The 142,360-nt window shown below is 52.2% G+C and overlaps 1 protein-coding gene across 2 annotated transcripts; it reads left to right on the forward strand.

Annotated features, from left to right (window-relative positions):
• Window positions 1-1,054: 1,054 nt before the first annotated feature.
• MYOM2 (myomesin 2) lies at window positions 1,055-74,854 on the forward strand. Of its 2 annotated transcripts, none has more exons than XM_015065685.3 (37): window positions 1,055-1,203; window positions 6,006-6,124; window positions 8,426-8,569; window positions 11,990-12,128; window positions 12,245-12,402; window positions 13,535-13,627; window positions 20,291-20,379; window positions 20,456-20,506; window positions 22,865-23,029; window positions 26,892-27,053; window positions 29,403-29,544; window positions 31,572-31,771; window positions 32,390-32,443; window positions 36,415-36,542; window positions 40,142-40,325; window positions 41,552-41,726; window positions 43,265-43,386; window positions 44,244-44,431; window positions 46,516-46,642; window positions 47,063-47,241; window positions 48,260-48,374; window positions 49,323-49,479; window positions 49,562-49,668; window positions 52,121-52,165; window positions 52,721-52,857; window positions 57,444-57,588; window positions 57,699-57,758; window positions 59,005-59,072; window positions 63,917-64,030; window positions 64,219-64,306; window positions 64,824-64,862; window positions 67,966-68,071; window positions 69,140-69,303; window positions 69,509-69,545; window positions 70,825-70,847; window positions 72,955-73,010; window positions 74,126-74,854. In XM_015065685.3, exons 1-37 carry the CDS (start codon window positions 1,081-1,083, stop codon window positions 74,438-74,440), a joined length of 4,518 nt encoding a protein of 1,505 aa, XP_014921171.3. In that variant the 5' UTR covers window positions 1,055-1,080; the 3' UTR covers window positions 74,441-74,854. The 2 variants fall into 2 exon arrangements, with proteins under 2 accessions (XP_014921171.3, XP_053072197.1); XM_053216222.1 differs by lacking the exon at window positions 1,055-1,203 and adding an exon at window positions 4,207-4,446.
• The last annotated feature ends 67,506 nt before the right edge of the window (window positions 74,855-142,360 follow it).

Here is a 142,360-nt window from a genome sequence, read left to right on the forward strand (position 1 = left end):
GCCACTGGAACACTAAGTGGGAATAAGGCCCCGAATAGAAGTGTGCAGCCCCTGACCAAGTACGTCAGGGACTCTCAGCTGAGATTTACACACTCATTGACCTGTGTTGCTGGTCCTTGGCTGTGTTCCTGATACACCAGCTGTGCGGACACAGAGGGTTTTTTTAGTGCCCAGGCCCTTCCCAGGATAGTATTTTCTCCAATATTTGTAAGAAACGTAAAGACAGCTTTCCGGGTGGGGAAAACAGAGAGGTAGACCAGCTGGCCGAAGGTCACACGGCCTCCGTGGTGAGCTGTGGTTTGACCGCAGTCCTCCGGATCCTGAGGTCGAGGGCCACGGCCACACGGCCCCTCCTCTTGGCGATTCGTGCCAGGTTACAGCCCGTGGCCGTGCCAGGCATGTGTTATTTATATTTGGACACATGCTGTGCGAAAAGACGGACACCCTGCAATTATCTAGTTGTTAGTCGCAGCGCACATCTGTGGTAATAACTATAAATAAGACGTAACTTGCCGACTGGGCTGGCTCCTCTTTTAGGAGGACAGTTCCTGCTAAATTAACCTCAGGATGAGACCAGAGAAAGCTCGAATTGTTTCTGGAATAAACACAAAACAAAACAAATCCACACACCCAAAAAGCCACAGAGGCTGCCTTCCTTTCCTCCAGGACCAGAAGCGCTCAGGTGCCCTGGGGACAAAAGGCAAATGCCTGCTGGCAGTCTGGCCGTCATCGGACTCCTCTGGAGGTGGCAGTCTCTGATCCAGGGAACCTGTGGTTCCACAGGATTGAAGAGAAGTCTGACAGTTTATGCATAAAAGTTAAAATGCGTCAGGAGAGCCAGCCACGTGGATTGCCGGCCCGTCCCTCTTTTCCTGGGGTTCTCCCTGAATTGTCACACCCATGCCCGGGGAGAGACAGGTGCGCTTTGCAGACAGGACAGGCACTGTGCACTTTGTGATTTTGATTTTTTTCCGACTCAAAGAATTTTCCCTTTTAGATCAGGCTGATGACTTATGGTGCAGGTATTAGTTCGGGGTGAGGCAGTCCCTGTGGCTATATATAGCGCCTCCCAGGCCATAAATGGGAGCGAGGGCTGAGCACTTGGAGGCAGAAGTAGCTGTGCCTTCCTCAGCCAGAGCCGCGTCGTGGGCGAGCCAGGCCGGCAGGGCATCTCTCCTCTGTGCCGTTTTCCTTTCTCTCTGGGTGAGTCCCCTTTTCTTCTTTCCTTCTCTAACCCGGGGCTTTGGAAGAAGGAATAACGACGCATGCCGAGCCGGTAGCAGTCAGGTGTCCGAGGTGGACCTATTCGGGGGAGGGTGCTCCGTTGGACAGACAAGACAGCCAACGACTCGGTCTGTGTCTGTCCTTCCCGGACTAGACTTTATGCTTCCAGTGCTTCCTGAGGTCACGGTCGCGAGTGTTATCGGGTGCAACCCGCTCAGGGCACCTGCCGGCTGACCCGAGCTCTGTGGCATTTCTCACTGGGGCCCGGAGCCCATGCCCTTTCTCCAGAGTCTGAGCCCTGAAGGAGTCTGTGGGGGCAGTGCAGATTGAAAAGGTGTGGAATAAAAGGTATTTTCTGGAGAGAAGGAGGAAGCAGGGACATTAGTGTGGCCTTGGACCCTGGTGTCTGGGGGAGGGGAAGAAGGCTCACTGCCAGCTCCCCACGCCGCCTTCTCCGTGCTCTGTGATGAGCGACAGTCCTGCAGAGTCTCTGGGCTCGGTGCCCTCGGCGGAGCCGGCGTGCTCCCTCCCGCCCTTGGAGGTGCGTCCACGAGGAAGGCGCTGGGGTGGGGGCCTGTGCACAGAAGGGTCACTTTCCCACCTCCTGGGTCTCAGCTCTCGCTTCCCGGACACAAGTGACACAGGCATCCAAGAGCGAGTGGAAGAAAGATAATCGAAGTTTTAAGTAAACCAGGTCTGGGTCACATTTGCAGCGAATTTACCGGAAACTAACGCTGAACGGGGGACCCTCACCCACACAAAACCCAGAGACTCTGTGCGTAAAAGTTCACGGCACTGGAATATTTCCGGAGCTGTTGGTTTGTTTCTAGTTCTCTGAACTTGTGAAGAAATGGCAACCGTCTCTCGTCCAGGAAGCTGCACACGATCTCGTTGCTTGATCGAATTTGATCCTGCTTCGGCGTCAGGACACAGGGACTCGGGGTCCTTGGAAGCTGGAGAGCCCTGTGGCCGCGAGGGCAGGCCTCTGCCGTTCAGGTCACGGTTCCGAAAGATGATTCGGAGGAATGCTGGAGAAATTCAGCCGCCAGACATTAGACGTCAAACCGTATTAGATTTGTCATCGAGGCTGATTTTAAGAGTGGTTCTGTGCTCAGTTGTTTTTTGGTGCCAAGTCGTTTGGAAAAAGCTTCAGGGAAAGTAGACCTCGGTGTGAATGAGGGTGGGTACAACGTGTCTCGGGCCTGAGGGTTGAGTTACCTGGGGGGCATCGGCCCACTGTGGGCGCCAACCAATCCTTTTCCTTCCTCTAGAAAAGCTTTCACTTGGTACGCTCATTGACTTGGACATTTTTAGCTGCACAGGCCACAGCTTCTTTTATTAAATGGAAATAAATGCATTGTGGTTGAAATGCGTCCACAAATTCAATTTCTTCTTGGTGGCAGGGAAGGCGGGTTCCAAATATCGTTGGCAGGAAGGGATTAGGTCTAAGCATGTCACAGACGCACGGTCTCCTGTACTTGAGGACAGGCTCGCATTTCACTTTGGTGTCCTAATTCCCAAACGTGTCAGAAGCGTTCCGTGAGTGGCGGGGATGGGTGTGGGCAGGTGGGCACAGAGTCACAAGTGCAAGGTGGGACGTCGGCTCTGTCTCCGACGAGCCAGTGACCCGGGCAGATGATTTTTACCATCTGAAACTCAGTTTCCTCGCAGGGAAGGCTGAGATCCACCCAGGACAGAATGAGATCATCCGTGGCAAGTTGTGGAATCGCTCTGTGATTTCAGATAAATGCCTTGCGACCCAAGGCTGCAGCTGCGAGCATGTGCTGAGCCTGCAGGGATCTCAGCATGCCCCGTCTGGGGCGGTCAGGGACAACGCGGAGGCACTGAGACGTGAGGTCCACTGGGCGGGGAAGAGGTCGAGTGGCCTGGACGTGGGCGTGGGCCGCGTGGTGGTCCTGCCGCTCGGTCTGGGTCACCCAGGGGATTGGGAAAAGCCAGCACAGGCAGGAGGAGCTGAGGTCGCTGGCACAAGGCTCAGATGTAAGACGTGACGTCATCCCTGGGGCAAGGGGGAGCCTCTAAGACGGCCCCGTCCTTGACATGCAGTGGTTCTGTGATTCAGGCGTGGCCGCCACGGGGCAGGGGCTCCACGTGTTTGTGGCATGAAAAGTGGGCAGAAGTGAGGATAATTGCATTTGCAGGGTCCTCGGAAGCCCCTGGTTTTGATGGCCATCTGCACAGTGTGTCGTGAAGTGAGCAGAGAGTAGATGTGGGATCAGTGCAGTGAAGTGCTCTCTTCCTGCCCTGCCCAAGGCCGTCTGGGGTCGGGAGAAACAGCGATAGCAGGTCTAGGAGTCGGAGCGAGGACCACCGGAGCTGTGTGTGCTCGATTCCGGCCCGACCTCGCTAATCAGTACAAAGTGTGTGCTCCTTGAACGGGGAGTGTTGAGGACTCCCAGACCCGCACAAGCACACGCCGAGTTAAGTCAGAACAGAAGCACGGGTCCCCTCGAGTGTGTATTACCCTCCTCTGGGTACCGGCTGCCACAGTTTAGACATGTCAAGATAGCGTATCACCTCTTATCGTCGGGGCCATTTCTGGGCTCTTCCCTTCACAGAGAAATGCAAACGTGTTTGAAGGTTGACTCAACAGCAACGTTAGCAAGTATTGAGATGGGACGTGACCACCTGGCATCACAGCACCTGCGGGCATCGTCCTGGATCGGTGCCGTAGAATTTTCCTCCGGCCCTGCAGGTGCGGTGGGAGAAGCCCGAGACAGGAAGCTGGTTCAGAGTGGTGCAGTGTGTCCCCCGACCCCGGTCTGACTTCGGTTCGTGAGCTTTCCGCAGCACACGAGGGACTCCGGACGCAATCAGTGGAGGCCACGCGGTTGTGGGCAGGAAGCTTCTCTTGAAGATTCACCTTGCTGAACTCGCCGGAGAACCCACGGGGATGCCATCGAGGACGTTTCAGATAGTCAAGTGACAGAATGCATGTTTTTCAGATACCTTTTCCTACCCACAGCGTCCGGCTGAAGAACAGTGACAGCACGTAGCGTGACGGGGACAGCTGACGATTTGGTTGTTGGAGACCGCGTGCCAAACGTTCCACAGAATCCGTTCAGAACCCCGGGGTTACAGCAGCGAGAGAGTCACCCGCGGCCACGTCCCTGGGTGGGGCTCAGGATTCAGACCTCGGTCTGCCCGATGTCAAACCTGCGGTCTTGGCCTCAGCGCTAGAATACCTGTGTCAGAGCTGAGGTGGGTGGAGAGGCGCCTTTTTCGCTGTGTTCCACTAGACGCCACGTTCTGTTGCGTATTTGTAATCAGATTTATGCTGTAAAACACATGCCCGGCCCTCAGTGGACCCGGGAGGTTGGTTGACTGGTTGGTCTTTAAGAGGAAACATTGGTATTCGTGTGGCAAAGGGTCAGAGGTCCAGAAATAGAAGTCTGAAGCCCTTTCTGCATGATTCCAGGGGAGGCATTGCTCCCCAGTACAGTGGGGGTGGAGATAATCCCTAAGGATCTTCCCGAGCCCTGCGATTCTGTGACTCTGGGAGATCACAGTCTACAGGGATCACCAGCAGAGCGCCTGGAGGGTTTTGTAACACCCGCGCCAAGGTCTGAACGGTGGCGGAGGCCAGGCCGTTTCACCTCAGAGCCGCACCTGCGTGTCGACCACTCCTGGTCTCCGTTCCCGTTGTCCCCCAGCACTGCCTTGCCTCTGCGTTTTCTTCTTCGAGTGGGGGGGATGAACTTACACACAAAGGACCAAAGTGGAGCTCGGATTGAGAATTCCTTCGCCCCTCGGTTTGGGGGGTTAGGGGTCACCGAGATGGAGGCATACTGCCTGTGTCACACTTCGGAGACGGCCAAATAGCCCAGTGAGAAGTGGCGCTTTGTTCATTGTGGGTGCAGGTGGCCCCGTGGCCAGGTGCCAGCACTGCTGCAAATTCCCAGACGCCGCACCGCAGGACGAATTCTCAGGGAGTTTGACCAAGATGTGTCGCGTGCCCGCGCCCCCCTGGCTTCCCTGCTGGGCTCAGCCCTGCTCCCACCCACCCCAGCCGTGGGCATCTACAAGTACCCTGCGGGATGTGATTTTAGAAGCGTGGATCTGGACAGCGTCCTGGAGACGAATTCCCTTTCCAGGTCACCGTATGTGGTTACAAGCTTTCCAGAGTGATTTCTTGTCCCGTCTCTTCAAGTATCCTGAGATCCTGTCTCCCCGCCTCCTACCTGCGCTCATGGGATGCCCTTCTCTCTGCCCCGTCTGCATCTGTCAGCCTATCCATCTGTCAAGGCTCTTCTCAAATGTCACCTACTTCAGGGGACCTCATTTGGCTGCCCTCTCTCCTGTTACGTGTGCCCTCTCCTAGCTTCCCAGGGCGTGTGTCCCTCTTTCCGCTCTTATCTTGTATTCTAAGTATTTGTTTATTTCTCTAATCTGTGTTTTACCTATTTTTATCCTTGTCACTCACACTGCCTTTCACGTTGCTTTGGATAAACAGGGTGTTGTGGAAACATCTGGTGAGCTCACAATGAAAAGAAACCTACAACCCAATCTTCTAATTTCCAAAGAACCAAACAGAAAATGATGTCGGACCCCAGGGAACTTGATAGGTGTCTGGTCTCCCAGCCCCAAATTTTTTTCACTTACATAACGTTTCTTCCATCCGTCCCTCCCCCGAAGGGGTTTGATGGACTGAAGTTGGTTTCCCCCCTTGGAACAACCCGACATGTTGGTGTAGACACCGCCCGGGCAGGACTGCACGGGGGATGGGGCTCAGCACCGTCCGCCTCCCTCCTTACTCGTAGGTACCCACCGAGATGTCACTCGCCGCAGTGCCCTTCTACCAGAAGCGACACAAACACTTTGACCAGTCGTACCGCAATGTTCAGACGAGGTACCTTCTGGATGAATATGCTGCCAAAAAGTAAGTTGAAATTCAGCGGTTAGACTGGGAGGGGTTGGGTCGTGGGGGTCTGGCGTCCGGTCCCCTGCAACCTGGACGGGAGCGTCGGGAGGGTCAGAGATGGCAGGCCGCCTGACGCCCGCGCCCAGCACCCCAGGGGAAAGCTAGTTCTCCCGGCTGCACCGGAAGCTCCAGGTTGCGCACCTGGGATCCTGGTAGACGCGGGCGGGTCCTGGCAGATCCTGGCAGATCCTGGTAGATGCTGGTAGATGCTGGTAGACTGGCTCTGAGCCCCTAGTGTAGATGATGAACACAGAGACTTTTTCGTAAGTGCTCCTTGACTTTGCTCTTCTCTACACATCTTCCAGAACTAGGATCCAGAAAGTCTAGGGCGCCTGGGTGGCTCAGTTGGCTGAGTGTCTGATTCTTTTTTTTTTTTTTTCAATGTTTATTTTTTTGAGAGAGAGAGAGAGAGAGAGAGAGACGAAGCGTGAGTGGGGAGGGGCAGAGAGAGGGAGACACAGAATCCGAAGCAGGCTCCAGGCTCGGAGCCGTCGGCACAGAGCCCGACGCGGGGCTGGAACCGGTGAACCGCGAGAGGCCGCTTAACCACTGAGCCACCACCCCAGGTGCCCCGAGTGACTCTTGATCTCGGCTCAGGTCATGATCTCACAGGCCGTGAGTTTGAGCCCCACGTCAGGCTCTGGGCTGACAGCGCGTATCCTGCTTGGGATTCTCTGTCTCCCTCTCTCTGCCCCTCCCCGGCTCCCTCTCTTGCTCTCAAATAAAACCAAACAACAAAACCAGTCAGCGCAAGGGCGGTGGGAAGGGCCACGGGAAGAGCGTCAGAGAGAGGAAAAGCTCATGGGGGCAGAGTGAAGATCACGTGGAGGCCGATACCCGTAATTTTGCCGCAATGATACGCATAGCAAAACCGTACACGTATCCGCTGCCTAGTAGGCTGGCGTCGAGCCGCAGATCCGGTGGTTTCCAAACCCGGCGTCCTCGGGGACCTGCAGCACGTGCCTGTGTGCCGAGTCCGGGATTGGCCTGGGCCGGTTAGACGGACGTGCCGAAGGATGGACAGACGCCGCGGGTGTGCCGGCCCGGCCCCGGGGGCTCGTGCGTGTCACCGACACCCTATATTTAGACGCGCCCGCGGCCCCGTGTCCTTTGCCATCCTTGCGACACACAGCCAAGCGTTCGCAGCGCTCCCGGCAGCCTCCAGGAGCCTCAGATCCCCGGAGATGTAGATAATCGTGGCGCTGGGCCAAGAGCGCCGTGGAAGGCGCTGGCTGGCACGGATGGAAAATGCAAGGGGGAGAGGCCGACTCTTGCGCGCACGCGCCCCTCCGGGCACAGGCACGTGCAGACGGGGGCGGAGTTCCGTGTGCGTGCACGCATGCGCACGTGTTAGCTGTGAGCGTGCACGCACCCGTTTGTGTGTCTGCGCGCGTGTGCGTGCTCCTTCACGCCGGTGTGCCGCCGCTAGAAAAGGTGGCGTGTCTGCGATGATAACTTTGTGTACTGTTTTTAATTTTAGTTTTTATTATTTTTCAGCATTGTTTAAACACTTTTCTAAAATGTTTATTTTTGAGAGAGAGACAGAGCACGAGTGGGGGGAGGAGCAGAGAGAGAGAGGGAGACGCAGAATCCGAAGCAGGTTCCAGGCTCCGAGCTGTCAGCACAGAGCCCGACAGGAAGCTCAAACCCACGAACCGTGAGATCGTGACCTGAGCCGAAGTCGGACACCGCACGGACTGAGCCACCCAGACGCCCCTACCATTGTTTTTAAACATTTACTTATTTTTGACAGAGGTGACAGAGAAAGAGAGAGAGAGCATGAGTGGGGGAGGAGCAGAGAGAAGGGAAGACAGAGGACCCAAAGCAGGCTCGGTGCTGACACACAGAGCCCCATGTGGGGCTTGATTTCAGGAACCGTGTGACATCGTGACCTGAGCCGAAGTCGGACGCTTAACCAACTGAGCCACCCAAGTACCCCTGCTTTTAGCATGAAAACATTTAAATTCAAGTTAGCTAACCTACAGCACAGTCCCGGCTTCCGGAGTAGAACCCAGTGCTCATCTCTTACGTATGACTCCCAGTGCCCGTCTGCCAGCCCTCTCCTTAGTGCCGGTCACCCGTCTGGCCCATCCCCCCCACCTCCCTCCGGCAGCCCTCAGTTGCTGTCTGTATTGCCGAGCCTCTTACGGTCTGCTCCCTCTCTGTTGTACCTCATTTTCCTTCGTGCGCCCTGCGTGCAATCTGTCACGTTTCCCCGTGTACTTCTCTGACGCCTCTGATTTCTCCGCGCTCACCCAGGCGTACCTCCACGCAGTCGTCCGCCCAGAGGAAGTCGTCTTCCCAGAGGGCTTCCGGCCAGATGGCGCTGGGGACAACGTGCAGTATCTGTGCGAAGAGGGTGAGCACCGAGCTGGAGGAGGAGGAGCAGGACAAGAAGAGAAGGTAACCCCCGCCTCCCCCAGACTGCCTGCAAAGGCCGCACAGGCCCGCGGAGTCACCGCGCCTCGGGAGGGAGGGCCTGAAGGCCAGAGGGGGGGATGGTGACTGGGCGGCAGCCAGACGCACACCCGAGAGAGCCTGGAAGGTCACACTTGCTTCTTTTTTATTCTTTTTTGTTTTTCATTTTTAAATGTTTATTTTTGGGGGGCAGGGAGGGGCAGAGAGAGAGAGGGAGACCCAGAATCCGAAGCAGGCTCCAGGCTCTTGAGCTGTCAGCACAGAGCCCGACGTGGGGCTCGAACCCACGAACTGTGAGACCATGAGCTGAGCTGAAGTCGGATGCTTAACCGACTGAGCCACCCAGGTGCCCCGGTGATGCTTGCTTCTAACAAAAGCATAAGCTCCCGCTGCCTGCTTATTCGTCAGTGACATCACCTCAGTGGACCCTAAGAGGATAACTGTCGCAGAAGGGAACGTCGCAGACGGGGCCGAGTGCCATGTGTGCGTTGCCGCTGGCATCCTGTGTCAGGTCCCGGTCGCCGTCCCACGTGGCACTCGCTAGCTTTCCACGCACAGTGGGATTCTCACATTAAAGCCCTAAGACCTGGCGGTTTGAAGGTCATGTGGAACCTCCACTGACAGCCTCCTGAGCTGCTCAAGCGGGGCAGTGAGGCCACCGACTCCAGGAAGGCGATCTTCCTGAGACACGCCAGCATTCCCAGGGGTGTCCATGGGGAAACCGTCGTGAGGGGCCCGTAGACGGCCGTGCCGTGCGTGTCAGGGGACTCAGCTCATGGGGAAAATGTCACGGGCGTGACATGGATTAATAGGGACGTCAGTCTTAAAATTATTTCCAGATCAGAGAGGCAGCTGGTGATCTTAGAAGAACCAAATAGTTGGGTGGGTCATGAGTGCTTTATTTCATTCCTGCTGCTTCCCCCCTCACCTCTCCCTCCTACTTCTAGAAAATTTTCTCGATACCTCTAACACATTGAAAACCTGAAAGAAGAATGAGATTTTGGTAAACAGGTTTCATTTTTGATGAATTTCACGATGGAAGGATCTGTGTAATAAAAATGTACAGCTGAAGAGATTAGCCCTCATTTTTAATCTTTGAATGATCTTTTAAATGCCTTATGGGAATTTTGACACATGAATTTCATTATAAAGTGAAGATTTCTTTTGTAAGAGAATCACTTCAAAATGTGTACGTTAGAGGAGTGCCTGGGGGGCTCCGTCGGTTAAGCGTCTGACTTTTGGTCTGATTCAGGTCATGATTTCACGGTTCTTGAGTTCAGGCCCCGCGTCGGGCTCTGTGCTGACAGCTCGGAGCCTGGAGCCTGCTTCAGATTCTGTGTCTCCTTCTCTCTCTGCCCCTCCCCCACTTGCTCTGTTTCTCTCTCAAAAATAAGCATTTAAAAAATTTAAAACGTGTACGTTATAAAACTCTGGATTTTCTGGTATTGGATTATTTAAAAAATGGTTCTACCCATCGTTAGGGTTCAAGTGCAGGGAGTGAGAGGACTAGAGCTTTATAAGTTTATGAGCCATTCCTTGTGTCCTTGAACATGCCACAAGAACTCTCCCCTCCTCAGTTTTTGAGGGAGTGAAATGGGGGGAAGGTCGACTTCTGTTGATCTGAGAGGTCAGGGATTCACGTGGCTTTGGCGATCGTGACTTTGGTGACCTTCTGGCTGTGGGAAATCTTTCTGGGATACACGAGGCTACTCGCCCGAAGTAGGAAGCTGACTCATGGCAGGTATGTGGGTTATAACCCGTGTCTCCCCAGCTCATTTTGTTCCTTACCTCCTACGGCAGAAACTAGTTTAACGCGTGGGACAGATTGATTGGCGCTCGAAAGATGAACCCGTGGGTGCGTCCGTTGGAATTACCACTCTATCTTCACGTAAAATAGGAACCCAAGCCTCGTAGAAGTAGCCCTTTCATGCCCCTGCTTCTGTGCTAGTAAAAGACGGGCCTCCGTGCATCACACAGGCTGTCTGTGGGCTTGCAGAAGAGGGCCAGAGGCCTGGACGCCTCATCACAGAGCCGCGGAGATGCTCCCTCAGTGGTTGGGGGGAGGGAGAGGGAGTAGGAGGGGGAAGAGGAGAGAGGGCGGGAGAGGGAGAGAGAAGAAAGAAGGGGAGGGAGGGAGGGAGGGAGAAGGACAGAAGAGAGAGAGAGAGGGGGAAGGGGCAGGAGAGGCGGGCCGGGAGCGGGCCGGGCCCTGTTGGTCCCACAAAGATGGCACCCGGGCCAGATCAGCCGCACCTCGTTCTCTGCTCCCACAGATGAAAGGAGCTTAATTGTTTGCATCCTCTCTATTTTCCTGGAACACAGGTTTGCTTCCTGTCTGTAGCTGTGGATTCAGGAGGCTTTAACCCAGTCCTAAACTCATTCAGAACAGCAGTCTCCCCAGGAGAACAGGCGGTTTTTATAGGATTCCGCGCAGGAGAAATCTCACGTCGTCTGTGTGGGCGCCTCGGCGTGGCGTGTCAGACCCCTAGGCCGCCAGATGCTGACTTTCTCCCTTTTTCAATGTTTATTTATTTTGAGAGAGAGACAGTGTGAGTGGGGGAGGGGGAGGGGGAGGGGAGAGAATCCCAAGCAGGCTCCACGCTGTCAGCACAGAGCCCGACATGGGGCTTGAACTCACAGACTGGGAGATCAGAACCTGAGCCGAGAAAGAGCCAGGTGCTTAACCAACTCAACCCCCAGGTGCCCCCTCCCTTTTTAAAAAATGTTTATTTATTATTTTTGAGAGAGCGAGAGAGAGAGAAGGAGAAAGAACACGAGCATGAGCGGGGGAGGGGCAGAGGTAGGGAGACACAGAATCCTTAGCAGGCTCCAGGCTCCGAGCTGTCACCACAGAGCCTGATGCAGGGCTCGAACTCGTGAACTGCGAGATCATGACCTGAGCCAAAGTCGAATGCTCAACCGACTGAGCCCCTGGGCACCCCAGTTATATTTCAATTTTAACTTTTTGTGTGTTTATAAAAAATAATGCATTTTTGTTTCAATCCCTGAATTTTCTTTTTTTTACATTTTTTTCGATTTTTTATTGATTTTTGCGAGACAGAGAGAGAGAGAGAGAGAGACACGGAACGTGAGCGGGGGAGGGGCAGAGAGAGAGGGAGACACAGAATCGGAAGCAGGCTCTAGGATCCGAGCCGTCAGCACAGAGCCCGACGCGGGGCTCGAACTCACGAACCGCGAGATCACGACCTGAGCCGAAGTCAGACGCTCAGCCGACTGAGCCCCCCAGGTGCCCCCCGCATGGTCTCATTCACGCCTCCTACACCTGCCCTCGTCACAGCTCTGTGTGGTGCAGGCTCACCAGCGCACAGAGGTCTCGAAGGAGATGAACACAGGCAGACGTGCCCTTTTCGGTGTGTCCTGAGAATAACGTCACCTCTCCCACAGGTACCAGTCTCTGGTGGCTTCGTATGGAGAAGCCAAGCGGCAGCGTTTCCTCCGGGAGCTGGCGGAGATGGAAGAGAACGTGCACCTGGCTCGCTCACAGGCGCAGCACCAGCTGGACAGATACGCCATTCAGCAGATGGTAGGGGGCCGCCTGCGTCTCCGGGAGAGGCGAGGGCCTCGTCCTGGGTGCTCCCGATGCGTTCGCGCGGCCTGTTGGCGGGGCAGGGGCGCTGACGCATCCTTGCCCCGGGACAGGTGGAGGACAAGCTCGCCGGGGAAAGGCACTCGTACGAGGAGCGGATGCGCAGGGCCCCCGAGATCCTGGTGCGCCTGCGATCCCACACCGTGTGGGAGAGGATGTCCGTGAAGCTGTGTTTCACCGTGCAAGGCTTTCCCACCCCCGTGGTGCAGTGGTGAGTGCCGTTCCCGGCCCGGGGAGGGCTGTCCTGTTCTCGCCCTCTCTTTTTAATGATGGTTTTTTAACGTTTGTTTATTTTTGAGAGAGAGAGAGAGGGAGAGAGAGAAACCTAGACATGGGGCTCAGTCAAACGAACGGTGACATCATGGCCTGAGCCGAAATCAAGAGTCAGACTCTTACCCGCCGGGCCGCCCCGGCGCCTGCACTTTCTTGCAGGGATCTGGAAACGGCTGCCTGAGCCGTGCGGTGGGAGATCCACGCGAAGGAAGCACGTGGCACACGGCCCGTCCCGCTGACCACCTTGTGCGAGACTCCGGGAAAGGCCTTTATAAAAACTCGCAGGGCGTCCGTTATAGATACCATGGCAACGTTTTTCATGTCGGTGCAACAGACTCAGCTGAGTTTTCAGAGGGTTTTTATTTCAGAGAGAGTTCCCCCGGGTGGCCTGTGTTTACACGAGTGGCTCTGCTTTTAACTTGGGAAGGCTTCCCGCTGGAGCTGGGCTGTGGTCGACCGGACCCCGGACCTTAGGAGCCAAGACAAGTCTCCAGGCCCCATATGTGCTTGTCTGTTTCCTCACTTGCTGGAAGTGATAACATTCCCGAAGTTTGTAGCTTGCTGCAAAAACTGTAAGCATTTTACTCACACCCTGGATTGGGGCGCTCAGCCCAGATCAGAAAAAAGGAGCCCATATGCCAGGGAGACGAGGTCCTGCTGTCCTGCATGGGGCAAGGAGGCCAGCTTCGTTGAGTCAGGGTCCAGTGTGGTTTGATCCTGTGGAACTCTCTGGAGAGGCTGGCCCGGAACCCAGCTAACGCTGGCAACATTTCGTTCTCATGGAAGGACTTTTCCTGGATTCCTGACGGAGTCCAAGGAGCCCTGCGGCCCTCGCTGTCATCGGTTGAGGATCGCCCAGACGGGCTGAATCCTGCACGAGCTGCTCTCCCCTAAACAGACAGGCAGACACGGGCCCTAGATCGCCCCCCCGGCCACTCCGCTGTGCCCACGGGCCCTGCGTGAAGCTCGCACAGGCGGGGAGTAGCGTCCCGAGGGGCCGTAAAGAAGGCTGGGACAAAATGCAAAGTCCACTCTGCCTTTGCACTAAAATCAGCGTTTCCCTCGTTTAGGTATAAAGACGGCAGTTTGATCTGCCAAGCAGGAGAGCCGGGGAAGTACAGAATCGAGAGCAAGTATGGCGTGCACACCCTGGAGATCAACAGGTAAGGTCTTGGTGGGCCTGGCCACGTGCCCTGGGACACCTGCCCCAAATAGTCAGTGCTGCTCATGCGGGAGAGAAACCGAATTTAAAACCAGGAGGTCGGGTTGCACCCCGTCCCTGTGTGTTCCACGTGCTCTCGGTGGTATTTCCAAGTTAATCTGTGGTAGAAGCTTCCCTTGTTATCCTCGGTGTCGGGCCACAGGGAGGCAAACCCAGTGGTTTTGTCCGGGCCCCTGCTCTGGGAACAGGGCAGGTGGTTTAAGGACAGATGGACACGCTCAGGTGTAAAGGTTATGGTGGGTGCAGAGGATTCCTCCACACCTGTCCGGCCGCGGGGCTGTGTCTCATACAGGTTTGAGGAGTAGTCCCTCAACCCAGGCTCCTCAAGGAAATACAACTTTTATATTTTTTTCTCAGAAATTGAAAAAAATGTAGGATACAGCTAAGTAAGAGAAAAAAATCGTATTTCCCACAGCTGGCATCAGTATTTTGCTGGATGGATAGCGTGTCATTTTCCTTACACAACACATACACAGGCATGCACACACACACTACATCCACGTTGACATACGTGATCTAAACAGGTGGTGAGTGTGTGCGTGTAGGACGTCATATCAAGTCCTTTCCAGGAAAAGATAAGCGATCCTAATATAAAGGCAAGAAATCAGTAAGACGTTAGAATATATAACTTTACTGGGTTCACTGTTACCACCCTGTGGAGCCACCATGTCATAATTAGGTTCAGTTTACTTAGAGGTAAAGGAATCCCCAGTAAAATAGCTCCAATGAAATAATTCCCAAGACGACTCGTGGAAGTCACGAGTCAGTACAACGTCACCTTTACCTGGCTTCCAGACGCACTTCTTCCGCCGAGGGGATTCTCTCCTGTTTTGTTGAAAAGCCTTTGTACCTGGGTTCCGTTAAAGAGAAGGTGATTCTGAGGGCGCTCCGTCTGGCGACCAGGGGGTGGGGCCCAGGCCCCTGCCCCAGAAGGGCAGTGGGGTGTGCTCCTCGGAGCGGGCGGGGGCGCGGAGGGACACCACCACGAGGAAGCGTCAGGGGGCGGGGGTCCTTCCAGACCCACCGGCAGGTTTCGTGCTGAAGGCCGGCCAGGCGATGGGACTCACCTGGGGGGCAGTGAGGAGCCCGGTCCGACACGGAGCTGGGGGCTCCCTGAGCTGACGTAGCGGGCTTCCCGAGCATGAGGACGAGGCCCAAGGTTGAGGTTCGGCGGAGGCTGACCCAGGTTGATCCGGGTGGGAGTCTTTGCCGGCTCCCCTCCACCCAGCGGGAAGTCGGTCTCGCCTCCTTTCTGCGCTTTCCTTCGTCGCCCTCGCTGTTTCATCCTCTGCCTCCTGCCCGTTTTCTCCCTCCCTGTTTCCCACTCTGACTTTGGGGAAGAGCCCAGGCGTGAGCCCCCCGGGCACTGGCCACCCAGCACTCAGGACCGCACCGCACGGGGCGCCGGCTGGCTGTCAGCCCCAAGCTGTGTGTCCCCCCCCCCCCACCCCCCGTCCTCACGCGAGGCCAACTTCCTCGTCAGTCACACGCACCCGGTATGTGCCTCTGGAGGCCCGGAAGGTTCCCCGTCACCAGAACTGTCACTGCACCTACAGATTACTTAGAACAGGTGTTAGAAGATTGTAATGAACATGGAAGCGTCTGACAAGTCATTACCCTGTTTTGCCAGGTAAATACGAGGCTCTTTCAGGAAGCTGGAGGTTCTGGCCTCATGGGCCTACTGGTGCTGTTTATTGACAACCTACTGTGTACCAGGCACTGGTCCAGATGCTTGGGGTACAGGACCAAAACTGAGGTCCTCATCTCAGGTCTTATGTGCTGGCATAAGGAGGTGAACCGTAAGCGTAATAAAATAGTGAATTATATAGTAAATCAGGAGGCTGTGGTACTGGGCGTGGGGAATGGGGGTCTCTTGGTGTGGGGGTGGGCTAGGTGGTGGGGTTAAGTGGGGTGGTCAGGCCAGCCCTCCCTGAGAAGACATCTTCTGAACAAGGCTTACAGGAGATGGTGAATGGGATAGATGGGGAGTTGGGCCACGAGGGTGCCAGCCCGAGGCGGCAGCTGCAGCAGAGGCTCCGAGAGGTTGTGTCCCAGCCCCCTCGGGCTGGTCTGGGCTGTGGCCGGCGAGGGACAGGAGGTCAGAGATAGAGCCGGGACCGTGAGGGCCACACGGACGCTGTGGGCCGTGGCAAGGACTTTGAGGGGGGCGGTGGAAGATCTGACCCGTGTCTTGAAAGGGTCTAAAGCCTGGCTCTGAACAGAAGGCAGGGCTGAGTGCTGGTGGCCATGCCGTGGCTGGCGAGAAGGGCGTGGGCTCTACACGGGTTCTGGAGAGAGAACGACAGGAAGTGTGACAGATCGGAGGCGGGGTGCTCGTGGAAAGGGGGGCCGCTGAGATGAGCAGGCAGAAGGGGGGCGAGTCTAGGTGCAAGCATGCACAGAGGGTCGGGGTCTCCTCGCCTGGGGCATTGGAATGCCCTGGCCCCTTGCTGCAATTTTCAGAGAATAGTTCTCTCTCCTTTGGTTTCCACGATTCATGAAACTTTAGTGGATGGAGAGCCACGCTCTGTAGAAGGAGAATGTCCACCCTCATTTGGGGCGTGCGTTTGTGCTCAGGGACATCTCTTCTCTGGCCTGGGGTGCGTTGTGGCCGGTGAGGGTTACGAGGGTCAGTCTGACGATCCAGCCAGCTCCCCTGCAGCCGCGTGGGAAGGACAGTTTTAAGAGGAAAAACCACTTTCCACTCTCAAGTATGAAACTTTTACATTTTTAAAAAATGCTTATTTATTTTTTGAAAGAGAGAGAGAGAGAGAGAGAGAGAGAGAGAAAGGGCAGAGAGAGGAGAGAATCCCAAGCAGGCTCCGTGCTGTCAGCACAGAACCCCACGCAGGGCTTGATCCCACGAACCGTGAGATCATGACCTGAGCCGAAATCAAGAGTTGGACGCTCCCCCGACTGAGCCGCCCAGAGGCCCCAAAACGTTTAAATTTATACAGGCTTTGGACCAAACAGACTGATGAATCCTCGAAGGGCCCCGGATGCCGTCATCCGCAGTTCGTGAACCCAGATAGGCCTGGGTCGGGACCCTCTGGGCAGAGGCAGTGTGAACCTTCTTCAGACACAGAATGGAGGTGGGGGGGGCCCCCGCAGCTGCCGCTGGGCTCAGCTGTTCATTCCAAAGTGCTGACCTGCCATCATTTGATCTGTGGCCGTTCCGAGTGGTGGGGAATGTGCTGGCCACGTCTGTTGGGAGGGCAGGGGCGGGAGGATGGGGGGTTGCGAGCTCTTCCTTCATGGCCGCAGGAGTGACGTTCACCTCCAGGAATACTCCTTGGCGGCCGTCTGAATTCTTAAAGTGCCGGAAGGGAAGCTTCTGACCCTTTGGTGCTGTTCAAATTCGACACTATTTTATACGCTCGTAAGATTTTTTCTGGGGACTCATCATGCGCGTCCTGTTTCTTCAGGGAATTTTAATGCTGCTCTCATAGTGTAATGAGAGCGTTTAGAGGGATCTGGCTCCCGTTTTCTTTGTTGCACCGCCCCCCCCCCCCCCCCCATGCCTGCTGAGCTCAGCACGGCTGACCTCCTCTTGCACTTTCTTTAGACTTCCATATGCAAACTCTGATTCGAGTTAAATGGTGAATCCCGCGTAAGGACATTGGGCCAGAGTAGCCAGGGCAGGCCACAGACCACTGAAACATTCGTCTGTCCTCTTTAAACTGGATACAATTTCATGAGTCCTTTAAGAGGCAGTTCAGATCAAGACTTTGAGACACAGAAGTGCCCCCGGGAAGTTTGTACAAACGGGGACCAAAGGAAACCCCCTCTGTCTGTTCCGGCAACCTGTCCCAACAGAAAATAAAACCGATTGCCTCTTAATCACTCGCTTGCAGTTTCTCACAGAGTGAAGGACAGGCCGGAAGCAGGCTCTGCCCCGGGGGGTGGGGGTGGCGGAGGATGGGGAGGGGATTGCCCAATGCCACCTCCCGGTGCGGCCTGGGGGAGGAGAGAGAGAACGCAGTCCTGCTGGCCCGTGGGAAGGTTGGACAGAATTTTGAGTTGGGTACAGTCTCCTCAAAATCTGCGTGCCCGGCCCGTCCACCCTCTGCTTCCACGCTGCCCCAGTGCCCCAGACACTGTCCTTCCCGCAGCCCGCACACAGCACCAGCACGGGGCAGCGTGTGTGAGCAGGACCCCCATACACCCTGGGACGCTTCCTTACGGCCTCTCGATGTCCCGGAGTTTTTTATGCAACATAAAACGTTTGCAAAGGGGAAACGCGAAAGCAACGAGATAAAAGTAAACGTAAGACCAAGTGTCGACTTATCCACAGCCAGCACCTGTGCGGGACGCCGTCCCCGGACGGTTGCAGTAAATCAGGGCGTCTGAATACTTGGGCGTATGGACTTCCTCGCACCCCGGACGAGCACCGTGGACCCTGTTCTGGATGAAGGCACACGAGCACGTACACAATCAGTCTGTGTGTCACTGAGGAAGGTTCCAGCTCCTAAGTACCGGCTTCCTCCTCTCCAGCCCCATCCCTACCGCTAAGTACTAAGTGATAATTGGTCCCTTGACATCCTGTCAGTGCTAATGTGTTAGGGAGCTCCCCTCCGTCTCTTATTCTCGGCTGAGACACGAGCTCAGAATCTTGTAGAAGTTGCTGCCTGACTGGGTCCTGCCCTGCAGGACTCACCCTGCTCCTTCCTTCCCTTCTCCGAGTTGTTTCCAGGGACTCTGTCACAAGGCGCATTCCCTTCCCCTGTCCCTTCTGGCTGTTCCACCCACAGAGAAACGAAAGAGCAATTAATTGCAGTTCTCAAAACGCTTAGAAGTCTGTTTTGCTTTGTTGGAACGTGAAGGCAGAGGAGAGAGCCCGAGTCATGGAGCGAGCAGGGAAGCATCTTCGAACTTGGGTCCGGGAGCTCTGCTAATATGTTTTAATGAATAACGTACTAGCGAGCGACGGTCCTACAAACTACAAATGTTTTCAAATACGTTGTTTTATTTGATTGTCAGAGTCACCTGAGTGAAGGGCAGATGCACGGTAGACGTACTTGAGAAGTTTAAGGCGGATGCTCTCTATCCGTTACAAAGTCAGCGGATGAACTCGTCAGGCAGGTGGAGCGAAGGCGAGGATCTGACGTGACCCGTCTGCCAGCTCGTAATATCCCAGCACCGCTTGCCGAGTGCCTGTGGGTGCTGCACTTTTTAAAGGATCTTTCTTTTTAAACTTTATTTATTTTGATAGAGAGAGGGAGCACGCATGTGCATGATGGAGTGGGGCGGGGGCAGAGAGAGGGAGAGAGAATCCCAAGCAGGCTCCACGCTGTCAGCACAGAGCCCGACTCGGGCTCGATCCCACGAGCTGTGAGATCGTGACCTGAGCTGAAGTCGGACACTTAACCATCTGAGCCACCCAGGCACTCCTGCTGTACTTTGAAAAACTGCTAAAATATACATTGAAGACAAAATGGGGAGATTTGGTTTGTAAACCACGGGGCACAGCCTGAGGACCACCGGTATGAAGTCCAGGAGGCCAAGGAGACAGGAAAGAGATTCACGATGCCCAGCTGGACAGCGCTAAGTGACCTCCCCATACGTGCTCCCTGAGTGCCCGTGTTCCTGGGGCAGCCGGTCTCCCCGCTCTGCACGTGGCGCAGGGTCGGGACACCCTGACCCAGTGGTTCTCACAGACCTCCGTGCTTCTCTCCGTGTGGCCTCGGCTGTGCCGTGCTGTTGCCGGTGGGGGTGCTGCTTGCAGGGGCAGGTGTGGGGCTGATCCCAGACGCAGGATACCCTCCTGTCTGCAGAATGCATTTATGAAAACGAAATGGCTTGGGGCGCCGGGGTGGCTCGGTTGGTTAAGCATCCCACTCTCAGTTTTGGCACGGGTCATGACCTTGTGGTTCGTGAGTTTGAGCCCCGTGTTGGGGCTCAATTTCCTGCCTATATCCGTGGTCTCTGTGACATTTTCTGTATTCTGCTGGGAAGCTTCAACTTTTTCCAGATCAGTTTTGGGGGGTGGGTGCGGAGGGGCTCCAGCCTGGAGAAGCTGGGGTCTGGTGGTTCCTGGGTCACGGTTCTTTCTGGAGGTGGGTGTCCATCATCCCTATGGCCCTGGGGGTGGCTGCCTGGGCTGGGTCCAGTTCGACACCTTCAAAACACCCCCGAGTGGGTGCTTCATATCTATTATTTTGGGGCTTGGGAAATACTCTCCCGTCCACATGGGAACCCCGGGTGTGGAGTGAGGTGGAGTTAATTTTCCCGGTGGTGGAGGTCGGGGGGGCCTTCCCATTGGCAAAATAAAGCCACGAATCCTATAGAGGAAGAAAAATTGAGCCAGAGGGGAACATAGACTTCCCCTTGAGAATGCAGTTGAGGAGATCGAGAAGCATCTGTACTACTGTTTTCCTCGAGGACAGGGAAGCCATAGTTTGGGATCAGACCTTGCCGTGTCTATAATTAACAGCTCGTTCCACAGACAGAGCTGGCATTGTTCTTAAACAAACCACTCACGAACAAAGGATCTGGGTCACACGCGTGGCTTTCGAGGAACCTTGCGCTCAGATTAGGGTCACCGGCCCCTGCAGAACAGTCCCACAGTACATTCAGGGCGTGACCTTGCTTTCTCTCCTCCAAGGGCGAACTTTGATGACACAGCAACATACTCCGCGGTGGCCACAAACGGGTACGGACAGGTGTCGACCAATGCTGCCGTGGTCGTGAGAAGTGAGTTGTCCTCCCGGGGTGCGGGCACGCCTTGGCGCCTCCCGTCCCCCGTGCCCTTCAGCGGCTTGTCTTGCAGGGTTCCACGGAGACGAGGAGCCGTTCCGTTCGGTGGGACTCCCTATCGGATGTAAGTCTGCTGTTTTCCTTTTTGTGCAGAAAAACGTGTGGCGACACAGCACAGAGTTAAAAAGTCGTTTTCTGAGGGTCGAATCGTTTCTTAAAGCCGTGTGTTTGCTGGCACTGCTAGTATGCTGACAGGCCGTCCCCACGTAACTCTGTGGCTAGGTGGAATTCTGAGACGCTGGTGAAACTGACAGACCTCACACCTTTGGATTGGGGACAACACGGAATCCAGATCTTTGACCTGAATGCGTGCTGTTGCCACAGGGCCCATTTATAGCAAACAGCCACCGTTGAGCAGGGTGACGGCGTGTGGCAGATGACGTTCAGAAGCTGGCTCAGGGCCCTGCCTTTAAATGGTGGACGCTCCCTTCCCGCTGTGTGTGATGCCCGTAGCCCCTGTGACTTCGGACCCGGCTCTTCGCTTATCTGTTGGGAAGGTTCTCCCTCTCTGCACTGTGGACACGTGTCTGATGCTGTCAGCTCCTCTGCGGGGCTTGGGGACTGGAGGCCACCAGCGGGCCCCCTGTTTCCAAGGCAACCGAGGTGGGCCCCTGATGAGGCAAGTCAAGTGTCTTCCTGAGTCCCAGGGCTGGTGTCGAGCCAGAAGGCCAGGAAGCTGGGGTGGCCCGAGTCGGGTGAGGGTGGAGAAGGGAGCCGTGTCCATAGCATCTCCAGGACCAGGACTTGGCAGGCTGACTCAGTGACTTACCATGGCTTTTTCACGGGATGGGAGTAAGGTTTGGGGTTGACCTGACCTTCCGAAAGAATAATCGTATGATTCCACGGCAGCTTTCGTTTTACCCTGATGGGAGGTGGAGATGTTACAGGTCAAGTGTCGGTGAAGACCTGACTTCAGGTCGGGGGCCCGAAGGGAAAGCCTTTCTGGCAGCCGCTGGACACTTGTGTGTGGTCGGCCCTCGGCCATTTCTGGGTCAGGTATTGGATTGGCTCGTGCCCTTCCCTCGGGGGTTGTCGAAGACCATTAGCAAGCGAGCAGGACAAGTTCAGAGCCGACAGGTGGAGAGGCAGGGAGGCCCGAGAACATGTGTGTTGGGGAGACGTCTGACGGTGTCCCCTGGGTTCCAGGGACCATGTGGAGCCTGCTGGGAGGATGGCCCTGAGGCACCAGTGGAGACGGAAGGGACCTTGGGGGCTGGTCCCTGGTCCCGTCCCCTGGGGTTCCTCTGTTGGTTAAAATCGTGTCTGCTTGAGTAAAACCTCTGCGGTATCTATAACATACTGATACGCACAGACCGTGACATAATAGACACTGTGCAGTCGGTCACCACCCGTGTTCAGCAGATGTGAATGTGTTGCCACTTTTTTCAGTTATTTTTAAACAATTGGAGTCCGATTGGCAGAACACAAAGCTAAGCATTTTCAAATGGACACTTCGGTGACCCTCGGGTGTTTTTAGGGAGCAAAACTATCAGGAGTTGAGGAATCTCCACAATCCTTCCCTCCTTCCCCTCACCCGTCTTCCTCCAAGAAGAAACCGTCACCTTGAAGCTCCCAGCTCCTTAAAAACATCTTCCCTGCAGGCATGTGTTTCTAAGTCACAGGTGGTTTTTATTTCGAAAATTTACTGTGCACTTTTTTTCTGAAACACTGCCCCCTCCACTAAACAGTGTATTTTTGAGATTCAGTCTCGGTGCCTCTGGATCTGGTTAATTCATTTTGTCTGCAGCGTAAATGGCATTCAGTTGATGAATGTGCCACAGTTCATTCTGACGACGAGAAAGCCCCCCATGTGGGGTCGATGCAGGATTCAAACCCTTTACTCTTACCTGTGGTCCAGTCTCCGGGTTGCCTCCTGTCCCGCCTGTTTCTGTCCCCTCTGTCACAGAGGGTCCGCTCCTCTCCAGGACGGGTCTTCTGGTTCTCTGGGAGTGGGTTAGTGAGCTCAGCTGCTAGGACACGGCCACACGCTGGGGGCCTCAACCTCCCGCGTCTGCTCACGGATCTCAGAAGTCAGAGATCACCGTGTCGGCCCAGCGGCTGTGGCCCCCTTCCAGCCGTGCGGACAGCGCCTTCTCACCGCGTCTGCACACGGAGGAGAGAGAGCCCGAGCGTCTGCCTGTCCTGATAAGGATGCTAGTCCCATCACGGAGCCCACCCTCATGGCCTGATCTAGAACTCCTCCCCTTCCCAAGACCCCACCTCCTCATACCTTCTCTCTGGGGCTTAGGGCTTTGACACGTGACTTTGGGGGACACCAGTCTATCCCATCACGCACCTCTCTCGAGGACGGGATGTGTGATGGTGGATTGGGGGACTTTCGCGGTCATGGCCTGCTGTGCACCTGCTGGGCTGGGAATGGCTGCGCCTGCCGCCGTAACGCTGTCCCGCTCTCTCTGCGCAGTGCCCCCTTCGTCCGTGATCCCGTACATGCACTTTGACGTCCAGTTTCTGGAGAAATTTGGAGTCACCTTCGGGAGGGAAGGCGAGACTGTCACTCTCAAGTGCACGCTGCTGGTGACGCCGGAGCTGAAGAGGGTGCAGCCGCGTGCCGAGTGGTACCGAGATGGTGAGTGTGATGTGGGGACAACCCCCCGACGGGGGACACCCCTGGGCGTTCGTGTCCCCGCCGTGGTCGCTGCAGACAGCACGGCAAGCAGGGAGACCGGGGAGAGCCGGGAGCCTGCCACGGACCCTGACCTTCACCCCGGCGTGTGAGAGGTTAACGGGGGTGCCCGAATTTAGAGGAGGCACAGGAGATCTTTATAGCTGCCTAAGAAGGGTCTTCCTGGGGTTAAGAAGAAGCGAGGTGTCTGTGTCTTTATGTTCCTCCTTGGCTAAAACAACCCCCGCCGTTTATTGTGTGTTGGACTGTGTGTTGAATGTGACACCCTTCTTCCACGCGGACCCGAGACGGGGATGGGATTGTGGCTCCCTGCGACAGGTGGGCGCTGCGACAAGGGGCTTCTTCAAGGTGCTTCCTGCGCAGCAGGACTGGGGCAGACGCCGCGCTCCTTCCCAGCGTGCACGGCTGTCCTGCGCGGTGCAGGGACGGTGCGAGAGGGTTTTCCTTCATCGTGTCTGCCCTGGGGCTCCTAACAGAAACCGGTTTTCTGTGCAGCCAGTGTGACTGGCCTGCTTATCTCTTCTTGGGCCCTAACACTGTGCAAAATATGACAAGGACGTAGGCCAGCCTGCCCACAAGGTATTTATAAACAGCTGCAGGAAAATAGAAATATAAAGCTGTGTCCTTTTAAAGTGTGAGAAATGTCCCAGAACGTGACGCTTCGCCAAATACACGGCAGGGACCACGTGTCCAGTCTGAGCGGAGCCGAGGGAGGGAGGGGGACACTCTTTGTGGTGACAGACGGGATTTAATTTACCCTCTGTAGCTCTAATTTAAGACAGGAGGTCTAACTTGAGTTCCAAGATTCTAATTTACTTCTTCTGTGGAGAATGACATCGGTTTGAGGAAAGTTTTCATTATGTCCCCGGAGGGTAGTGATGTCAGCTTTGGAGGGTTTCCTAGTGACGGGGAAGTGCCTGGCATCCGGGTGACGCGGCACTTTCCTGGCCTTGACCTGTGTGCAGAGAACTTGTGCTCGGAGCCAGTGCCTGGCCTGTCCCCATGGCGAGCTGGGGCCTTGTGGCATTAGGGGGCTTAGCTGTGCCAGACGCCCCGCGTGCACAGTCACGGTAAGATCTTCACGGGCTTTAGTACTCAAGAGGGAACCGGTAGAGACTTATCAGTGGCTTATTTGTAGACATTAAAATGCAAGGAGATTTTGGGTTTTTTTTTTACCCTTTAAAATTAATGAGCTGTGAGGCTCCAGGTGGCTGGTAAACCCCAAGGTGATGTCAGCCCGAGGAATGCTATCCTCCGTGAGGCACAGCAGGTGCACCGTGCAAACGGGACGTGTGGAATTGGGGACACAAGTTAAGATAGATTAGAACTCTAATCTAACAGGAGGAGGGAGAACCAAGTTTACTCCTATTAAAACCCGAGACCCACCCTTGGGTGTGATTTGCACTTGAGGCCGATTTGGCAAGTCCTGACATGCTTACGGAGCCCGTGGTGGGGTGGGCCTCTGGTCGGGGGACTGGCTCCTGGCTAGACATGCCACTCCAGCTGATGGGCCCTGGTCTTAAATACATGTGACTGCAAGCAAGTCACGTACGTACGTGCTGTGCATTCCCTATGGCGCGTGAGGGACTTTGTGGGGACAGACAGGTCCTCGGGAGCACGAGCCACGACAGCATCCTGCCGGGAATAGCCTGGTGTCTTAGTCCGTCCCGGCTGCGCTGACAGAAATACCACGGCCGGGCGGCTTACACAGTGGACGGACCTCCCACACTTCTGGAGGCTGGAGGTCCAAGACCCGGGCACCCGCAAGGCCCGCCCCCCCCCACTGGCTTGCGGACTGGGGAGCTTTCCCCCTCCACTCCAATGACTTGATCATCCTATGTCACTCACTCCTTTCTGGAGTGTTACATTTTAACGTTGTATTTTGTATTATATCACATTATATTTTTATATTTATATTTATATTGTACTTACTGTGTATCAGGTACTGTGCTAGTTCCTCTGGATAAGAGAGAAAAAGTGATAAAATATTTTAAACTTTCTATTTTTATGATACTTAAAATTTTTAAAAATATTTTTAATTTTTATTTGAGAAAGAGTGTGAAGGGGAGGGGGCAGAGAGTAGGGGAGAGAGAGAGAGAGAGAGAGAGAGAATCCCAGCAGGCTCCACGCTGTCGGGACAGAGTGCTGCTGAGTGGGGCTTCGCCTCTTGGGCTCCAGGAATGGGAAGTCCTACTGTGTGCAGCAGGGTACTTTATCGGGCAATGCACTCCTGAGCCTGCCAGTCAAGCCTGAGACAAGCCTGTTTTTAAAATGGAAAATACACAAGTAACTTTTTTCTGATACAAATGTCGTGTCTGTTTTTTGCAAAAAAAAACCCCTAAATTGTAATTTTTCTCACACTAAAATTACTCTTTTTTAGAAATTTTTTTCTTTTTAATGTTTATTTTTGAGAGAGGGAGAGAGAGAGAGCGCACAGAAGCAGGGGAGGGGCAGAGAGAGGGAGACACAGAATCGGAAGCAGGCTCCAGGCTCTGAGCTGTCAGCACAGAGCCCGACGCGGGGCTTGAACTCACGAACCATGAGGTCATGACCTGAGCCGAAGTCAGACGCCCAACCCACTGAGCCACCCGGGTGCCCCATCCCCAAAATTACTCTTACCACTTGGCTGTAGAATATATCTTGTACGTGTACATACGTGTTGAAACAGGGAAGATACATTCACTTACAACTCTCCTTTTCTTCATTTCACAAAAGGCCACACCGTGTCTCCGTGACAGTAGTTGTTTGACGTCATTGGCTCTGGGGTACCGTATCCCATTGTAGGATGGTCCGTATTTGTCCTCGGTCTCAGGGCTTGAGTTGGTCTTTATTTTTCCCATTAGGAACAATTCTGGTTTTTTTTTAGAGCTTACTTATTTATTTTTAGAGAGAGGGAGGGAGGGAGCAAGCAGGGGAGGGGCAGAGAGAGGAGAGAGAGACTCCCAAGCAGGCTCTGTGTTGCCAGCACAGAGCCCGATGTGGGGCTTGAACCCACAAACCATGAGATCGTGCCCTGAGCCAGTCAAGAGTCAGATGCTTAACTGACTGAGCCCGCCAGGTGCCCGGGGACAGTTCTTGAATGAAATTGTCACCCTCTGGGACACGTTCTTGGAACTTGTGCTTGTGCCCCAAATGGTGTGCCTGTCCTAAGACTCACCCCATGTGGCTGCTCTCCCCTGGGAGGCGGGTGGCGGGGTCTCTCTGCCCTTCCCAAGTGTGGATGTAGCCAAATTAGGAGGCGGACGAGGATCGCTCGTTCGGTGTTTCCTTGATTTCCAGAGTGGGTGTTCTTCGCCGCTTGTGGTTTCATCTGTTCTTTTTCCGCAGCCGCCTTTTTGATTTCACGGCCTCTGATGGATGGTTTGTCGGTGCTTGTACTTTCTTTGCTGAGGCGCATGGGCGGGGTCTTTCCCAGGCTAGCTTTCCACCCAGGAGAGTGTTACCTGCGAGGAAGCCGTGGCCGTGGCCGTGGTTAGACCACGTGGTTAGGTGCGGGTGGGGCGGGGCAGGCAGACAGCAGTCACACGGCCGGAAGCTCTGAGCCCAGGTCGACCCGCCGTCCCCGCGGAGACGCGCCAGGTGTCTGCGCACCCCGAGTGCGGGCCTCGGTCCTGTCCTGAGGATGCCCCCGTCCTCCCGACGGGCCGCCGTGTGTGCTCCTGGCGTGTCACACGCCCTCGGGTCGTTGTGAGGCTGAGGCTCCCTTCCTCTGTGTCCCGCCGCCCGGCCAGGACACGTTGTCCACTTTCATCGTCCGATCTCCTTGACGGTTTCTGAGGCGATCCCGTGTTGCACGCTCTTTCAGATGTGCTAGTGAAGGAGTCCAAGTGGACCAAGATGTTCTTCGGCGAAGGCCAGGCCTCCCTGTCGTTCAGCCACCTGAACAAGGACGACGAGGGTCTGTACACCTTGAGGATTGTGTCCAGAGGGGGCATCAGCGAGCACAGCGCCTTCCTGTTTGTCTGCGGTACGTGGAGCCTCCAGGGGCGAGGGGGGCACAGTCAGGGCGTGAGCGCGGGAGGCTGGGACCTCACAGGGGCTAGGCCGGAGCAGGTGCGTGTGTGGGGTCACTCACTCTGCTCCTTGGAGCCTCCTGACGTGACGCGAGCGTTCCCTGTCCTGCGTGTCAGCTCCTGTCCTGACAACGAGTCCCTGACTACACTTGGGAACAGATCAGAGTCTCCATTTTTGTCTCTCCGTTGATAAATTGATAGAATCTATGAGACGGCTTTCCAGCATGAACACGCCTGCGTTACTAATTCTCGAGAGCGTTGTAGAGCTGAGGGGGCCCCGGAGTAGGGGGCTCCAGGGGGGCGCCCCTCATTGCCTCTGGGCGCACTCACGAGGACAGGCCGGGAGGGGAGGGCTGCTGTTGTCCCCACTGCCTCCAGCGAGTGTGTGGGTAGGACGCCCGCGTGGCATTGGCACCTGCAAAGAGCTTGACATCCAGCAGTCTGTGCGCTGTCCCCTTTCTTCCTGACGTGGTCCCGCCGGGGGCTTCCTGACTCCCAGTTCATGGAATTGAGGACAAAGTCATGGCATACCAGCCACGGGGTCACACGTTCTGTACATGATCTATGAATCCCTATCACACGTGGGCACGGAGGTGTGTGTATGTGTATGTGCACGTTTATATGTGGACGTGTCATGTGCGTACACATCGTATATCTATCCTGTACAAAACGTACACATGGACACATGAAATGGATAAAATTATGTATATCATACGTATACAGTGTATGTATGTGGCTGTGTATGTGTGCACACAGGTGCGCATGTGCATGTCCACACACACACATCCACACGTATGTGTATATACCCTACAATTCTTAGGCCCATTTTGTAAGCAAGGGCTGTTACTCTCGGTTTCCCAAATGCAAATGTGGAGGCTCAGAGGCCTGGGGGACTTCTCCAGGCTGGAGGGGCAGGGGGTCAGGTGCCTGGACCCTCAGCTGGAGCCTTCCCTTGGACACTCAACAGCCCCCGGGCTTTTCTCTTCACCTGGCAGAGCCCTTTTCCCTGTATCTACTCCCAGACCCCTGTGGCCTCCAGCTTGGAGGCCCTCCTCCGCAGGGCCCAGCTGAGCCCCGCCGAAGATCCCAGAACACTTCCGCTCTAGTTGCCCGGTGCTGCTGTCCTGAGCCCCTCCGTTCGGACGGGCTGCCCAGCCTGACCTGCACTCGGTGTTCCGGGCACCTCTGTGCCTCCCGCCAGCTCTGGTTATATGTGCCTGGGATGGTCCCATCAGCATACTCTGTTTTCCACTGGAGCTGTCAGAACGCAAGAAAGGGCCGTGTCATCAGGGAGTATTATAAGTTAAAAAAAAAAGGAATAAATGTAAAACAAATACCCTCTCCCTCCCCACTCCCACAAGATGGCATGAACCTGCAGGGCCGGGGTTTTAGGCCCTTCTGTGAAGTTTTACCATTTTTATTAGGTTGGCATTAAAGTGTCCCTCCCGTTCTCCTGCACGCCTTCTGGCAAGATGTCTCGCCCCATAAAAATGCAATAAATACAGCATAGCTGAAATTGCCTTGCTTATTCAGCACCACCAGCAGAAGGAAAATAATGCACGTAGGGGGGAGTTTTACTGTTCTGATTACTTTCTGAGGATTTTGAATGGGAGAGAAAATATTTGGCTCAATGTCACGAAATGCTTAGCTTTTAATATGCCTCGAACAGGAGAGTGTGGCAGTCATGGTTACAGAATAAATATAGATTGTAGATAAGGAAATTCAATGTTTGGTGTATCCACTTTCTGAATAGCTCTGCTGGCCTAGTGCTCCTGTAATTAAAACCTGAAAATCAAACTTAATGTGCACCGTGGTCACGAGTGGCCCATGAAAGAGTGAGTGTCGTGTGGACCTAAACATTTGCTCACAGCTTGCAGAAAAAGAAAGGTTTAAATCCTCAATCTCCGAAGGATTTTGAAAGATAAAAGCGTCTAAGGTAATATTTCTCAGGTGTTAAAAAGGCCACACTATTATCATTTCATTGGTTAGTTTTTGACATGACCTTATGGGATAATCCACTATCAAGAGAAGGTGACCTTCCATTTTGGAATCAATTACAAAAAAATCATAGACTTGAGTATCTTATAGAGGGCAGAACATGTTGACTTTAAAACCTCCTAACTAGGCTTATATTTCTTGTCACCAATCCATCATAGTCAAAAAGAAGTCAGGTCATTTAGATGTGAGGACGAAGCAGGGGTCAGATCGAGTCGAGTAGATACAAGTCTGAGTTTGAAGGAACCATGAACAGGCTTGACAGTGTCCCAAGCCTCATGCCTCCCCTCCCCCGCCCCCCGGTGCAGACGCAGACCCACTGGTGACCGGGGCTCCTGGTGCGCCTATGGACTTGCAGTGCTATGACGCAAACCGCGATTATGTCATCGTGACTTGGAAGCCGCCCAACACGACCATGGAGAGCCCTGTCATTGGCTATTTCATTGATCGGTGAGTGCCCATTGTCTTCTTCCGGGGATGGGAACGTTCCTGAAATTATTGTTGGCATGGACGGTGTCTTTGGATATACTTCTAAACTCAAGTTCATGACAGCGTTCTTGATCAGGTACGTCACTGTATGGTTATTTAAGGCTCCTGACCGGATAGTTGGAAGATATCACCAAATGGCGGGGCGAGGGCGGGTAGACTCCTGCATGTGGTGCTTGGAGCTCTGCCTGCCTGTCCGACACCCAGTACCGAATGCCCTCCAGCTTCTCCCGGCATGCGGAACCCTGGTTGTGGGTTCTAGGGAGAACTTCAGTCCTGCGCCTCCTTCCGGAGCAGAAGACAGGCCGCGTGAAGCATAGCTGGGAAGAGCGCCCGCCCATTTGTACCCAAATTCCAGTCTTCCTCTCCATTAAATTAGGTTTTCTTCTTGTTTCCGAGTTAAAAAAAATATATATTGACATTTCAAGTACAGAAGATCGGACTTCACCTTTGAGTTAATAACTTAAATGTGGATCATCACAAAACGCATCAGAGTCTTAATTCTTTCATGTTCCTTTACTTGGTGTGGCGCTCAGGGCCTGGGAAGGAAACCAAGCAGAGTCGGTGAATTTGTTGCGCATGCAGTTTATGCCTCAATTACACACACCAATCACTGAGAAAAACTGTAGTCAAAGAAAATGAATTTGGAAGTAAGATAAAAGGTCTAAGCTATGGATCTATCAGAAGATGATGCATCTGGGGAGGGATTTAAGGTGCCGTATGTATAAAACACAGTAAAATAAGACGTTTGTTTCAGAAAAATCAAATTTTTTTTTTTTTTTGTCAGTACGTTTGTTAAGTTCCCTTTTCCACACCAACAAAGCTGCTTGTTTAGGTAAAATATTCACCATCGGGGTGATATTTGGAAGTGCTAAGGTCAGCTTTTGCAGAGGGCATCCGTCGGGGTTTACCTTGAATTAAAAAACAAAAAACTAAAACAAAGCTATTTTCTGTCTTCCTGTGACATTTGAGAATTTTTTCAGCCGTTTGGCGAAAACAATTTCATGGCCCTTCGCAGTTAATGACCTGCCCCCTCTCTTCTTCATTGACAAAGATAAACACAACAGGACTTCAGGTCGGGGGAGGCAGCTCTTACCCTACGCGCCCTCCCGTCCTGCAACAGCCAGGCGTTGATTTAAGCCAAGTTGTTCCCTGCCAGACGCTCAGCTATGACCGTGTCACGTTCTGCCTGTAACAGGTTAGCACGTGTGGGTCGCAGAACTTCCATTAAAAATTCCGAAGCGTTAGAAAGAGAGTTGATTCTTTAAAGCGAATATACAACCTGGCTCCGAATGGCTCCAAAAATGATTTCTCTGAACTTGCTGTGTTCTCCTGGGAATTTGACATGACGTTTTGGGGCTGAAATTTCTCAGCCTGTGAAAAATGGAGGCCGATCTCTTCTGCATTTCCAGGTGTCCAGTCAGCACTTAACTGTTTTCAAAAGACTTCCAAATTCCACACGAGACGTGCTCGAAAGACACGTATTTCTGACATCGGGAGAGACGAGCCATCGGGCTAGAGACCCTTCACTCCTGGGGCTCAGTAGGGTGGGAGGCATGTGGGGGACGGGCAGCGGGGCACTCCCCTGCACCCTGGCATTGGGCATGTTGGGGAGCTTAGGGCGCCCTGTGATTTCGCCACGTGTGTCGGAAAAAGGACTATCAAGGATACGCCTCGAGTGATCTTTGGAGGTCATTTTGCCTCAATGTCGTTGAAGGCAGGAATTGATTTTCAAGCTATAAGTCATCAAGCTTTTAAATATATAAATATATCTATTTCACATTTCCTAAGTAACTTTGTCTTTTATGGTTTATTTGTACTACTTTTGACATAAATCAGTACTTCACCAGCATCGGTTTCTACCAACGCAAGGTATTTTCCTGTTACAGTTGTCCTAGATACATCACATGTGTGTAGAATAGATGTATAGACCTGAGTGAATTTACTAGGCTGATGTATTTGTTATTCTCTACTCTTTTTGTAATTCACAGATGTGAAGTGGGGACAGACAATTGGGTTCAGTGCAATGACGCACCTGTGAAAATCTGCAAATACCCCGTGACAGGCCTTTTGGAAGGGAGGTCTTACATATTCCGCGTGAGGGCAGTCAACAGCGCGGGCATCAGCAGGCCTTCCAGAGTCTCCGAGGCCGTGGCTGCCCTTGACCCCGTAGACCTCAGGAGGTTACAAGGTAGGCCATGCAGACTTCAAGCTCCAGTCGTGTCTTGGAAACTTGGGACGTTGTCTTCTGTGCTCAGCTGTATGTGAGCCTTAACAACGTCTCCCGGGGCCGAGCGTGGGGCGGTGATATTTCGTGGTGCCCGTGTGTCCACCGGGGCCGCGTGTGCTTCACCACGAACGCACACTGCCGTCCTCATGCCCCTCCACTGGAATCCAGATCGCTGGGTTCAGAATTAGCCTTTTCTTAGTCCGTTGGTGATGCAATCTCAACACACGCTAAGACTCAGAAGGCTTTGAGATCAGGCCGCTCTGTTTACCAAGTTTAATTTCCCACGACCCAGATTCCCGAAAGGGATGGGACGGTGGGCCCCTCAGTCGTGGTTTTAAGTGAGCCCGTACGTGTTCCTTACCACCCCCCCCCCCCCCGGTCTTTCTGATCCGATACAAAGATCTGGGAAGCACTGACTCTTAAGCCTGTTTGGAATACCTACGCTGATTCCTGTAGAGTCGGGAGTATGCTGTAATCATAATGCGGAGGTGATTTGGATCGCACGCTCGGTTAGGGAAGCTGGGCTTTCTTCAGGAAACCATTGGATGCGAAATTGAGCACCAACCTCTCTCTCTGCAGCGGTCCATTTGGAGGGGGATAAAGAAGTCGTAATGTATCAGGACGACCTTGAGGGTAAGTGGCCTCTCACCGCTTTGGCTCAGCTGGGGATGCAGGGTGGCAGGTGGAGATGAGTGTGATCAGCTGGTCAGCACAGGCTTTACGTGTAAACGTAAAACCCGCGGGTCAGGCCTGCGTGCTTACGGCCCGTAGAAGTCAGGAAGCACAAGCAGGGCAGAGCGAGGAGAGGATTAGAATCCAGGGGTCCTCACGGGGCCTCATTGCTTCCGTGTAGGGTTCACTACGGCGTTCTCCTGGGGGCGTGCAGAGAAGATCAAACTGAGTCTGAGCCTTGATCACCGGCTGAGGCTGGGGCCCCTTCTCTCAGACTCCGTTAGTGGAGGACTATTTTAGTTTTTCCCTTTAAGCCAAGATTGTATTTCCAGCATTTTAACCGAAATGGAGTGAGTTCTCGCGGTCGGTATCCCTGGTCCGAAAGTTTGCATTTCTCTCATTTATACTGGATTTTATGAACACTTCTCCTAGATAGTTCTCTCAGAGACAGGGAGGAGGATGAATTTATTAAGGAGGGGAACCTGGCGTTATGAATCACAAAGCCAAAGATCTTACGTGGACTTACAAGGACAGTTCATAGAGAACAATGAAAAACTTAAAAACGAAGCAAGTTGAGTTTGGAGCCTCAGGACACGTACTTTGGAGCGAGCTCTCCTTTGAAATCGCTGTGGCCCAAGCGCTCTGTCCTCAGGGAGCCGCAGACTGAGGGCTCCTTTGTTGATTTCCATATTTGCCCCCAGATGGTCTCCAGGCTTGCAGTCTTCTGCACCTAAAATGGTTTTTCTCTAGTATCTCAACACCCAGCATCCAGAGGGACGCCCTTTAAGAGTCGTGGCTGAGCCCCACGGGAACATCTGAAGGCTCAGATGAGACCTCCACTTCCAGACATTCTTAGAGATGGGGGGAGATGCCCAGGAAAGCAGTGACAAAAGAAAAACAATTTAACTGTGGCTTCATAAATACCCAATGGAAACATCGCTCTTTGAACAAGTAAAATCTGGTCCTGTTAAGAGTGGAGGAGGGGTTCCTGCAGCACCCCAGCCTGGGTAACGTAGGCGCTTTTGACAGGAGCGAGGAAAAGGAAGTTCTTTTGTTCGCATCTGGTGGGTGATGAGGCCAGTGAGGAGAGAACCATCTGAGCCATCCTGAGTGGGTGTGTAGGAATTCACATAAAATTACCCCAAACGAGGAGGCGTTGGCTGCTCCCCACGCCTGTCAGTGGTGAAATTTGCATTACGTGAAGGTCACCGTGCAAAGCAATGGGAGTAGGAAATAATATAATAAACCTTCCCGTGGCAGGACCCGTGCCCGTCTGCAGAGAACATCTGCCTTTTTACACATAGATACGGACGTGTTGGGTGTAAACGGCCAGCTATTAAGTGCCAAAGAAATAACACAACGTAAGAGACTTCGTTTTCCGGCTGCTAAAATGGGAGTTACAGACACCATGCATCTTATTTCCAACTGGAGTGACGTCACAGACCCCACTTTTCATGCTTCTCATGCTTCCTTTCTTATAAGAAGGCAGGTGCCTTCATTTTGTGTGACGCGCCCTCGAACGTGGCTGTGTTATATCCACACTGTGGCCGGTGTTCCTGAGGCTCTGTTTGTGTCTGGCCACGCGGGCCAGGGGCTGAGACGCTCAGACGGGCCACGGTACTCCCAGAGTCCAGCCAGTGGGCGCCAGCTCTCCGGGGTGCGGCCGCACATTGTCCGAGGTCAGGGGCAGGCGGGTCAGCGAAGGCACCCCGGCACCTCCCTTGCAAACGTGTTAATTACGGTCAGTGCCCCTCTCTGAATGTCGCCCAGCTTTCCCAGCCTTTCCTGACTTGTTTGCTCGCAAGGTGCACAGTCTGTTCTGGGAAGGGCTGACAGGCCTCGCAGCCCGCCCAGGCAGATGGTTGCCTTCCGCTAACTGCACACCCGGCGTCCGGGGCGAAGGCACCGTGTGCTCTGAAGACGTGCGCGGTCTCTCGGGCTCTGTCATCCCGGGGATGAAGCTCGGGTTTCACTGACTTGGAGGGGACGTCTGGGCAGCCTGTGAGGGTTGCAGTCTCCCAGGGTGGAGAGAACCAAGTGCAGGATTTGCGATCGGGAGACCAGGGCCTGGGCCCCCCGTCCCACCGCCTTGAGCCGGGTCCTGGGAGAGTGTCCCAGCTTGCTCATCTACAGTCACGCGGGGGTGCCGTGGGCTCCAGAGATGCGCAGCCCTGGGCGCAGGGACACCCAGGGTAACCTGGTAACGTACTTGGAGTTTCCTGTCCTCTCTGTTTGCTTTCATTTGCTTCTCTCTGCGCCCTTCTCTCGGCTGTTGGGAGTGTGGGTAACAGAGGTGGGTTCTGCCCGTGGCCTCTCCTTGTCCCCCTCCCTGACCCCCCTCTGCTGTCCGTGGCTGACGCCATCAGCACATCCCCAAGGCTCCCGCCGCTGCGGGTCGGCCTGACGCCGAAAGGCTCTGGGACCCAAGCATCTCGCCCCCGCCAGGGGTCCCCTGCTGACACGAACGGGGACTCTTCCTTCTCCCCCAGCATCGGACGAGATGCTTCCTGCTCCATTTTCTCTGGGCCTGGCAGCTCTGTGCGGGGTCTGAGAACAGTGGCATGCTCAGACCTGAAAGCATGTGGACGGCAGCTCTGTGAGCGGGCACTCACACGTCCTTACTGCCTTCACCACCTGCCTTGCCGCCCTCTGTTCCCTGGGCTTGCCTCCCACGTCCTGCGGCACTTTGGACATAAAGCATAAACCAGGCTGCAGCCCTGGGGGCTCGGCACGCGTCACCCGAGGGCGAGGTTCCTGTATCTTCTCCCGTCAGGGCTGTGTCCGGATCTCTTCAGGAGGGGACGCAGCGTGTGGGTCCCATCAGGTGTCCGGAGGCCCCGCTCCACCGGCCTTACTGGGCACTTTCCTGGAGAGACTCCCTGAGTCCTTGTTTGAATCCAAGCCCCTTGCCAGGAAGCTCCTAGATCAGGCCACGACACCCTTCTGTGCCGAGTGGCCTGTAAAATGTGTAACAGGACTCCTGGGAAACCAGACCCAGTCTTGTTTGTCCCGTCTCCATGCAGTGGTTCAGTTCCTTGCCGGCTGCACAGTCCCCAGGGCGCAATGGGATATGGAGAAGGGCTCAGACGTGTCCTGGGGACGTTCAAACCGGTTTAATCATGTGCTAATCTAATCGGAAGCTCATAATATTTTGTATCACAGCTCCAGAGATTGTGGGTCTGGAAAACCTCCACATCTTATGAAAAGCTCTTTCCAGATATAACGCCCCCGACACCTTCACGTGTGTTAAAGCAAGGGGTGTGTCACAAGCCAGGCACAGCAGACCCCTCCGATCACAAATGTTCCAAACTAGTTATCTGCAAGAGGCTTATTGATATCACTCCAGGATTTTAAACCTGTGGGTATAGGTTCCAGTGCTTGTGAACGTGGCCCGGGCCCCCCTAGGGAGGGAAGAGCGACGGGCTATAGAAGGTCGGTGTACAGATCCAGGGTTGTGAGGGCGAGCAGTACGAGGAAAATAACCCAGAGGACCAGCAGAGCGAGGGTAATCCCCTTCCAGAAGGCTTCCGTATCGCGGAACACAGAGCGCGAGCACCTCCTCTGCATGGGTTCCCGGCACCTCTAAAGCTCCACTCTGGTTAAGCACTCTATTTCTTCCGGGTGGATCTTCCCGCCTCTCCTTCCAGCGGAACTCTGGAAGATTTTTGGATTAGATTCTTTTTTTTTTTTTAATGAGCTGGCTTATGTTAGAAACAAAACTAATTAGGTGATCTTAAGCAGTGCATTAGACTTGGCTGGGAAAAATAGTTTGCTTACCGTCCCCAAATAGACGCGAAGCAGAGGACGTCACTGATAGGGCAGATCTTTGGTGCCTGGGAATGTACCCCGGGGACCGCGCTCCCACGATGGGCTTCGGCGAACGGGGGGACATGGGGCACACCCAGCACTAACTGAGTTCATCACTCCCACAGGCGACGTGCAGATCCCAGGGCCGCCCACCAACGTGCACGCCTCAGAGATCAGCAGGACGTATGTGGTCCTCAGCTGGGACCCGCCTACTCCCCGCGGCAAGGAGCCGCTGATGTATTTCATCGAGAAGGTACCGTGTGTTGTAAACCCTCACATTGTGCTGTTCAATGGGTTGCGCTCTGAGGGCGCCAGGGCGCCGGCTGTGCTGTGAGTATGTGGCCAGCCCGGCCGTGCAAGTGGGAATCAGGGGACTGCATCCTGGGTCTGGGTTTGCTGCCTTCCTGTGAGTGAGCGGCCCCACCCCCACGAAGGCACCGAAACGGGGGATCTGTATGTTTTCTTCCTGCCGAGGCAGTCTAGCTCCCACGTCTCACTCGAGAACGGGTTCTCGAGTGAGACGTGGGCAGGAGGGTCGTTTGCTGCTGCTCTGCATTTGTTCAGAGGTCGCGTGGCCACTTGGTGGCGGTCTTGTACAGGGATTCACACTGCAGCTGGCCGGGAGAGCCGGTTCTTGGCTGGAGGGCTCTAGGTCTGGACGCAGAGAGAAGTAGCTGTGTATTGCAGCCCTGCACACGCACGCACACACTCATAAATGCACACACATATGCACATGCACACACCCATACACACTCACGCACATAGCACACATGTGCGCACACACTCATACAAACACGCACACACGTGAGCACACACTCATACACGTATGCACACACTCATAAATGTGCACACACATGCACACACGCATACACCCATACGCATATGCACACACACTCCTACATGTGCACAAGCACACATGCACACATTTGCACACACACGAACACACATACATGCATACACACGCATACACGTACACACTCATACATGTGCACAAGTACACATAGGCACACACATGCACTCAGACACACATGCGCACACACTCATACACGCACACACATGGGCACATGCACACAGTCATACACGCACACACATATGCATACACATGCACACACTCATACAAACACGCACACACTCATAAATGTGGACACACATGCATACACCCATATGCATAGGCACACGCGCACACACTCATACATGTGCACAAGCACACACACATTTGCACACACACGCACACACATGCACACACACGTACACACTCATACATGTACACAAGCACACATAGGCACACACATGCACACACTCAGGCACACATGCGCACACACGGGCACATGCGCACACTCATACACGCACACACACGTGCACACATGCATACACATGCACACACAGTCACACACATGCACACATGCATGCACTTGCACACATGCACACACAGTCGCACACACATGTACACACGTCTAACCAACAACTCCCAAACCGCGACATCCTTACCGCATGCTATGATGCGCTCCAACTTTGGTCTGTCCCGTAGCACTGGACACAGCTTTTGACCCCTTCACGGGCTCAGTGACCTGCTAGTGGGCTGTGGGCCATATTGAGAAAAATCGCTGTGGTCCAGATCCCGTGGCTGGTTTTGTGACCCTCCACTTACGCCACAGTGTGGTGTGGAGCGTGCCGTTTATGGCACACACACGGGACAGAGCAAGTAACAGGTGCGTGCGGCACAGGAACGGCGCGTGGTACAACTAGAGGAAGCAGACACGGGAAAGAAGTGAGCGCTATTTCAGCCTCCAGGGCGTGGACGGACCCCGTGGCCCTCACCGCTGGTCTGCGGGGCTGCCTTACTTGGCGGCTGACCCTGCAGTGCTGCAGGGGGAAGTGTTCAGGGCCCGGTGGCGTGCGCCGGGGGCCCGGGGAGCAGCGTGAGGCCCCCCGGGAGGGGCCGGAGCTGGGCCACACTGAGTGTGGGCTCCTGGCGGGCGGTCCACCCCCAGCCCGTCTGAGGTGGTCTTGTGGTGACTTCATTCCTGTCAAGGCCCGGAAGGAAGCGCAGGAATACGGATTCCTCTTTCCCACTTTATGCTGACACCAAGAGTGGGGGGCGGCAGCCCGGCACCCAGACGGACGCCGAGCGGGTGGCCTGCCGCATCACCCGGAGCGGAGTTTCAGCGCGATTGCGCCTCTGCTGGGTAGCTCCTGGACGGCTCCCGGGCCGTTCCCGCCGTGTTGACGCCCGTGGTTCCCAGCCCATTCCCTCCGTGTTGACGCCCGTGGTTCAGCGGCTAGTGGCCGCTTCAGTGGCTAGTCTGCCTGAGGTGAAGCTGGCGGTGCCCCGAGTGCTCTTGTGCTCCAGACGCATGCCCTGGGGGCCCTGCTCCGGGCACGGGGACCTACACATGTCCTTCCAGCCTCCACTGAAGGGTGAGCAGCTCCTGACTTAGCTCTGGCTCCCGAGCCTTTCTTGGGCTTCTAGAAGCTTGGCAGTAAGCCCCTTGTATTTCCTCCCTCCTCCCTGTCGTCATTCCTCCAACGCGAGGCTCCTCCTCTCTGCTCGGCCCCAGCTGAGTGTCAGACGGGGGCGCGTGGGGGACTCCGACTCCGGGTGCCTGCACCAGCCCCTAGACGGTGACTTCGCTCCTGCTGAAATGAGAGACAGCTTTCAATGTGACTCTGATTTCTAGAAGCCCGGGGTCATTTGAAACGCTTTCACTGTTCTTGGGAGCCTTTCCAAGGGTCACCGTGCACGTGCTTTTGCTGCCTCAGGATCCCTTCAGGAAGGGGGATCTTTCTCTATAGGAAACAATTAAGTGAAACTTGTAACTGAAGTTTACAAAAATAATTATCAGTGATGAGAAAATGAAATGATAAAAACGAAACCTGCAGTATGGGAAGTTTGGGAAATACAGAGACATTATATAGAATAAAATGAAAATCACTGATAACTCCATCATTTGAAATAGTCATTATGCTTTAAAAATTATTTATTTTTGAGAAAAAGAGAGAGAGAGAGAGAGAGAGAGAGGGAGGGAGAGAGAGGGAAAGGGAGGGAGAGAAGGAGGGAGAGAGTGAGTGGGGGAGGGCAGAGAGGGCGACACAGAATCTGATGCAGGCTCCAGGCCCTGAGCCGTCAGCACAGAGCCTGATGCAGGGCTCGAACTCATAGACCACGAGATCATGACCTGAGCCGAAGTTGGACACTTAATTGATAGAGCCCCCGGGCACCCCTGAAATAGTCATGATGAACGTGTGATACATATATTAAGAGTCTTTTTCTCTATAGTCTTTTGTATACTTTATATGTCATCAGTACAGTTGGCATCCTGTGTTACATTTAGCAAAACAGTCGCTCTCCTCCGATTGAGGATTTTTATAAAGTAGCCTAAGTGACTACGTTCTCCAATGTACGGATGTATCATAGCGCGTCTTATGTTGCTGCTGGTTAGGTAGATTGCTGTTACTACGATAATAGTCGCAAAATACTGTACATTTTAAATTGAAATGTGACCAGTTGAGTTACGATAGAATTTTATGAATATCTTAAATTATCTTTAATTCTTTACAGTTCATTCCACTTTACTAAAACTACAACCTATGTGTTAATTCCTTGAAGTTTATTTGCTTTCATGTAAAACTTTTTACTGCTGAGCATTTCCAACTTGGGGTAATTTCTTATCTACTTTTCCTGGTTGAGTTCCCTTTTCGCGTGATTCAGGAAAGGTTTACTGATGGCCCAGGATGTGCTCTACCCCCGGACGTCCCTAGAGATTAGTTTGGCTAGCTAAAGCAGAATGGTTCCGTCAGCACGTGTTTGGGCAGTTCTTGGCTTCCTTTGGCGAATCCCATGTCTCTTCACAGTCGGTGGTCGGGAGCGGGAGCTGGCAGCGGGTCAACGCCCAGACGGCCGTGCGGTCCCCTCGCTACGCCGTCTTTGACCTTGCTGAAGGGAAGCCATACGTGTTCCGGGTTTTGTCAGCCAACAAACATGGCCTGAGCGAACCATCGGAGATCACCGCCCCCATTCAGGCCCAGGATATGATTGGTGAGTACGGTCATGTCCGTGAGCGACCACAGCTGGGGACAGGCCCTGAGTCACTGACATCAGAGGCCATTATGTTGTGTTGAAAAAGACAATTCATGTTGTACGGGAGTTAAAATTCAAGCTGTCTTAAAATTTCATTTTACAGGAGACAGAGATCTCTTTGCCCTGTGTTGGTTGGTACTCAACATTTCTCCAAAGTTCTGTCTTATTTTAAGTTTACTTATTCATTTTGAGAGACTGAAAGAGAGCTTGTGAGCAGGGGAGGGGCAGAGAGAAAGGGAAAGAGAGAATCCCAAGCAGGCTCTGTGCTGTCAGCGCAGAGCCCGATTTGGGGCTCGAACTCCTAAACTATGAGATCATGACCTGAGCCAAAGTCAAGAGTCAGATGCTTAACCGACTGAGCTGCCCAGGTGCCCCTCCGTCTTATTTTCATGGAACTAATAAATGGGTTAGAAATATTTTTAGGCATTGGCCACCTTTTTAAAAACCCTGAACACACCAGAACTCCTTGCCCGTATGGCTTCAAGTTCCCTCTTGGAAGATGTCAAGTAGGAGTTACAGAAATTCTGAATTGCACCGGTGAGAAAAATCTATGGTCAAGTCACAATTAGATTTGGAATCCCATCAAGTTTCTGATCAATCTGATAGAAGTGTGTCTTGTTTTCTTAAAATCAGTCATTTCACCCTCCAGAAATTGTCAACTACCCTGTTAGCCAAAGTGTGTGTGTCATCAGAATATGCTTTTTATTTATTTTTTATTTATTTAAGTTTTATTTATTGAGAGAGAGAGAGAGAGAGAATGAGAACCAGCAGGGAGGGGCAGAGAGGGAGACAGAGAATCCCAAGCAGGCTCAGCACTGTCAGCACAGAGCCTGATGTGGGGCTCAATCTCATGAACCATGAGATCATGACCTGAGCTGAAACCAAGAGTTGGACACTCAACCGGTTAAGCCCCCCAGGCGCCCCCAAACGTGATTTTCAACTTTTCTGGTGGGGGTATGGGAGATTTGGTGGTTGTAATTCCTTTGTGAGTCGGGTAGGACTTGGGAGGACAGAGGAATGTCCGGCACCTTCTGGCTCCCTGGGTGGCATCCTGCCCCCCACTTCCCTCCGTGTGCAGATTTCAGGTCGTCCTTCCCTGTGGACACAAGGGCTCAAGGGTCTGTGGTACAGCTTCCAAAACTCTGATACCGTGTCCCATCTGTCACCGTGTCTCCCCTGCACAGCCGTGCCTTCTGCCCCTGGCCGGGTGCTGGCGTCGCGGAACACGAAGACGTCAGTGGTCGTTCGGTGGGACAGACCCAAGCAGGAAGACGATCTCCTCGGCTACTACGTGGACTGCTCCGTGGCGGGGTCCAACGTCTGGGAGCCGTGCAATCACAAGCCCATTGGCTACAACAGGTGTGGCCCTGCGGGGGCCCCAGAACTGTCGTGTGAGGGGACAGAGTAGGAGATGCAAAACCAGACAGGAGCCGCTCAGGCTCAGAGCGGTCCACGCCGTGGCGCCCACGCGCATGAGCCTCTACACAAAGGTCTGTTTCTTATGCCCACGTAAGGGGCACAGGACTCCAGAGCTGACAGGCTGCTCGGGTCCCCAGGCTCGTGCCTGAAACGATTAGTGTGTTCATGACAGAGGAGGCTCCAGAACCTTGACTCTCCCGACACGGGAGCAGTTAAGGCTACCCTTCCAGCGGGAAAGTTACAGTCGCAACCGCGACCTGAGAGGCGTTTTATTTTTCCGTGTTGATTTTTCGAACTTTTAAAATTGCTTTGTTCGCGTAAGTGAGAGCCTGCACTCTACCACCGATTGAGACAAAGTTGGGGGACGTCCCATCTCTGGTGCAGGGGACCTGGGCCCCTCCTGCCGTGGGAGGGAGCGTCTTCACTCCGGCATCGACGCACTCCCCTTTCCTGCCAAGGGTGCAGAATGTCAGACCCTGTTAGGCCCTCTCCAGGATGTGCTTCTCCAGAAAACAGAGGCAGCTGTCCGGCTCTGCACCATGGACGGGCGGTCAGTGATGGCTCAGCCGTCTTTCCCGTTTCAGTCTTCTTAAGAAAGTAATAGATTGGAAAAGGCCATGGCTGCGAAAGAAGAGATGTGACTGAGAGCATTGGTTAGATGTTATTTAGAGTTCACGGGCGGCAAATGCAGAAAGAGATCTCAGAACAAAGAAGTGAAAATAGCATTCTCAGGCCGGAGTTTTGTAGAAGGTCACAGCACGTTCACAGGCCCGGTGAGGCAAGCGGTGACCGCTTACGCGGACCGGCAGAGCGCCGGCCTGTGCGGGGCAACCCAGATCCTCCTGTGCCGTTTCCCGGGTGACACTTGCCAGGGGTGCTGGAGGAGGGGGCCGATGTCCCGTTTCACAGATGGGCTAGCAGCCTCACCAAGGGGGAGGCACGTGACTAGGGGCCCAAATCTGTTGAGTGTGGAGGCCAGTGTTCGAGCCTCGTCTGACTAGGATCCCTTCCGTGTCCGGAACGCTTCTGCTTCTAAGCCTTCCACACGTGGGTTCTTTTAGATGGGGACTTGAATGCTGTTTCGTGATAGGCGTGTGATTCAGACAGAACCTGGTAACTGGGGAAGCAAAGGGGAGGGGGGGGCGCAGAGCACATGGGCGACACGGAGGAAGAGGGGCGCTTAGGATCTGAGGGGCTTGCTTTCCGTGCCCCCAGACCTGTGCCCCTCCAGCTCCTGGCGTAGTGAGGCGTCACGCCGCCTTCCTTCCTGACCCCGCGTGCTGGTTTGCATCAGAAAGCTAAAACGGCCAGCGCGAACCCATGTATACCGTGTGCACACAACTTGACTCAGAGTAACGTTCCTTCTCGTCCCCCGTGGAAAAAACGTTGGCGTGTCCCCCACGATTTGTACTTGTGCTGCGGGAGAGAGAAAAATGGTTCAGCCACGTAGTCGTGCCCCTGACTGGTGTCTCCCTCAGGTTCGTGGTGCACGGCCTGACCACCGGTGAGCAGTACGTGTTCCGGGTGAAGGCGGTGAATGCCGTCGGCACAAGTGAAAACTCTCAGGAGTCGGACGTCATCAAGGTCCAGGCCGCTCTCAGTGAGTAACCCGCGGGCTTACTTACGATTTCTGACGATACGCAGTGTTACGGAATTTCTGAGGAATGTCGGGTCCGATAACACTTAGGTGGGAAATAGAGAAAAAAAAAAAAAAAGAAAAGAAAAAAATCAGTTACTCTTTTGTTTTAAGGCCATTATTCTAATCTGTCAGTTTTTCCCGGGAAGGACTTCCAAACGTTACCATTTTCTTCTTCAAGTCCTTTCTACTAAACGAAAAGCAATCGTCTACATTTTTATTCTGTGATGAGAACGGATCTTTCCCGGGTCACCTGTGTCTCAGGTGACAGAGGACGGCTGGGCGTAGGTCACCCAGAGTTGGGGGTGGGGGAGCAGAGACGTGTCCCTCCTCAACCCGGTAGGAAAAGATGGTCCATTTCCAAATGGGTTCAGAAGGAAAATACAAATTCGTGCTCACTTGAGTGATTCTGGCGTCTGTGACATTCATCATCTCTGGTCACGGGGGCACAGGTGTCATTCATGGATGTGATGAGACGGCTCCTCGGGGCTTTCCCCAGAGGAGGGGGAGGAATCTCATATTTCAGCCGTCCGGGCCAGATTTCAATAATTTATCACCCTTGTATTATTGAAATATTGGAAGATGTCTGTGTGCCTGTGTTATTTATTGGGGGATGTGTTTAGAAATAGCAATAAATACATAACGACGGACGCATCCTCTCTTCAAAGAAAGAGATGAAAACACACAATGATGGGTCGAGTCTGGGTGCCACCCCCCCAGCTGCTGCCTGCCCCCCCTTACCCCAGTGCAGGAGCCGCCCCGCGGGGCAGGGGGTGCCCAGGCCGACTCTGGGGTAATCCTCCCGCCCTGTGTCCCTGCAGCTGTCCCCTCGCATCCGTACGGGGTCACGCTTCTGAACTGCGACGGCCACTCCATGACGCTGGGCTGGAAGGTGCCCAGGTTCAGCGGCGGGGCCCCCATCCTGGGTTACTACATAGACAAGCGCGAGGCTCAGCATAAGAACTGGCATGAGGTCAACTCTTCGCCTGTGAAGGAGAGGATCCTGACGGTTGGTTCTTCCGGGTTCACGGGTCTCCGCTCTGCTTTCGCATCCCGGGCAGAGTCCTTCCTTCAGCGACTCAGACACTAGATCACGTGACACAGAAGCAAAAGCGGGTTAAGAAAAATTCTCGGTCTCCTGAGATCCTGTATCTCTACAACTGGGCCTTAGGAAGCATTTTGTCCTGTGAAGCAGGAGCAGGTGGAGAGGCAAGGGGGCGGGCGGGGGAGGGGGGGTTAAGGTCACCACCACGGCCGGCTCCAGGCCCCGAGCTTGTCGCAGCGAGCTGCCGTGGGGATGTGAGGTTTGCGCCCAGCAGGTGTCAGTCAGGGAGTCCCCCTGCCCCCCTGGCTTCTTTGTCGCGGTTTTCCTGAGCAAGGCTGCATGCCCGCCCCCGAGTGAGTCACTTGTCCAAACGCGTGTTCTGTCCGAGCGGAGAGAGTGGGAAGGACGTGGGTTTGGAGGAAGGAAGATCCGGGACCGAATCCAGACACAAACCCTCAGTAGCCCATGGGCTTTCTCTTCTGCCCTCTGACATTCCCACTCCTCGTTCTCACAGTGTAGGTCACAGGCTTGTGTGTGTGAACGTGTGTGCACGCGTGTGTATATGAGTGTGTGTGCACAGTGCAAACACACGTGAGCATGCACACGTGTGCCTGTGTGTGCACGTGAGCATATGAATGTGTACGTGTATTTGTGAATGGGTATGAGTACACGTGTGTGCATATGTGTTCACGTGTGTATGAGAAAAGCATTTACTTAAAAAAATTTTTTTTAATGTTTATTTACCTTTGAGAGAGAGAGAGAGAATAATGAGCAGAGAGAGAGAATCCGAAGCAGGCTCCAGGCTCCAAGCTGTCAGCACAGAGCCCGACATGGGGGTCGAACCCATAAACAGTGAGATCATGACCTGAGCCAAAGTTGGACACTTAACTAGCTGAGCCACACAGGCGCCCCCTTTTTTTTTCTTTCTTTAAAATTTTTTTTAAGAGGAAAGCATTTACTTAAAAAAAATTTTTTAATGTTTATTTACCTTTGAGAGAGGGAGACAATAATGAGCGGGGGGGGGGGGGGGTGGGCAGAGAGGGAGACACAGAATCCGAAGCAGGCTCCAAGCTGTCAGCACAGAGCCTGATGCGGGGCTCAAACTCACAGATCGTGAGATCATGACCTGAGCCGAAGTTGGATGCTTAACCAACTGAGCCACCCAGGTGCCCCCCTTTTTTTTTGTTTTAAAATTTTTTTAAGAGGAAAGCATTTACTTAAAAAAATTTTTTTTAATGTTTATTTACCTTTGAGAGAGAGAGAGAGACATAATGAGCAGGCGGGTGGGGGCAGAGAGAGACAGAGACCCAGAATCTGAAGCAGGCTCCAGGCTCTGAGCTGTCAGCCCAGAGCTGGACGCAGGGCGTGAACCCATGAACCGTGAGATGATGACCTGAGCCGAAGTCGGACGCTTCACCAACTGAGCCACCCAGGCACCCGAGGCCGTTGAACTTTAAACGCACTTGCTTTGCAGGTCATCTGTTTTTAGAGACAGTATTGTCTGGAAACTGCCAGGCAGCGCTAAGGGTCCTGGTCAAGGCCTTCCCCTCACGTTTGGGTACAGACCCTCGTGTGGCTGAGGTCCCGACCGAAGGGCCTCCAGGTGGTGTGCTGGGGACGGTGACGGGTTGCCCGGTGTCACAGAGTGAGGCCCTGGCCTGGCAGGGAGGCCTCAGGTCCCCAGCCCGTGGCGGCCAATGTGCCGGCGTTCACAGAAGGGACGGGGGCTTGAGGGCAGGCCCCTCTGCTCTGCTGTTCACTTGCCTCTGTGCCTTCGTGTCTCCAAGCCCCCGGAGCCCTATCTGCCGGTGGTGGGGGGGGGGGTCATCACGCCGCCCCTGTAGGCGAGGTTATGCAAGGAAGGAACAGGGCAAAGCAGGTGAGGTCCCCTGGAGCGGCCACATGCGGCAGGGGCATCCGCAGCCCTCCCTGACCTCACTGCACAGTTTACCGACGTGGCCCCTCCCTCGGGGTTCATTCGTGAGTCAGTCATGAACGGACTGCAACGCAACGCTTATTTCATGCGTTAACTTGAATAATCCGCGTAGGTGGATGGCTTGACAGAAGGCTCACTCTATGAGTTCAAAATCGCGGCCGTCAACCTGGCGGGGATCGGGCAGTCGTCGGACCCCAGCGAGCGCTTCAAGTGTGAGGCGTGGACCATGCCTGAGCCTGGTAGGAGTCCCCTCTGGGGCCCCGAGTGCCCTGCGCACGCGTGGGGCTGGCCAGAGGGCGGGCGCTGCGGCGGACAGGTTTCCTGCGTGGGCGTGGGTAACACGCGTGCCCCACCTGGGTGCACCTGCTTTGTCTCTGAGACAGGCTGCTGGTCCTGAGCAGCGATGTGGGCTCACGAGCCATCGCGAGGGTGGCCGCAGTGCCCCCCATGCCCCATGCGCGGCTGTGGGGCCGGCCGGACGCCCCCCACTCCCCCCTCCACACTCCTCCCGGACGTTCTCGGACAAACGCCGATAGAGACATTCAGTAGGCAGATTAGCGACGTCCGTGGTGTGAAAAAGTAGTGTTTCCCCGGGGCGGCGGGTGTGCTGTGCGGCCGGCGTGTGCGTGCATGGGCACGGGGTATGTTCCACTTTGCAGGTCCTGCCTATGATCTGACGTTCTGTGAGGTCAGGGACACGTCGCTGGTCATGCTCTGGAAGGCGCCCATGTACACGGGCAACAGCCCCATTTCTGGGTATTTTGTGGACTATAAGGAGGAGGATTCTGGAGAATGGAGCACCGTGAACGAGGCAGCAACCGCCAACCGTTACTTAAAGGTGACCGTGTTCCTCCGCTCGCTCGCTGCCTCGCGGGGAGGGTGACTTTGGTCCCGCTGCGGACGGGCTCTGGGCCACCAGGCGGCTGCCCGCATAGCTCGGTGCCACCGTGCACGGTCTCCACTACTGGTTTTTTTGCGCTCCAGGCCTTGGAGTTCGTCCGAATAATTCAGGATCGCTCACAGATGTCTGCCCGAGAAGCACACGCACAGCTTTAGTACATTTCACAAGCTTGCACTGTTCTTGCTCCACATGTTTCTATTTTTAGCACCTACGGTTTGCCCATCACTGGGGGCAGTTGTGACCCTGGTCTTTGGAGCAGGAGGCCACCTGGCTGGTTTGTTCCCTAGCTGCCCTCACCGAGGGGTTTTCGTCGCTTGACTGGGGTCTCCGTGGCATGGCACGTACACGCCTGTACGTAAAGACCACACCTGAGTTGTGTCCCCGGCTGCACCTTCAGACACGTAAATCGGCATCAGCCTCTGGGAAGCAAGCCGACAGCGTAAAACAAGATCGGGTTCTTCTGAATGAACCGATCAGCTTCTAAGGATCTAGCAAAACAAATGACTTAGGTATACTTTACTTACCAGTGCGGGTTGCGGTACACATTACCTCCGTATGTGCGAGAGGAAAATGATTTAATCTTCATGCCTCCAAATGATGGGATATCTTGCGCAGTTAGCACTCACCGTGAAAATAATATTTCATCCTGTAGAATCGTGTTAAGTATGAACCTCAGGTTGCAAACTGGAGGTGTGATTTTAATTCTGCTTTGAAACATGCAGAGAAAAAAGAAACAACGTAGCAACATTGAAGAGTGAGTGTTTGCTCTTGCAAAGTAAGGCTGGGAGTGATCGTCAGCCTGTCCCACCTCTGGCCTTCCTTGTTCCTTGCGTGCAGCCGTTCTAGCTGGAAAATGAATTGCTTTTTTAAAAAGCAGGTTCACGGTAAAATGTGAAAAGTATAAAGTCTGTGTCATTTGTCGACTGACATGGGGTATTTTCTCTGTCTTCCCAAGGTCTGTAACCTGCACCAGGGTAAGACCTATGTCTTCAGGGTCCGGGCCGTGAACGCCAGTGGGGTGGGAAGGCCGTCGGACACGTCTGAGCCGGTGCTGGTGGAGGCCAGACCAGGTGAGACTGGAGCGCGTAGCGACGCGAGGCGGTGGCCCGGCTGCGGGAGGAGGGGCGCGCGCTCTGTGTCCGCGTGAGCGCGGCGACGGCTGGGTCCCGTCGCGATGCTGGAGCAGCGGAGTGGCAGACGGGAGCGCGTGTGTCCAGCCAGCCCCATGCCCTGGCAGACCCTTGGGTCAGGGTGGGGTGCCCCAGGCCACGTGGCAGAGTCAGTGGCAGCTTTACGTGGAGGACGACCGCAACCGGCGGGGATGACAGTGGTCTTTGTTTCACTGCTGCCTCTGGACCAGGAGCTCATGAAGCCGTTGGTACTGCTCGCGGTTCCAAGTAGCCAAAGGCCCGTGGAGGTGACCTCTGAGGACGAGGTCGGCGCACAGGGCACGTGGGGAAGGAGTGTGCTCGAGCCGCAGACAGGGGGGTCGGTGGTTCCCCTCCCTGGGGCTGGCTTCATTTCCTTCTGCCACCCGGCGTTCCGTGCCTCTCTGTCTTCTCGGAAACCGGTGATCGATTCGTACCTGCCCAGGCTGACGTGACCCTGGTTCCCGAGGGGCCGACTCGGACTGGCCTGCGATGGGCCGGGTGTCCACCTGCTCCCAGAGTAGGCAGAAGTACCCCCTCCCCACTGCCCCTCAGGGAAGGAGAGCAGAGAGGGGGGCCCGCGTGTGCCCACAGCTGCCCGGGCCCCTAGCAGGGGTGAGGGGCCAGATCTCAGAGAGAGGAAGGGTCTTCCTGGCCGACACACTCTCCACGGCGGGCCTGGACACAGAGAGGGAGATGGACGGAACGCCCAGCGTGCTCTGCCCTCTGCTCCCGCCGTGGTTTGCCCTCTGACGGGTCCGACTCAGCATCCTCGGTGACCGTGGAGAGCAACCTGATGAGTCGGGGTAAAAGGAGCCACCCCTCCAAAAAAAGAATCCTAAGGCGTCTAGTTGTGTCCTCGCCCTTCAGGCACGAAGGAGATCAGTGCGGGTGTGGACGAGGAAGGAAACATCTACCTGAGCTTTGACTGCCAAGAAATGACAGACGCCTCCCAGTTCACTTGGTGCAAAGCCTACGAGGAGGTCGGAGACGACGGGAAGTTTAGGATCGAGACGGTGGGCGACCAGTAAGTCCGCTTTGGAGCTGGCCGCTGGGACTCCGCGGGACTGTCACAAACGGTAACGTTTCCTATGCTTCTTCCCTTTCAGCTCGAAGCTGTACTTCAAAAAGCCGGATAAAGAGGATTTAGGAACGTACTCCGTGTCCGTAAGCGACACCGACGGAGTGTCCTCCAGTTTTGTGTTGGATGAAGAAGGTAAGGTCCACGTGACGTGGGCTCGCCTGGCTCGGTGTGTGACGCTTGAAAAGATTGACGGCAACACAGGAAGGACTCACTTAGGGAAAGGGCGTGTGCCGGGGGGAGGCTGGGGTGCGGGACATTTACAGAAGCAAACCTACCGTGGGACTGAGGAGACTCTGGAGCTTGTAGTCCATCCGCCACGTAAATCACTGGCCCAGGACCTGCTGCCTTTACAGCTTCCCCTTGTGCCTTTTCTTCTCAGGTTTATTTATTTATTTCGAGAGAGAGACAGAGGGAGTGAGCAGGGGAGGGGCAGAGAGAGGGAGAGAGAGAAACCCAAGCAGGCTCCGCGCTGTCAGCACAGAGCCCGATGCGGGGCTCGGACCCACCAACTGAGATCACGACCTGAGCCAAGACCAAGAGTCAGATGCTCAGCCACCTGAGCCCTCCAGGCGGCCCCCGCTCCCCCCTTGTGCTTTTAACGTTGGGTTTTGCTACATTTCGGAGGCTTGCAAGCAGGGAGGGGCATATTAGCAGGTAAGCCCGTGAGATTGATGCAGGGGACACGTACGGAAGACGCCCCCTTCCCTCCCAACATTGAATAATCAGGACGATAAAAGAAAACATGCATTTTCTGCGTGTGAAATAGGGTCTAGCCAGCAGAGTCAACCTCTCGCGCTCTCCTAGGAGTAGGAGACCGAAGGAGGAAATGAGCAAAGTCTGTTCGGGCCACGGGGCTCGGGGGAGGTGGTCTCAGGTGGGCTCACATACCCGACTCCACTAGGCAAACGAGGGAGCCTCGGGAGGCGGATTCTTGTGCTGCCTGGGCTTCGGTCTGTTTGTGTCCAGCCCTTGTCTGCCATACGTGCAGGTCAAGGTTAGCCTTACCGGGATGTGGGGTGAACCGTGCAGTTCCAGACAGGTTTCTTCAGGTCCTTGAGGCTTCTGAGTCCCTCCGAGCCCTCTATTAAAATGCCTCTCGTGCCTGATGAGCAGACCGTGCGGCCACCCGTGGCGTGGTGGCTGGAGGCAGTGTGGTCCCGAGGCAAGCTGACCTAGAGTGGCCGTCCGGTGTGGGTAGGCGGGAGCGGCCTGGGCCCCCGCCGGGAGGCGCCCCCTGCCCCTGACGTCAGGCCCCTGCGTGTCCAGTGCAGGTGCTGGGAAGCCTGGTGAAGCAAATGCAGATTTCACCAGACTGAGCAGGACTCCAGCGGGGGGCTCTGCACAGAGTCTGCGTGTGGGGTCCTCGCTCAGTGTGCCCGTGCCCAGAGATAGGGGCACATCCACAGTCTGCTCCAGTGCCTTTTAGGCTGCCTTTTCTGACCCAACTCCGTGGTCCTCAAACCATTCAGGCTCCAAACACCCCTAGGTAACCCTGAAGAGTGGTCTGTACCCCCTCGGCACCATCGCTAAGCTTCTAGATGGCGTCTTTACTTTTATTTTATTTTTTAAATTTTTTTAACGTTTTATTTATTTTTGAGACAGGGAGAGACAGAGCATGAACAGGGGAGGGTCAGAGAGAGGGAGACACAGAATCTGAAACAGGCTCCAGGCTCTGAGCGGTCAGCACAGAGCCTGACGCGGGGCTCGAACTCACAGACCGCGAGATCATGACCCGAGCCGAAGTCGGCCGCTTAACCCACTGAGCCACCCAGGCGCCCCTCCTTTTAAATAGTTGCAAACGATGCGCATTTACAGCGTGTTCTGTAACGTATGTGGACTTTGGACGTCTGTCTTGTGGATGAAGCTGCAGGTTTTGCCCATTTGATTTACGGGGATTCCTACCCTTAGACCTCATCGGGAAGCCAGGCCAGCCGTCCAGTCAGGAGCAGTCCGACTTCATTGTTGAGTTCAAATCAGCGTGTTCACACATGCTTTCGTGACCACGGCTGCCTTTCTCAATTCTCATTGAGGAGGAAGGAGAGAAGGAAAGAAGGAAGCAGGGAAGAAATGGCTGAGAACCTTCAGGGTTTCTTAGCTTGTCCTTGAGACTCAGGAGTGATGCGTTTTTGTTTTTGTTAACTTGCGGCAATAATACATCACAGTGAAATCGTGGGGGGGCGAAGCATTTGGAAGAAGGCCATCTCGCAGGGGGAAGAAAATCACAGACCACCCACCCGTCCCCAGCCTGCCGGATCCATATTAGGATCCTGTGGAATTAGAGGGTCTGGAAACGGATCTCTGTAAACCTCCCCTCTGCAAGCCGCCCCCACCCCAAACCCGCTGTCCCCAAGGCTCCGCCCTCACACACCCCACTGCCCGTCGGGACCGGGTTATTAAATGGTGAGGATCTCAGCCGAAGAGAGCGTTCAAAGGTGGCTTAACTCCGACTCGTGCTTTCACTTCCGGTTCGCATTTCTTACACCACCCCAGATTAAATCTCGGTGATGTCCCATCTCCGCTCGATTGTTTGTAAACTTCTGAATGTACAGGGCAAAACCGACGTGAGTATTTTTCTTAATTTTAGAGCTTGAACGTCTGATGGCCCTGAGCAACGAAATCAAAAATCCCAGTAAGTGAGCCCGGGACCCTGCAGGCTGACGCAACCGGGGGAGAGGGGGGTGTTTGTTGCCGCACGGAGCTCACGGAGGAGCTCTTTGGGGCAGAGCGCCTTCATTTCACACTCCCAGCTTACAGGCGTGTCCCCTGCACATTTAAAACAAAAACGAATTGGTACTGTAACTCGTAGAAATTTTTATTGCATAGAGAGTGGTTAGAATTTGGGGCTTAGCATAGCTGTTCCTAATCCAAGTGAGTCAGTCAGATGGCACCTTGGGTGATTGAGTTACACTGAATACACAGATCGATACATTCGCAGCCGTCGGATCAGCCAGGAGAGCGAGGCTGTGCCGACGGGCACACAAAGCTCGCACGGCACGCCTTTAACTACAGCAGGCTAACGAGGGGTTTGTTTTTATTTTGGGTTTTCATAATCCAATTCAGTACTCCTGGGCTTCACGTTCGCAAAAAATTTAATAACTGGGATTGATATTTTCCACCAATATGTAGCAATTTTTCTCATAAGGATTCATGCCTTATTGACTTCTGATTTCTTTTCTTCCTGTAGCAATTCCTTTGAAATCAGAATTAGCTTATGAGATTTTTGATAAGGGCCAGGTTCGCTTCTGGCTCCAGGCTGAGCACTTATCACCAGATGCCAGCTACCGATTTATTATTAACGACAGAGAAGTCTCCGACAGCGAGGTGAGTTCATGTGTGAGTGATCTGGGGCTTTGAAGAGGGCCAGGTTTTACTTCAGTAGGTCATTTCCTTGAAGTCAGTGTTCTGTGTTTGAGCGGTAGAATTTGGGGTGTGGCAGGTTGGTGAGATGCCTGTGTGATGGCTGATTCTTGGGATGTTCAGAGATTGGCCTGGGCCAGAGAAGAGATCGGAAGCCCTCTGAATCCCAGCCTGCCAGCATTAAAAATAATGACACTATGTTTTAGAGACGTTGAGCCGGTTTGTTTTTTTTTTTAATTTGTGGATGTTTTTTTATTTTTGAGAGAGAACGAGACAGAGTGTGAGCGGGGGAGGGGCAGAGAGAGGGAGACACACAACCCGAAGCAGGCTCCAGGCTCCGAGCTCTCAGCACAGAGCCGGACACGGGGCTTGAACCCACGAACTGCAAGATCATGACCTGAGCCGAGGTTGGACACTTGACCGACTGAGCCACCCAGGCACCCTCCCCCCCCCGGAGACGTTGAGCCTGGTTTTATCAAAAGGTCCAGGTGACACGAGGGACGTGGGAATATCCCTGACGGATAGGTGTATTTATTCTCGATCATGGTTTTGAAGGCATGCATTTTGCAACATGGCCGCTGGGGGCCCCCCTCCCACGGAGAACTTCCCATATCAGGCACCTCCTGGTAAATCTGTTTCTACACCTTCCCTGAACTTTTAGGCTGCTCTCTGTTATGGCAGATCTGGGCAAAGACCAGCAGAATCGCCAACAATGTGTAGCGTGCTGGGATTCAAACGCTTTTACCGTTGTTCTGCTTTTCATTGTGTGCAACGAATCCTACAGTTACTCTAAATATTCCTTTTCTGGCTGTGGAACCTTGATTGTGTTTCGACGTATTTCTTCTTGTCTAGTAACTATAGTTCACCTGGAGATCCAGCTAAAGGAAAACCTTGCTCGATGGGCCCTTTCGTTACTGTTGCACGGAAAGCTAGGGGACTGTACTTCCTCTGCTCTTCCCCTGGATGCTCAGTGTGAAGTGTCCTTGGTCCGTGTACCATCCTCCTAACCCCTGAACGCCTCACCCCTGTGTGTGCTGCACACACGTTCACGGGGCGGTTGAAATGTGGGAATCGCTGTAGCCACGCAGGTGCCTTTCACCGGGCCCCTCACCCCTAGTGCGGGCATTGTGTCCGGTGGGCGTTTGGTAAAGCTTATCTGGCAGCGTGAGCGGCTATCGGGCAGAAATCCTGAATGGACAAGGAGCGTGTGATTTTTCTTCACCTTGAAAAACAGTGACGTACGTTAGACTCGTAGACGTGGGAGGATCGGCTGACAGATAGCAGTATTTTCTTCCTGGTTGCAAACAAGCCAGAAACGTGACTCTTGTCCCTGGGAGAGTACGGCATGATGAAGGAATTGGAGGCATTTTCTTCGAGCAGAGATCGTGCCAGGAGATGAAAAGGAAGTTAGTGTAATTGCACTTTATTTGAAGAACATCTTTTGATTAACGTTTCCTACCTGCTGCATAGACCTTGCTTTAAAAACTGATGTCTTTGCCGCGTGGCTAATCTTTTGGAGTAGGGCTGAGCTGTTTCACTGGCTTAATTAGCAATCCACAGGTGACTTTCCCATGTGAAGATTGATGTTATTTTGCGTAAGTCACATAAAAGCCTGTATTTATGGCGCCCGGAAAATCGTTGAACTTCATCTGGCTGCATAATAGCGAGAAGCCTAAGGAATTCCTAAAACCTGCCCAGATACCACAGTGCGGAAGCCGAGAAAACAGAAACGGCTGTTGTGTTGTTAAGAGTCTGGGGGGTGAGAGTGCCGTGTTTGTGCTTCTCAGACTTGACGAGGAGGCTCCTGGAGTCCCCTTACTTACAGGTGTCTGAGTGTGCCCTTACTTACAGGCCTTCCCCTCCTCCTGCCCCCCGCACCCCCCCACCCCCACCAGGAGTGACTCCACCTTCTGTGATCAGTACCGCTTCTTACCCTGGCCTCTCTCTCCCAGAAAGCGATCTGAAGCCAGCCTTTCTTGCTCATTTCTGTCTCTCCGTCACGTTCCACAGACCAGCGTCCCATCTGGACACGGCGTAAATGACCTCAAACAAGCACATATCGTGTGCCGTACGTCCGTGAAATCGCACTGCAATTTCTAACTATGAAGGTGTTTTTTTAATGTTGACTGGAAGTCAGGGCTGGGGAGTAGGTTTGATTCACTTAAAACTCACAAGGTGTATTTGATGAGCCAGGACCTGAAGCCTCATCGTTAACCACTGAGAATGTGGTAGTCGTCTTTGTCTCCCGCGGGGTATGTTTTGTGAATCGTTTTTGATGGTCCCCCGGAGCCAGCCCAGCAGTAGGGACAGAGAAGTGAGGTGAGCCTGCCCTCCTGGAGGGTCCCCTGGAGCTGGAGGACCGGGTCCCTCAGGGGAGGACGCAGGGACTGAGAACAGAGGAGCAGGGCCATCTGAGCTCAGGGGCAGCGGAGACGGGAGAGGCCCAAGCCGTTAGGAAGGCTTGGGGAACGGGGGTGCCCGGGGTGAGTCTGGGGGAGGTGGGCGGGGGACAGGCCAGCCTGGTGCTGCCTGTGCTGAGCGCTGGCGGTGTGACAGCTAGATGCCAGGAGCCGGAGGGGAGCGGGCCAAGACGGGGGCCTTGGCCTTCCTGCGGGAGAGTTTAGACGGTGCCCGATGCTCCTGGAGATGCGCTCACCGGTAAACCGGGCAAAGTTGCTGTTTTGCCAATAGCTGTGTTCTGAAGTCTCTTGGGACACAGCCATTTGGAATGCTGAGGCGTCAGTGTGGTCTCAGAGAGAGGAGAGCACCGTGGAAATTACACGCGGTGTTTGTCAGAAAGCGAGTCCTGTTTCTCTGGCTCCGTTCACAGATATTTTAAATAATGTTTATTTATTTTGAGATGAGAGAGAGCAAGCGGGGGAGGAGCAGAGAGAGCGGGAGAGGGAGAGAGAGTGAGGGGCAGAGAGAGCGGGAGAGAGAATTCCAAGTGGGCCCTGAGCTGTCAGCACAGGGCCCGATGTGGGGCTCGAGCTCACGAACTGAGAGATCATGACCTGAGCTGAAATCTAGAGTCTGATGCTCAACCGACTGACCGCCCCCCCTCCCGCTCACCAGGCTCCCCTGCTCACAGGTTTTCTGTTAAGTTACCTGCAGACAGAAATTCTAAACTCTTAGAAAGGGGCATGTCAGGGAGCACACTTTCTAGGGGGCCAATGGGGTTTCCTTAGCCTGCTGACCGTGGGTCACGGGTGTTTGTTCTGTTCTCCTGGCTCGTGGGCCTCCCCCTCTCAGGAGCGAGGTCGTCATTCAGGTTGGAGAGTCACTGCCACAGTCCCAGTGGGGCTCAGCCTAATGGGAGGACGAGAGCCGGCAGGGGCCGTCCTGTAGGTCACCCTGGGCACACAGAGGTCGAGGCCCTGCCGTGAGCAGCATCTCTAGGGAGGAGCCCCAGTGCCTTGGTGCCGTCCTTTCCCTGCTGATTCTCTGCATCGGAGACGACTCATTCTTTGGATGTGGTCCCCGCACCTCCGTGGCCCTGCTTAGTTTCAGATTCCGTGGTGTCTGAGGTGGGGATAAGATGGAGTCCGTTAGCCACCACAAAACGTCAGCGTGTGTCAGCTCGTCATGAAAGATGAGAGCAGCGTGAAAGGAAGCCGGGCTTCGGGTGGGCTGGGCAGCACGGGGTCATGTCCCCGGTCGGACGCGTCGGTGGGAACTACGCTGTGGTCAGGGACCGCAGCCAGCTCAGCGCCGTAGACGGCAAAATGAGCCGATCGGCACAGGCTGACTTTCTCGTCGAGCATCCCCTACACGCTCGTTTGGGCGCTCACGTGCCAGGTGGAAAGGGTGAGGACAGTCCTCGCTCTTGAGGATTTACCGTCCAGCCGGACGGGCGGACGGCGAGAGGACATCTGGACCGGGGCAAGGTATGGCCCTGTAGGGCAGGCGGGCACTGCGGGGATCTCACGGGAAGGCACCCCGCCGATCCCCAGGGCTGTTCAGGCAAGTGCTCCCCACCCCAGTCTGCGTGGCATGGGGCCGGCGGTCAGCTGGGAGCATTCAGAGGCCGTGTCGGGTCGTGGCCTCAGGACGGACTCGGGCGCAAGGTGCCAGAACTGCCAAGGCACGCACGGTTCCTCCTCGCTCCTCCAGAAAACCTCTGCCCGCCTGACACGCAGCTCCTGTGGCCCTGGTCACACGGCGGCCTCGGAGGCGCAGGCCACGCGGTGCGTTGCTGCCGGCTCCCCGTGGTTTCATGGTCAGCGTGGGGCACGCTGACATGCACACCATTTCGTCCCTCCTGCGTGTCTGATTTTCTCGCGCTAGGCGCCTGTTCTTGGGAGTGAGCCTTCCTGGCGTCGTCGGCTCCCACGCAGAACGCGGGCTTGGTCACCAAGGGGATGTTCGTGTCCCTTGGTGGATGTGCCGTTCTCCAGGAGGTTTAGTGGATAAAATTTCATTCTGTGTTTCTGTGTACGTCCCAGTCCCCGAAGTTGCAGTAGTGACATTATGCCACTACCTAACGTCAGGGGTCAGACCGGAAGACGGAATTTCACTGTAGACCTCTCTACTTCCCCCATTGCTTCCAGAAACACAGAATTAAATGCGACAAAGCAACGGGCATTATCGAGATGGTCATGGACCGATTTACTATCGAGAACGAAGGCACCTACACTGTGCAGATTCATGACGGAAAAGCCAAAAGTCAGTCTTCTCTGGTTCTCATCGGAGATGGTATGCAACACTATTTTTGTATGCCTGTAAAAGAAAATTCAAAGAAAATTGTGTTGACCCCACAGAAGCAAACATCTTTCATTTCTTTCCCCCTTAAATACCGAATTTAGCATTCAAGGCTATTCTGGATGAGGCTGAATTTCAAAGAAAGGAGTTCCTCAGGAAGCAAGGTATGTACTTAACCCGCCCCCAGCACGATCCCCCAGCAGACTCAGTGTTTGCTTTTTTAAAAAATTTTTAATGTTTATTTATTTTTGAGAGAGAGAGAGAGCACGCAGGAGAGGGGCAGAGAGAGGGAGACACAGAATCCAAAGTAGGCTCCAGGCTCCCAGCCGTCAGGACAGAGCCTGATGCAGGGGTTGAAGTCACGAACTGCGAGATCATGACCCGGGCTGAGGTCAGACGCTTAACCAACTGAGCCACCCAGGAGCCCCCAGACTCAGTGTTTATTTGAATGCTTGTTTAAGGCCAATTCTGCTCAATGCCCAATGACTAAATGCTATTTTAAATGACCGCGATGTTAGATGGTTTTTATCTGCAGAAATTTGGGCATTTTTCTGTTTTTTGCACTTTACATGGATTTCATCTGTATTCTTTTCTTGCTTCTACCTTTGAAAGTCCCGGAATCCACTATGTAGTGTTCATACTTCTGTCACTGCGAATCAGGGACATGATCAGGGTAACCAGAGGTACCCGGGCTCTGTGGCCAACCTGCAGACCAGCTAGTCTCTCCTGAGCCCGCTGGTCTCCTTACAGTCCCACTCGCCCCCCCCCCCCCCCCCCGCACATTTTCCACCCCTCTGTGGTCTGGCCATCCCACAGCGACATAGTCTCCCACGGTCCCCCATTCAGTCTGGGGCACCGTGCAAAGTGCGAGCTGGATCTCCAGGCCACTCCCGTATGCTAGAGCTGGTGTTTTGGAGGCCATGACCTTGCGCTTCTGGGGACCAGGGCTGGTCAGAACTCAGTACTTACCACATGAGTGATTCGGGGGGTGGTGATGAGGAAAGGGTACATCCATCAGAAATGTCATCTCAGTTTCAAACAGAAAAGCTATGTTCTTCTGCTCAAAATGCATCACAAGTATAGATACACACACATATATATGTATATGTGTGCCTGTGCGTGATATATATGTGTGTGGGTGTGATATATATATGTATGTGTATATATGCATGTGTGTGGGTGTGATATATATGTGTGTGTGGGTGTATATATGTGTGTGTGGTATATATGTGTGTGTATATGCGTGTGTGTGGGTGTGATATATATGTATGTATATGTATGTGTGTAATATATGTGTGTGTGTGTGTGTATATATATATGCATTGCGTGGGTGTGATATATATGTGTGTGTGTGTGTGTGTGTGTGTGTGTATTTTTCCCCCTTTTAAAACTTTTCTATTTTCCCCCCAGGCCCTCATTTTGCTGAATATTTGCACTGGGATGTTACAGACGAGTGCGAGGTTCGACTTGTTTGTAAGGTGAGGACTGAGCTCCAACAAGAGAGTGGTAAGGTGTCGTCCGTGGGCTGGCGAGAGCCCTTTCGGGGAAGCGTGTGCCGTCCATCCCAGGACGCAAAGAAACACTGCACGTGGGCGTGCCGAGCGACTTTGCGTCTTGTGGACGTTGTGGTCTTACACTTCCGTGCCCGTCTCTGCTCTTTATGAGGGGACTATGGTGTGGTGGCGTGCCAGGGAAGTCAAGTGGGCCGTTTAGAAGATTTAAGATCTTGGTGAGTGAACTCAGGGACAGTGTGCCACGATGACATTCATCCGGTGATTCCCGTGCCGCTCACGTGGTTTCTTTAAGAAATAAAAGGTATGTTTTGGGAATAAGATGCTCCTTAATGCTTTTCTTTAACAATTGAATAGTAAAGTAAGCCTTAGTTACTACTGACTATACAGATCTCTGTTTGGGGGACCAGACTTTAAGGAGCATCTCCTGCAAGACTGGCACTATCATAGGTGCTGGGGAAGATCGATAATGCAGGGTTTTGTTCCTCAAGCTACTCACAGACAAGCAGATGAAAGAGAAGGTAAACAGAGAATTTCAACAGAGTGAGGGTTTTTGGGGTGGACACTGGAGGAAGACCAGGAATGGTCCAGGGGCAGTCAGGTTGGAGAGACTTGTCCAGGGAGGCCCAGGGCATGGACAAAGCAACGGAGCTCGGAAACTGCCAACTTGTGGATATTCGGAGGCTCGGCGTCGTGGCAGATGGTAAGGCAGGTCCTCAAAAATTAAATGTAGAATTATCTGAGGATCCGGCAGAGAAAGGAATTGAAACCGGGAACTCAGATAGGTATCTGTGCGTCCGTGTGGACCGCAGCATTTTTCCTAACAGCCGAAGGAGGCAGCCAAGTGTCCGTGGGCAGATGAATGGGTTAATGCAGCGTGTGTATCCTTAATGTGGAATGTTATTCATCCTTTGGAAGGAAGGGCAGCCTGCCACTTGTGACAACATGGATGGACCTTGAGGGCATTGTGCCAAGCGAAGTAAGTCGCACAGAGAAGGAAAACACCGTACGATCGCACGTATATGTGGAATCTAAAAGAACTGAGCTTACAGAAGCAGAGCGCAAGGGTGGTTGCCAGGGGCTGGGGGTTACGGAACTGGGGAGAAGTTGGTCAAAGAGCACAAACTTCCAGTGGTAAGATGAGTAGTTCTAGGGCTGGTAAATGGACAGCATGGTGACTGTAGTTGGTAATACCATATAACACCCTTAAAACTGCTGAGGGCAGCTCTTCGAGTTCTCAACCATAAATATACAAAAAAAAAAAGGTGATTATGTAAGGGGATGGATGTGTTAATTAATCTTAAGGTGGTGACCATCTCGTGGAAGTTGAATATATCGTATCATCACGTCGTATCCCTTAAACTTAAATAACGATATTGCCAACTGTATCTCAGTGAAGTCGGGAACAAAGAGTTATGGGGTGAAAGCAAAGGAAAGTAGCATAAAGGATGGAGCGGCATCCGCCTGAGGAGGTGAGAACGGGCGACGGTCAGGACCACGGCGTGAGGGGCCGGTCTGAGGAGGAGAGAATGGGCGCTGTGTGCTGGTGATTCAGTCGTCAGCCGCTTGTGCCCCTGGCCTGATGGGTTGATGGAGAAGGAGCAGGTGGGCCATGCGGGTGTGCATCCGTGCAGGGAGCTGGCATTTGGGGGGGGGGACAGGAGGAGACGGGTGATAGTGGGGTTGCCGGGGTGGCGGGGCAGGGGCACCAGGATGCCGGCTTCTCCACGTTGCTGTTGTCAGATGAGGGGCCGGGGTAAAGGGGAGGCCCGTGCTCAGGTGCAGAAACGTGCAGGGCGCTGACATGTGGCAGGGACACAGGGCCCCGGGACAGGGGGCGTGAGGTAAGGACGGTCTGCAGGAGGCAGCCGCGTGAGGGCCGTGGGCGCCCTCGGTGCATTCCCGGTGGGCCGTGAGACCCCATGCTTACCCCGACCTTTCCTGTTCGTCCCCACTCATTGTTGGTGTTGGCGACTAATTCAAAACTAGAGGCCCTGTTCCTGGCCTTTGTGTGTGTGTAATAACTGAGGCTAAAGTTTTGATATTTGACACACTCGAGGTTGTTACAGAGCCATTTCAGAAAAATTCCTGGATGTCTTTCTTCTCATAGTGAGTTTCTTACCCCGGTATGTTTATAAGGAAGACGCAGAGACAAACTCAATAAAAACATTTTTTTTTTAATGTGTATTTATTTTTGAGAGAGAGGGAGAACGTGAGTGGGTGAGGGGCAGAGAGAGAGAGAGAGAGAGGGAATCTCAAGCAGGCTCCGTGCTGTCCGCACGGAGCCCGATTAGGGACATGAACTCATAAACCGCGAGATCATGACCTGAGCCAAAGTGGGATGCTGAACGGACTGAGCCGCCCGGCGCCCCCACCTCATTCTTAAAGTACAAGAAGCTGACGGGCACCGAAGTTACAAGTGTCTGGTCAGCAAGTGGGAACAGTAGGTATTTACAGGGAAACTCCACAAGGTCCCCGAGGACGGGCCGTTTACTTCGGAAACAGGATCAGAAGAACAACAGTGTTTTCCGATGATTGTCAAATGCAAAGAAGGTGTGTGTCTTCAAAGTTTTCGACCCCAGCAACTGCCCAGGTCTGTTCTTCAGACAGTCAGCAGCTCTCGTTGGCCAGCCGGGGCAGAGGGGCTGGTGGTGGTTGGGTCATTGTCTTTTCCTGATTGTGGGCATTCAGTAGGCGCCTCCATGGGCGAAATGGGAATTCTCCTGCGTGTACATCTGCTGTCATCCCAGTGGTATGTGCCTTCACATATAATCCGTGAGGACGATTCACATTCCCTGATCAAAGCGATTTATAAGTGTTTAAACACAGCTATTGGAGAAACTGAATACATATTAACTGGGATTTGAGTATTTTGCAGTTTAACGCACTTAATTTGTGTACTTGTGTCCCCATCTCCTGTGATTCTGTCACCTGTTTTACGTAGTTTTTCCCTTAATGATACTTGGGCAGATTTTTAAAATTTACTTAAGAAACAATGGAGACATTGAGACACATGGAGATAATTTATGCAAGGGTACATAATTCATATAACTTTACAGAAAACCGTCTTTAATTTATTTATGTATATATTTTTTAAAGTTTATTTATTTTGAGAGAGAGAGAGGTAGCAGAGGAGGGGCAGAGAGAGAGGGAGAGAGACAGAATCCCAAGCAGGCTCCATGCTGTCAGCACAGAGGCAGATCTGGGGCTTGATCTCATGAACCATGAGACCATGACCTGAGCTGACATCCAGAGTTGGACGCTTAACCGATCCAACCACCCAGGTGCCCCAGAAAAAAACGTCTTTTAAAAGAAAAGTTTATAGTAAAAGCAACTTGAGTCTGAAACCGAAGAAAATCTTCTAGAAAGTTCTTGTGCAGCAGACGTGGGGACTCAGGGCGCTCCCTCTTGGAGAGTGAGTCAGGCGTGTATCACGTGGATGTCTTGGGGGTCTTGCTACTGTCTTTTCGAGGTATTGATGTACATTTCAGGGGCCCGTATTTTAGGAGCAGTAGGGAGAAATCGTAGAGAGTACAGAGGAAAGACCAGAGTCCTCCAGGGGCAGAAGAACGTCCCAGCTCTTGGACCGGGAAGCCAGTTGAGGGTGTCTGTTGTAGAGAACAGAGGCGGGAGGCCCTTGGAAAGGGTTTATTTAGCGCTCAAGGACAACGCAGCCGGGAAAACCAGAGTCAGGGAAAGCAGTACTGACTTGAGGTGAAGGATGTGAGGGGGAGGGTTGACACTGAAAATGGATACCGAGGTTTGGTTAGGGACGGGAGGTCGTCTGCCGGAATTGTTTGGATGCAGTCTGTCCTGCCATTTATTGTCAACTCTTGCTTCCGGCTAGAGAACCAAGCTCCTGTCCCACAGTCTGGTGGGAACAGTCCGTCCACCCGCTCAGCAGACATTCGTGGGCGTGCCGCCGTGGCCTGGGGTGCAAGTGTGAGTAGCACACTCAGAGTCCCTGCTGTCCGGGGATGGCGCTCTGACGCTGTCACCAGCGACACCAGCTCAGGGCCCACGCGGAAGCTCTGGGCCGTGCTACCGCGCAATCGGATCGAGTCTCACTGTCTGGATACTTGTCATTTGTTTGTTTGACACTGGCCTCACTGTGGCTGAGCCCGTATGGGATGTAAATGCATCTAGTAAATGAAACGGATATAAGTCCCGCCCGTGCATTCTGGTGTGGCCGGTACATTCCGTTCATAGGAACCAGGCTTCTTTCTCACCCGTATGATGTACGTGTCAGTGTCACAGCATGTGGATCGACATGTGTACTCCCCCTTGGAATTCTGCAAAGCTTAGTTTCAAATTCAAGCTCACGTCAGAGGTTGACTTGTGAGGAATTTTAGTAGAAGGGGAGTTCCCATTCCCAGTGGGCTTATCTTGTGTTATGGTTGCATTCACTCCATACGGACACATCTGAAATGTCCTACTGCCGAAAAGCAGCCAGTGAATGGTCTTATAGACGTCTAAGAGTATTTCATATTATCTGCAAATTTAAAATACACTGCTTACGACTTGTTTTTATTACTGGCATTTCACATAAACCAAAAGCGCCTCACATCATTTAATTCCGCGGACTAGGACAATTTGTCCTTCTGTGTGCAACTGTGAGGGCTTAATTATTTCAGAAGCTGGAATTTAGAAGTCTGTTGGCCATTATTAGGACGGACAGCTTTTCCATAAGCCTCTATTTGAGGCTATAATAAACATTGATGGTATTTTTTTTTTTTAAGTCTGTGATTTAAAATCCAGAGACTTTTTCCTGGAGCGATTTACATACTAACCGTAAGATTTCTGCCTCGTAGGTTGCAAACACTAAGAAAGACACAGTTTTCAAATGGCTGAAGGATGACGTTCTGTATGAAACGGAGACGTTGCCTGACCTGGAGAAGGGAGTTTGTCAGCTCCTCATACCGAAGGTACGCCGTGTTGTGTGAAACGGTGGAGGGCCAAACAAAAGCTCGTCTTTCTAATGACTTGCAAATCCTGCGCCATCTCCCAGTTTGTGGCCTGAATTCCCAGGGTTGGCTAAAAACCGTATTAGCACTTCTTACATTTTCCATCTTGGCATTGATTTTACACGCACGTGGGGTATGTTTTCTTGCAGCTGTCAAAGAAGGACCTCGGCGAATACAAGGCAACGTTGAAAGACGACAGAGGTCAAGATGTGTCTGTCCTGGAGATCGCTGGCAAAGGTAAAACAAAATCCTCTTTGCTCCCCGCAACGAGAGATCCGTTTTGCCAGCGGGATGCCACGTGCTATGAGGGCACGTCCGTCCGTGTCCTTATGGCGGTAACGCAGCAGGAGAAAGATTTGTGTTTTATTTCCATTCTAACCTGCTTCAGTGTTCTAGAAGAATGTGTGATGTTACTTCGCTTTCATTAGAAACGCCATTTGAGCGTGTCATCGTAAGCCAGGTTTTATCCCATTACTAATGCAGTTAAAATGATTGAAACAGCGAGGAAGTTAAATTCAATTAAAGGTATAGTTGGGTTTACGTGGCGTAAGGTTTTCTTGTTCCTTGTTTAAAAAGCGAACAGGTTAGAGGGATTTATGACACACGTGAACCTTTAATGGATAAATGTCACCGTTGTAATGTTTCATTTTTCAAATGAACATGACGATTTCCTGTATCCATTTAATTAAACATGAAAATGCTGCGTCCTGATAAAAGCGTACGTCGTAACGGCACCTCTCCTTCTTCCTTTCAGTGTACGAGGATATGGTTTTGGCAATGAGCAGAGTCTGCGGTAAGTAAATGCCCACTAACTTGCGAGTTATTTTGGGTGCGGACATCTCGTTCGCGGAGACGGGCACTTAGCACCGCAAGGGCAAGGCTGAGGCACCTGCGCGTGGATGCCGGGCGGCCCGGGGGCCGGACAGAGCCGTCCGCCGACCGCTCCCGAGGCTTTCTGAAGGGGTCTCCAGCACTGTATTTAGGATCTATGTCGTATTTTAAAAAACCCAGTTGGGACTTCCTGATTAGCCACGTCTTCCGATTTGCCGCCGCTTTGTTTGGATGATTGCCGTGCACGTAATTGCCGTCAGCGTCTTTATTACCCATGTGGAGCAGCAATCGTAGATTTTAAGCCTCTGGCTTTGCGTCGTACGTATTAGGCCATTCTGTAGCTTTGCAAATAAATTCTTTCTCTCCACGTCCCCTTCCACGGAAACGGACAATGAAGGGATCGGTTAGTAACTCAGTAACCTTAGCTGGCATTCGTGTAGTTTTATGCTCAGGGTTACACCACTTATCGCTGTGGGCTTTCTAGAAGTCCCCTAAGTTCTGTCTTCGGAGCAAGCGGCCAGGCCCGCAGCAGGAACCCGGCTCAACTGTGGGTGTTTGCTGGCTCGAGCCGCGGCTCTCCCGCCAAGTAGCGCACGTCCAATTCCAAACCCAAGTGCCTTCTCGCCAGGCTTTCTGACCTTCTCCTCAAAAGCTTCTTGTGGTTTTGTGGTTTTCGTTGTTTCCTCAGAACAGCTCTGTGGGCTAGATTTCACTTCTTTCTACTTTTGGTCAAGGAAACGTGACCACGTTTTAAGTGAGTTTTAGCCTCGATGGTCATTAAGGGACCAAACACGCCTTCGTGGCGGTGGAGCCCCTGGGGAAGGCGGATGGAGCTGTCAGGAAGGTGGGTGCGCTCCCGCGCCCCTGGGAACTACCTTGTGTTACGTTGTCATGTCACATGCGCCGTGGAGGCAGCTGAGCGCCGTCCTTGAAGACGTGAGCGGGCGTGTGCGGGGGCCAGAGTAGTGAGAGAACAGACGCGGGGCTTCCAGGGGCACACACGCGAAGACCGTGTTCTCCCGAGAGGCCAGGCCCGCGTGTGCGGAAGCCCCTGAGGGAAAGGGGCAGGAGCCGCTGCCGTCTGCTGAAAGACACGTGTGTGCTGGGAGCTCACCGCTTTCCCCGCAGCCCCCGCGCCCCGTGCCACGGTCCAGGACCCCCAGGGCCCCGCCTGCTGCCCCGGGCCGTCCTCTCCGCGGGCCCCTCGCAGGCCGCAGGGACACTTCTGGCGACCTCGAGGTGTCCCAGCCTTGCGTTAGTCCCGGAGCGACGTCTGTGGACTCCCATGCCACCTGCCGTTCGTCACAGACCACCATCCCTTGTGCCGTGGGTCCCCTCGGCTTTCAGAAAATGGGGCCTTTGTTCTTGGACCTGTCGGTGGGGCCGTCTCCATCCTGCATCCTCGGGGACACAGCACACTCGCCTCCCTCAGTTTCTCCTGGGAGCATCGGCAGTGCCCACAAACAGGCTCACACACACACACACACACACACACGCATTCACAGATACACACACAGAGACACACAAGCACAAACACACACACACACAGACTCACACACACACAGACACACACACTCACGCACACAGACACATACAGACTCACATACAAGCACAGACTCACGTAGACTCGCACACTCACACACACAGACTCACGTAGACACACAGAATCACACAGACTCACACATACACATACACAGACTGACACACACACACTAACATATACATACAGACTCACAATCACATACTTACACACAGACTCACACAGACACGCACACAGAATCACACACACATACAGACACACCCAGCCTCACACACACACACACACACACACAGACTCACACCTCAGATGCCCCCTTGCGAGCGAGCCCCTGCCCCTCCTCTGCTCTCAGCCCTCCCTCCCTCCCCCTACGTCTGTCTTCCTGCCCAGCTTCTCCCTGCACCCCCACAGCCCACACCCCTCGGCCCTTCCAGGAGAATGTCCACCTGGTTTGGAGCCGAAGGCTGTCACACCTGAAGCCCCAGAGCTACTGCGCGTCCGGCACCTCAGGCTGCAGGTGCGGTGACGCCTGCAGGTACGATGACCGCGTGGAGTGCTGTGACTTTAGGATGAACAGAAGTCTCCAGGTCGCTTACCACAGTTAGGAGATGGTGCGTTCGGAAGGTCCTTCTCCATCATATCGTTTCCTTTTATTTTGCCGGGCACGGACACGGCATCTTCTGGGTGATGGAATACCCCGGGCCCACGCCGGTTCTCTGAAGTTACGCATCTAGTAACGATCTCCGCTTCCGGGTCAGCCTTGACCGTAACTTCCCGAGTCCTGACCCCTCGCCCCCTCCAGACCCTGTGCCCTGTCGCGCGAGGCCGCGTTCCTGCTCCAGACACACGAAGTCTGTTCTCACGTCGTGGGTTTTCCTCTGTTGCCTCTCCTGCCTTCTCCCTTTCATCCCGTCTTTACTCAGCTTGAAGGCCGAACTGCAGTTTTAGGACTCCCTGACCCCTCCCTGACCCCTCCCTGACCCGTCCCTGACCTGTCCCTGACCTGTCCCTGACCTGTCCTCAACCCCTCCCTGACCCCTCCCTGACCCCTCCCTGACCCCTCCCTGACCCGTCCCTGACCTGTCCCTGACCTGTCCCTGACCTGTCCTCAACCCCTCCCTGACCCCTCCCTGACCCCTCCCTGACCCGTCCCTGACCTGTCCTCAACCCCTCCCTGACCCCTCCCTGACCCCTCCCTGACCCCTCCCTGACCCGTCCCTGACCCGTCCCTGACCTGTCCCTGACCTGTCCTCAACCCCTCCCTGACCCCTCCCTGACCCCTCCCTGACCCATCCCTAACCCGTCCTCGACCCCTCCTTGACCCCTCCCTGCATCATTTCTGCTGACTCACCATCCCCCCCGATACTTCAGTTCCGGATCAATTCACGCAGAACGAACGGTGTTCGGCGCCGTTTGCGAGAATTTTCCTCCTCTTCTTAAGCTGAGCTGCCAAGGGGCAGTAGCGCCTTGCGTTCCGAAGGCGCACACGCTGCCCTTCTTAGATCCGCATGTCTTCTGTTTCCTGCAGGCGCGTCTGCTTCTCCGCTCAAGGTGCTCTGCACCCCAGAAGGCATCAGGCTTCAGTGTTTCATGAAATATTTTACCGAAGAGATGAAAGCGAACTGGTATCACAAGTAAGTACAAGTGTGATTCCCTGTGGCCTTGGCCCGGGACAGCAGGCGGGCCTCACGGAAGGGGAAGACAGAAATGCCTGAAGGTGCCGGAGACAAATGTCTTCACCTTCTGCGTTTTGCCAAACGTGGCTCTGTTGCCGACGCACATTTCATCTGCAATCCAGCAGACCGCCGACGGGAAAATAATATGTGGAGACCACATTCTCAGTTTCCAGTCTGTCAGCTCCTCACTAGCTTGATTGCGAAGAAAAGGACCAACTGGGGAACCTGGGGGGCTCAGTCGGTTGAGTGTCCAGTTGTCGGTCTCAGGGTGTGATCTCACAATTTGTGAGTTCGAGCCCCTCGTCGGGCTCTGTGCTGACAGTGCGGTCTCTCTCCCTCTCGCTGCCCCTCCCCTGCTCGCTTTCTCTCTCTTTCTCAAAATAAATAAATAAACATTAAAAAAAAAAAAAAAGAAGAGAAGCACCAAAGAAGCCCAAAGGTAAAACGTGGAAGAAGATGAAGGCTGTGAGACCAGCAGGTTTTGTGTTTCACATTTGCTGCTCCTGCCTCTCTAGGTGGGTGGTGTCCCCTCCCAAAGCAGCCAGGACTTTGTGATAGTCATGGCACAGGCGGGCTCCTGCGGTCTGGCTCTTTCCAACCCACACCCCAGGGGTGTCTCTGAAACAGTTGTCAGAGAAGTGGTTTCTGAGCACAGAGGACGGAGGTCAGCATTCGCCTGCAAAGGAGGGGGCGTCAGCCGCGGCAGGTGGAACAGAACGGGCTGTCTCTGCTCTGACCTGAAGGCGTAGGCAACATTTTTAGCCCATATTTTCTTTTTTCTGTTTTTTAAACGTTTGGACATTTATTCATTTTGTGAGAGAGAGAGAGAGAGAACACCAGCAGGGGAAGAAGAGCAGAGAGAGAGGGAGACACAGAATCCGAAGCAGCTCCAGGCTCTGAGCTGTCAGCACAGAGCCCGACGCGGGGCTCGAACCCACGAACCTCGAGATCATGACCTGAACTGAGGTTGGACGTTCAGCTGACTGAGCCCCCCAGCCAGGCGCCCCCTTTGATTTCTTTTTAAAGAGATGCCAAGATCGCGTCTAGTGAGCACATGAGGGTTGGAGGCACCGAGGATATGGCCTGGCTGCAGATCTGTGAGCCCACGGAGAAAGATAAAGGAAAGTACACTTTTGAGATTTACGACGGCAAAGATAACCATCATCGCTCCCTCGACCTGTCCGGCCAGGGTAAGATCACATTCCTTAGCACCCCCTAACTTCGGATTCGGCGATCCACAGAGAATGCTGAGAGAGGAAGCACTCGGGTTCATGATTTTCATTCGGAGAAGATTCTCTCCGAATGATCAGTTTAGTCTTTGGCTCTTTGTCGGTTTTCATTAAGCCAATACATTGGCAACGAAACCATTAAAATGTTTGAAATGTTTCCTTCCAGCATTCGATGAGGCCTTTGCAGAATTCCAGCAGCTCAAGTAAGATTTGTGTGTGTGCGTGGCGGTCTGTCTGTCCCTGGGGCCACCCACCTCGTGGGCGTGTGGGTGACCGCTGGGCGCCCTGTCCAGAGAACTGACCTAAAAGTGGCGGTTGAAGCGTTCAGTGTTGGGGGGGGGGCAGGTATGCCCCTAAGCCGTGCGTGTGTTTATAAAGTAACATTCTAGAGTCCCCATAACCCTGGGTTGCTTCAGTGATTATAATGATGGATTTCTCCAATAGCGACAATTATGGTAATGTGGCGCAGAGCAATTTTTTAATGTTAGGTATTTAGGTTCTTTTTAAAGACCTTGTTTTTCTAGAGCCATTTAATCACAGCACCATGGGGAAGAAGGTGCAGAGTTTTCCCGGGTCCCCGAAACCCAGCCCCCCCCATCAGCATCCCCTCTGGGTGCTGCATCCGTTGCCGTCGGTGAGGCCGCACGGACACATCATCCCCACGCAGAGTCCGCCGTGCACATCACGGTTCCCTCTAAGTGGCTGTGGGTCTGGAGAAATGTATGGTGGCACCTGCCCACGACTAGAGTATCGTACAGAGAATTCTCAATGCCTCCCACATCCTCTGTGTCCCTCGTTGTGGACCCCTGGTCACTGTCCCCTGTCTCCACGGTTTTGCTGTCTCCGCAAGGTCACGGGGCTGAATCATGGATGTGTGGGCTTTTCAGGCCGGCTTCTTTCACTTAGTGAATCTGCACTCAGGGCTGCTCTGTGTCTTCTCATGGCTCGAAGCCTCCTTTATGTTTAGCGCTGGATAATATCACCTTGTTCGGAGCAACTTTTTAAAGAATCACTTGAGATGTTAAGTGTGTCTCTGAATTTGGGAGTACCCAGAGCGGACAGCGGTCACCGGCCATGCTAGGCTAGTCAGGAAACGTTGGCTGAACGAATGAACAGACGGCTGAGATAAGTCCGAAACCAGGGTTTTCAAAGATATCTAAAACTCTCCAGTGCCATCTGGTGAATTTGGTGAAGAAAGAAATCTCTCCAGCCTACGAGCCTGAATGCCGACCTTTCCCATGGGTTTCACCTGCTGAGAGACAGGGAATCCCGCCGGGCCCCCCCAAGGGGGGGGAGAGGGCAGGAGAAATGCACACAGTTTACGGTTCCTTGGCCCCTGTGCCCTGCTGTCCTTCCAAGGGGAGAACACACTGCTGTTCCTCTCGCCCCCTGCCCGGCGAAGCCCTGAGATGCGTGGTGCTTGTCGTGCAGAGCCTTTTCTCATGACTGACTTCCTGTTCTCTCCGCCCCTTTAATTCCTAGGGCAGCCGCTTTTGCAGAGAAGAGTGAGTATATGTTATGTGGCATCGAGCACCCTTTATTATCCGGGGAGGGCCAGCGGGTCCCACGGTAGAGTTTTAATGCCATGTATTCACTGATAGACAGCAGACCTGCTCCGTGGGCGGGGAACCTTCCAGAACTCCTGGCACCTGCCCTCCTGATCCTGGCACTCCCTGGGCCCCCGCCCAGCCCACCTCCCCTTGTCAGCTCCTTGTCATTTGTGTGGCCTCCGCCTCCCTTCCGCCCTCCACCTGCCTGCCCCCTGGTCTTCTACGACATGTCAGGCAGGTGCAGCCACAGGTGGAGGAGGCAGAGGGGAGGCTCAGGGGGTCAGAGTCCATCACACTCGCAGGTGCTAGAGACGCAGGCACCTGGGGAGGCACCGGGTCAGGCGTGGAGGAGGCGGGAGTGAAGAGAGCGCTGAGGCCGTGACCTGTGTTCGGGTTTCCGTGGGACACGCAGGCAGGGCAGGGGAACAACTTAGGACTGACTAGTTTGAACGGTTTTGTGGGTTTTGGTCAGTAGGGGAGGCCCCTAGTTGCCTGGCACCAGGCCCTGGGATGATCAGGGCAGAGGAATAGGGCTTCTGGATGCAGGGGCAGGTGGAGGAGGTGGGGTGAAGGGGTGTCACCTCCTGTGGGCAGGGGTGAAGGGGTGTCACCTTGCCTCCGGGGTTCAGGGGTGGGTGGAGGACCCAGGGTGGAGGGGGGTCGCCTCCCAGGGGGCAGGGGTGGGTGGGGGATGCAGGGTGGAGGGGGGTCACCTCCCAGTGCAGGGGGAGGTGGGGGAGGTGGGGTGGAGGGATGTCGCCTCCTGGGGGGCAGGGGTGGGTGGAGGACCCAGGGTGGAGGGGGGTCGCTTCCTGGGGGGCAGGGGTGGGTGTGGGACACAGGGTGGAGGGGGGTCACAACCCAGTGCAGGGGTGGGTGGGGGATGCAGGGTGGAGGAGGGTCGTCACCTGGTGCAGGGGTGGGTGGGGGATGCAGGGTGGAGAGGGGTCGCCTCCTGGTGCAGGGGTGGGTGGGGGAGGTGGGGTGGAGGGGGGTTGCCTCCTGGTGCAGGGGTGGGTGGGGGATGCAATATAGAGGGCGTTTGCCTCCAGGTGCAGGGCTGGGTGGGGGAGGTGGGGTGGAGGGGGGTCAGCTCCTGGGAGCAGGGGTGGGTGGGGGACACAGGGTGGGGGGGATCACATCCCGGTGCAGGGGTGGGTGGGGGGGCACGTCCTGGGGGCAGGGGTGGGTGGGGGAGGTGGGGTGGAGGGATGTCGCCTTCCGGGGGCAAGGGTGGGGTCACCTCCAGGGTGCAGGGGTGGGTATGGGACGCAGGGTGGAGGGGGGTCACAACCCGGTGCAGGGGTGGGTGGGGGACGCAGGGTGGAGGAGGGTCACCTCCTGGTGCAGGGGTGGGTGGGGGATGCAGAGTGGAGAGGGGTCGCCTCCTGGTGCAGGGGTGGGTGGGGGAGGTGGGGTGGAGGGGGGTCAGCTCCTGGGAGCAGGGGTGGGTGGGGGACACAGGGTGGGGGGGGGTCACATCGCAGTGCAGGGGTGAGTCGGGGGGCACACAGGGTGGAGGTGGGTCATGTCCCAGGGGCAGGGGTGGGTGGGGGAGGTGGGGTGGAGGGATGTCGCCTTCCGGGGGCAGGGGTGGGGTCACCTCCAGGGTGCAGGGGTGGGTACAGGTGGGCTGGCTCCAGATGGGCTGGTGGCCTGTCCCAGGCTGGGACCTTTGTCGTCTCTGAGAACTGGCTGCCGGGGGAGGCGCTGTCTCCCAGGCAGGAAGGTTTCTAGGATGTCAAGCGTCGTAACCCAGAAAACAGTGGAAACATGACACAGTGGACAGTCCACTGCCCTGGGAGAGTCCTGCTGTCTAGACGCAGGGGACCCCTCTGCCTTCCAGGGACCACGTGTCTGGTTCCCTGTGTGGCCCTCGGGGAACTCTTCATCTTCAGTTCCGTCCCTCACGGGACCAGCGGGTCCGCCCGTCCGTCGTCCCCCTGCTAGTGGTGGGGGCCCCTCCCGTGTCGTGTTGTATCCACTGCTGCGCGGCACGGGGCCTGCTCCTAGAAACGTCCCCGGGGACGGTTTACTCAACCCAGTGGCCTTCATGTTGCAGATCGTGGCAAGGTGATCGGTGGCTTACCTGACGTGGTGACCATAATGGAGGGCAAGGTAAGAAGGACAGTGGGACTCATGCGGCCCAGTGTAGGGGGAGCCCGGGGACGGGGTTGCTGCCCAGAGCCCGGACCACGGGGAGCTCCCCACCCACCCCGATGGCGGTCTCAGGCTGCCCCTGGTCACCCTCACGTTCTCAGGGGACGGCAGAGTTTAATATTCCGAAACCACAGGCCCACAGGGACACGGAGCCCGACGCAGGTGTCACACAGCCGGTGTGTGGCAGGTGTGGCTCCCGGCCCTGGGCCTCTGCGGGGTCCTGGTCCTTCCAGGTGGTAACTGCCCACCGAGAAGGTGGGACACACCCACACCCTCCGCCACCCTTGGCCCGGCAGGAAGGTAAAAAAGCACTCCGGTTTTCGAGGTCCTTCTGGAATTTATAACGGAAACCACTTTCTGGAGTTTGTGTTTGTTGCCTGTCAGTGGAGTTGCCGATATCTGATTGGAACCTCTCTCTGTCTGCAGCCGTCCTAAGTCAGTGTCGAGGGGACAGAGACACGAGAGAATTTTATTAGGCCCAAACACTAAAATTTATAGGCCTTTTCTTGAGCAGCTAAAGAAATTCTAGCGAGTTCCTGAGACGGAGGAACCGTGGGCCTCACAACGAGGCTGTGCTGGTGCTGTTAGCTGCTCATGGGCTGAGCACACGTTGTCAGTGCATTTGCTGCGGCTGATTACTGGTTAGAAGACACCTTCTCTGGATTTGCCAGAGGAAATCCAGAGAAGATGTTGGTAAAATGGATCCATTGGTTGGAATAGAAAGGAAATTTAGAAACAGGCTAAATATGTCTACTGTAAAATGTAGTTTCATTACCTCTAAATGCATGAATCTTGTCAGGCCGTGGATTAAAACTGAGAATAAAGAGGGAAAACTATCACTGATTTTTCTCATGAGCTGCCTCACGGAACGGTGAACTCACTCGCGTGTGCTGTGTTCAGATCCCGCGTGTCTAGCGTGGTGCTTACACATAGAAAGAGCGTGTTGGCCAAATGAACGTGGGGGATAGGTAAACGCTTCAGTGAGTGTCACAGGGAGCCGGGCCCCTTTGGAAGGCTGGCATGACTTCTCTGTCTCTAACCCTCCCTTCTCCGCCCACGCCTCCCTCCCGAAGACCTTGAACCTGACCTGCACCGTGTTTGGAAACCCTGACCCTGAAGTGGTGTGGTTCAAGAACGACAAGGACATCGAGCTCAGCGAGCACTTCTCGGTCAAGGTGGAGCAGGCCAAGTACGTGAGCATGACCATCAAGGGCGTGACCTCCGAGGATTCGGGCAAGTACAGCATCAACGTGAAGAACAAGTACGGAGGTGAGAAGATCGACGTCACCGTCAGCGTGTACAAGTACGGGGAGAAGATCCCCGACGTGGCACCACCCCAGGAGGCGAAGCCGAAGCTCATCCCGGCGTCTGCCTCCATGACGGAATAGGGGGGTGGCCGCCGGAGGGGGGCAGGCCGCTGAGTGCTGCGCACCCGTTCCAGTGAGTGACCACAGCCCTGGGGGATGCCACGTGTGCCGATAGGCCGTCACGCGTTATGCTTTTAATTCTGGCATTTGATTCTTGGCATTTTATGTTCACCTAAGGGGAAAAGCTAAGGTTTTGCACTAGGCTGACAGAGCTAGGTCTGCGGGTTCCCGCAGAGGGCGGGTTGCAAGGTGGCCGCTCTGGTTTCCATCGATGCTGGCACGGGGTGCAAAGCCCCAGGCCTCCTGGTGGTTGTAGTCTGTGGTGTAGACAAGATCCAGCCGCTCGGAAATCCTGGTTGTAGAGCCTTAAATGCACGTGTTACCGGGTACACTCTGGTTTTTGTTGCCGTAAACGAATAAAACTTTAAAAGACAACTCGTGGTTCTCCTGTATGAAGCCGTACCTGACTCCACCTGCTCCCTTTTTGGGCCTAAGTACGTGTGGTGGCGTGGCCAGGAGCACGAACGCGTGGGCCTGTGATCCGGAGAGCCGGGGCGGCGGGAAGAGCCCAGCCATGCTGGGCCCCCTCCAGGGGTGGTGGCCAGGAGGGCGTCCTAAGAAGGGGCACTTCGTCTACAGGCACTGTTACGTGGTTATCACCGCGTGGGCCTGAACACCTCTGTAGAGGGCCACAAAATGTGCAGGTGGCTGTGTTCCTTTTCAGCGTGCTGATTAATCAGGGGCTTCCCAAGAAAGGAGGCAGCGGTTAGAAAGGAGCGGAGCAGTGGCCTGGGGAACACCAGAAATTTGGCCGACCGTCCGTCTCTCGGTGAAGTTAAAATGCGCGGATGGACCCAGCCTTCCTTTGAACTTTTTCTTCCTTCTTTTGGGAAGAGGCTGAAATCCCTTGGGCGCAGAAATCCTACCTCCATATTTTAGTTTTGTAGTAGACACATGACGTTTATCAGAAAAAGCTTTGGTGGTTCAGATTATTTTCTCTGTCTGTCGTTAAGGCCAATCCAGACTCCATGAGATTGTGTTATATTTTCCCAAGGTCATAAAAGAAACTCTGCCATTTAAATACGTCTCTGGTATCGCCAGGTGGTTGAGGGGGTTTATAGCAGGTAGAGTGAGTACCCTCCAGAATTTCCACAAGTATTTTTCCCTTCTGTGTCGGGCGGGTGAACTCCAGCTGCCTCTATTAGTACAGTAGTGTGGAGCGTATTTCCCAGACATCTTGGCAAGGGTGGGCACAGACAGACTTTCCTGTTATTTGGCCTTTATTGGGTTAAGCGGAACTGGCTTATTTTCTAGTTTCAATAGTCATTTTTGTTTAGCAGTCGTAGTTCGTGGGAAAGAATGAAACGCTTGTGAATTTCTTAAAGCCCTGTCACTTCTTTTGGTGGACTTTATATTTTTAGAGCAGTTTTAGGTTCACAGCAAACTTGAGACAAAGGTGCAGAGATTTCCTGGGTACCCCTGCCCCCCACCCCCCCCCCCCGGCACGCACAACCTCCCCTTCCACCAGCACCCCCACCAGACGGTGCGTTTGTTAGAACTGATGATGTCGTCATCGCCCAGAGTCCACAGTCTACATCAGGGTCCCTCTTGGTGTCGTACATTCTGAGGGTCTGGACAAATGTATAATGACATGTGTCCGTCATTATAGTGTAACGGCGTAGTCTCACTGCCCCAAACCTCTCTGTGCTCTACCTGTTCGTCCTCCCTCCTCCCACAACCCCTGGCAGCCACCGACCTCTTCGCTGTCTCCAGTTTGGCTTATGATATTTTACGTTTTTTAAGTTTTTTAAATGTTCATTTATTTTTGAGATAGAGACAGAGCATGAGTGGTGGAGGGGCAGAGAGAGGGAGACACTCCGAAGCCGGCTCCAGGCTCCTAGCGGTCGGCACAGAGCCCGACACGGGGCTCGAACCCATGAACCGTGAGATCATGACCTGAGCTGAAATCGGACGCTCAGGTGGCTGAGCCCCCCAGGCGCCCCCTGGCTTACACTATCTTAAACACGAGCTTGTTCTGTTTGAACAACCTGAGGCTCACACAATCGTTGCGAAGACAGTGCAGGGTTCCCCGCCCCACACGTGGCTTCCACCGTACCTTTGCGGGAGCTCAGGAGCCCGACCTTGGTAGGCTGGCTGTCCGCTGCAGCCAACTTCTGGATCCCCTCGCTGGTCGCACCCGCGCCCTCTCCAGACGCCACTGGCACCCGGCTGCCACTTCTCCCCGGTCTGGTCCCCGACACTTCGTCTCCCCTTGTTTCTCCAGAGCGCGATGGTTTTGAGGATGCCGTCTGGTTTGGGTCTGTCTGACGGCCCCTCCTGATGGGCCCGGGGTGGGGGGTGGGGGCTTTGGGAAGACCTGGCGGGCGGCCCGCACCCACACATCAGGGTGGCGCTAACCTTCCTCACGTGACGAGGGGTGTCGGTGGTTTCTCCCCGCAGCGTGACCGACTCCCCCTCTCCTGGTCTGTTCCTGCATCCGAGTGCCGAGGGCCCTTCCGCCCTCAAGGGAGGGGTCTGCAGGCTGGGAGCCCTCCTCTTGGAGGGAGAGGGTCTGCATACGGTATTTGGGGTTCTTCTGTAAGAAACACGAGTCTCTTCTCTGCCTTTTCTTTCTTTCTTCAGCCACTCATGTATACTGGCATGGAGTCAAGGGACTTCCTTCCTACTCTGGGTTCGATCCATTATGAAGCGACTGCTCTCCTTGCCCAGACTGTTCCACTTTGGCCCCCATGGGCTCCTTAGGCTTGGCCCCCAGGTCCTTTGCCATTTGCTGTTTTGAGCCCCTCCTGACCTGGCTCTCGCGGACACCGCGGGCTCACCTTGCATCTACCCTGGCCCAGCCCTAGACTCGGCCGTTTCTCCAGGGACACCTGGTTCCTCGTCCTGGACCGTGGGACCAGAATCCAAGGACTGGGGCTGGGGTCATCTCGTATTTTTTATCACACATCCCACCTGCTGTATCTCTGCAGCACAGTATAGGTGATCCCAATACGATTACCAGTTACTCCCTGGGAGACAGAAGGGATTAAGTACCTGGGGAAGGTATCGGTGTCATCCATTAACTGTCTAGAAATGATTGGGCTCTGCCTCCAAAGAGCGGTTGTCTGCCTTTAGTTCCTTTCTGGAATCCACACCGCTCTTGTCGAGACTGCGCTGGGCTAGGATCAGGGGACGGGGGTGAGGAACGCTCACGGCTCGGTTAGGGGACGCCATCGGGCCCTGGGAGCCCTACTTGCTCCCTTGAATCGCATGCTCCCGTGACAGCCGTGAGAAGCACAAGGCTGCCCGGCTGAGGCGCTGATTCGCTGAGCCAAAATAGCACTGTTTTCAGAACCACATGAGAGCACACGGCACACGTCACACACATCATTGGTCTCTCTCCCTTAACACTGTGTCTATGTCTCCTTCGAATGAAGACGAAGGTATCCTCTTATGTTACTACCGTACAGTTATCAAGTAGAAGGAATTTACCTTTGATACAGAACTGTAATGCAAAATCCACATTCTGACCTGGCCAGTTATCCCAGTCATAAGCTCTAGAGGTTCCCTTGAATCCAGAACCCAGGTTAGGATCCTGTAATGCATTTACTGGCCACGTCTCTTGACTTTTCTCAAACCTGGGACAGCTCCCCACCCTTCCTTTTCTTTATGTTGTTAGTTTTGAAGGACACAGGCCAGTTATTTTATAGAGTATTTCTTTTTTTTTTTTTTTAACTGTTTTTAACATTTATTTATTTTTGTGAGACAGAGACAGAGCATGAGTGGAGAAGGGGCAGACAGAGAGGGAGACACAGAATCCGAAGCAGGCTCCAGGCTCTGAGCTGTCAGCACAGAGCCCGACATGGGGCTCGAACCCATGAACTGTGAGATCATGACCTGAGCTGAAGTCGGAAGCTTAACCGACTGAGCCACCCAGGCGCCCCTGTAGAGTCTTTCTTAATTGGGGTTTGCTGATGTTTACTGATGATTAAATTCAAGCTATGCATCCCTGGTTGCATTACTATTTGCATTAGTTAAGGTTCTCCAGGGACACAAAACCATTAGGAGATAGATGACAGCCGATAGATAGATTATAGGTAGACAATGGATAGATAGATAGATATGGAGATAGATGGATGATAGATAGACGATAGGTGGATAGATGATATATATATAGATATGGAGATATATAGATAGATGATAGACATATAGATAGGTAGATAGATGATGGATAGATAGATGATAGCCCATAGACGGATCAGGATGAGCAGATCTGTTACAGGAAGGGCTCACGGGGTCACAGACGCCGGGAAATCCCACCGACCGCGTCTGCAGGTGGAGGCCCAGAAGACGGGGGTGGCCGTCAGCCCGAGTCCGAAAGCCCGAGAGGCGGGAGTCCTGGTGTCCGAGGACAGAGGAAGTCTGTCTCAGCTCAAGCAGGGTGAGTCCACCTTCCCGCTCACTTTTGCTCCACTCGGGCCCCAGCGGATTGGATGATGGGGTTTTCCACTCGGTCCCCCGAATCACATGCTCCTCTGTCCTCACGGGTGCCGGCCTCCTGCAGGCCCATCTGGCTGACACATACGTTGACGGTCACGCGGCTGTGGTGGCCCCCACGGTGGCCCGTGCAGAGGCGCGTGGAGTGTCTGCCCGTCACAGCAGTGTGTTTCTGTCCCGGGATCAGAGGCTGCAGGGACCTCACAGTGGCCGCGTGTCCCTGCGGCTCACAAGCCGTCTGCGGGGACACGTGGAGACCAGGTGAATGCTCCCCGGGGGTTGGTAGCCATGGACTTTCCCGTGGCTCCAAGAGTGCCTGTGCCATTTCGTGGTCCTTGCTCCGCTCGTCGTCACACACTTCGGCCTTGTCTGTCACTGCTGCACGGGACTCCTGGGCCCCGTGCCATTCTGTATTCAGTATGTCCGTGTTTACTGTGGTGCCCGATGGCACCGTTCACTCGTCTGTGCGCCGCTCAGTCCTCCTTCCCGTGTCTGCACCTCTGAGCTGTCCGCACACGCCCTTCCACCGCCCTCTGCCAGCATCCCTGGCTGCACTTCCGGCTGGGAATTGGGAGCTCCCCTGATAACGCCCATGTTGGGGGTCACGCTTCCTTTTCACGGCTTGCTGCCCTGGGAAGGACCCGTGACCCGCACACGACCTCCCCTGTTCCCACCTGTGGCTGTCGGCTGATGACCGCACCCGGGCCTAGGACAATAAGGTGTGCGGGGTCCACGCGTCCTGCACTGCGTCCCCGCTCAGTGGCCGGGCAGCTTTTTCATTACGGGCTGGTCGTTGGACTCTTTAAGCCTTGTTTCCTTTAATCTATGAAAATAGAAGAAACGATGCCTTTTATGAGGGGTGTGGTCTGTATTCCAATAGCTCAGTTACAGAAAGAGTAAATTTAGGATTTGCATGATCACAAAATGTGGTGATTTGGGGTAGAAGTGGGGCTTTTAAATAAACCAGCTGTCTGTTAAAAATGTGCATCGGTTCTGCCATTTCTAGGTTCACCTCTTGAGAATAGTTAGATACAAGTTAACATAAGTCAGCCCCAGAAGTCGGCTTCCCCTGAGACGCGGCTGCCCCGAGCGGGAAGCAGGGTGGGTGTGTGGGGCTGTGAATAGCTGAAAAGTGAGCCCTCGTTTACCAACATTGTGCTCACCAAACCGATGACGTCCCAGGTCATCAGCTCCAAAACTGAATCAAGGCTAATTAGGGGACAGCCGACCGCAACACTTGCAGCTTTCCACGTCCCTACTAGCCGCTTGTCACTGGAATCTGTTAATGCTCGTGGGCATATCTCCAAAGAAAACGCAATTACTGTCTCCGGACACACCTGCCCCCCGACGGTCATTGCCATGTTACTCACAATCCCCAAGACGTGGAAACAACGTAAGTGTCCATGGATGGATGAACCGATAAAGATGTGTGCGTGCGCGCGCGCACACACACACGCATGCGTGCACAGACACAGAGACACCCACGTGTGCGCACACAGGCACGCATGCACGTGTGCACACAGACACACATGCACGCGTGCACACACAGACACACAGACGCACACATACAGACATGCACGCACACATGCACACACAGATGCACACATGCACACACGCATGTGCACACACACAGGCACACACACGCACGTGCACGTGCACACACACATAGAGTGGAATATCAGCCACAAAAAGGAAGGGAATCCTGCCATTGTAGACAACAGCGATGGACCTTGAGGACATTATCCTAAAGGAGGTAAGTCAGAGGAAGAGAAACACCGTATGGTTTCATTTATATGCAGAATCTAATAAGGGAGACCCCGCAGAAGCAGGGGGTAGAATGCTCATTACCAGGGGCGGGCGAGGGAAATAGGAGGTGTTGGCCAAAGGAAGCAAACTTCCAGCTCTAAGATGAGTGGGCTCTGGGGGTCCCGTGCACAGCAGGGTGACTATGGCCAACAATACAGTATTATATATGGGAAACCTGCTAAGAGAGCTGACCCGGAAAGCTCTCAACACAAAATGAAATCGTAATTATGTGATGGCGACGCCATGGTTGTAATCCCTTTGCAGTATATTAAATCAGCACCTTGTAGGCCTTGCCAGATGTCCTGCCTTAGTTATATCTTCTAGAGCTGGGGGAATGTATGCGCTACCCCGGTCAACTCATGGGAGAAACAGAAGGATTTTGCATCTTCTGAAAATTAAATTTTAAGATTGCTCATGTCCTGTTTTTAAAGAAATAATTCATTTCTTACTTTCCTCCTCTCTGCTCTCAGGCCTGGCCAGAATGAAAGGGTATGAGTTAGAACGTGAGCTGGAGACTCCTTTCTGGGATCGCTGTTTTTCGTGTGTTTGTTTCGTTTTGTTTTATGCATCGGAAGGGCATGTTGGCAAAAGTAAAACTTCCTGTGGATGGAGACCCGGGAACAGGAAAGAACCACTTTGTCTGCAGAATTTAGTGCAGTTCACCTACGTCACATGAGCCCTGATCCCCGAGATGCACGGCAGAGAAGCAAAGGGGACCGCAGGCCCTTTGCACGAACCAGCTGCTCCCTAAGGGTTCCCCACTAGCTTCTTTAGTCAAGAGACATTACAGGGAATCCCATCTCTTACAGCACCTCAGAGCGGCTCACTGTTTTTGGAGAAGGAGACGCGTTCTGGGGATTTACTCCGATGGCCAAGACGGAGACAGGTACCATTGCTAGCGCTCGGATTTCATTTGCGCACCTCATTCAGTGAGCAACAAATGTGTTCCTTTCAGCAAAACACGTACTTTCCCCCCATGAAACGTTTTAACCGGGGAGCTCAGTGGGAATCCACATGTGAACGTTAATGACTTGGAAAATTAAAAACCATAAATAGATTTAGAAATTAAATTTCATAGAAAGTACGTGCACGGCATTAAACAGATGCGCATTCGTGGCAAAAGGTACTCAGAGTGTTTCATTACTGGGTGGGTACTTGCTATAAAGGTTTTGTTTTGTTTTGTTTTAAGGACTCAAATTATTTATTAACTAAACAAAGGTAGGTTTGTGCGAATGTCGATGGGGGAAAGTCTATCACCCGGGTGCTTCACAGAAAGCTTTTCTTCCATTCTGGGGTTCTGGGTTGGAGGGATTTCTACTAAGAGGGTTTCCAAAGACGGCCAGGGGTGCGTGTGCGGGGCGCCTGTGACCGGTCAGACCAACACGACTCTCCCGCCTTGTTCCCAACGGAATGGCATTAACTCACTTTTCAGTTCAAGAGGTGAGGGAGGCGGGCCCCAAGGGAATGTTGGGCAGTGTCCCACGAGGAAGATTCCACATCCCAGCCACTTTCTGGTTTTTTTTGTTTTTGTTTTTGTTTTTTTTTACTGTTTTAATTTATTTTTGAGAGACAGAGAGAGACAGAGTATGGGCGGGGGAGGAGTAGAGAGGGAGGGAGACACAGAATCTGAAGCAGGCTCCAGGCTCTGAGCTGTCAGCACAGAGCCCGACGCGGGGCTTGAACTCACAAACCGCGAGATCATGACCTGAGCCGAAGTCGGACGCTCAACTGACTGAGACACCCAGGCACCTCAGCCACTTTCTGTTCTTACACTTGGACGAAGTCTGTCTGCAGTGCTCAGCTGATGTCCCGCCAGCCCCAAACATTTTCTGAGCTGTCTGGAAGTTTCTAGGCCCTGATGAAGACAGCCTCCACATGAGCTTGAGGAAACTCTGTAGCCTGGAGTCTTCCTGTGTCTATGCCTCCGACCTCCCTTTGACGTGTACGTAAATCTCCCAGCCCCTTGCCAGTCTCATAACCTGGACTGTCCCGCTCAGGGATCTGGGAGCCATCCCTCGGACTTACAACCATCACGACAGATAGGGCCCCATGTCCTGTCACTGGGAGGGCCAGAGAGCCACTGCCGTGGGCACCAGGTGGCCAACACAGCCCCGTCTCAGCCACCAGCCTGCCTGGACGTCCCCCATGGCATGCCCAGGCCAGATCATTCTTTAAGAAATAAGGAGCCTTCTTTTCCTCTCTACTTCCCCCACACTCTGTGGTACATCTGGTCCCTGTTTAGTGTCCCAGCCGGTCTGCACCAAGGCTGCCGAGGGCCCAGACTCCTGAGCTGTGAGATTCAAACGCCAGCCCTGCATTGACGCCCTGGGAGCCGGGGACAATCCTTGTCTCTCGGTGCCTCATTCTTCAGCTGTCAGGCGGGGGTGGTAGTTCCAGCCCAGGGCTCCATCGGAACACTCGTGAGCACAGATCAAGTGCCTAGTATACAGCAAGTGCTACATAAATGCATGCTAGCTAATACCCATCACTACTAGCATTAATGTCTAATATTTAGGTATTTCACCTAGATTATTTTTGTCTTGATTTTTTCCTCTTTTTTCCCCATCCACACTTTGATGATGCCTTTTCTCAATCATCCTTTCTGTGATTTCATTGAACATTTTAGGCCATTCCGTACCGTTTTCCTTCACGGGAGTTTTCATCTGGGGTCAGGCCTCTCCTCCCACCCGTCACGGACCACTTGTCTGTAGAGCTACTGAGGGATGCTTTTTTCTTGTCTTTACGTTTACTCTGTAAACATTCCCTTAAAAAAATAACGCTCTTGGAAAGATGGGATTGTTCCGCATTTCCATCCAAATTATGGCTTTGTTGCTCTAGCAGCAGAAAATGGAATCTTCGGTAGGTCGGCGGCCATTCCTGGAATAGCGAGACTGGTCAGTCACATGTCTCCATCGCCTGTGCTCAAACGGCAGCACAGACAGCACGTGTGACTCCAGCGTAAAGCAGGGTCCCCTCCCCGGTCTTAGTGCTTAGTGCTCACAAACCCACAGGGCGCGATTCAACTGCGAATCCCCAGCCTGGCGGGCGGGGACCTCTTCCATGGTGTCTACTGCCCTCGCCAGAACTGCGGTGGCCGCCGTGGCCTCCCAGTGGCAGGTGGTCGGGTGGTGGCCCAGCTCAGTGCTTTCTGAGCCCGCGGGGCTGGGAAGATGGCTCTCGTGTGGTGCTCCTGCGGAAGCACCTGTCTCCCCCAATCTTCCTGCGCACCTGCTTGTCAGAAAAGGAACTCTGTTAAAGCCTTGCCAAGGCCAGCTTCTCGGCGGCTTTGAGGTGTTACCTCGAGGGATGCTGGAGGTTCACGGGCGAGCTCCCTGCTTTCTGTTTCCCCGGTACAACCTGCCCCAGACCGGGGTTCAGCCCCGCCCCGGCCAGGCTGGCCCTCAGCTGAGTGTCACCTGTCCGTTCCCACTGGGAGGGAACAGACTAGGGTTCAGCCCCCCCCCCCCCCCAGCCAGGATGGCCCTCAGCTGAGCCATCGGTTCCCCCTGGGAGAGAAGTTACATAATGACAGCACCCCTGGAGGCCTCCGTTCCCAGCCTCACGAAAGGGTGTTAGGACCCAAGTAAATAACGTGAAGAATGGTTTTCGGGCCCCGCAAAGCCTCTAGATGGCGCTCCGAGAACAGATCCCGGACTGCCTGCCTGCGCAGCCGACCCGGATACATCTTCCTGATGCAAACACAATCACTTAGTGATGGAAGATGATTAAAGGCACCGTGACAAGGACAGGTCCGGCAAAGTACTGTTTCCAGGAAATAGCAGGCCATTCTGAAGGCAATAATATAGCCTCTTAATCTTCACATGATACACATTAGAAGGAATAAAACACACCTTGTGAGATATTACAAGGCTCTTATGACATCAGCAAAGTCATCAAAATATGTGATGTATCTATACATTAAGTTTGGGGCATGAATTTTAAATATTCCATGTTTCAAGGAGTCATGTCAAATGCAGCCGGTTCACTCATTTTTCAAAGCAGTGAATTATACGGCATTGACGTTTTTCACGGGAAGCATCTGATATTACAAAAGTTCAGTCGGGGACGGAGGAGGTGAGGCGGAGGGGTTTCTGGATCGTCCCGGAGCTGCGCTCCCCCTGCGTCCTTGTGTGTCCTTGAGTGTTTTCTCCGTGGTTGTTCTGGTTCCTGATTTTCAGAGGCGTCTTCCTTATGGATATTTGGCAGAAGCAGCTTTGGGGAGGCATCGGGGAGTCCTATCACCCCGTCTTTTACAGTGAACAAACATGGTTAACTGTGTGTCTTTACTGTTTCTTGGTTTTAATTGCCCCTTTGAGATTTAGTTAAGTAATGGAAAGAAAGATTAACTTGTAATGGTCTCATTTTTCACTGGCTTCAAAATGGATGGGGTCCATTTAAACATCATTTTACCTGGAGAAGAACCACAATGATACTTCTTATGCGGGGAGGGAATACCGAAGGGACACGTTAAAGGATCACATTACAAATTCCAGTGGAGACCAGCGATTTCCCCCCCCCCCCCCCCCCCCATCCAGCCTTATGACATCGACAGGCCCGTCCCATTTGCCCTTCGGCCCCCTCCTGATATATCACGTCTGCTCTCTGGGCCTGGTCTCACTCATCGTTGGGTTAAGTGATCTGCTCTTACCTCACTGGAGATGTGAGTCCGCTTCTCTGGGAGCACACGGATTTCTTTCACTTGTTTCACTGCATCCCCAGCACAAACAGATGAACACAGACTACAGCGGGGAGAACACGGTATTGGCTCCGAGAGGCTGTCTGCACCGCTTTGCGCCTGTCTGGTCTTTCCGCGCCTCGGTTTCCTCGAGGGGGGAGCGGGGTCAGCAGGTCTCACGCCGAGCCCCATTCAGGAGCCACAGGGCCCAGCACACCTGTACCCCCCACCGGGCACGCTCCGCAGTGTCCTGCACGTGGGACTTTCGTTTCCAACACCTTCTTGGGATCGTTCGTTCTGTCGGGTCAGCTGGCCAGAGGTTTCCTAAAGCCCCGTCAGAGCTCTCGCGTTGGGACATCAGCAGGTCCATCTCTCGTGTCGATGGGGAGTCTGCTCACGACCTCGGCTACCCAGCCTCCGTGCCACGGGCCCGGGGTGCCGAGGCCTCCGACCTCCGGGCCTGGCCTGGTGGAGACTGTGCGCGGCCTTTGCCCCCGCAGAGCTGGTCTCCTGGTCGGGGATGCCACGCGGGCCACCGTCGGTTCTGGCAGCAGGTTGGGATGGCAGCCACCCCGTTCGTCCTTCCGGCTTTCTTCCCATATCCTAACGGAACTATTCAGAACGCGTGAAGGGCCTGAAGAGCCAGGTCACCACACGGTAACAGACAGCGGGCCTCCCAGCCCCACCAGGAGGGACTCTAAGAAACAGGCCAGATTTGAGGGCCATTCCAGGACTCACCCTGGACAGGCTGCAGTGTGCCCCCCAAGGTCCGCAGAGGGCGCTTCGTAGGCACCTGCTGATTGAGGACCGGCTTGTCAGGAGGGTGGGGACAGCACCCGGGACAGACAGAGGACCGTCTTCCGAGGATTCCCGCGTAGACAGCTCAAAGCGCTGGAGAAGCACAGTGACCTTAGGCCCAGGGCTTCCGGCGGGAAAGGCTGCGTGTCCCGCCCTGCAAACCCGGAATCCAGCAGTGGGCGGGGCCGTCCCCACAAGTGGGCGGGGCCTGCTCCAGCAGTGGGCGGGGCCATGGTGCCCGGGGAGCAGGTGGTCAGGGCTTGGGCAGGAGGGTGGGTGCGGGGGTGGGGGGAAGGGGTCGGGGAAGGGGGGCCAAGGGAGGGGGGCGGGGATCTCCTCCAGTGGGCGGGCACAGCCTCCTCACCTTCAAGGCCCTCCTCAAGTCTGCCTTCGACTGGCATAGAGTGATTTTGGTTTTTGTTTGTTGTGTTTACTTCATTTTATTTTCTTTCCAGTGTAGTTAACACACAGTGTAATATTAGTTCCAGGTGTGCAATACAGTGACCCTGCACGTCCACCCCACACCCGGTGCCCTCACCACAAGTGTGTTCTTGTTCCCATCATGTGTGTCCCCCTCCCCCCGCCCCCTCCCCTCTGGTGACCACCGGTGTGTTCTCCGGAGTTAAGAGTCTGTTTCCTGGCTTCTCTCTTTTTCCTTTGCTTGTTTGGTTCCTTAAATTCCGCATAGGAGTGAAATCATATGGTATTTGCCTTTCCCTGACTTATTTCACTTAACATTATACTCTCTAGCTCCATCCATGTTGCTGCAAATGGCAAGATTTCATTTTTTTTAAGCTTATTTATTTATTTTGAGAGAGAGAGAGAGAGTGTGTGTGTGCAAGGGGGGGGGGGGAGGAGCAGAAAGAGAGGGAGAGAGACAGAATCCCAGGCAGGCTTCACTCTGTCAGTGCAGAGCCTGATGTGGGGCTCGACCCCATGAACTGTGGGATCATGACCTGGGTGGAAACCAAGAGTCGGATGGTTAACCGACTGAACCACCCAGGCGCCCCAAGATTTCATTTTTTATGGCTGAGTAATTCGCCCCCAAAATACAAAAACACTAATTCAAAGAAATACATGCACACCTATGTTTATAGCAGCATTATTTACAATAACCAAATTACAGCAACAGCCCAAGTGTTTTATGGAAACCACCCTCGACAGATGAGCGGATGAAGAGGATATGGTGTATATTATATGCACGATAGAGTATTCTTCAGCTATAAAAAGAATGATTTTGATTTTTGCCCAATGGAAGAAAACTCACAGACCTGTATTTCCATGCTCCCCTACTAAAGATTAAGAGAAGAAGAAAAAGCAAGTGCTTGTATTTATCATCGAGGCTACCTGGGTAATAGGATGCTTTTAAAATATTTTCCACCCCTACACCATTGCTACTTGCCTTATGGTCTTTTGAAAAATTATGTCCTGGCTCTAGGCAAATAGTCATTAAACCACTCAGTCATTCATACGTTCATCCCATCACTTCTTCAACAAGCACCTGAGACCACAAAGAATTATTTCGTTCTTCTATCATTGAGCACAATTCAGCTCAGATCATAGCTGTTCACTAGACATTTGCAAACAACGATAAAAGGGGGGTAAACATTGCATTTTTGCAGCAAAAATTCACTTCATCGACGGATCCACAAAGCTGGGAAAAATCTTAGTTTTTTGGATCCCTCTAGCAAAATAACCTAGTTTGGTTAATAAGCTAGTTTTTATTTGGAATTATCTCTGAGCAGAAGATTTACGAAGCAAAATAATAAATGTGAACAAGATCGTGGGAGAAATATTTGCACTCACTCCGATTCCCAGTAAATTGAAAGCCCACTTCAGAAGCACAGGAACAGTTAACACAGGAAGCCCTAACCATCCATACGCTGTAGCCCCCCAAGGGCAGAACCCGTGTTATTTGCTGTTACCTCCAGCCCTGAGAATCATGCCTGGCACAAGGCAGGTGCTCCATGGATATTCTGCAGAGTATAAATATGATGCGGCAAACTACAGAGGGTCTATGCTAGGTCCTTCCTTGTCATTCCACTTTGTGTTACCAGAGATAGTCGAGGAAACATCTCGTTAACCATGTTTATAATTCAGCCCTCGTATACGTGGAAGGAAACCTAGGTGTGTATTGGAATTTATCGAACAAGTCGAGCTGTGTCCGTGTCTGCACAACCAGATCAAGAGTCATCATGCTCTTCGTAAACGTTAAGGGATAATCACGGTTATTTCTGGATGGGTTCCTCTCTTCTCTTTGTTTTTCTTCCCTCCCTCCCTCCATTTCCCCTTGCTCCTTCTTTCCTTTCGTGTTTACACTGCACGGTTCTATTTTAGTTTTATGGTTTTATAAGTAAAAATTTAAAACACCCACAAGACTTCAGAAAATTGTGTCTCAGGCGCACGCATGCACACACATACCATTGGGTGTTGGATGTGAAGTTTGCTGCCCAGCCCTCTCCCCTCTCCTGCTCCAGAGTTAACCACGTCTTGATGTCACTGTGAATTCTCTTGCCTGTTCTTATTCTTTGTCTATAGCTCTTCATTTTCCTGGCGAGGGATAACCAGGGTGTTCATAATCTTTGATATTGTGAACCGCGTTCAACGAGTGTCTTTAGTAATGTAACTGTGTACGTTTATGGGTTTTCTAAAGTAGGTGCGTGGAAGTGGAATGGGTGTGTCATAGGATTTATGCACTATCTACTTCCTTAGCCGTCGTCAGGCTGCTCCCCGAAATGGTGATTGAGCTGTTGCTGTGATCAGGGACGTATGGCACTCGTGCTGCTCCGTACTCTTGTACACATTGGCTATGACACGATGCAACGTGGCTGATGGCTCTGAAAGCATGTGTTACAACTGCCACTCTCTGTGTGCTACTGGTCTGTAGATGTGCTCTGATCTTCTTTCTTTCTTTCTTTCTAACATTTTTTAATGTTTTTATTTATTTTCGAGACAGAGAGAGACAGAGCATGAGCAGGGGAAGGGCAGAGAGAGGGGGAGACACAGAATCCGAAGCGGGCTCCAGGCTCCGAGCCATCAGCACAGAGCCCGATGCAGGGCTCGAACTCACAGAGTGTGAGATTGTGACCTGAGCTGAAGTCGGATGCTTAACCGACTGAACCACCCAGGTGCCCCATGTTCTGATTTTCTATGTTGAAAACTGTAATGCCTACAGATTCCAATAATTTCCTTTCTCACCTTATGATTCTCACAAATTTCATTTTTCTTGATGCATTGGCCGGTTACACCCTCCCGTCGGGGGCAAAGGGGAGAAGGGGTAATAGCAGGCTGGCGCGCTCCACGTCCCTGATGTGGGGCCACGGAATGCCATCATGGTGAGTTTTCCGTAGATCCTGCTCATCAGGCCAACAATGTTCCTTTTCACTCTTAGTTGCTACAAACGGTGTCCCTTTTAAGGTCCCAAGCAATTGTTGAGTTTTGTCAGTATTGTATCTATACCTGCTACAATACTTACATTCTCATTTCCTCTTTTGTTTCTATTTTTTTTTAATTTTAAATGTCTCTTTGTTTTTGAGAGACAGTCAGGTCCCCCATCATCAGCATCCTCACCCCAGATGGAGTGTCTGTCACCATCAATGAACCCACATGGACACGTCGTCATCGCCCAGAGTCCACAGTTCATATTAGGGTCACTCTTGGTGTTGTTCATTCTATGGGTGTGAACAAACGTATAGTGACACGTGCACCATTATAGCATCGTGCAGAATACTTTCACTGCCCCCCAAGTCCTCTGTGCTCCACCTGTTCATCCTGCCCTCGGCATCCTCCGCACCTGGAAGCCGCTGACCTTGTCACAGTTTTCACTTCTCCAGAATGTCATACCCGTCGGCAGCATACGGTAGGTAGCCCTTGCATGCCGGCTGCTTTCACGAAGTAATATGCACGTACAACTCCTCCATGCTTTATCGTGGCTTGATGGCTCACTTCTTTCTAGCACCAAAGAATATTCCATGTCTGGATGGACCACAGTTCATTCATCATCACCTACTGAAGGGCGTCCAAGGTTTGGCCGTTATGGTAAAGCTGCTGTATGCATCCCTGTGCAGGTTGTGTGTGCGAGCACGTTTTCAGCTCCGTTGGGTGAATACCAAGAGTGTGGTTCCTGGGTTGTAGGTGAGAGTATGTTCAGTTTTGCAGGAAACCACCAAGCCATCTTCCAAAGTGGCCACACCATGCTGTGTCCCCATCAACACCGAGCGGGAGCCCCCGTTTCCCCACGTCCTTGCCGGTGCTTGGTGTTGCCAGTGTTTTGGCTTTGGAGCCATTCTCGTGGGTGTGTAGTGCCAACCTACAGCTTTTGATCCTGTCTGTTTTGAGCCCTAAGGTCCCGTGTCATCAACGCATCTTCCCTGCCTTCCCTGGCTCACCACTCCTGCCACCAGGGACTGCACAGTCCTTTGAACTAAAAAAAAAAATAGTAAAAGCATTTCTAGGTGTCTGTAGAAGGAATTTTTCTGTAATATCCTCGTCCACCATGTTTCTCAAATGGGGGACCTCAGGAGTGTTTATATAAAAAGGATATGTAAAGTTGTGGTTTCAATGAAACAGCGAGCTTAGAGGTTGGGCAGTGGACATTGTCACTCTCACACACAGATTCCCTAATCGGGGCACGTAGTGTTTGTGGAAGTCCAATGAGTGGTAGGTTGTTTTCTAGGCTATAACGTGACTTCTAGTAGCCACGTGTGCTATGAGTTTTCTTTCAGGCCCAGACGTGTCTAAGACACAACTTGAGAAAGTGGTGGTTTTTGTATAAACTCCTCAGACTTCGTGCTTTGTAACTAAACGATTTTACTTGTGGGTCCATTTCCTTCTTACTAGTTGACTCTTGTGTTGGTGAACACCATCCTCGAAAGGGATTTCTCGTTCTGGAAGCTCTGGCATATTCTGGAATGGGCAGAGGGAGACACTAGGAACAGCCTGACTCTCTCATTATATATCATCTGTATTCTCCTTTCAAGTCTTTTTGCCACAGGTCTCTTTCAGGCCCTGAAGACCTCTTCCTGACTCCCTGGCTGGCCTCCTCCCTGGACATGTCGTCACTTGCTTTCCTCCCAGCTGGCCGCCACGTGCTGCCCCGTCGCCCTTCCCCGAGTGAGGCAGTGATAAAGAGAATCCCTTGTTCAAAACCCTTGGCAGGACTCCCTTTTGCCTGCAGGTTTAAATTTCACTTTCTCAAGCCTGGCTTCCATTGTTTCCTTCTGCGCGCACGTGGTCCCCAGCAGCCTGGCTTCGCTGCCAGGGTTGCCCTCGCGGCTTCTCTACCCCATGCTCTGTTCTGGCAAAGACAGTTTTATCTTTGTCTGGTCTCCCCCCGCCGCCCTTTCTCTTCTGGAACTTCCTCGAGCTGTCTTGTCCCCTGAAATGTTCCTCTTCTCTCTTTCTACCCTCTTCTGTTTATGAAGGACCCAGCGCACGCCATGCCTTGTCCATGGAGCCATTTTTGACTCTTGCGGAAGTCGAAACAACTTTGTATTACCCCTTCTTCCTGGAACCGGATTTGCTCCTATTTTTATGACATTTACTTAATCTGAGGGCATCATGCTGATCCCATACTTTATTTCCCACTCTTCATTCCTCAGAGGAAGTATATATTCTTATCCGTCTTGACACTGACTGAGTCCCCTTTCCTGTACATGTTTGTCATCCCACATTCTTATTTCAGTTCAAGAGAGGTGCCTGGGAGGGCGCTGGAGCCTCCTTGGTTGTCTCAGTTCGGCAGGACAGAAGGCACCAAGGAAGCATGTCAGACCTACAGAGAGTTCTCCCCTAGACCCCTCCTTAGGCTCCCTTATATCATTGCTTTGGCTGAACCATATTTCCTTGCGATGGCATCTGCCTACTGTTGCTGGATTTCTTTCCTGAGAAGATCCCCATCAAGAGGACCACCGAACAGTGCTTTAAAAATCCTAGAATTCAGATCCGTTTCTCTCTGCGCCCCCGCCCCAGGCCACTGACACCCCAGATCACAGCAGCAACCTTCCCCTCCTCCGCCTGGTGATGGGGCGGACACTGTTCCTTCCAGACACATGCTTATTCCGGGTTGGGATCTATTGTCCTGCGGTGTCATTGTCCTTCCCTCTACATAACGTGAACCGTGCTTTTTTTCCCCTGAGAACATACTTCTTTTCTATTTCTATATTCAAGTCAACCAGCAGCTTTTTTACAATGGCGTAGCCTCAATTCAATCTAGTCAAGGAAATGAGATTTCCCCTCAAATCGCATCAAGTGTTCCGTCGAGGCCTGCCAATATGGTAACACAGAAATTGGTTTCTTTATAAATAAACAGCCATTTAAACCTTAAGAACTACTCACCAGATACATAAATAAATGAACAAGAAAAAGAAAAAATAAGCAAAGAACATGGTGACTACGTAGGGATATGGGTGTGCTAATCAGCTTGGTGTGTTGATTATTCCATAATGTACGCCTACATCTCAACATCGACTTGTACACCTTTGATATTTATGATTTGTATCAATTATACCTGGGAGAAGAAGAAGAATTAATAACTAGGACCTCAGCATCAACATCTCCACCCAATTCTAAGGAAGCACACATGGTCTATTTTTGGTTTTGTTTTTTTGTTTTTTAATTAAAAAAAATTTTTAATGTTTATTTATTTCCGAGACAGAGAGAGACAGAGCACGAGTTGGGGAGGGGCAGAGAGAGATGGAGACACAGAATCCGAAGCAGGCTCCAGGCTCAGAGCTGTCAGCATAGAGCCCGACACGGGGCTCGAACTCATGGACTCCGAGATCGAGACCTGAGCCGAAGTCGGACGCTCAACCGACTGAGCCCTCCAGGTGCCCCACACAAATGTCTTTAAGACAGAGACACTGGTGCTACCTTTTCTCCCGGTAGCATTTATTTTCCTTCTGTCTTATTTAGCTCAATTTCATGGGTAATGTTTTACATATTATTTTTTGTCATAATGATCTAATGGGAACCCCTGAGAATGAATATTTTACGTTAGATTCCATCATATTTTAGCTTTTGGGTGCGAAATGAAAACTGATTGATCAATAGTACCTCAGGTAAACTGAGTCGGCTGGTGCAAAGCTCCCGTGAGATCAGTGAGATCACGTGCAAACACGGCAGACAGAAGATGTCACGCCTTCAATTTTCTTGTACTACTAAGTTGCGGGCATAGTGTTTGGTGTAACCAATAGACGCTGCACCTTCCTGTGTCCCAGTGATGTTGCCCAGCGTTGGAAGATGGCGTGTGTGAGCCGCATCGTTGGTCCGCGGGCGAGCTGGAGGGCTTGGTCCTGGGGGCGTGGTAATTAATTTTTCTGTTCCCTGAATTCATTGTTGCAGCATCTCTGCTGCTCAATCAACATGTCATTTGCCCTCAATTCAGACTCAAATATTCCCACAAGGCGTTTTTAATTCGTGAGTTCATTGTTTACTGCGGAGGCTCAGAAGACCGGTCCTCTTTGATATTCAGCTATTCGATTTTTCCTCGAAGACGTCCACTGGACGTATTCCACACTGGAACGCGGTGTCCCCAGTAAGTTGGTCGGCCAGCGCTCCCCCCGTCAGACGCTGGGGAGGGCGGACAGCTGCCAGGGGTCCATCAGCCTGGTTCTCCACTGAGCTCAACTCAGCTCGTGTTGACTGGCAGCGAGCGTTCTCTCTTACCTTGACAAAGACCATGACTTGTGTGCCCGACACAGTAAGTGAATCCCGGGGCCTACGAGAAGACGGTAGATCTGCACGAACGAGTGCAGATACCGGGGATCAGAGATGGAGCCTTGGCCCAGACACTGCTTCTCAGCCAGATGAGGGTCAGTTATACCCCCTTGGCTTCCTCCCCCGAGGCGCTGACATGAGGTGCTCAGAGAGGACTCTTACCAGCACAGCCTTTCAACCCCCCACATTCGCTGTCCCCCTTTCACGCTCCTGGGACGTCAAATGGGAAAAATATTCACCGAGAGCTTCGTCAGTGGTGCGGTATTACTTACCCGTCAACGGTGACAACTTAATTTCCTGTTCCGTGACACCACTACCTGATTTCGCCGAGTGGGTGAGATTCGATCTCACAGACACTTGCAGGCTGAGGATGATGGATAGATTAAAACAAAGGTTCCATCAGCTGAGTCCCTAGGCTCATTGAGAAACTGTGAGGTCGTGTTGTACCTGGGCCCCTGGGAACGTGTCTTCAACCCGGGAAGATGCTGGGCAGCATTTCTGGGTGTTCCCAGGGGGTTCTGAAGCCACCTTGTCAGGGTCCACGACCGTCACGAAGCCATCCACCTCCGCCCGGCCCAGGGCAAGCTCTGTCTTCACTGACCCTCATCTAATGTGTGCACCTGCCGTATAAAATCGGTGTCTGTCGTGTACCTGAAAACATCACTATTCATACGAGACCATCTGGGAATAGAAATGTCTTCAAATTTCTGTTCCTGGTTTTCAGGGGCTTGCAGAATCTTCCCTTCGGGTTACTTCACACCCCACCTGGTGGAGCACCTTGGCATTGTGTGTTTAATTAAAACACCGGGAGCCACCATTAGGAGCAATTAACCTCATCAGTCAACGATTGGTACCTGATAATGATCTCTCTCCTGTGCATAATATTCTAAGAAGCTGATTTACCCTATGTTTTAACTTCAAGCCTGTTGCGACCCAGTTAGCCAAGGCCGATTTGGTCAAGCAGGTCCAAAGAGAAGAAAGATAAATTCTCGAGCCCTCCGACAGGAGCTGAGGGCAGACACCAGGACATTCACCACGCACGGCCGTAAGCAGAGGAGGGTCTAGTCTGTTACGCCCACCAGGACGGCAGCTTCGAGGTCTCGTGGGTGCTGCTCCAGGGCTGGTCGCCCCCAAGGCGTGGGGACAGCACCGGTTCTGGTACCAGTGCACGTGCTGCCCTCCACGAGCCCTCCCACAGTCCAGGGAAAGGTGGCCTCCTGAGCCCACGGGATCACTCCCCCATGGCGCACTGAAGGGACCAGGGGCCCCTAGAGCTGGGCTTCCAAATTCCTCTCCCGCTGCCATTTCTGGGGGTGCAGGGAGGGAGGGCCACGGAAGGCCACACAGCCGCTTGCAATTCCTGGGCCGCGGGGGCCAGAGCTCAACACCCTCGGTACCTTCCCAGCCTGGCAGCCGGCCTCCCCCACTGCCTCCTGGCTGTCACATATTCAGGACAAAGCAGCCTCGCTGTCGAGCAGGGGAGGCAGGCCAGTGAATGGGAGGCAGGAGGTCCGGAGGTCCAGAATCAGTGCCCCGAGAGCACAGACGAGGAGGCCGTGACCTGCAGGACAGCCGTCAGGGCCGCCTGACAAGGCACTGACCCTGGACATGGTCCGTCAGCCGTCGGGGAGGGTATGGAATACAGGAGTGGCAGAAAGGACAGGTGGAAGAGGAAATCTGGGCAGAAGCTGAATATTGAGAAAATGCTCTTTTTTATTTACTTTTTTGTGATCAAGTTATTTAAGGTCATTTTGAAGCTCACAAACTTTTAGAGAAGTGGAATTTATATCATTTTCTGACCCTCACAGCTTCCACATAGAATACAAAATATCAGGTCGACAGGTAAAGGACGTGATCTCAGGAAAAAGAAAACCGGAAACAGAAAAGCGTCCAAAACATTTCGTCCACAATGAAAAGTACATTGTAAAGTGATTGAACCAAGTACGACATAGCTCTCCACGTAATAGCATAAGCAAGAGAGAATTGGTAGGTTTTACGTCATCTGTATCCCAAATATCAGGAAGTGCTCTTAAAGTTATAAAAGGGGGAAAGTTGCCATGTTCTAGAAGTTTGTCATTTTCGAGGCATAACGAAGACGAGAACTCGGTTTATTTATTGTTGAAGCTGGCACCACACTTTGTTCAGCAAATATGCCAATACCCTTTGGAAGGTCTCAGTGACCACATAATTCTCCTGGCCTTTTCCCAAACCAGAGGGCAAATAGTTCCCTTACAGTCTGATGGTCACGGGCGTCTCTCTTGTCTCATTTTTGGTGGGGTGATAGGAAAATGGCTATACAGGGACTCGTAAACAGGTGCCTGACCTCCACTGTTCTACTTGGTGTGCGAGATGTATCTGTGTACAGTTAGAATGGATTGTTGCTGGAACCTTCTAGAACGTGGTCTGTCTTCACATCTTGTTGGCTGGCGGAGAGAAAGTAATCCGAGTTTATGGACCCTGCCTCCCATCTGCTGTCTTCTGTGTCAAGATCCAAATGTCGAGAGCACAAAATAGTCAACCGTTGCTGTCTCCATCACAATGTGTGCTGATAATAAAAGTGGTCTAAGCCGCAACCAATCACGTTCTCATCAAGGTGCTCAGGTCTTGAAGTAAACCATCTCTGTTCTCTCTGGTTTCCTCTCCCCATTTGTGAAATCAAGACGGTGACTCTTTCCATGGTTCTCACGCACTTAGACGGTAACTTGACCCAGTTAACAGAGCAGAGGTGTGGTCAGCGTGGTCTGGAAACCAATGGCTATTTGCCCCTGTCCCCTATTCCCATGGACCTCACCAACTCTGTCAACTTCAGACTTACCACTTTTTTTTACTTCTTTTCACGGAGCTCTATTTTACCTGTTTCTGAGAAACTGAGAGTCACTGTCAACTGACGTCTTCTTGATTCAGTTTTCCATAGGTGGAAGTGTATGCGCCAGGAGCAGACATCGATCCTTCTTTAAAGGAATATGACTTCTGTCTCTTGGGCAGCGGGAGCCATTTTGAGAGACGGCGCCTGCTGCCCGGTGTTGTCACTGCACATCTGAGGACACGCAGGTGGTAGACCTTTATTTTTAGAGCAGCAACCGGCCTGGGTTGAAGGCTAATGAAGAGACGCTGTAGATCAGACACTTTGTGCCAAGGTTCTGCCAGTGGGGAAGGAGCGTGGGGCGTGGTTGGCGCATCCAGAAGGAGCTTATGCAACGCGGCACCAGTGACCCAGCGCACGCCAGGTGTCCGGCCAGATCCGACGGACAGAATGCGGCTGTCAGCGTTCTTTCCTAATGAAATTTATATCTGCATGCCTTATGTAACTCAATATTCTATAAATACCCCTAAGTCCAGGGGTAATTTGTAAGAGCCAAAGTTACCTAATCCCCCAGTGTGTTAGGACTCTGCATTAGGCCTCAGAACTTTCGGATAATCAGCTTTTAAGACGCAAATGCCCATTTCTCTTATGTTACTCTGTGCAATCCAGTATAATTCCTGTTCCTGAAATAAAGTGGCATTTTGACAGATTGTATAACTGCTGTAAAAATAATTTCTTTGCAATAGTGTTTGATATCAAATTTTATGTATGAAGCTTATGTCAAAGTACGTGAAAGTAATTAGGAGAAAATACAGACATGAGACATGTGTTGGCACCATTTTTAGATGGTATGTTTTGTTTGTTTATATGCTTATTTGTTCTGGTTATTCATTCTCTGGATCACATTTTTCCTATAGATACCCCTATTTTTCATCATGTAAAAATAAAGTACCCACCAAATATATAAATATATCTATTCCTAAATTACTAATGTATTGTACTTAAAAAATCTCATGGACTCTACTTAATTTATCATAAATCACGTATAATAAGCAAACAAAAAAATCAAATCATTTAACAAAATTATTAATGATTATGCAATTACTATTCTGCAGGAAACTACAAATCTCTAAATTTTTCTGCGGGGAGTGGGTTAAAAACCATTGTAGTTCTCTTTCTGCTCTGCCTCGAGTCTTAGTTAATCCATTTTTGTTTCTATCTTCCAAATACAAAGTGAGTCTATAATCAAGATACCTTTTGAGGCATGTTACAACAGATCAGAAATTAGGTTATCAACAAGTACTGGTGAGCATGTTGGTAAAAGGGGATCCTTTTGCACTGTTGGTGTGAATGCACATTGGTGATGCCTTCATGGCGTTTCAGGTGTAAAACTTAGGGACGTATTGCATATCAACCCTATATTTATATTTATTTATATTTCTAGTACTTCATTTGTGTAGTATTTATGTTTACAAACTATATATGTTGCTATTACTTTGCATAAACAGATGTTTATTTTTGAGAGACAGAGAGAGTAGAGGAGGGGCAGAGAGAGTGGGGAACAGAGAGAGAGAGAGAGAGAGAGAGAGAGAATCCCAAGCAGACCCCAGTGCCATCAGTGAGGAGCCTGATGTGGAACTTGAACCCATGAACCATGAGATCCTGACCTGAGCCGAAATCAAGAGTTGGACACTTAACCAACTGAGACTCCCAGTTGCCCCACCTTGCGTTTTTTAAGTGTTGAAAATATGTGCTCATTGCAAAAAATCAAATACTAGAAAGTGGGAAAAAAACACACCCCTGCTCACTTCTATTCCAGTTGCCTTTCTTGTGCTCTTCCTCCACCCTCCACCCAGGTCATTGGTGTTAAGAGTTTGATTTATATTCTCCTATGTGGAAGATTAATACTATCTTAAATTATCCTCTCTATCTAATCCTCCATCCATCCTTCCATCCATCCATCTCTCCATCCATCCATTCATCCATCCATCCTTCCATCCATCCATCCATCTTTCCATCCATCTATCATCCATCCATCCATCCATCCATCTTTCCATCCATCTATCATCCATCCATCCATCCATCCATCTTTCCATCCATCCATCCATCCATCCTTTCATCCATCCATCCATCCATCCATCTTTCCATCCATCTATCATCCATCCATCCATCCATCTTTCCATCCATCCATCCATCCATCCATCCATCCATCTTTCCATCCATCCATCCATCCATCCATCCATCCATCCTTCCTTCTATCCATCCATCCTTCCATCCATCCATCTATCCAGTCTGTGCATCTGTCGTTCCTTCTGTCTATCCATCTGCCATGCCTCTAATCTATCATCTATCTATCTATCTATCTATTATCCATCCATCCATCCATCCATCCTTCTGTCTGCCTGTCCATCCATCCATCTAATCTGTCATCTACCAAACAACTGGCCAACCAATCTATCTTGTCCCTCGTTTCAAAACTGTTTCAAGGTAGTTTACAAGAACTTGTAGAGCACAATGGCATGAAGTAAAGGGAAGTTGGGTCAAAGAGAAAATAAAGAGGGGATATTACGATTTTGAAAACTAGCACACAGACGTGAACGTCATGGTGTGAACTTGTGCAGGGGTGAAATGTGGAAATGAGTTTCTCTCTGAGCTCAGGAGAACCCAGAGACAACAAGGGAATTGGAACAAGTCCTAAGAAAATACTGAGGGGATTCTGAGGACGCTGAGTTTTGGGATGTATTGTGAAAGGTAACAAAGGGAGAGTGGCTTTGGTCTCAGCCAATCTGGTGTGTGTTCAATTAAATGAAACCACTGGACAGTGATTCCCTTGGACCGCAGTCTAAGTGCCCCCAAACCTACATGGAACGAGTCCTCAACTACAGAAACATGAAACTGGAAGTGAAGGCGCGATTTCTTTCCGTTCACTTGATGTGCTGTCGGCACCTGCTGGTCTCTTATCTCTTTATGAATCTGTGTCCAATTCCTCCTGGTCCTTGGATGCCATCTTTTCAGGCAGTTCCAGGGAGCCTGACCCCCAGTCTGAGTAAGTTGTGCACAGCGGCGCTCAGGACTTCTGTGCGACTACGTCCATTATGGAGCGACTGGATGGGCAAGTCCCAGAGCAGTACCAGAAAGCCTCAGCCCACTGCAGCGCCATTCCTGATGTTCCCAAAGCACTGAGTGCAAAGGCCTTCCTCTCCAAGATGTGAGAGGTGAAGTATTAAGAGAAAAAAAAAAAAAAAAAGGAAAAGCACAAAGCTCTCAAAGTGAGCAGCTCAGCAAAACCTACGCATGGCGCAGGCGTTCTGAGCCTGTTATACTTTGTCTGACTTTAAGAATAATTTGAGGCCTTTGAATAAGCATTTTTCCGGAGAAGAGAACACGTGCATCTGTTGTATAAATGGCTGCTTCCCTACCTGGCTTACAGCCAGGTGCTTGTTTGAACTCTGCACATGTATTATCTGGGTGTGGGTCCCGGCCCTGAGCTGTCCCACGTCCCTTCAAGGAAGCCCTCTGGCTTCAACACTGGGTGGCAGAGCCCCGGGATCCCTTCAGCCCACAGTCTCGCTTCTGCACGTGGTGGGGTTTTGGACGCAGACCCAGTTCTGGGCCACCATGCAGGCGGGAGGAGACGCCTGCTCCCTCACTGCCAGCTGCAAAGACCCTTTCCCAGGATCCTGTGGTTGCAGCGCTAAGGGTGGCCCCCTCCGTTGCGCACTCAGATACCTCCCCAGCCAGCTGGACTGGGGCTGAAGGCCCACCCATAACCACTGCTGTCCCCCTCCCTTCCCTCGGCCCGCAGGCGTGCTCTCCAAACACAGAGGGTCTGGTCACGTGGCTTTCTTTCTCTGGTCCATTAGCTAGTTTGACCAGCCTGTAAGTGGGGGTCACTGTCGGCCGACTCAGAGGTGGTTACCCCTCAGAGAGACTCGAGGGAGGTCCAGAACACCTGCCACTCTTCTTTTAGGGAGGATGGGGACGGGAGACACCATGGTGGCCATGCCATCTATCTTGCTAGCAACCAGTGGGTCTCTGAGAGCTGTGATGCCCTTGGATCCAGACAGGAGCTACCCGGGCCTCTGCCCTGACCCTCTCAGGCCGCGCCCTGACCCTCTCAGGCCGCACCCTGACCACAGGGCCTAAGGGACATGCCCACCATGGCCCTCAGGTTTCCTGATGATTGATCTTTGTTGTAGAGATTCTTGGGATTCTTCCCCAGGTCCTTGACTGAAGGCATGCCTCTTCATCAGCGTGAACCCAAAAGGTACCCGTGTAAGGGATGAGCAGGTGCATGGAACTCGGGTGAGCAGGGTTGGGTCTCCACATGGGTGCGTGATGCCACTTGCAGTGTAGGAGGACCCCGGGGGTGGGCAGGCCAGCATGTTAGGCGAGGTCAGACCCCGTCTCCCCGCACCCCACCCTCACATTTGAGGCAGAGCTCTTGAGAAAATGGATTGTTCTCAGGAAGAACCAGACCTCCCTGGATATTGATATTAATGGAAGTATATTTGCAAAGGGTGGGGTTCCGAAAATACTCAACTTCACTGCTACTTAGCTTGATTTTAACTTTAAAACACTTAGCGATAGATACACCAATGTCCGTATCTTCTCTTGCTCTGACTTTGCAAGTTTTATGAGAGGACACACGGCAACACGCAAAACATCTATTTCCTGAAACAGATCTGTGGTGTGGTCTGAGCTCTCGCCAGGCACGAAGGAATTCGTGGCCTCCCAGCTTTGGGCCAAGTGAGAAGAGCTAGGATTTAGTGTTCACCCGCCTGTTACAGGGAACAGACCCAACTGCTGGTAATGGAATAATGTCAGATCAGGCAGGTAAGATTTAGTAACCCAGAAAGGACGGCCACACAGCAGGTGGGGTTCCAGGAAGCAGCTACCGTCAGAAATGTCTCCCAGTGTTTCTGGATGGGCGGTCTGGGGTTTGGGGCACGAGAGGAGGGGGATTGTAACGCATCGATCAGGAGATATCAGGATCCCCGTCCCGGATTTCCCAGATGGGTGATGAGAGTGAAGTCACAAGACCTGTGGAGGATGGGGAAGGTTTCCTGGAAGGAGTCCGAGTGTAGGCAATTAACGGAGGGACTCACCTGCAGACCCTGGTGGTCGTGGTGGGTTGTGAAGATCCTGAGAACAAAGCTACAACTCAGTTAATGGGGCCACGAGGGCACAAGAGACGACCAAGCAAGAAGGTTCCCTGAGCATGCCTTCTGGCTTTCCCATCCCCCCCGGGACTGGAACGGCCCAGATCCTGAGGAGACACCTGACGTGAATTAGTCTTACGGCGGAGAGAGGAACACTTTTCCAGCAGGTGAACAAAGGGTCACCGATTTGTAACAAGGTGACTGCACTAACAGTTCGTTAGTTCAGTGAAGTCGACCGTATGAGTGACATTAAGGAGGAGCAGGATGAAGTAACCTAAGAACTAATTTATAAACGTGCTGTTGATGGAATTGCACACTGCTGTCCACGTCTACACAAGAGACTAAGAGACCGGGGTGATGTGTCAGAAGGAGATGATAGAATGTAATCGAGGTTAATCAATTTCCTCAATTGACTGGTGACTCCTTCTTCAGAATTTTTTTCATGTTTATTTCGAGAGAGAGGGAGCACGCACATGAGCAGGAGAGGGGCAGAGAGAGAGGGAGAAAGAGAATCTCAAGCAGGCTCTGCACAGTCAGCACAGAGCCCGACGCGGGGCTCGGACCCATGAACCGTGAGATCACGACCTGAGCTGAAGTCGACGCTCAACCGACTGAGCCACCAGGTGCCCCTGACTGGTAACTTCTTAAGCAACAGATAGTTTTGTGAAGAAAAAAAAAAGCGTCATTTGCTAACACCCCTTTATTGAGGAGCTCCTGCTGAATAGGCACGAGAGAGGGGAAGCTCATTTTCTTGCTGGACCCTTAATTTGTAGGCATCGTGTTTTTACAGGAGTGGCAACTTGTGAACTTACCATGATATCAGCTATTTTTTCCACATCACAATAGTGCGTATACCCTTCACCATCCTTCCACGGACGTACCAATGACATAGACACAAGAATTCACCCTTTTACTCAATGTGTCATAATTTAGATTGCCTTTCTTCTCATAATGGACATTTCTTTCCGGGTAAGTTTTATTTTTATTTTTTTGCTATGAATATTTTAAATTTTGACAGTCCCAGGGGTCGGTTGGTAACGGTCACTTATTTCAAATGAACATTCGATTTACTTAATTACCAGAAGTCTGTTTGCAGAGGAAGCAGCCCAGGGGGTAGCAAAGGTCTACAGCGTGCACCGTCCTTTGCGTGAACACTCAGCGCGCACCTACATCGGCAACATCTCTTTGGAAAACAAGATGTGGGAGCCCCGTGACTGTAACATGTCATTTCAACAAGTGCAAATTGTTAGTTTTCATTCCTTTTGACGGGAGATCATTGAATTACCATAGAGATGGGGTGTTTTTTTAAGTATTTTGCTATCTGTATATGGGTCCTCTTTGTGGACTGCTCGCGCTTTTGGTCATTTGTTCAATGGAAAATACACAGTGAATGTGATTTTCACTCGTGCTTTTATGAACATAAGAAAATGTCGGTCTCCTTGTTAGGAGCTGGGGGGTCTTCAAAGTCTCCTTAACGGCTGTCTCCCCTCAGTGTCCTTGGCTGCAGGACAGCGATAAAACCGGCCACGTGGGAGCCGTCTCCTTGCCGAAAGCACCGGCAAGGGGATAGATGCCTATTGCTTATGATGGTGTCTGGCATAGTATTTGACGAGGTGATGGGGATGAGGAGGAGGAGGAAGAGGAGGAGGAGGAGGGGGGAGTGTGTCAATGATAGTGTGTCTCCTGGGATGATAACCCCCAGGACGCCGCCTCCTGGGGTTGGGCCTGGGGTCTTGTCCACACTGGGGGTGCTGGAGAGCAGAAGCGACACGTGTCCTAGAAGCGAAGAGGCCAGGAGACTGCCGCCATTCAGCTCAGGAAAGGACAGCCCACGGCGGGGGGGGGGGGGGGGGGGAGGGGGGACTCTCCCCTGTAGCAGGGGTGCGGCGGGAAGCTGCCCTGGGGCGCGAGGTGGGCGTTGTGCGGCGTGCGGGTAAAGCTTCTCGCTTAGGACCTTATCCAGCGACTGATGTCCCGTTAGTTTCATTGTCGAAGGATCATCATTCCGTTTTAGAAAACTGGCAACAGGTACACATCTTGACGTGTCGCCGACAACCAGACTCACCAGGTGGTATGTGGTTCGCACTCTGTGCAGTTAGCGTCCTCTCGCGGGGGACAGAGCGCATTTGGTCACCTTACAGCTAGCTGGCCTTTTCTTACCTCACTTGTCAGGTCAGCCTGTCAAGCCGCCGCCCTTCCGGGTTGAACCTCGAGGCCTACTGGCTCCAGGAGAACTTCTGTGTGTTTATTTTGCTGATAAGAGTTTCCCCCCAGTGCTGTTTACTTACTTTCATCTTGAACTTAGATCACTTTCTTCAGCCAAGGGGACGTTCCCATAGGAAGTGTTTTATACTTTTCACACGTGGTGGCTGCTCGGATGCTGTCGGAAGGGTGACTAGTGAGTGCCGTTCGTCAAATTCGAGACGCAGGGAGAGGCCGGATGCGCTTTCGGCCCCGTGTGGACTGGGAGGGTTTCTCAAACGTAGTTGGGGACAGATACACAGCTGCGCCCCCCTCCGCCCCTGCGGGGACACTCAGGAGCTGCTGTCCCTCCCTGCTGGGTGCCGAGGGGGGCGGTAATCACAGCTCCACCACCCGGCCAGCCCTGCTCGAAGCCCCCTCACCTGCCCCCATGACTCTCTGAGGGAGGGGGAGGGGGAGCAGGGCCAGGCGGATCCCTCCCTCCCTGCCTCTTCTTAGTTACACTGTGAACTGCCCTTGGGGCTTCCTGAATTTTCTTTTCTCTGTACCCAGAGGCTCAGCGAGGAGGAAGCTTCACTTCACAGGTAAAGAAACAGGCTCTGTAAGGGCGGAGGTGGCAGGAGGGACCTTTCCGCTCCTTCCCGGTGACGCCCTTCCTTCTCACTCTGTGTCCTCAGTGTCCCGGCACAGCCTCCACCCGACGCCGGGAAAGCAGTCAGCGTGAGTCACCACTGGTTTGAGCTGGTCCCTCGTGGGCCTTTTCCCCTTTCATGCGGCTTTACCTTGTGCACGTCTCAGTACTCGACGCGCCCCTTCTGCACGATCCAAGCACACAGCGCACACATCCCGGGCTCCCTCGCCGGGGGCCAGAGGGTCTGCAGACGAATTCGATGAAATGCTCACCGGACCTCCGCCTTCCTTCTGCAGACAAATAACAGTATAAAACCCAGCCCCTCCATCGGGCCGCTTGTTTGGTGGGCCCTGGTGTGAATTAGGGGCATTTCCATATTAGATGCTCGCGCACCTGCTCTCGGGTGCAGACTGATGAACAATGGAGGCCCTTTCCTTATGTTCTGTCGTAAACCCGTGCAGATCCTCAGTGCTGCCAGTGCGCCTCGGCCAATTAATACGCTGAATTAAAAAACAGAATGAAATTATTAACACGCCATTAAAAGGATCTATGAGTCTCTCATTCTCAGAAAGGGCAGCCCGCGGTACCGTATCTTCCCAATCTAAGCGGGAATAATCAGTCCCACTCCAATTAAGCCCTGAGCTGGGTGTGCACGGGCACATGCGGTCCAGTATCTCGGGATTTTTCCAAAAAGGCCCTAAGAGGCCGGAGGACTCACGGGAAAGAAGCGTCCCTGTAGGACCCCAGTCTGTGTAGAGGTCCCTGGAGTCAGAACATCACCCCGGGGCTGCTGAACTCCCCCAAGGCTGCTGCGCTAACACAAGGGCTAAACGGGGCTGGTTTTGATCCCGAGTTGTGGCGTGTAGTGTAGCCATTCAAGTGCGGCCAACGATCCCCGCAGCAGAGGTAGGGCGCTCGAATTCTCCGGAGCCAAAGGGGGTTTCGCGGGGATTCACGGTTTCCGGAGGGCCGCTCCCTCCAGGCCAGGCGGAGTGACCTTTGAGCGGAGACTCAGCAGGGCCTCCGAACATCCCAGGTTTGTGAAGAAGCAGAGCTCAGCGGAGGCACCGCCTCGTGTCCCCCCAGAGCCGGCGCCGGTGCCCGAAAGCAGGTGCTGGGGGTGAGGCGGGTGAGCAGGACGGCAGGGTGGGGGCGAGCAGGGCCCTGAAGACCGAAGGGGCTGGAATCCCCAAGGTCGTGCCGGCCCGTGGGCCCCTCGCATCCCCGAGCCCCTGCTCCTCCCTGGGGCTATGGCGGCCAGGCCCCTCCCAACAGAGGGCACTGCTTTATCTCCACACTGGTTTGGTCTCAGGGAAGGTGATACCCTGGGCTCCCCGAGGATGCCCAGGGCACTTTTGTTCCTGGGGAGACCCCATGCCCCCCCCTCCCCCGGAGCAGTCCTGAGGCCGCCCCGCCCGCACCTCCCAGGTAGACCCACCTGCCCCCTCTCTGGAGCACAGCGAGCTTGTCACAGAACGTGCCCATGGCGCTGGCATGCGTTAACTGTGCCAGCTGGTACGGTGCCGAGGCTCTGGGGACGGGGCGACTGGCAGGCCAGCACACGGCCGTCGAGGATGAAGAGAAATGCGAAGCGGGCGGGGTGCGTGTGCGGGTGGTGCAGGGGACCGTGCGGGCGCATGCCCTCCACCGGACACCCTGGGCAGCGCCCAGGAGAGGCCCCAGACGCCCGGTGGCCCGTCCACCCCTTCACGTCAGCTACTGTGGCTGGTGGATGACACCAATGGTGTCAGCAGGTGTCATTTGTCACGCGGGAAAAGGTACTTCTCAGTGTCCCCTGGTGCCCTGGCTGATCTATGACAAGGGACTTCTAGATGGTAAGCAGTCTACTCTGTGGGCGGGTTTGTTCACCCTGGAAACAGATCACCTGTCTCCCTGGAGTCCTATGTGACTACCCCCTAATTCTGGGCTCAACTTCAAGACCCCGTATGTGTATATTTAATGTGTGGGGTTTTCCCCCATGATTTTGCCAGCATAAAGGAGAGTTTAAAAATAAAGACAAGTAAAAGATACGGAAAAGCCCATTTAATTTAATCAGTGCCCAGTCAAAGTAACACAGAGAGGGCTTGGTAGAAGGCTTGGCACTTTGTAGAGTCCAGCGATGTTCCTGCTTGTTGAGAAACTCTTGTAGTTCTTTGTGGTTCGGTTTCTAGATGTGACAGCCCCTTGATTTGAACAGAGAATCCCAGGAAATGCTGGACCCTGGCCACATGTGTTCACTCACTGGATTTCTTCACTTCCTGCATAGAATTGTCTTAGCTTTGTCACACACTTGTTTGTGTTAGTAAAATGCCTCTAAAATCAACACTCATATGATTTATAGTTGAGGCTTTGCCTTTGGATCTCCGTGCCACGCTTCATTCTTATCGTGGCAAAACATACCTACCAGCACGTGTAACGCGTTCACCATTGTTGAGCGTACATCCGGTCGTGTCGCGTGCATTCACGCCGTCCTCAACACACATACGGAACTTGTTCATCTTGCGAAACTCACACTGCGTCCCCACCAAACACAGATCCACCCCCACCCCCAGCCTTTGGCTTGTAGAAACAGACTTTCTGCGATTTTGACTACTTTAGATACTTCACGTGGGCGGAATCATACACTATCTGTCTCTGGCTGGCTTATTTCAGTTACCAGAATGTCCCCTAGGTTCACCTGCGTGGTCACAAATGGCAGGATGGCCTTACGTCTTAAATATTTTTTAAATTTAATTTTAATTTTTATGTTTATTCGTTTGTTTATATATTTGTTTGTTTATTTATTTATTTATTTTAACGTTTATTCACTTTTTGAGAGACAGAGACAGAGTGGGAGCACGGCAGGGGCAGAGGCAGAGGGAGACACAGAATCAAAGCACGTTCCGACGTGGGGCTTGAACTCACGAACCGTGAGATCATGACCTGAGCCGAAGTCGGATGTTTCACCAACTGAGCCACCCAGGCACCCCTTAAATATTTGTTTAATATTCCACTGTGTATATGCACGTTTTCTTTATGCAGCCGTCTTTCGATGGACATTTGCCTTGTTTCTATATCTTGGCTATTGTGAGGGTATGATGAACACAGTTGTGCAGATATCTATCGGAGATCCGGATTGCAATTCTCTTGAAGAAATACTCAGGAGGCGAGTTGCTGGATCACATGGCATTTCTCCTTTTAGTTGTTCGAGAGGCCTCCACGCTGCTCTCCGGAGCAGCTGCGCCGGTCTGCATTCCCACCAACAGTGCACGAGGCTTCCCCTTTCTCCGCGTCCTCGCCAACCTCTGTTCTCTTCTGTTCTTTTGATGGTGGCTATCCTAACGAGCACGTTTGTTTTCATGTTATAAAAATACCCGGGGTTCGCTTGCACCCGCAGTGAGGCACGGATGTGGTGGTCAGTGGGGTGTACTGATTCTCTGTGAGTCCGGGGAGGAGGGCACGTGCCGGTAACATCTAGCGAGGCAGGGGTGGTGAGGGCGGGTCTGAGTGGACTCGGCTGCCGCCCCGTAAGAGAGCTACCTTGGAGACTCCTTTCCTCTCCCCATCTCCACGGGAGAAGCTGCCCACAACTGAGAGGAGCTCACAGAGCTGCCGTGGGGCTCGGATTCAGTCGTGTGCACGTGAAAATGCCGTGTAGACTGTGAGGTTCTACGAGCAAATATGGTGGACAACTCTAACTCAGGTCTGTTCCTGACTTAAAAATGTGTAGAATATAAGTTAATTTTTTTTAAGTTAAAAATAGTAGCGGACATGCTCAGGCACTAGGTTCACGCCATGGTTCCCTTCCCACCTCGCAGGTGTTGGGACACAGAGCTGGAATCCGAGGCACCTGGTCTCCTTCTAGAAAGTCGGGGTGCTGGTGTTCGTGTGCCCCCTACTGGCCGCCCTCACCCTTCCGTGCAGCCGATTGTACATTTTCGCATCTGTCTCTTGTAGGACACTTTTCTTGTTACCAAATTCTGTATCAATCAGGCATACGTGTCCATAGAAGTAACATATAGCAAAATTTACCTTTGCTTTAAAATGTAAAGTTTTGCTTTGCTCACTTATCAAGGAGATGTGAGGAAGCCAAGGCAAAAATGATAACAATTAAAAAAAAATACTCCTTCATGACTGGCAAATTAAGCCAAGTGGTGCTGGGTAAAGCCCAGATCAAAGGAAAGCTGGTGCTGAGACCTCCCGCTATTTATAAAGCACGCTTGCTATCAGATCCGAGGGAAACCAGCAAAACTATACTCACAGAAAAGTGTACCCATCAAATTACATCACTGGTAAAGAAAAAAACCTCAGTAGAAAATCTTAATTATTTTTTAACATAATTTATTGTCACGTAGGCTAACATACAGTGTGTCAAGTGTGCTCTCGGTTTTGGGGTAGATTCCCGTGGTTCATCTCTTGTACACAACACCCAGTGCTCGTCCCAACAAGTGCCCTCCTCAGTGCCCGTCACCCACTTTCCTGTCTCCCCCACCCTTCCATCAACCCCCAGTTTGTTCTCTGTATTTAAGAGTCTCTGATGGTTTGCCTCCCTCCCTCTCTAACTTTTTTTCCTCTTCCCCTCCCCCATGGTGTTCTGTTAAGTTTCTCAAGATCCACATATGAGTGAAAACATGATATCTGTCTTTCTCTGACTGCTTATTTCACTCAGCATATTACCTTCCAGTTCTGTCCACGTTGCTGCGAATGGCATGATTTGATCTTGATAAATTTAAAAAAGCATAGTAAAATAACTAAAAATTATGAAGAGGGAATTACTAATCAAAAACCTCAAATTAATGAAATTAAGAAAGCATTGTAGAAAGAATAATTTCCTATCTTTTAAAGTTATGAAATTAGATAAACTTTTCAAAGGCTGACTAAAGAAAGAAAATGAACAAAATGTTTAAGATTAATAGTAAGAAATGACAATGTTAGGTAAAGTCTGCAATGGAAAATGCAAGCAAATATTATATGGAGATCTATTGCAACCAATTTGCAAACCGAGAAAAAGTGATTTCTTGGCAAAATGAAACCATCAAAACGGAAGAACTAGGGATCTTGAACACATCGTAGATCACTTCAGAGCTTGGAAAAGTGATCTGAGTTTTCCTGCTTGATCACTTCAGAGCTTGGAAAAGTGATCTGAGTTTTCCTGTTTGTTTGTTTATTTATTTATTTATTTATTTATTCATTTATTTATTTATTATTTTAATACTTATTTTTACTTTTGAGGGAGAGAGACAGAGTGCAAGTAGGGGGGGCGGGCAGAGAGAGAGGGAGACCCAGAATCCGAAGCAGGATCCAGGCTCCGAGCTGTCAGCGCGCACAGAGCCCAATGCGCGGCTCGAACTCACAAACTCTGAGATCCTGACCTGAGCCGAACTCGGACGCTTGACTGAACCATCCAGGTGCCCCTAATGTTTCCTGTTTAAAAAGTCAGCAGACTCGGTTGTTTTGCCACTAATACCTAGTTAATTTTAAAGGGTGGACGAATATAATGTCATTGAAATGGACGTATATCATAGAAAGCAATTCATGTTATAAGTTCAGTGCAACTTTAATATTATAACTTTATAAAGATCGATTAGATCGATTTATTTTACAGTTAGGGGTGTGAACTTCTAAATAAAAATTTAATACATAGGATGGAATGCAATATTGACAGAATAATATACTAAGGACTGTTACAGCTTACTTCGAGAGTCCAGAGGAAGTTAATTATCAGGATACCCGTTAACGCAGTGCACTCATAAATAAGTTAAGAGAGAAAAATCATATGATCCTCTGATCGTAACCTAGAAATGCATTTGATAAGATAGAGCAGGCAGTCCTAAATATCTTCGTGTGAAGTTAGGAGTATAAGAAGATTAGATAGATATGAGAGCAAATGTCAAAAATAAATACCAAATATTATCGAAGCAGCAAAACACTAAAAAAATTTTTCAGTTAAAACTAGGAATTAGACACATCATGTCATGACCTGTCGTCATTATTTAAGAAAATTTCTAATAACAGCAGTAAGACACAGTGAATCCCTTCAAATTAGTACAAGACAAAAAACATTAACTGTTGACTTGTGCTGATGTTATAATTGTGTATATAACATACTCAAGAGGGCTTAGTTAAAAAGAAACTAGAACTTAAAATATTTGTTAAGCTGGTTGTGTTCAAAATAAATATGCTATGAACACATCAATAGTGTTTCTTTCAACTAAGCATCTAGAGACAGGAGAAAAAAATCACGCAACATACAATAGAATTAACATCCATATTCAGTGATAAATCTATATAAGCCAGAGGACTTGATACAGAAAATTTTAAACAGTAAAAAAATAACCACTAAAAACAGGTCTGAAAAAATTTGTTTTCATTTTTTAAATGTTTGTTTATTTTTGAGAGAGAGAGAGTGTGAGAGAGAGACAGAACATGAACGGGGGAGGGTCAGAGAGAGAGGGAGACACAGAATCCGAAGCAGGTTCCAGGCTCTGAGCTGTCAGCACAGAGCCCGACACGGGGCTCAAACCCATAACCCGTGAGATCAGACCTGAGCTGAAGTCAGATGCTTAACCAACTGAGCCACCTAGGCACCCCATGGTCTGACAAAAATTTCAAGATGTATTCCTTCAATTCTTGGAAGGGAAGAAGTAAAAATTTACTGTAATAAAAACATCAATTATTTTCATATAGCAACAGGTCTTTATTGGAAAAATGTCTCTTCAAGTCCTTTGCCCATTTTTTAAATTGAGCTATTTGGTGTTTTAGCCATTAAGTTGTAGGAGCTCCTTATATATTTTAGATATTAACCCCAACAGTTATTGTATTTACAAAGGAAAATGTTCATCATCACTCAGCATCAGGGAAATATAAATCAAAACCAAAAGGGGGTATCACCTCACACCTGTCAGAATGGGCCAAATCGATAACACAAGAGACAATAAGTATCGAGACGATGCGGAGAGAGGGGAACCCTCTTACGCTGTTGGTGGGAATGCAAACTGGTGCAGCCACTCTGGAAAACAGTATGGAGGTTTCCTGAAAAATTAAAAAACAGAACGGTCCTATGATCCAGCAAATCCACTTCCGGATATTTACCCAACGAAAACAAAAACAGCAAAATGAAAAGTCATGTGCTCCTTCATGGTCACTGCTGCATTATCTATAACACTGTCCACAGCACTGTCTACAGCAGCCAAGAGGGGGAGGCAGCCAGGGTCCACTGACTGACGAATGGATAAAGAAGATGTCGCGTTTGTGCACAATGGAGTGTTATTCAGCCATTTGCAGCAATTGGGATGGGGCCAGGGCATGATGCTGTGTGAAATAAGTCAGAGAAAAACAAAAATACCGCATGGTATCACTTACATGTGGAATCCAAAAAAAGAAAAATGAACAAAAACCTCATAGAAACAGAGTAGGAAAGCAGAGTAGAAAAGTGGTTGCCAGGGGCGGGGTTGGAGGGAAATGGGAAGATGAATTAACCTGGAAAAAAAAGAAAAAAAAGAAAAAAAAAATCAACTCTTCTAAAAGTCCCATTATGTTTAGGTCAATTCCAAAATAAAATTCTATGAGAACTTCTTGAGAAATGATTTCGAAAAGTAAATACTCCAAAATTGCCAAGAAAGAATGAAAATGTGCAGCAGTTGGGATTAGAAAGCAAAGTCGCGTGACTGGAACGTGCCACAGTCCGTGTGTGATCCCATCAACGTGTCAAAGGCGAGAGGATGAGTCGATCATCACCTGGGGCAAAAACACGTGTCTCATCCCGTGAGAAATTGTACAGCGGCCGGAGTGAGCTGGGTACAGATGCTTCCCCCCTCCTTGGCCTCTAGACACGATGGCCCCCCCGTGTCCTCATGTGGTCGTCCCCCTGGGTGCGTCTGTGTGCTCATCTCTTCTCGTGGATCGGGGCCCCAGCCTCACAGCCTCATTCAACCTTATCCCTTCCTGAAAGGTCCTGTCTCCAAATGTGGAGACATTGGGGATTGGGCTCCGCCATATGGAATTTGGGGGGGGGGGGACACCACACAGTCCACAGCACCAGGAAAAGAAGCAATTAAGCATATAAAAAGGAAGGTAAAGGAAACTGAACAAAGCCTCCAGAAAGGCAGATACTTGAGGCGAGCAAAAGCAGGGCGGGTCTGAGGCACAGCTTGTTGTTGGAAGATCAATGTCAGATTGGTGAGTTTACAGCACGACCATTACCCAAACACCTAGAGATAAATGTAAGGGCATCATTTAGAAAACAGAGCTCAGAATCTTTCATGAATTAAGGATTATAAGCAAACAAATTTTGTGCTCCTAAGAGTTAAAAAAAAAAAAATCCCAAAGTACATTACTACGTGGAGTTTCGAGATAATGTCTTAGACGATACCAGAAGCTCAAAGCTATGAAAAGCAACGTTCAAGTGTGACTGAAAACTTCACAAACCAAGTGAATTAAAAGTTACAGCTGTGGAAAGATACGTTTGCAACACACATACTAAGCAAAGGGCTAATACGTGTCATAAACAAGGAGTTTTTACAAATGCAAAGAGAAGGACAAGTCACAAAATAGAAACAAGCAAAGGTGTGAATTAGAAGGTCACGGATTAGCAGTACAAATGACCATCAAACATACACACTGATGTTCAAAATCACAAGTAGACAGAAAAATTCCAACTAAAGTAACCTCATTTAATACCTATCAAACTGGTAAAAATGGGAAACAGCAATAAACTTATTTCCGCCAGGAATACGGGGGGGAAAGCTCATCTACACATTGTTGCCAGAAATAGAAATGTTTAGAACCTATTTTTTAGAATGAGTTACCAAATCCTATCCAAATTAAATGTGCCTGTGCCCTGTTCCCTAGCCACCCACTTCTGAGACTGGGTCCCACGGACGCACAGGTACTGGGGAAGGCCACAGGAACACGGACGTCCCTAACAGCGTTGTTGATGATGGCCACATCCACCGTCAGAGACATGGGCACTCACCAGGAAGGGTGAAGACGTCTTGTGACATCACGCGGCCTTTCGCTGCGCCTTCGAAGCATGCACAAATGAATTCAGCGGGGGATCTACAGATTGCTGTTGAGTGAATAAAGGAAAGATCCAGATGGACAGAATAATCCCATTTTTGCAAAGAAAATGTTGGCCCCAAACGATACCAATGTAAGGTAAAAGTATAAGCTTGTGTGCATGGAAATATGCACGGTCATAATTATAGCAGTACGGAGCAAGTTATGAATGAATACATACCAGGTTCTTCACCAAGTTTTCTAGAGGAGAGGGATGGGTGGGAGCCACGGTGAATGCCAGCAGAGGTAGGGGTTCAAGGGGGAGAGAGGAGACAAGCAAAGAAGACGCGAAAAAAATTACAGTATGTGGATCCATTGACGTAAAATTACGTGAGCGTATACGTGGGCATGCCCATAAATTTGGGGATAGGAAGGTAGGGCTGTCCACGCTAGCCTGGCAAACGGAAAGCACACTTGGCTCTATAATGTAGACGGTACAACCGCATTCTGTTAAAAATCAACCAAGGGACAAAACTCACGTACACGCATACTATTTGGGAAAACGCTCTGTGTGTTTTCGGGTTTGGCGCCATGAGGATTAGTTATGATTCATCATCCTAATCCAGCCTTTGGGAATTATTCAGCATAATGGTTTTTCAAAGGGCAAACAAGCAAACAGGCGAGAGAAAGCGGAGCGTTATTAAGGAGAAAACAGAACCCTATCTGAAGGAACACCTCTGTGCAAATTTAGCTCCTGAGGCGCCACCCCAGCCCCAGTGACGCCCGCTCTCTGCACGTTTTCTCCGCGATGCCCGATCCTCCCTTATTCTGTTGCTTCACGAGGATGCATCGGTTCCTCCCCCGTCACACTGAGCTCGCTTAAACGTAGCAGCTCCCTGGGGATTTGTGTTCCTTTTGTAAGCACGGAGTGGAGGGAAATCTGCGGGGACGTTCACGCGACGTGATTCATAGGTGGGACGGATTATGGCCACACAAATCACATCCATGATTTGCACGCCAGAATTTTAGCCCAAGTCGAACAGAAGCACATCTGTCACATACAGAAAGAAGCGTGAGTTGCCTCTCAAAAAAGTCCTTTTTAACATTCTCAATGGTGCCACGTCTCTTCATATTTATGGGCTATTTTTGCAATGAAAGAAAGAAGTAGGATGCCAGCAACCTAGGTCGATGGGGAAAGTGAATCCTTCTTTCTTTTCTGGGTTCAGTTGCACCGAACGGGACCGTGGCCCCACCGTGTGCCCCGCCCGGGCCCTGGCGCTGCTGCAGGAAGGACGCCCCGGAAGCACCGTGTCCTCCAGGGTCAACGTGAGGCCCTTTAGGGCAGGACTTGGGACTGTCGGTTCTCTGTTGCTCCGACTGAGAAGGGTCAAGTCCTTTCTCCGCGGAGGGCGGAGGAGGGGTGACAGCTGATCCACCAGCAGCTCTCGGCTGCCACTCTGGTCCCCGCGCGCCCCAGCTTCTGGCCGCCGCCTCTGTACGCGTGTCCCGATGACTTCGGCGATGCCCACCCACGCGGCCCGTCGCGTGCAGCGGCCACGGGCCGGAATGGGCGGCGCCTTCTCGGGCAGCTGTTTTCCCCGCGTGGTTGTTTCCGTGGAGGCCTCTCCGCTCGGTCCTCTCCCTTTGGGGTCTTTCCGTCCTCTCTGTGGGGCGCCCTGTTTGCGGGGATGGGCGAAGCAGAAAGACCCGGGGCCCGGCGTCCAAGGCTCCCGTCCTCACCTGCCGCACGCGGTGTCTTCGAGCGGGTGGCACGTGATCGTCTCCCCGTGGGAGAAGTGGGCACACGTGCTCTTTCTCAAGCGAGGTGATGGGACAGTGGTGTCCGGAACATTCCGAGCACGAAAGAAAGTGCGGTGTGGCCCGGGAACGTCACGATCCTCTGTCCTTTGGCAGAGGGTGTCCTTCTCCTCCCTCGGAGGGGCTGCTCTCACGGGGCTCATGGGAGCCCTGTACCTGTACCTGCAGGGAGGGGAGGGTCTTCCTCGGCCTCTCTCAGCAAAGCGACAGCTGTCTTCAGGGCTCAGCTGCCCTCGCGAGGGCCACCACGCGTGCTCCCGAGGCCGGGTGACGCACCTGTGTCCCCTGCAGTCCCGCAACGTGGGGCCCCTGCCTGCTCTCTCTCCTGTCACAAGCTGGCTGTTGCTCACGGCACCTTGCTGGCCACCCTTCCTTCCTAGTTCTTCCAGCCCCAGGGCCCGCCCCTCGCTGTCCGATGCTATGGCTCACAGGCTGTCCCCTGTCCCCCGTGCGGATCAGCCGCGGGCCCGTTTTACGGCCCCACTGGCTCACTATGCCTTTCGCATGCAGTGGGTGTGGAATAATGAATGCTCTCTCATGGGGGTGCGGAGGGGGTGCGTGTGTTCATACGAAAGTTGTGCTTTCAACGATCGGGTGGTCGTTGGCTCCGTGGGCCAGACCTCCCGCGGGCACTGCCGTCGCCAGGCGGAAATCCAAACGCTCTGGGAGTCGGTGGGCCGCGGGGTCAGGCCTGAGGCTGCTGAACACCGACCCTGTTGTTCTTCAGAAAACCCAGGGGCGGTGCCTGGCGGCCCCGCCGGCCAAGGTCCGACTCTTGATTTTGGCTCAGGTCGTGATCTCACGTCGGTGAGTTCGAGCCCTGCATCGGGCTCTGTGCTGGCAGCTGGGAGCCTGCTTGGGACTCTCCCTCTCTGCGCCTCCCCTGCTCGTGCTCTCTGTCTCAGGAAGGAAGGAAGGAAGGAAGGGACCCCAGGTAAAGCCCCGACCTTGCAACCGGCAGCCCCGAAGTCCCCCGGGGATGGTGGTGCCCAGCACACCTGCACCCAGCAGCCAGCACTTGGGGCTCGTCTGACCACCGAGTACAAGTAAGGTCCTTCCCACCCAACCTCCAGCCCTCAGATCTGTGCCCAGAACTCAGAAAGGTGTTTCAGCCCCTTATCTGGCTCGCGTTGGTTTATTGTACCACCCCACCCCCCGTTTCTTTTTTTTTTAGATCCCGAATGTGTGAAATCTGGTCTTTGCTTAGGCAGGTAATAAAAAGCCCTGCTGAACTGTCACCCTGCGTCGGACCCCTCCCACCCGAAAGGATTAAGGGGCTCTGGCGATTCTGCAGTGCCCCTGGGATTTTCCGGGCCGGGTAATCCTGGTTTGCCGACTCACAGGCCAGGCCCGCATGGGCCACTCCCGTCAGGTGGGCCTATGTGAGGGGAGCCCCCGTGAGGGGGCTTGTGGGGACGCGGGGATCACACATATCTTCACACAAGCGGGAACCATTGTGCACTGACATCACCAACCCTAAGTTCAGCTTACGTATTTGAACCCTAAGTTAAAATCCGGAGTTTACACAGTCGCCCTCTACAGGCCTTGCCTCTTCCTCTCTGCTCCCCTTGGTGGCAGTGCCGGATGGACTCTGATGGCCTGTAAGCGCTCGAGGTTTCATTTCTGGTGGTTTTTTGTGCATTGGCGTATGTTTCTTCTCACATCGACTTGTCTTCCATATGTAACGATGCAAAGAATTTATAAACACAGCATGCCAGGCGGTGTTCTCACGACTTTACACACGTTCAGGCATTTTCCCAGCAGCCCCTGGAGAGGCGCAGTGATCATCCTCACTCCACGGAGGGGGAGACTGAGGCCCAGAGAAGTCTGCCCTTCCCCTCGAGGCGGCCCGCCTGGGTGATTAGCACGACAGCAGACTGTCAGTCAGTCCCCGGGCTGGCACCGCGTTTCCGTGAGACCCTAATACTGAGGAGGGGGGAGGCGGTGCAGCGTCGAGACGGAGCGTGAGTGGGTCGGGATCGAGGCCACCACCCCGCACCCTCCGGGTCGGCGGGCGGCCATCTGCAGCCCACAGGCACACGCACCTAGGCCGCTCTCTGTCACTGGCGTTCTCCCTGGACGCAGCCGCGTAGGCTTGTGGGCACCTTGGCGCTTGCCGTCGTGCTCGCGTGCCGACTCCTGCTTCGGGCCTTTGATGAGGGCCCTAAGCTCTGCCCTCTGCCCCCCTCGGTGTGCGGTATCAGGTCTGATTTGACTTCTGGGCCAGGGGCTGGGGGCAGCGTGAGAAATTTCCCATCGGGTCTGTCCACTATGGTACCTTTTACCGCCAAGGCCAGGGTCTTCGTCCAGAGCCTTCCCAGGAGGAAATAGATAGTCATAGGTTATGCATACAAGAGGGTGTTTGTTATGGGCTCGGCTCACGCAGTTTCGGAGGTGGAGACGGGCCGCCTTCTACCGTCCGCACGCGTGAGTCCGAGGAAAGCCTTGACATAATTCGGTCCGAGTCCAAGGGCCTGCGAACCAGGAGCTCTGATGGCTGAGGGGGGAGGAGGCGGACGGTCCAGCCCAAGAAGAGAGAGAATCCGCCCTTTCTCTCTGCTGCGTTGGAGCCTTTGATGGAATGAGTGAGGGAGCCCACGCGCGCTGCGGAGGGAGGACGTCTTTACTCCGTTTACTGATTGAAACACCCTCACAGACACGCCGTGAGATAATGTTTTACCAGCCCCCGCCCCCAGACTGATGCGTAAAATCAGCCATCGCAGCCAGGGACCCGACAGGCCGGCTTCCGCCACGTCAGCTTTTCGGTCCTGCACACCGGGACCCCGGCGTGTGCGCAGGACGGACTCCCTGCCCGTGCCAGCACGCGGCCTCCGCTGTAACCCACTCAGCGTCCCTACTCGGTGTCAGCCACCCCTGGGACTGGCCGCGGGTGCCTCGGGGCAGACCCTGCCCTTTGCTGCAGGGTCCCCCTCGCTCCCTCGTCACCGATTGTGACTTGCATGGCTCGCGCTGGGAGAACCCCTCGGCTTCTCGGAGACGGACTCGTTAATTGCACTGTTTGTTGCCGCTTCACCAGATTCTCCAAAGCCAGAAGGCGTGGTGCACGTGACGTGAGCTAAAGAAATGCCAACGCCGGCGAGATGACCCCAGTCAACACCTGTTTTCAAAAGTAAAGCTTCCAAATGAACGCGGGCTCTGATCTGGCAAAATCAGCATCACATTTGCGCCTTTGACGAAGGGGGCGTAGGCGATCAGAGACGCTGAGCCCTCCCCGTGTCTGGAGCAGAAGCGGGGGCTCCGGCTTTGGTGATTTCACGCCGCTTTAGCGACACTCCGGCAGGGTGAGCCTCCACTGGCAATTTCAGCAGGTGTGACCTCTATTTCCAAGCAATCGTGTCTATTTCAGAGGTGGGCATCGTTGCAAAGTGCCCCTGCCTGACGGTTCCGAGGGACAGAAGACGTGTCCGATGCTGGGATTTCCTTGCCTCTCGGAAGCGTGGAAATGTTGTCAGTCACGCTGTGTTTATCCTTCATCAAATGGGACCACGACACCATCCCGTGGCCCCTGAGAAGTAGGGTGATAATCCCACACCGTGCCACGTGTGCCTGAGTGCTTGGTAGCATGTTACCAGCCCCCTCTTCTCTGTCACAGAGGCTGTGAAGCATCCACCGGGGAAGAAGGTTGGCCAGACCCCATACTAAATCATTAAACCCTCATTTTAGCTCCACCCCACCCCCACCCCCCGCCCCACCTCAGCATCTTCCAAAGTCACTGTTCTCGTAGTTTAGGTCTGTGATGGTACTCTGAACAAATCAATCTCTCCCTCGATTTAAACTGAAATCATCTTGAGTGATAAAGATGGCTATTTAGGTAATTTTATTCTAATCCCAACCCGAGAGCGGCAGGTGCTAGGTCTCTTGGATGCAGTTGTGATGGGCAGAAGGCATTCCCGACGTGGTGATGAGAAGGGCCCTGGATTTTGTTGGTTCTGTCGAACTGCCTGTTTGAGTCACTACGAGAGTATAAGCTGACAGGCTGTTTGCTCAGTGGTAGGAAGCCTGCCATCACGGCACAGACTTTAGGCGACCGTCTGTCTCCACTTGAAACGTACACCGTCAGCGAGAATAAAATGTCCAGCGGGGGCGGGGTCTGGGTGGGACCAGCGGAGGTGTGCAGAGTTGCCTCTCTACGCGTCCGAACCGCACCTGCTTGTGGCCCGTGTGCTCGTCAGTCTCTACTTTCCAGTTTCCCGCCAGTGGAGAGCGTCTGTCTTGTGCGGCCAAAGTACACGATTGCTGTAATGATGCTCAGCTGGGTTAGGCTTTCAGAGCGAGAGATTTGCAGTCATCCTGTGTGGGCTGGGGACGAAGAGGCTGGCACAGGAGGAAGGATAGGGGATTTTTTTGAAGTTTATTTATTTACTTTGAGAGACAGAGAAAGGGCAGGGGAGGGGCGGAGAGAGAGGGGGAGAGAGGCTCTCAAGCAGGCTCTGCCCTGTCAGCGCAGATCCTGACGGGGGGCTTGATCTCACCAACTGAGATCGAAATCAAGAGTCAGACGCTCAACTGACTGAGCCACCCAGGGGCTTCGATTTTCTAACAAGAACTTTTTGTTCTCAAAACGAAGGTGATTTTGCCTGAACACAACCCACATAGCATGTTAGCTGGGGATTCCCTCTGCTGGAGTGGATTCGAGCCCCCATTCTGGATCTGCCACTGGCTGGTTATAAATTATGCCTGAGAGCCGGCCAGACCTTGGAGCTCAACTCTTGCAGGTGTAGGGAGCAGAGAGGACGTCTCCGAGCTGGGGTACGCTCAGTCTGCTTCCCGGTGCTTTCCTGAGCAGGGAGGTGTCGAAGACTCGTGCGGTCCTAAATCCATAGGCGTCTTTCCAGCTAAAGCGCGGGCTCACTTAGCCTGACCTTCCTGTCCCTCCCTCCCTTCCCCCCTGGCACCGACATGCTCTCCCCAGCACACGTGTCCTAATGGGGCAGGTGCTGACGACAATGACCTCCATAGGCTTAGAACGTGAATATTCAAGTTACTTGTGAACTCTGGGTGCTCCTGGCCATGAAGGGAGATTCAAGTCTGCTTTGTGCTGACAAACAAAAACGTGTCCGGTACAAGAGTGGCAGTGGGAAGGCGGGCTGACCTTCACTCTGTGGGTTTTTAAAAACTTTATTAAAGCGTAGGCAGTTATCTGATAATGATTCCAGGAAGCTCTCCTCCCTCCCCACAGGAGTCACAGATAGGAAGTAGGGAGGGAGGGAGGGAGTCACAGACAGGAAGTAGGCTCCCTCTAGCACCCTTGGTCACAGCACTTACAGTCACCAAGCATCAACCTGAGAACCAGCCTAAGGTCACGCCATCGCCCCGTTGCCTAGAAAAGTGACCGTGCTGTTCCCTGAGGCTGACCACGGTGCCTCTGTGGAATGGTGCACGGGGGACTGGAGTCAGGGCCCCCACCCCGAGAATCTTTCTCCCCGTGCAGGAGTCTCACACGGGACAGCCGCTTCTCTTTGGAGAGGTGAGTCCCTAGCGTGAGCCTATGTGATTACCCCTGGATTCCCGTCCCCCAGCCTCTCGACCGGTTCTGACGCGGCTTCCCGAGCGCTCGGCCTCAGAGCCGCGCACCAGGCCGGGTGGGAAGGAGGCAGACACTCCGTGGGCTTTGCTGAGACGGTCCTTTAGAGCTTAAAGGACAAACTTGGCTACCGGGCTGTGCTCAGTCTGCAATAATCCCGTGAGTTATATCCTTAGTGTGGCTTGTGCACTTTCCTGTGGATTTTATTTTGATAAAAATGTTAAACATGAAAAGACCCAAGAGTCTGGTAACACACACACACGCACACACACACGCACACGCACAAGCTGATACAGGCTGAATGTCTGTGTCCCCCAAATCCATATATTGTGTCTTGACCCCCAGCGTGATGAGGTCCTGGCGGTGGGGCCCCTGCAATGGGATTGGCGTCCTTAGAAAAGAGACCCGCAGAGTTCCCGGCCCCTCCTCCGTGCAACACAGCCAGAAGCTGTCACGGGGTCCCACCAGCACCCGCCCGCACTGGCACCAGGTCCCAGTGCAACGAAGATGTGCTACTTGCTCCCAAAGCTGGCCGCGGGGCAGTGGCTGTCTGGAGAGGACGTTCTTTCACTGTGACCCTGGACACTGTGTTCAGGGTCTGCCTGTGGCTCCATCGTCTCCATCCAAGGCCTCCGGATCGGCAGGTGGGCAGGGGGGCTGGAGGCCACACTTCCTCCAGCATCCTCGCTGCTCCGGGGCACTGAGCCCAAAGCGCCAGGGACATCGGCATCACACGGAAATAGAAACTCAGGGCATCTGGCCCTGGCGTATGTGCTCCCCAGCATGGACCCCCAGGTAAATAACGGGACAATCAAAAGAATAATGATGATAATGAAACGTATATATAATATAAATATATATATAAATATAAATAAATATGTATAAATAAAGGTAATGTCAGGATTTCCAGCACCTGCTAGGCTAGATTCAAGTCTCTGATAATATGAAAACACGTTCAGCCCCAATGGAGAAGCAAATGACTCTGACGATGGTTTCCCTTGACCTGGAGGAAATGGCGTAGGGAAGCAGGGAGGCATAAAGGGTCCCACCTGCCCAAGAATTGGCCACGAGGGATCGTGTCCCGTTGTGAATCGGGGGGAGCTTCTGGAAAGGAAATCTGCCCTGTCATCAAAGGGCCTGAGAACGGAGCTTGTTCTGGGAGCAAAAAGAAGCATCGTTGTAGGGGCGCCTGGGCGGCTCAGTCAGTTGAATGTCAGACTTCGGCTCAGGTCATGATCTCATGGTTTGTGAGTTCGAGCCCCACATCCGACTCTGTGCTGACGGCTCAGGGCCTGCAGCCTGCTCTGCATTCCGTGTCTCCCTCTCTCTGCCCCGCCCCTGCTCACGGCCTGTCTCTCTCTCTCTCAAAAGTAAATAAAACATTAAAAAAAAATTTAAAAAAAGAAGTGTCGTCCGTCGTTTTCTCCAGCGTCACCCCTAAGGCCCTTTAGAAATAATTTCTTTGTTGGATTGGAAAGGATCCTTGAGAATTTATTATTTGGTGTTGACTACCTGCTCCTGGTGAAAACAGCTATCAAATTACCTTAGAAAAAGAGATCTCCAAATAATCGGATGGCCCGGTTTCTCATAGGCATGGATTTGGTGCCTAATAATTCTTGTAATAATAGTTCTTTTTAACAGCTAGACTTTCCAACCCGCCTCTACTTGCCGGGTAATCAGGATTCCAGGCTTCCAGGTATGACTTCGTCACCGATTAATTGTGTGAAGTTGAGCAGATCCCAGAGCATTTTTGTAACTCACTTTTTGCCAGCCAGTAGTCATGTGCAGCTTATACATCTTGCTGGGTTTATGTGGAGGCCAAATGGGAAAATACACAAGTGTGCATTACGATACATAAAACGCGATCCAGGTGTAAGTGGCACAACGAGACCTAATGAATGTCACTCCCATGTGCACCGATGCCAGGCTTTTATCTTTAACGAGGGGTCTTGACCGCAGCTGTAGATTGGGCTGCGTGTTGTAAGAGGAGGGGAGAGCGCAGGGGGAGCTGAGCAGGGACGCAGAGGCCCTGGCCTCGCCCCGATGGCCCCGGGAGGCATGGGGCTCACCGATTTCTTCTCTGAGACATGACAGGCTGCCATACACAGGATTCCTAGATTCCTATTCAAGTCTCAAATTCTTAGTCAGTTCTCTCTTAGTTAGATTTTGCGGCAAGATCTTTCTGGTGCACCACAAAATGCAATCATCCTTGGAATCAGAACCCTTAGGCGCCAAATTGACTCTCGCGTGGGATGAGGAGACCCTTTTCTCGGAAAGAATTTGGGATAAAGTAATGTCTTCCTTGCGTGTGATGGTATAAAATTATACTGGGAATCTCTCTCAGGATATGCCTGACAGCTGTTTATTTGAGTCCTGGGTTGGTGTACATTTGCTGTGTAAAATCATCACTCCGTCCCAGATTTATTACCGCACTGAGCAAAGTAGGTAAACAGGAAGCCACGGCTGTATGTTATGTTCCGTGCCAGGGAGAGTCTTTCCAGGTCCTGTGATGGCTAGGATTGATGGGGATTAAGGAATCTTAATCCCCAGACGGATGTGTGGAAGTTGACTCGCTCAGACCATCAGGACGATGGATGAAGATAGGGCAGGCAGCGATGGAGTGTTGGGGGCACAGACTGAGTAGCACCGAGGCACAGCTCAGTCACCAGGTGCTGACGTCCCGGGACACAAAGCGCCGTGTCAGCCCGATCACCTGGCCTGCCTTCTCTGGGCCTTCCGGGAGACTCCTGCTCTGCCCTCTGGCTGTCCTCAAACCCAGTACCTGGGCCCCAGCCTTCCAGGTGGCGAGGACACTCGGAGGACCGTATTCATCACAGGCGGCTAAGGTTTCTTCCATCCAGGGACACATACGGAAAGGATTGGGTCTCCAAGGAGCAGCCTACGGTATGTGGGACCGGGGTCTGTGGAAACCAGAGGAGGCAGAATCGCTACTCGATCAGTGCTTCTCCTCTTCCTGCAGACGAGGTGGGAGGCTCTCGCAAATGTGTGGGAGCCAGGATGGCGTCCGTGGCTCTCTGAAGGCGCAAGAGGAGGGAAATAAGCAGACTTGGGGCGTCGGTGAAGCCGTGGGCATCGAGGCGGAGCTCCAGGTCTCTCCCAAGCATTTTGGAAATTTCTGAGGAGATCTGAAATTTTTAGAAGAGCGGATTTCCGCCTGCTAGTCTCCCCGCCAGCCACGTGTGTGCTGGCCTGTGCTGGAAGGGACTGTATCCACCTCACTCCCTTTCCAGTAAAAAGACTACCGTCTTGCCTAGCGGAGGGAGGTGGATGGAAATTCAGCCCCTGTCTTAACGTCTGCCTCATGCACACCACTCTTTGACGCTTTGAATATCGTCACCATTCAGTTCCATTTTGAAACAGTCACTAAGCACTTTCGCGAATCAGATTTCGTTTTGGGCGTGCGGGGTAAGCCCATGAGCGTGCCGATTCTCTATAAGTCTCCCTTCCCACTTCCTGTGAAAATCGGGAAAGACTCCCAACTTTCGGTTTTAGGGACCAGAACCCTTGGGCTGTTTCAAGACATGTTTGTCCTGGGGGTGACAGAGAGACGCCAGGGGAGCCACCGGACTAATGCTCTTTTTTCTCAGCTTTATTGAGTATAATTGAGGTGTTACTGTTTTATACTTATAACGTGCACATGACCACCGTAAACAATTCGGTGATCTTGGACTGATGGACACACTTGTGGTACCACCCCCGCCTTCCAGAGTGCCCATGCGTTTTTTCCCTACAAGTTATCGCTTCCTGACAGCTGTGTCTTCTGCTTCTTTGGATGATCCCTGTTCTATTTTGGAGCTCAACTGTTTTGACGTCTTCTTTCCTTCTTTAAAGATCCATTTAGAAGGAGGCCCAATGCACTTGACTAATTACAGAAAGTTCCTCCCTGATTCTGTTTGAGGAGGGAGCACATTTTGTGTGCTAATGAGATAAGCCAGATGGTCCACAAAGCACGGGTACATTTTGTTCCGGGAGCGTCACTGAAGCCCGCATCTGTACTTTTCATACCTGTCGTTTATCTTTGCTTTTTCGGGAGGCTTCGCGTGTGGGTCTTGACTTCCTTGTTACGTGCAGTTGGTGCTCACGATTTGCAGATTCCCTTTCTCCACATCAGCTTAAGCTAAATTTTATTTATAACTCAAACATCCATCCTCACGGCGCCTTCACGGCTGTTGGTGGACCTGCCCAGAGTGGAGAAAGGTTGGAGTCGCCCGGCGTACCCGTCCCTGGCTGAGGTGGACGAGGCCGTCCTCTGCCTTCTTGTTTCAGCTCCCACACTGCCGAAACGTGTTCTTTCCGGGGGCTGTTTAGCAACGAGTGTGTTGGTGATCGCGGGGTTTAAAAGGCCCCCCAAGCCCAGCGCTGAAATGCCATCTAGTGTTCTGTCGCTTAAGGGAAACACGTGTGTTCCATAGACTCCCTTCCTTGGGGCACGAGTTACAGGGTTCTCGTTCTCGTGAGTTCTGTTTGATGCATCAACAATACATATTAAGGTGGCTTTAAACACTTTAAAGTACACAGAAAACAAGGTTTGTTTAGACCGGCTGACGGGAACGTTGTGGCCAGCGGTCCAGAAGAAGCTCACCCCGTACTTCTCCAGACAGCACGATGTGCCATCGCTCATTCAGTGTTGGTGGGGACTTGATAGAACATAACCGTCGTGAATGATGAAAATCGACCGGACTTCCCTTTGGAGATTTCCTATCATTGAACACAGCATACCCTGGATCCGTTCAGACTGCCTGACTCTTCCGCCAGAAAGTGTATTTGTCTTGTGATTGACCAAGCAGGATCAGCAAAGCTTTGACACAGGAACAGAGGAAACGCATTGTGGCCCAGAACCCTTTCTGTGATTTCTAACTCACATCACTCTCTAACTAACCAAGTAAGATAAACGTCTTTTTCGACGACGGGTAGAGACATCGTAATTACCTACTGCATAATTTCCTGTAGAAAATAGAAATATGGCGGCAACAATGGAGCAGCTCACCCTACGGATGGCAGGCGACTTTATAATCGTTCAAGTTTTTAAGTTATTTACACCATTTTTCATTAATGTGTTGCCTTATCCCCCTCTATTTACTTTAAGTATAGCCATGTGGAAAGCTAAGTGACCCCAGTGAAAGTGAAATTAAAATAGATTTATCTCAGGAGTAGCTGACAGTGTGGAGTTTGATAGTCTATAAACACTTGAAAATTTCTCTCTTTTTATTTGGCCTTGGGACATAAATTATTGACTGAGCTGACAAACTCGGGCTGATGTTCTACAAGAGCATTTCATCAATAATATCTCTTTTGCTTATCCAGTAAGGAACCTCGGTGGTAAATAGGGAGGGGGGAAAATCACATGGTGAAAATACCTGTTCCCAAACTGCCCTAGATTGAAAAAGTTATAAATCCAGTTATGATTCAGCTGAAGATGAATTTCAACAACCTCCACAAGACGAGATGTGTCTTCATGGCCAGGCAGACCATCACTCTTCCCGTTCAACTCCACATGGTCGCCACGTCAGAGATGGTGGAGAAGTCCGAGTCTGAGTGAGGACCCGCCACCAGGAGGCACCTCGGAACCCGGGAGGGGAGGAGATCCCAGGACTCAAGAGGCATGGCCGTGGCCTTTCCAGGCTGCCAGACACCGTTCAGGACGAGGACCCTGGCTACCGACTTGATCATCAAAAAACGTAATTTTTTCAACAGGTGCCGATTTTGCCTCGTCTTCTCTCCCGAATCTGTGAGGATGTCTGGTTCCTAGTTCGTCAGGACTTAGACTCCAGATTCCAGAGAGGCAGCACCCTGTTTAAACATTTGCAACTGAGGTACCAGATAATAACTTTGGAATGCCTTTAAAATCCAGCTAGAAACGAGCGCATTTGAATCTCCAATGCAGGAGAGATCTCCCGGTGAGTGCATTACACATATTATGATAGTGCATTTAGGGGTAGCTTTTCCCAATTTAAATAATAAATTCTCCCGGCTTATTTTACTCACATCGTATAAAGTGGGGAGAATTGATTCTTTCTAACTCACTTGTCATGTCATTTCGGGAATTGGAAAAGGTGATGTTGATTCGCCTCCACGACCTGCCAAGTTCCACTTGTGAGATGTTGCGGATGTGAATTTTGGCCCCTTCTCCCAAAGGTATTGAGAATTTCGTGTGAAACATCTGTGCCTTTGAAATTTCTGTAACCTGTGAGATGAAAATTGGCACAATCCTGGAACTTGCCTTTCCAGCGGTTGACAGTCTCTGGATCATTGTTTTTCCCAGAAAAAGCAAAATTTTGAAGCGTTCTATTGACACCCTGAAAGAGAGAAACCTCCAGTGTTCTTAATGAGCAGGAGTTGACAAATAGCATGTAATTTCACGTTGTTCAGTATTGCTGATGCACTGGGATTTATCCTTGGCCTTGTCCCTGTCTTGTGTGAGGCCAATATTATTTCATTTTGAGGAACGTAAACATGATTATCTAGATTTCTGCATGCTCACTGCAATCCTTGGTCCTCCTAAGCCATTAAATTTTTTAATCTACGAAACACATTGGGAATGTTTTAATTTCCATAATTGATCAACTTAATCTCACAGGAAATCATGCTTTCCTATTGATTTGCTTAGAAAACCTTAAAATTAAGCCTGAGCCTCGTTTAGTTTTTGAATGTTTAGAAAAACATTTAGTTTTTGTATGTTTAGAAAATGGAAAGGAAGAGTTGAAATAATGGAGGTCTCTCTTCTGTGTAGATGTGTGCACACGGACCAGAATCTGATGGTTTCCTTCGTTTAATTTTCTCTTTCCTTTTCATTTGGTAAAAATCCTTTGTGGTATCCGTACTCCTCAGAAGCACCACTTTGAATGACATAATAATATTCTTTCCTATGTGTCAAATATGTGTGTTTCTTAACTGTTTCTGTCTTCTTGGGCATTTGGATTGTGCTTCATATTTTAATAAAAAATGCTGAAGTGAAATGCCTTTGGTCAAAAGCTTTGTATGCTTCTTTAAAAAAAAATTATTTTTAATGTTTATTTATTTTTGAGATAGAGCGAGACAAAGCATGAACAGGGGAGGGCCAGAGAGAGGGAGACACAGAATCCGAAGCAGGCTCCAGGCTCCGAGCCATCAGCACAAAGTCTGATGCGGGGCTCGAACTCATGGACCGTGAGATCATGACCTGAGCTGAAGTCAGACGCTCAACCAACTGAGCCACCCAGGCGCCCCAAAAGCTTTGTATGCTTCTTAATATCACTGTTTCCTAACTTTTTAATGTTTATTTATTTTTGAGAGAGAGACAGAGCACGAGTAGGAGAGGGACAGAGAGAGAGACACACAGAATCCGAAGCAGGCTCCAGCCTCCCAGCTGTCAGCACAGAGCCCGACGCGGGGCTCAAACCCACAAACTGTGAGATCGTGACCTGAGCCGAAGTCGGACGCTTAATTGACTGAGCCCCCCACGCGCCCCTAATATCACCGTTTTCTTACAGATCTGTACTCGCTCTTTCTACATGCACGCCATCACCATGGTGTTCCCGTGTGCTATATACACACGCACATTTACAGACCTCAAACATACGCAGGCAAATGTGTATGTCTCTTCCTGGTTTGCTTTTTGTTTTGTTTATGGTGTTTCCATGGGTTTAAACTCTTGTAGGGGAAGCTTTTGTGTACTTCATTTCATGTCATCCTCCCCGAAATCTTGTGAGATGACGGTTGTTCTCACCGTTATTATGGGGGCTGAGCGAGCTAATTCGTGAGAAAGACCCCACGCAGGACGAGGAACTTGCTGGAGTCTCCCTGGCGGGCCAGGTGTGATAACTGAGAAGCCTCCAACATCAAGGATGCTGTGACTCCACGTAATATTTCAATGCTTATTAAGCACGATTTTTGTACTTTGTACATTTCAAAGGCACTCTTTCGACTCGGGGTTTCTAAACTTTTTACAAATCAATTAGAAGACATTTATTTAATTTGAGATTATTCAATAAGTGAGTCAATTATGAAAATTAAAACATCCCCAATGTGCCTTATGGATGAAAATTTTATGACCACGAAGTACCATTTTAGTACTCTTTTGATTTTTGACGTCGCTCAGGAGGCTCAGGCTTAATTTTAAGGTTTTCTAAGCAAATCAATAGGAAAGCATGATTTCCTGTGAGATTAACTTGATCAATTATGGAAATTAAAACATTCCCAATGTGTTTCGTAGATTAAAAAATTTAGGCAACAGAGAGTATTAATTTGCTTTTTTAAATTTGTAAATTTTTTAGTTTTGTTAGTTCTGACACCCTTGCATGTTGTGATTAAGACGTAGCAATCCACACAAACGTGCAGCTTTGGGGGAGGGGACCTCTTTTCAGGTAGTCCTTTCCTTTTTAATTTTTTTAGCTCTTCAGGGTTGTGTCTGTGTCGTCAGGCATTGGGTCTGTAGGGGGGTCCCTGATGCTCCCGCTGTGGGAAGGGGCTGGGGTCCCGTCCCACCCGGCAGTGGAGTGGCTGTTTGGTCCGACCCTGGCACGTGGACAGGTGACCCTATCACAGGAGGGGGTGTGGTGGGCTCGGCCGTCCTGCCCTGCATTCTGGGGGAGGGGGAGATGTGGAGGGAGGGTGGGAGGGGATGCCTCGAGGCCACCTGGAGGACACACAGGTAAAGGAAAGCAGCCCCTTCTCTTGCTCAGCTCCAAGGCACAGGCGCGTCTTTCCACGCCAAGCACGTCCCTGGCTCTCCGTGGATGTGCACTGGGTGTCCTGTGATCTACCTCGGCTCTGACACGGATGGTCCAGAGTCAGCACGGACCCCCAGGGTAGGGCCTCGGCCCCGCCAGCCTGTCCCCGTGCCACGTCAGGGTCCCACAGAAAGGCCCTTCCGAGTCATTTCATTCTGACTGATACAGCCATTAGGAGGAAGAGTGATCGCCCCCTCCTGAGGTCGAGTGTGAAGGACCCCGTCCAGGAGACACCAAGAATCTCACCGACGTCCTCAGGGAGGGGTCTAAGCCCCGGGAAGCTAACACAGTGTTTCAAGATCAATGCACCACTGTTTTGTTTTTTGGCTTTTTTTTTTTTTTTACTCTTTATTTATTTATGTTTAATTTAAATTGAGGTCAGTTAACATACAGTGCAGTATTGGCTTCAGGAGTAGAATTTAGTGATTCATCACTTCCATAGAACCCCCCGGGGCTCATCGCTGCAAGTGCCCTCCTCAATGTCAGTCACCCATCCAGCCCATCCCCTCACCCACCTCCCTCCCTCAACCCTCGGTTTGTTCTCTGTATTTAAGACTCTCTTATGGTTTGCCTCCCTCTCTGTTTTTACCTACTATTGGCGGTGACAGTTTCCGAGACTAAGTACATGACGATAGTCTCGCACGAAAGTAATTCAGGATAATTTTTCAGGTATCAACAGCGTCCAAATTCAGAGACACAGACCATCTGAGTTTACCAAGTTCTCTGACATGTGGAACCATACATCTTTACATGGTTCCTTTACGGCGGGGACAGTTAGATCCCCAGCACAAGAAGTGCTATTGGATAGGTCGTAAATAAATCTCCTACTCAATTTATGCCTTTAATGTCTCCTCAGTCAGATTGCAAACGGATTCTGCTTTCTCCTGGGGTCTTCCCCGAGACCGGGAAAATCGCCTGCTTTCAGTTCTCTGATAGCTGAGTTTTTCCCCGTAATGAATTAACAGATATCTTCATTAGCATTTCTCATTTCTGCTTCTAGTTTGCTCAGAATTAAGCGACGTAATGCTTCTGAGGATATGCTTTCTAAGGGTCTACATAGAGACCCACAGGAGTCAAATTCTCATTTCCTCACAGATTATCTGATTATAGGGAAAAAAACGCAGCCAACTCTCAATTATCGTGCTGCTGGGGGCAGGGAGGACTTGGGAAAATGAAATCCATAGAGCTCGGAAGACTTTGCCCCCATTTAATTTTAACCTTTCCGCCCGGCACGCGTTTGACAAGCACCATTACCAAGCAGCAAAGTGAGCGGTTCACCTTCTGTCTTCTCTGCATCCCTTCAAGCCTGGGCCAACGAGCACCCAAAGCACAAATGGAAGGAGAGAGAGGGAGCAAGAGCCACGGATATCCCGCCGACTGGAGAGTCCCACCCTCGAGGGGTCGCTATCTTATGGTCCTCACGCAAGTTGGATTTAAAATCTCTTAGGTGATTTGCACCAAAAGGGCTGGGATTGAAGGCGTGTTGGGTGAGGAGAGAATCTGCTTGTTCTTCCCAGCAGAAAATCTCCCATCCCAACACCACCGAACCTGAATGTTGTGTAACCTAACCTGTGCTGTCTGGCCGTGAGGTTTTTACTGTCTCTCCCTTTTAAGCGATGCTTCCTAGGCCTGTGTCTCCATGATACTTGAGCATACACTGTTTTTCCTCGCTAAACATGAACGCCTAACACACTTTGTTTTCAAAATGTTGTGTTTTCACCCTTGGCCTTTCACGGTGAGTGCCGTGTTGACGCTCTCCACTCCTCCCGTTGCAGGTAGAAGCCTCACACTTGCCAGTAGTAGCTGGTTCTTCAGGTTTAAATTCAGGTTTCCTTATCTTATGGTTGGCATGGTGAGTGGGGAGAGGGAGAGACAGAGAGAGACACACAGGGAGAGAGAGACAGGAAGGGAGAAGGAAAAGGGCAGTCAAGGCCATCAAAAGCAGGGCGCCGGGTGGCCCAGTTGGTCGAGTGTCCAACTCTTGATTTCGGCTCAGGTCATGATCCCAGGGTCGTAGGATCGAGCCCTGCGTCGGGCTCTGCGCTGGGGGCGGAGCCTGCTTGGGATTCTCTCTCTCTTTCTCTGCCCTTCTCCCGCTTGAGGACACGACCTTTCTCTCTCTCTCAAAATAAACATTTAAAAAGAGATCATCAAAAGGTACAAAGAGGTAGAAAGCGCATTTCGAGAAAGAAATTAGGAGGTTCTTGTTGAATTTCTGAACACAGACGCCGAAGACCTTTTGCCTTCTTATTACATTAAACATCTAGTGAGCGCTTTGTATGCCTGCTGGGAGCTCTACTAAGTCACGTGTGTGTATGTACATGTTCACAGCAACCCAGTAAGTACACATCGTCTTAATCCCGTCTTACTGACGGGGATGCTGGAGCACTGTGAGCTTAAATTACTTGCCCGAGACTCAGAGGCGGTAAACTCAGTAACCTGTCTCCAGAATAAGGGCTGTTATCCACCGTTAGTCTTTTCCTTCATGTTCAAGTGTCATGAGACAAGTAGAAAGCTTGAGGCTGAAACCAGATTTTTACAAAAATGACTTAACGTGCATTTTGCCGCCCAGAGCAGACCTAGGCATGTAGACAGACCCCTCAGGAAATGGACCCCTCCAGGTGAAATGGAGACAGTGAGAGAGGGGAGCTTGCTTAAAAAGTTCCTGAAGAAGAAAGACAGATGCCGCTGCGCACCCACGAGAACGGCCAGCGCCCAGAGCACCGGAGAGAACGTGGGGCACGGGGACCCTCACTCACGGCTGGAGGGAAAGCAGCATGGCACAGCCACTACGGAGACAGTGTTAGAGTTTGTTGAAGAACTGAACACACTCGGTCATCTGACCTGACAAGGATGTTCCTAGGTATTTACCCAAAGGAGTTCAAAACTCATGTCCACACAGAAACTTCTACAGGATGTTTATAGCAGCTTTCTTTGTAATTGCCAAAACCCAAAGCCACCAAGGTGCCCTTCGGTAGATGATGGGTAAATAAACTGTGGTCAACCCAGACAACGGAATCTCATTCAGCACAAGAAAGAAATGAGCTATCAGGGCAAGAAAAGACACGAGAAACCTTACATGCACATCACTAAGTGAAAGAGGGCAATCTGAAAAGCCTACATAGTGTATGATTTCAACCCTGTGACATTCTGGAAAAGGCAAAACTGTGGAGACAGTGGATGGGGGAGGGATGAACAGGCGGAGCACAGAGGATTTTCAGGGCAGAGAAAATACTGTACGATACCGTAGTGATGGACACATGTCATCGTACTTTGACCCAAACTCATAGACCGTATGGCACCAAGAGGGACCCTGATGTAGACTATGGGCTCTGGGTGACGACGTGTCTGTGTGGGTCCATCAGGTGTAACAAATGGACCATCCAGCGGGGATGTTGATAGCGGGGGAGGCTGTGCGGTAGATGGAAAATCTCTGTCTTCCTCTCAACTTTATTGTAAACCTAAAACCGCCCTGAGAAAATGAAGTCTAACAAAGTACTTAAAACGGGAAGCAGAGAGGAAGGCACAGTGTGGGCACAGGGATCAGCCTCATGAACACAGAAGAGAGGTGAGAATACGTGCTTCTGAGGATCTTTTCAAGTGGGAAAGGGCCTTTTTGGTGACCGTTATGGCTATGAGACAGAATTGACTTTAAAATACCTTGAAAAAATTAAGATCAACTCGAAGGGGAAAGATGCAGTGACTTACTCTTGGGTAGAGTGGGGACCTGGGAGGATATCTTGGAGGCAATGCTTGATTTATTGGAGTTTCTCCGGCACAAGCCTCTGGGGTCCTTGGCTACCAGGAAGAGAGGAAGCAGCGAAGGGAGTTCAAGGAACAGGTGGCTGGTCCCCCCACCCCCCAGCGTGGCTGTGAGTGGGCAGGTGTGTGCAGGGGGGCCCGTAGGTGGGCGCTGCTCTGTCACTGCAAGGCCACCTCTGGCAGGGAATGAGTCACCCATGCATTGTTATATGATAGGGACGCATCCAGTTTTGGGGGGTTTTTTTGGCAAGGAAACGATTTCTTTCACTGCTAGAATTTGCGTAAAGAACTTTCCTCCATTGATTTTCAAAGACCATCAATCACTCTTCCATTCACTTTCTGCTTCGGGTCGGTGAGGAATTTGCAGGTGGGAGTTTCCTGCTGTTAATGTGGCTCAGCCCGGGGACTTCTTTGGGAATGAAAGGACTTGTTAGCCAGGCAAAGCTTCCCCAGGGTGTGAAGCCAGAGTGTGAGCACAGGGGCGTTCTTAGCTGCCGCGTGGTGAGTTCAGAGGGGGACGTCTGGTGTTCTGTCCGGGGGTGACGTCGTGGACAATGAAGCTGTGGTCGCAGGGACGGGATTTGTTTGTTCTCTGTGTACAAACAGGCCACCTAATCTGCTGGTGGCTTTGTCCCGAGCCAGAGTCCCGTATCTCCGGAGCCTAAGTCACGTCACTCGTGAGCTCTGAAAAGCCTTATTTCAGCTCCCTGGAGACACCTCGCATACTCCTTCCAAATGCCGGGCTTTGCTCTGATTCCTCCAGCATCAGAGGCCTTGGGGAGGAATCAGCAAGGTCAGCCCCACATGCCTCGTCCCGGGGTGCCCGCTGTCTCAAATATCTAGGGACCTGCCCATACTTTGCCGTTCCGGGACAATCTAGATTGCTTACGTTAATGCCTTCCCTTTGACACTATCTCCTCAAAGAATTTCAATGTGGCCTTAACTCCCTCGTTGAATATTTATACGTACACTTTCCCATCTTCCAATTTATTTTCTGAGGTCCTCGTGTCCACACAAAGTCACTTTAATAGCTCTGTGTTACCCAGCCTTCTTCCCTCCTTATTGGGGTCGGTAAATCCTGCTTGCCTCGGCTCTTTGACTCACTCCCTGGGCAAATCCCTCTGGGGGGCCCGAGAGCGCGGACGGGGTGGGACCCCAAACAGGGGGCCTGCAGTCCCTCATCTGTTGGGTGCGGGCCAAGCCCCCGTTCCAGAGGCAGCCGCTGTCCAGAGCTTCTTGGTGTCTGCACATCCATCGTGGGGACGCCGCCTTCCATGCTTTGGGAAGCTCTTCTTTCCCTGTAAACAGATTAATTGTATCTTCCTCTCCGGCCATTTGAAGGGATTCGAGCTAATCATCACGGTAAAATCTCAGTAAATCGAGTCTCCCTTCCCCCGAGACGGGCCACGTGCTGCGTCACCACGGCCCAGCAAATTCGTGCCCTAATACTTCGGGGGTGGATCCGGGCGTGAAAGAAAATGCTTGAGCAACGGTGCTGGAAATGAGTGGTTCTGTCTTGAAGTCCCGAGGCTGGGTTATAAGTAAGAATTCTCCCCCGTGCCCCATCCCCCACAAGAAGGCGGGTTTGTGTTGCGTGTTTGCGCTCTGGCCGGAGTGTCCTGAGAACGAGGTCAGGCCGTCCTGCCCCCTTCCCAGAAGCGTCGGAGCGCTGCCTCTCCCTCCCAGGAAAAGCCACCATGTTTGCAAAGCCAAAATTCTGCTGGTCCGCGGCCCTGGTCTCCAGGGGCTCCGGCTGGCACCGTTGGGTCCCCTCCGGCCACAGGCCCTACCATCCCCTGGCCAGCCGCGCCTCGGGCACCTGCTGGGCTCGAACCCTGGAGCCGTGTGGCTCCCGCCTGGACTCGGCGTCCCTGTGACCCAACCAGTCGGGCCTTCCGTGCTCCTCGGCTCAATTTCTTAACAGCCCACAGGGTCTTGTGACGCTGCATGCAATCTGCTTATCTGTCACGGTTATTTTCTGCCCCCCATCCACTAGCCCAGTGAGATCCCGGGTCCTCCAGACTCTGCCTCGCGATTCTCCAAGTGTGGCTTTCCCAGGTAGGCACGGGCAGGTCACATGATCCAGCTCTGGCTTTGCGGCATCTGAAATGCGTGCTAATAATTGAGAACTGTGCCCAACGGTTTCATCGCGATAGCTACTTTATTTTCAAATTGTATTAAGATAGCTATACTCTGTGTGCTATGTGAGTGTTTTATGATTATGGCTACGTAATAACATAATTCCGTTGGCCCATTACAACCCAGAGAAGGCAGAACATAATAGGTTCCTATTAAATAAATTACATATGTGCCCATGTCATTATATCTATCGTATATTTATATATATGTCTATTTATATATGCTTATACATTTCCTATTAGATAATAGGTTCTACTTTTATAGCAGTTCCTATTATGGAAAACGAACTCATCAGTGCTTGGGACCCACAGTCAAATCTAAAGTTTTACGAGGCAGGTGATTCATGAAGCAGCCGCTAGTGAGACTTGAGTGCTTTCCAACAGCAAAATGCCGGGACGGGCCGTATCTTCAGAGAAATCAAAATGAAACAGTGTGGAAAGCAGGCGACAGCTGATCCGTGAGCGGCGGGCCCTGACCCGTGTGCCCGTGTGCGTTGGCCCCACAATCTGTGCTCGGGGCCCCGCTGCCCCTCTCCTTCTTCTTTCCTCTCCTTCTCTCTTTGTTCTGCTAGACGTTTAATCGAATCACACTGACTTGTGCTGCAAACCAGCCTTCCTCTTTCAAAAAAAATTTTTTTAATGTTTATTTTTGAAAGACAAAGAGTGAGACAGAGTGCGAGCAGGGGAGGGGCAGAGAGAAAGGGAGACACAGAATCTGTCAGCACAGAGCCCGACGCGGGGCTCGAACACACAAACCGTGAGATCACGACCTGAGCCGAAGTCGGACGCTCAACTGACTGAGCCCCCTAGGGGCCCCCCGTGTTCCTGTTTCCGGCCATCCTTCGAGGAACCTTCGAGGCTGTGCACACACAGGCCTGGACACCTGGCCTAGATGTAGTCCTGAACGCATAAGTCATTGGTGCCAGAAGGGATGTCAGGGTCATTTATTCTCCAGATGAGATGAGCATTATTGCCTATAACCTCCCTGACAGGTGTCAGACCCCAGCTTACTGTGGGGAAACTCCGGATGTTTACAGGAGAGCTAAAATAGAACAGACTGTCCTAGTGGGATGAACAATTCTGTATCTGTCCACATTCTCCCCTTGAAATTTCTAGTGTTATCTCTCACCTCTGGGTTCACGCAGGGCACATAGACTCATTTTTCAAATGGTGGCCCCTTTCAACATTCCTGTGACTTCATTTTCCACTGCACTTTTTTGAGGCAAACGGGCCTCACGGAATTCACTATGACCCATTTGACATTGTTGCTAGAGCCTTCCCTAGCTTACTTGCGTTCTCAGAGTTTTTCTGGCATATGAATGTGTCTCTTGCGTATGGAAGTCAAGCTAAATGCAGATTCTTGCATGTCAACTAATGGGTCTCTTGTAACAAGAATTACCATCCCTGTACTGGATACGTGATTTCCAGTCTAAAAAGCAAATGGTTTTTAGGAAGCAATGGGAAATTATTAACACATACGACTCTGTAGACAACTTAGCCATATTTTAAATGACCTTCGTGGCGTACGTTTGTCAACATAGACATTGATCACATTGTATAGGGTGAGCACAGGATGTCTCTCTCTATCCACATCCTGTGATAGGCTGAATTATGCCGCCATAGTTCAGACGTTGAAGCCCTAATCCCCAACGTATTTGGAATGGGGCCTTCGAGGAGGTAATTAAGGTTGAATGAGGTCATGGAGTGGGGCCCTAATCCAATAGGACTGGAGTCTTCATAAGAAGAAGAGACACCAGGGGTACCCTTGCACAGAGCGGAGACCAGGTGAGGACACAGGAAGGAGCCTCCATCCCCCCCTCCCAAGTGAGAGGCCTCAGTGGGACTTGAGTGTCTCCCACACAGTGCGGCCAGCGTCATGGCGAGCACCGAAATTAGTCTGAACCAAAGACAGATGGCTTTTCAAGACCAGTAAGCAGGAAATATCAAAAATATACAGATATCAGGGCACCTGGGTGGCTCCGGCAGTTAAGCATCCGACTCTCGGTTTCAGCTCAGGACATGATATCACAGTTCATGAGTTCGACCCTCAGGTTGGGCTCTGTGCTGACACTGTGGAGCCTGTTTCGGATTCTGTGTCTCCCTCTCTCTCTGCCCCTTTCCCACTCGCTGTCTACCTCTCTCTCAAAAATAAATAAACAAACATCAAAAATAGGATATACAGATCTTACCATCAATGTTACGGGCCTGAAGCATCTGTAAGTTAGGATTCTATTTCATACATATAAATTCATCCACCTGCATCACCTACTGTCACCGTCTCTGGGGACGGTTGAAAGTGAGCACCCTTTTCTATTGGGTCATTTGAAGTGACTCCCTAGCGGGCAGTCCTTCCTGCCTTCAAGAAGGGAATTTCTCCTAGATGTTGTCTTTCTTTCCGGTTCTGTGGGGAGAGTGGTGGAGAGGATTCCTGCTCTCAGAGTAGAGCTCAACATTCAAGTGACTGCACTGAGTGAGGACCCCGGGAAGGAGCAGTTCTCAGTAATGCCTGAGCGCCGGGTGAGCCTGCAGCCCCACCCCTAATCCTCAGGGGGTTTCCCTGAGGTCCCCCCCATTCTGACCGGCAAGCACTGGGGGGTCCCCGCATCCACGTGCCCTCTCATTGTATCGGTTTGGGCCAGACAACGTCCAGTTCAATCAGGCGAGAGGGCAAGAGTGCACACGGGCTTTCTGAGACCGTTGAGCATGGTGGCCGCACCCTGAGTGACGGCAGTGGGATTTTACCCGTTTCCTTTACTTCGTCGCTAGTTTGCGTGTGCAACTTATGCCCGTGATGCGTTTGCTTTCCTCAAAGAGCACAACTGATGGACGGAAATGAGGTCTCTGTGGCCTGAAGGCAGCATCCTGGGGGGATCCCCTGGGGGGCAGTCAGCTGGCCGTGCTCTGAGGGGAGTGCTGTCCCTGGCCCTGGGCCAGGCAGTCCCCCGAGGTCCCCTCTCCGCCTGTGTGACCTGGGCTCGCGGTGGGCTTCTGGCGTCGGCTTTGGGCTGCCCAGCTCGTGTCGTCTGTTCCGAAGACGAGAGGCAAGTGCCATCCAGCTCCAGATTTAGGGACATTGCGGGAGGGGACAGACGTCAACGAGTGTCGGTAAGAACTGGCGGTGTGGGGGCTCACCCTTCGGCCGAGGTTGGCCGGGGCGGGGGGGTGTTGTGCTTTCTGTGGCATCTGCGCGAACGGCCCCCGCTGAAGCACAGCCCCACACCGCGTGATTCCGAGATTCGAGTCTCCCAGGCCGACCTTCTGCTCCCTCGCCCCTCCTGCCTGGAAACAGGCCCACCTACCTGAAACACTATAAACAAACCGGGCACCCAGTTATTTGCTGTTATAGTCAGTGTTCCCCAACGCGGCCCACTCAGGAAGTAAACACATCCCGAGGCAGGCGGGGTTTTGCACCTGTAAGTCAGGTGGACGTCTTTGGGGATTATTAGTTCCATCATACGGACTCGTGGGTGGGAAGGAATTTGCTTCCTTTGCTCTTTTTGATACATGTTTATCATCCTCTCCAGGCTGAAGTCACTTATCAGAGCTGGGTGGGCGGCGAGGGCTGGGAAGAAGGCAGATTAGAATAAGAAGGATGTTGCCTGCTTTAGAAACGCAGGGCCGGGGGCCGCACGGGCATATCTCAGGAGACAAAGTCACACTGCACAGGCCCGTTGGAGGAGGGGGTGGAGAAGACCACGGCCAGGACGGCGAATTTAAAGCCTGTTTGTAAACTATTAAGTTCTCTTCCCTTTAAAAAATTATTAGCAGGCAATGAGGCTGAAAGGGCTAATGGGAAGTCTCTCCACGTCGTTATGAAAATAATCTTTATTTCGACACATGTGCAAACACGTGCAGGCTCTTGGGGACCCCGAGGGGGAGACGTTGGTTCAAATGTCAGAAGTGAATTTAACCATATTTTTGTGATGGCGCGCTTGGCGGCTGTGGGGACGGCGTGGCCAAAAGTGCCTGGGAGGAAAGAGAGGAGTCCGCCTCCCCAAGTCCGGTCTCTTCTGTTTGCTGTCCTCGCGCAGGGGGCAGATAACTGCTGCTGGTGTGCCACATGCCTGTGGGCCTCTTACGTAATTGACTCCTGCTTCGTTTGCCGATTCCGGCAAAACCCTCGCTGGTTCCGGTCCGGTGGTGAGATGGTGATTTAATGAGACAATACTGGTATCTCAGTGCGGTGTGCCAGACACATGGCGGGGCTTGGTCGGGACCCTCACTCCTGTCTGGGTTTACACTTCTAACCATGTGTTTGTAAAAATCTCGTGTGTGTGTGTGTGTGTGTGTGTTTGGTTTTGCCTCCGAAGTCTTCTAGAGATGAGTCGCAAGAAGGCTGAGCCCATATTTGAAGCCCAATTTGAAGCTCACTTCTGAATCCCAATGTCTGAACCAAGGGAGGTGCGTATTTCTACATGACTTGTAATCAATTTCTAATCGATAGAAAGGAAGTCCGGATACAGATTTTTATTGTGCACAAGGCACAGTAAAGTAATGCGATGCAGTGATTTAGAGCTTGAGCTGTAGAATTTGACGACCTTGGAATTCAGTTCTGGACCGGTGGCTTATTAACTCTGTATCCTGGATCAAGTTACTTTAATCCCAGATCCCCCTTTAGGGAAGGGACACACGAGCACACCCTGCTTCCAAAGGTGTGTGCCACGCATATCGCTGCTCACGTTACACACTGTGTGTGTTTATTTGTGTGCCTCTCGCCCTCTGACCTGCTAGTGTTTCTACCCCACGAGGGCAGGCACTGCACCGCTGAGTTCACTATTCCGTCACCTGCCCTTAGAGCAGAGGCAGGACCTCGCTGACTATTATCGAATGAAAGGCCCCACGAAGCTGTCGTGAGGCGTGTCAGTCGTCACTTACCTGATGTCAGCACTGACACTTACCATTATCTTTGTTAGTAAGTAATATCCTTATTACTAGTCAGGATATTGAGGAGTGAAAACGTGAGGCTTTATAGATTTTGCTGCACAGAGAAACTTGAAAGTAGGTTAAATGTGTATAAGGTTTGAGTTAATACATAGATAGGATTTGTTTATAATAAACGTGTGAACTGCCTGTACATAAATCAGAACTTGTAAAGTGTCTGAACATCGTCTGCTCTTTTGAATGGTAGTTCAGTCATTGTTTCTGTTATACATAGGTTAATGAATTGCTAAATAATCTTCTCTTTTTCTGTATTGAAAATCATTAGACATTTTTTTCTTAAAGATTTTAAGTAATTGCTACACCCAACGTGGGGCTTGAACTCACAACCCTGAGATCAAGAGCCACGTGGTCTCCTGACTGAGCCAGCCAGGCACCCTGAAGTCATTGGCTATTTAAAGGAAAAGTCTGCTGATAGACTCTGTTCCTCCACTTTATATGTTCCTAATTCCAGTTTGAGCAGAATTGTAAATCGGAGAAAGATTTAGATTTTTCTTTCCGGTGACAGTATTTCCAAAAAGACCTTTGACTCTCAGATTCTTTACAATTTCTACTGATTTCTTAGTAGCGCGACCCTGTCACTTGGGCCACTTAAACTGTATTGCAAACCTGCTGTTTTTGGAATTCACACACTAATTTCTGATGGCAGAACGATGGTGACAACAGTGTCCTTTAGGAACGTGGGTCATGACATCACTGAGCCTTATGCTACATTTCAATGGGACTTTTGCATTTCACTCAGGTAGTTAAGCATCGCCTAGCTGTTAAATGTCATCTGTCTTATAGGTCATTCAATCCCTTGAGTTTTAGCAGCAGGTTATTATTTTTACATTGTGTACCCTGAAAAAAATCTTCTCTCTAGGGAACAATGGAAAGATATGCACTATATTAATGATCTGACTACTTAAGAGTGATTTGAGTATAATAACCATTTGCTACATGACATATAAGGCATATTTCTTGTGCTTATTAACAAAAGGAGCTACCCCAGTAATTCTATAATAAAACTAACCTGTTTATATTTGAGCTGAACCTCTTTGAGTGTTTGTTATTTTTATGTGCTCTCTTTAATTTTTTAAAAATTCATTTCCCTTTCTTAATTGGTCTTCTACAGCCAGTTTTCCAGATTTCATATTAACCAGCGATGACCGAATCATTTGGTTGATAAAGCCGGCAGCTTCTTTAATATGCTGAGGGCTTAAGGGAGACGACAGAGGTTTTATTTTGTTTTAATTACAAAAGTATTCTACAATACAAACTCAGCTCCCGGTGTGAATAATTTCTTCTCGAACACTCACACTTGGCTTGCCAGGAGGCCGTGTCATCTTGTGAGGCCAATAGACATAGTAGCCGCCTCCAACTTTATGGTGACCAATCCCCTCGGTGGCTATTATGGAAGAAAATCCAGAAGCTCTCCGAGGAGATTCTAGCCATGGGGAAGGGACTTCCACAACTCTCATTTCCCCTTCCCTTTGGTGGGGGCGGGGAGGTCTCATTCTGAGTGACCAGGTCCTCAGGGGACTATTGACCCCTTCATAAAGTCTGGTCCAGGTGATGAAAAATCATCGTCTCCTTGTTTTCCTTCCACAGGGCTGGGAAGGGGTTCCCGGGAGAAGCAGCCTGGGTAACGCTGCTCCATGCTGGGCCGCGGGCGTCCCGTGTCTCCACCAGGCTCCAGGGAGCTGTCAGGGGTCTACACCACCCAGGATGCATCTGAGATGCTCTGTGGGCCTCCGCGTGCTAGACAG

Source organism: Acinonyx jubatus, chromosome B1 (assembly GCF_027475565.1).
Source record: "Acinonyx jubatus isolate Ajub_Pintada_27869175 chromosome B1, VMU_Ajub_asm_v1.0, whole genome shotgun sequence".
NCBI lineage: Eukaryota > Metazoa > Chordata > Mammalia > Carnivora > Felidae > Acinonyx > Acinonyx jubatus.

What these genes read in the sequence shown, in the direction of transcription:
- MYOM2 (XM_015065685.3), top strand. Translation starts at nt 1,081, where the DNA reads ATGGGAGCGAGGGCTGAGCACTTGGAGGCAGAAGTAGCTGTGCCTTCC. An exon ending in TGCCGAGTGGTACCGAGATG is followed by an intron (nt 23,030 to 26,891) that starts GTGAGTGTGATG and finishes ACGCTCTTTCAG; the next exon opens with ATGTGCTAGTGAAGGAGTCC. An exon ending in AGCCGCTTTTGCAGAGAAGA is followed by an intron (nt 70,848 to 72,954) that starts GTGAGTATATGT and finishes TTCATGTTGCAG; the next exon opens with ATCGTGGCAAGGTGATCGGT.